We start from the raw sequence: 144,179 nt of genomic DNA on the forward strand, positions 1-144,179 counted from the left end.
CCTGACAAAAAAACACAGTGGGAGATTAATATTGGCCTTTGTGCTTGTGTGCCAGTCCTGTGTGTGCCATCTCTCACAAATAGTGGGCCACAGAAAGCCTATTTTTTTGTTTTAATTTGGTTTATAAATTCTCCCTGACCAAAAAAAAAACAGTGGGAGATTAATATTGGCCTTTGGGCTTCTGTGCCAGTCCTGTGTGCCATCTGTCTCAATAGTGGGCCACAGAAAGCCTAGTGTTTTTTTTTGTATTTGTTTTATAAATTCTCCCTTAAAAACAGTGGGAGATTAATATTGGCCTTTGTGCTTGTGTGCCAGTCCTGTGTGTCCAATCTCTCTCAAATAGTGAGCCACAGAAAGCCTACTGTTTTTTTGTTTTAATTTGGTTTATAAATTCTCCCTGACAAAAAAACACAGTGGGAGATTAATATTGGCCTTTGTGCTTGTGTGTCAGTCCTGTTTGTGCCATCTCTCTCAAATAGTGAGCCACAGAAAGCCTAGTGCCTGTTTTTGCTTTATAAATTCTCCCTGACAAAAAAAAAACACAGTGGGAGATTAATATTGGCCTTTGTGCTTGTGTGCCAGTCCTGGGTGTGCCATCTCTCTCAAATAGTGAGCCACAGAAAGCCTAGTGCCTGTTTTTGGCTTTTAAATTCTCTCTTAAAAAAAAAACAGTGGGAGATTAATATTGGCCTTTGTGCTTGTGTGCCAGTCGTGTGTGTGCCATCTCTCTCAATTAGTGGGCCACAGAAAGCCTATTGGTTTTTTTTTTTTGGTTTATAAATTCTCCCTGACAAAAAAAACATTGGGAGATTAATATTGGCCTTTGTGCTTGTGTGCCAGTCCTGTGTGTCCAATCTCTCTCAAATAGTGGGCCACAGAAAGCCTAGTGTTTTTTTTGTTTTAATTTGGTTTATAAATTCTCCCTGACAAAAAAAAACACAATGGGAGATTAATATTGGCCTTTGTGCTTGTGTGCCAGTCCTGTGTGTGCCATCTCTCACAAATAGTGGGCCACAGAAAGCCTATTTTTTTTGTTTTAATTTTGTTTATAAATTCTCCCTGACCAAAAAAAAAAACAGTGGGAGATTAATATTGGCCTTTGGGCTTCTGTGCCAGTCCTGTGTGCCATCTGTCTCAATAGTGGGCCACAGAAAGCCTAGTGTTTTTTTTTTGTATTTGTTTTATAAATTCTCCCTTAAAAAAAACAGTGGGAGATTAATATTGGCCTTTCTGCTTGTGTGCCAGTCCTGTGTGTGCCATCTCTCTCAAATAGTGGGCCACAGAAAGCCTATTGTTTTTTTGTTGTTTTTTTATTTGGTTTATAGATTCTCCCTGACAAAAAAAAACAGTGGGAGATTAATATTGGCCTTTGTGCTTGTGTGCCAGTCCTGTGTGTCCAATCTCTCTCAAATAGTGAGCCACAGAAAGCCTACTGTTTTTTTTGTTTTAATTTGGTTTATAAATTCTCCCTGACAAAAAAAACACAGTGGGAGATTAATATTGGCCTTTGTGCTTGTGTGTCAGTCCTGTTTGTGCCATCTCTCTCAAATAGTGAGCCACAGAAAGCATAGTGCCTGTTTTTGCTTTATAAATTCTCCCTGACAAAAAAAACACAGTGGGAGATTAATATTGGCCTTTGTGCTTGTGTGCCAGTCCTGGGTGTGCCATCTCTCTCAAATAGTGAGCCACAGAAAGCCTAGTGCCTGTTTTTGGCTTTTAAATTCTCTTAAAAAATACAGTGGGAGAGTAATATTGGCCTTTGTGCTTGTGTGCCAGTCGTGTGTGTGCCATCTCTCTCAATTAGTGGGCCACAGAAAGCCTATTGGTTTTTTTTTTTTGGTTTATAAATTCTCCCTGACAAATAAAACAGTGGGAGATTAATATTGGCCTTTGTGCTTGTGTGCCAGTCCTGTGTGTCCAATCTCTCTCAAATAGTGGGCCACAGAAAGCCTAGTGTTTTTTTTTGTTTTAATTTGGTTTATAAATTCTCCCTGACAAAAAAAAAACACAATGGAAGATTAATATTGGCCTTTGTGCTTGTGTGCCAGTCCTGTGTGTGCCATCTCTCTCAAATAGTGAGCCACAGAAAGCTTAGTGCCTGTTTTTGCTTTATAAATTCTCCCTGACAAAAAAACACAGTGGGAGATTAATATTGGCCTTTGTGCTTTCGTGCCAGTCCTGTGTGTGCCATCTCTCTCAAATACTGGGCCACAGAAAGCCTAGTGTTTTTTTTTTGTATTTGTTTTATAAATTCTTTGTATTTGTTTTATAAATTCTCCCTGACAAAAAAAACACAGTGGTAGATTGATATTGGCCTTCGTGCTTGTGTGGCAGTCCTGTGTGCCATCTCTCTCAAATAGTGAGCCACAGAAAGCCTAGTGCCTGTTTTTGGTTTTTAAATTCTCCCTTAAAAAAAAAAACAGTGGGAGATTAATATTGGCCTTTGTGCTTGTGAGCCAGTCATGTGTGTGCCATCTCTCTCAAATAGTGGGCCACAGAAAGCCTATTGGTTTTTTTTTTTTTTTGGTTTATAAATTCTCCCTGACAAAAAAAACAGTGGGAGATTAATATTGGCCTTTGTGCTTGTGTGCCAGTCGTGTGTGCCATCTCTCTCAAATAGTGGGCCACAGAAAGCCTAGTGACTGTTTTTGGTTTTTAAATTCTCCCTTAAAAAAAAAACAGTGGGAGATTAATATTGGCCTTTGTGCTTCTGTGCCAGTCCTGTTTGCCATCTCTCTCAAATAGTGGGCCACAGAAAGCCTAGTGTTTTTTTTTTATTTGTTTTATAAATTCTCCCTGACAAAAAAAACACAGTGGGAGATTAATATTGGCCTTTGTGCTTGTGTGCCAGTCCTGTGTGTGCCATCTCTCTCAAATAGTGGGCCACAGAAAGCCTAGTGTTTTTTTTTTTTGTGTTTGTTTTATAATTTCTCCCTGACAAAAAACAGTGGGAGATTAATATTGGCCTTTGTGCTTGTGTGCCAGTCCTGTGTGCCATCTCTCTCAAATAGTGAGCAACAGAAAGCCTAGTGCCTGTTTTTGGTTTTTAAATTCTCCCTTAAAAAAAACACAGTGGGAGATTAATATTGGCCTTTGTGCTTGTGTGCCAGTCGTGTGTGTGCCATCTCTCTCAAATAGTGGGCCACAGAAAGCCTATTGTTTTTTTTTTTATTTGGTTTATAAATTCTCCCTGACAAAAAAAACAGTGGGAGATTAATATTGGCCTTTGTGCTTGTGTGCCAGTCCTGTGTGTGCCATCTCTCTCAAATAGTGGTCCACAGAAAGCCTATTTTTTTTTTGTTTTAATTTGGTTTATAAATTCTCACCGACCAAAAAAAAACAGTGGGAGATTAATATTGGCCTTTGTGCTTCTGTGCCAGTCCTGTGTGCCATCTCTCTCAAATAGTGGGCCACAGAAAGCCTAGTGTTTTTTTTTTTTTTTGTATTTGTTTTACAAATTCTCCGAAAAAAAAACACAGTGGGGGATTAATATTGGCCTTTGTGCTTGTGTGCAAGTCCTGTGTGCCATCTCTCTCAAATAGTGAGCCACAGAAAGCCTAGTGCCTCTTTTTGGTTTTTAAATTCTCACTAAAAAAAAAAACAGTGGGAGATTAATATTGGCCTTTGTGCTTGTGTGCCAGTCGTGTGTGTGCCATGTCTCTCAAATAGTGGGCCACAGAAAGCCTATTGTTTTTTTTTTTTTAATTTGGTTTATAAATTCTCCCTGACAAAAAAAAAACAGTGGGAGATTAATATTGGCCTTTGTGCTTCTGTGCCAGTCATGTGTGTCATCTCTCTCAAATAGTGAGCCACAGAAAGCCTAGTGCCTGTTTTTGGTTTTAAATTCTCCCTTAAAAAAAAAACACAGTGGGAGATTAATATTGGCCTTTGTGTTTGCGTGCCAGTCCTGTGTGTGCCATCTCTCTCAAATAGTGGGCCACAGAAAGCCTATTTTTTTTTTGTTTTAATTTGGTTTATAAATTCTCCCTGACCAAAAAAAAAACACTGGGAGATTAATATTGGCCTTTGTGCTTCTGTGCCAGTCCTCTGTGCCATCTCTCTCAAATAGTGGGCCACAGAAAGCCTAGTGTTTTTTTTGTATTTGTTTTATAAATTCTCCCTTAAAAAAAAAACAGTGGGAGATTAATAATGGCCTTTGTGCTTGTGTGCCAGTCCTGTGTGTGCCATCTCTCTCAAATAGTGGGCCACAGAAAGCCTTTTGTTTTTTTATTGTTTTTTTATTTCGTTTATAAATTCTCCCTGACAAAAAAAACAGTGGGAGATTAATATTGGCCTTTGTGCTTGTGTGCCAGTCCTGTGTGTGCCATCTCTCTCAAATAGTGGGCCACAGAAAGTCTAGTGTTTTTTTTTTGTTTTAATTTGGTTTATAAATTCTCCCTGACAAAAAAAACACAGTGGGAGATTAATATTGGCCTTTGTGCTTGTGTGCCAGTCCTGTGTGTGCCATCTCTCTCAAATAGTGAGCCACAGAAAGCCTAGTGCCTGTTTTTGGTTTATAAATTCTCCCTGACAAAAAAACACAGTGGGAGATTAATATTGGCCTTTGTGCTTGTGTGCCAGTCCTGTGTGTGCCATCTCTCACAAATAGTGGGCCACAGAAAGCCTATTTTTTTGTTTTAATTTGGTTTATAAATTCTCCCTGACCAAAAAAAAAACAGTGGGAGATTAATATTGGCCTTTGGGCTTCTGTGCCAGTCCTGTGTGCCATCTGTCTCAATAGTGGGCCACAGAAAGCCTAGTGTTTTTTTTTGTATTTGTTTTATAAATTCTCCCTTAAAAAACAGTGGGAGATTAATATTGGCCTTTCTGCTTGTGTGCCCGTCCTGTGTGTGCCATCTCTCTCAAATAGTGGGCCACAGAAAGCCTATTGTTTTTTTGTTGTTTTTTTATTTGGTTTATAGATTCTCCCTGACAAAAAAAACAGTGGGAGATTAATATTGGCCTTTGTGCTTGTGTGCCAGTCCTGTGTGTCCAATCTCTCTCAAATAGTGAGCCACAGAAAGCCTACTGTTTTTTTGTTTTAATTTGGTTTATAAATTCTCCCTGACAAAAAAACACAGTGGGAGATTAATATTGGCCTTTGTGCTTGTGTGTCAGTCCTGTTTGTGCCATCTCTCTCAAATAGTGAGCCACAGAAAGCCTAGTGCCTGTTTTTGCTTTATAAATTCTCCCTGACAAAAAAAAAACACAGTGGGAGATTAATATTGGCCTTTGTGCTTGTGTGCCAGTCCTGGGTGTGCCATCTCTCTCAAATAGTGAGCCACAGAAAGCCTAGTGCCTGTTTTTGGCTTTTAAATTCTCTCTTAAAAAAAAACAGTGGGAGATTAATATTGGCCTTTGTGCTTGTGTGCCAGTCGTGTGTGTGCCATCTCTCTCAATTAGTGGGCCACAGAAAGCCTATTGGTTTTTTTTTTTTGGTTTATAAATTCTCCCTGACAAAAAAAACAGTGGGAGATTAATATTGGCCTTTGTGCTTGTGTGCCAGTCCTGTGTGTCCAATCTCTCTCAAATAGTGGGCCACAGAAAGGCTAGTGTTTTTTTTTGTTTTAATTTGGTTTATAAATTCTCCCTGACAAAAAAAAACACAATGGGAGATTAATATTGGCCTTTGTGCTTGTGTGCCAGTCCTGTGTGTGCCATCTCTCTCAAATAGTGAGCCACAGAAAGCCTAGTGCCTGTTTTTGCTTTATAAATTCTCCCTGACAAAAAAAACACAGTGGGAGATTAATATTGGCCTTTGTGCTTGTGTGCCAGTCCTGTGTGTGCCATCTCTCTCAAATACTGGGCCACAGAAAGCCTAGTGTTTTTTTTGTATTTGTTTTATAAATTCTTTGTATTTGTTTTATAAATTCTCCCTGACAAAAAAAACACAGTGGTAGATTGATATTGGCCTTCGTGCTTGTGTGGCAGTCCTGTGTGCCATCTCTCTCAAATAGTGAGCCACATGAAGCCTAGTGCCTGTTTTTGGTTTTTAAATTCTCCCTTAAAAAAAAAAACAGTGGGAGATTAATATTGGCCTTTGTGCTTGTGAGCCAGTCGTGTGTGTTTGCCATCTCTCTCAAATAGTGGGCCACAGAAAGCCTATTGTTTTTTTTTTTTTTTGGTTTATAAATTCTCCCTGACAAAAAAACAGTGGGAGATTAATATTGGCCTTTGTGCTTCTGTGCCAGTCCTGTGTGCCATCTCTCTCAAATAGTGGGCCACAGAAAGCCTAGTGTTTTTTTTTTTTATTTGTTTTATAAATTCTCCCTGACAAAAAAAACACAGTGGGAGATTAATATTGGCCTTTGTGCTTGTGTGCCAGTCCTGTGTGTGCCATCTCTCTCAAATAGTGGGCCACAGAAAGCCTATTGTTTTTTTTGTTATTGTATTTGGTTTATAAATTCTCCCTGACAAAAAAAACAGTGGGAGATTAATATTGGCCTTTGTGCTTGTGTGCCAGTCTTGTGTGTGCCATCTCTCTCAAATAGTGGGCCACAGAAAGCCTAGTGTTTTTTTTTTGTGTTTGTTTTATAATTTCTCCCTGACAAAAAACAGTGGGAGATTAATATTGGCCTTTGTGCTTGTGTGCCAGTCCTGTGTGCCATCTCTCTCAAATAGTGAGCAACAGAAAGCCTAGTGTCTGTTTTTGGTTTTTAAATTCTCCCTTAAAAAAAAAAACAGTGGGAGATTAATATTGGCCTTTGTGCTTGTGTGCCAGTCGTGTGTGTGCCATCTCTCTCAAATAGTGGGCCACAGAAAGCCTATTGGTTTTTTTTTTTATTTGGTTTATAAATTCTCCCTGACAAAAAAAAACAGTGGGAGATTAATATTGGCCTTTGTGCTTGTGTGCCAGTCCTGTGTGTGCCATCTCTCTCAAATAGTGGGCCACAGAAAGCCTATTTTTTTTTTGTTTTAATTTGGTTTATAAATTCTCACCGACCAAAAAAAAACAGTGGGAGATTAATATTGGCCTTTGTGCTTCTGTGCCAGTCCTGTGTGCCATCTCTCTCAAATAGTGGCCCACAGAAAGCCTAGTATTTTTTTTTTTTGTATTTGTTTTATAAATTCTCCCTGACAAAAAAAAACACAATGGGAGATTAATATTGGCCTTTGTGCTTGTGTGCCAGTCCTGTGTGTGCCATCTCTCTCAAATAGTGAGCCACAGAAAGCCTAGTGCCTGTTTTTGCTTTATAAATTCTCCCTGACAAAAAAAACACAGTGGGAGATTAATATTGGCCTTTGTGCTTGTGTGCCAGTCCTGTGTGTGCCATCTCTCTCAAATACTGGGCCACAGAAAGCCTAGTGTTTTTTTTGTATTTGTTTTATAAATTCTTTGTATTTGTTTTATAAATTCTCCCTGACAAAAAAAAACACAGTGGTAGATTGATATTGGCCTTCGTGCTTGTGTGGCAGTCCTGTGTGCCATCTCTCTCAAATAGTGGGCCACAGAAAGCCTAGTGTTTTTTTTTTTATTTGTTTTATAAATTCTTCCTGACAAAAAAAACACAGTGGGAGATTAATATTGGCCTTTGTGCTTGTGTGCCAGTCCTGTGTGTGCCATCTCTCTCAAATAGTGGGCCACAGAAAGCCTATTGTTTTTTTTGTTATTGTATTTGGTTTATAAATTCTCCCTGACAAAAAAAACAGTGGGAGATTAATATTGGCCTTTGTGCTTGTGTGCCAGTCTTGTGTGTGCCATCTCTCTCAAATAGTGGGCCACAGAAAGCCTAGTGTTTTTTTTTTTGTGTTTGTTTTATAATTTCTCCCTGACAAAAAACAGTGGGAGATTAATATTGGCCTTTGTGCTTGTGTGCCAGTCCTGTGTGCCATCTCTCTCAAATAGTGAGCAACAGAAAGCCTAGTGCCTGTTTTTGGTTTTTAAATTCTCCCTTAAAAAAAAACAGTGGGAGATTAATATTGGCCTTTGTGCTTGTGTGCCAGTCATGTGTGTGCCATCTCTCTCAAATAGTGGGCCACAGAAAGCCTATTGGTTTTTTTTTTAATTTGGTTTATAAATTCTCACCGACCAAAAAAAAACAGTGGGAGATTAATATTGGCCTTTGTGCTTCTGTGCCAGTCCTGTGTGCCATCTCTCTCAAATAGTGGGCCACAGAAAGCCTAGTATTTTTTTTTTTTGTATTTGTTTTATAAATTCTCCCTGACAAAAAAAAAACAGTGGGGGATTAATATTGGCCTTTGTGCTTGTGTGCCAGTCCTGTGTGCCATCTCTCTCAAATAGTGAGCCACAGAAAGCCTAGTGCCTGTTTTTGGTTTTTAAATTCTCACTAAAAAAAAAAAAACAGTGGGAGATTAATATTGGCCTTTGTGCTTGTGTGCCAGTCGTGTGTGTGCCATCTCTCTCAAATAGTGGGCCACAGAAAGCCTATTGTTTTTTTTTTTTAATTTGGTTTATAAATAGTGTTGAGCATTCCGATATCGCAAGTATCGGGTATCAGCCGATACTTGCGTTATCGGAATTCCGATACCGAATTCCAATACTTCCCGCGTATCGGATACCGGAATCGGAAGTTCCCAGAATTCAAACTGAACGCAGCAGCCAATGAGTAATGAATGGAAGTGTGGGCACATCCTGTTTAGCATGGTGGGCATGTAAGTACTGGCAAGGCTGTGATTGGCTGCTGAAATGATGTCACTCTGCACTATAAAAAATGCTGCCGCCATTTTGCGCTCACTCTGCTGTGATTTCAGTTAGGGACAGGACGCTGTGTTCTAACTGAGGGCCAGTTGAGATAGCTAATTGCTTTTTTTTGCTTTTCCAAGGCTAATTTAGCAAACGCTGTGTTAGGGGTCGAGCTCCCGCTTCTGCACAGAGGGAATCTCAGGCCGCTTCTGCTGCGGTCTCCCATTCCTCTCCTGCCGCAGGTAAACCTGCTCAGCAGAGACGACGGTCCTTGCGTCTGGCTCAGTCTCACTCGGTGCTTAGGCTTGCTGTTGCTTCTCCAGCTTTTGCCATTAAAGCCAGTGCTGGGCAGCAGCGAGCGGGCTTCTCTGGGACTAAGTCCTTATTTGCACACACTGAGCATGCCCAGGGCAAGATCTTCCGTTGGAGATCGAGGGTCACATGCTCAGGCACTGCAGCACATCCCATTGGTCTTTTTGGCAGGTCCTGAAAGGGCAAAACTTCTGTAGCTACTTCCTGTGCTGCAACTATATAAACTGCGCATGACCGCACGGCCATGCGCTAGTGTACAATTGTATACGTGTGTTCGTTGTGAGTGCAAGTCGTTCATTAAATACCCCTACCCTATTGTATGACTGTTCGCGTATGGAGTATGGCTGCTATCTAGCGCCCGACTAACCACTCAACGTGTCACACACGTATCAGCGTCTATTGCTGTGACCGCCAGTGCGGCGCCACGCGCCAGTAGTGCGCTTCCTGACCCACGTCTGGGTTCTTAGTGGTGTCTGCCAGCACGGCACAGTTCGCACTTCGGTGCTCTAATTACTATAGTTGCCTAACACACCCAGTTGCGGTGTTGTGTCAGCAAATGGTCTAATCGGACTTCAATCCTGTGTCTTGGGGTTGTGTTCGCTGACTCCTTGCTTGCACTCTTTAGTGCGGTATTGCGGACCTGTGGCTTTACCGGGTTCACTTCCACCGCCATATTACGCTGCCATTTACTAGCAGCAGGTTTTCACCTGCATGGTGGACCCCGGACTGCGAACGCATCTATTACATCTTTCTTGGTGCGTTCCGCCAGTTCTAACACGCTGTGTTCACTGTTCAGTTCACCTTGCTCTTGCCTTGCAGCGCTGTTTTAACAGCGTTCTGCAAGGTCTCTGTGTGTGTGTGTGTGTGTGCAGCTCACTCTGTAGTCTGTGTGCAGCCATATACCAGGTTGTATTCAGCTCAGGGGGGGTTCACACTGCCTCACACAGTTCTATCCATTGTCCTTTTTTGCTCATAGTGCAGCCTGCTGCACATTTTTTCTAAAATTTCCTATTAGTGTCTTTCCACCCGTCTCCAGCCAAATAGTGAAGCACATTGCTAAGGAGAGTAAAACTAATCCCAAACTGTTCTTCAACTATATCAATAGTAAAAGAATAAAAACTGAAAATGTAGGCCCCTTAAAAAATAGTGAGGAAAGAATGGTTGTAGATGACGAGGAAAAAGCTAACATATTAAACACCTTCTTCTCCACGGTATTCATGGTGGAAAATGAAATGCTAGGTGAAATCCCAAGAAACAATGAAAACCCTATATTAAGGGTCACCAATCTAACCCAAGAAGAGGTGCAAAACCGGCTAAATAAGATTAAAATAGATAAATCTCCGGGTCCGGATGGCATACACCCACGAGTACTAAGAGAACTAAGTAATGTAATAGATAAACCATTATTTCTTATTTTTAGTGACTCTATAGCGACAGGGTCTGTTCCGCAGGACTGGCGCATAGCAAATGTGGTGCCAATATTCAAAAAGGGCTCTAAAAGTGAACCTGGAAATTATAGGCCAGTAAGTCTAACCTCTATTGTTGGTAAAATATTTGAAGGGTTTCTGAGGGATGTTATTCTGGATTATCTCAATGAGAATAACTGTTTAACTCCATATCAGCATGGGTTTATGAGAAATCGCTCCTGTCAAACCAATCTAATCAGTTTTTATGAAGAGGTAAGCTATAGGCTGGACCACGGTGAGTCATTGGACGTGGTATATCTCGATTTTTCCAAAGCGTTTGATACCGTGCCGCACAAGAGGTTGGTACACAAAATGAGAATGCTTGGTCTGGGGGAAAATGTGTGTAAATGGGTTAGTAACTGGCTTAGTGATAGAAAGCAGAGGGTGGTTATAAATGGTATAGTCTCTAACTGGGTCGCTGTGACCAGTGGGGTACCGCAGGGGTCAGTATTGGGACCTGTTCTCTTCAACATATTCATTAATGATCTGGTAGAAGGTTCACACAGTAAAATATCGATATTTGCAGATGATACAAAACTATGTAAAGCAGTTAATACAAGAGAAGATAGTATTCTGCTACAGATGGATCTGGATAAGTTGGAAACTTGGGCTGAAAGGTGGCAGATGAGGTTTAACAATGATAAATGTAAGGTTATACACATGGGAAGAGGGAATCAATATCACCATTACACACTGAACGGGAAACCACTGGGTAAATCTGACAGGGAGAAGGACTTGGGGATCCTAGTTAATGATAAACTTACCTGGAGCAGCCAGTGCCAGGCAGCAGCTGCCAAGGCAAACAGGATCATGGGGTGCATTAAAAGAGGTCTGGATACACATGATGAGAGCATTATACTGCCTCTGTACAAATCCCTAGTTAGACCGCACATGGAGTACTGTGTCCAGTTTTGGGCACCGGTGCTCAGGAAGGATATAATGGAACTAGAGAGAGTACAAAGGAGGGCAACAAAATTAATAAAGGGGATGGGAGAACTACAATACCCAGATAGATTAGCGAAATTAGGATTATTTAGTCTAGAAAAAAGACGACTGAGGGGCGATCTAATAACCATGTATAAGTATATAAGGGGACAATACAAATATCTCGCTGAGGATCTGTTTATACCAAGGAAGGTGACGGGCACAAGGGGGCATTCTTTGCGTCTGGAGGAGAGAAGGTTTTTCCACCAACATAGAAGAGGATTCTTTACTGTTAGGGCAGTGAGAATCTGGAATTGCTTGCCTGAGGAGGTGGTGATGGCGAACTCAGTCGAGGGGTTCAAGAGAGGCCTGGATGTCTTCCTGGAGCAGAACAATATTGTATCATACAATTATTAGGTTCTGTAGAAGGACGTAGATCTGGGTATTTATTTATTATGATGGAATATAGGCTGAACTGGATGGACAAATGTCTTTTTTCGGCCTTACTAACTATGTTACTATGTTACTATGTTACTATGTTACTATGTAGTGGAAAAACACTAGATAGGATAACCTAGAGGGGGGTTTTTGGGCTTTGCAGCGCCGTTTACGGCTGTCTGCACGGTCTCCGTGTAAGCGCAGCTCGCCCTGTAGTCTGTGTGCAGCCACAGCCCGTTGTATTCAGCTTAGGGTTTGTCACTGCCTCATACTGTAAACTAACTTGTCCTTTTTTCAAATAGTGCAGCCTGTTGAAAATTTTTTTTTAAATTTCCTATTAGTGTCTTTCCACCCGTCTCCAGCAAAATAGTGGAAAAACACTAGATAGGATAACCTAGAGGAGGGTTTTTGGGCCTTGCAGCGCCGTTTACGGCTGTCTGCACGGTCTCCGTGCGAGCGCAGCTCGCCCTGTAGTCTGTGTGCAGCCACAGCCCGTTGTATTCAGCTCAGGGTTTGTCACTGCCTCATACCGTTAAATAACTTGTCCTTTTTTTCAACTAGTGCAGCCTGTTTAAAAATTATTTAAAAAATTCCTATTAGTGTCTTTCCACCCGTCTCCAGCTAAATAGTGGAAAAACACTAGATAGGATAACCTAGAGGAGGGTTTTTGGGCCTTGCAGCGCCGTTTACTGCTTTCTGCACGGTCTCCGTGTGAGCGCAGCTCGCCCTGTAGTCTGTGTGCAGCCACAGCCCGTTGTATTCAGCTCAGGGTTTGTCACTGCCTCATACCGTTAAATAACTTGTCCTTTTTTTCAACTAGTGCAGCCTGTTTAAAAATTATTTAAAAAATTCCTATTAGTGTCTTTCCACCCGTCTCCAGCTAAATAGTGGAAAAACACTAGATAGGATAACCTAGAGGAGGGTTTTTGGGCTTTGCAGCGCCGTTTACGGCTGTCTGCACGGTCTCCGTGTGAGTTAAACTCGCTCTGTAGCCCGATCTGCACAAAAAAAAAAAAGTAAAGTTCACCAAACACCACTTAACACTTGTGTAGGCCACATTTTATCAATAATAAAGTCTAGTCCACACTTTACAACATTAGTGTTTCTTACACCTGTTAGGAGGAGCATTTCAGGATTAAGCACGCTAAGGCCTTAGTACTTTTCTGCTTATCTTTATCTGTCAACCAAGATGAAGAGGGCAGGGAGTAAGGGTCGTGGGCGTGGGCGTGGAGCAGGGAGAGGAGCAGGGAGAGGACGTGGTGATTCTGTGCCTGCTGCGGGCACCGGTGACTCATCATCACGCAGTTTCAGCAGGGAACAGTCCTTCATGCGCAGCTTTGTCGGAGAGCGCCGTGCACCGCTGCTGCGTGAAGATCAAATTGAAGCCGTTGTCGGATGGATGGCAGCTAACGCATCGACTTCAATGAGTGCCACATCCTCTCAGGCACAGACCACTGGAGAGCAGCCATCTGTCTCTTCACCACCTGCCAAATTGGCCAGGCAGTCAGAGAGCCCAGGACAGGAGCCGTCTCTACTTTTGTTCTCTGAATCTCTTGGCTTGGAAACAGGGGGCCAGCCAAGCAGTATTGGAGAAATGGAAGAAGAGGCAGTGTGCAGTGATGCCCAACAGCTTTGTCTCTCTGACTCTGAAGAGGCGGGTGGGTCAGTGCCTGCGGTGACCACAGCGCAGTACGCATCTGATGATGAAACTCAGGTGCCGCTTTCTGGTGCGTACTGTGCTGCCGAGACTACCCAGGAGGAGCAGTTGGTGGCAGAGGGTAGTGGAGATGATGAGGTCCTTGACCCATCGTGGCGTGAGGAACAGGAAGGTGGTGGGAGCAGCTCAGAGGAAGAGATTCCCCTAACGGGCCAAAGTGGGAGAGGGAGGGGGAAGACTGCGGAGCCTGTAGCCTCCACTTTGGCACCAGTTAGGAGCCTGTCTCTTTCAAAAGCCAAAAAGGGCGCTCCCAAGACTTGCAGTGCCTGGTCCTTTTTTGACACAGTTGCAGATGACATTTGTTTTGTCAAATGCAAGCTGTGTCATCAGAAAGTAAAAAGAGGTAAAAGTGTCAGCAACCTCAATACCACAAATATGTGGAAACATGTGCGGACCAGGCACGCGGTGGAGTTCCAAAAACACACTGAAGACCTAGGCCAACCAACAGCGGCAGCTACCACCTCTTCAGCTCGTGTTGCTTCTTCCTCCAGCTCAAGCACAACTGGTTCGGCTTCCTCCTTGGATCGCCATGGAAGAACCTATGGCACTGTTATCCAGAGACCTAGTGTAATTCCACCCACATCACCACGTTCCCAGTCATCCTCACACTCCCAGCCTAGTCTACAGCCATCGGTAGTACAGGCATGGGAGAAAAGGCGGGCATTCTCGGCAAACCACCCCTGAGCACAGGCTCTGAATGCAGGCATTGCCAAACTTCTGTCGCTGGAAATGCTCTCATTCAGGCTGGTGCAGACTGACAGCTTCCGTGACTTGATGGCATTGGCAGTCCCACAGTACAAGGTGCCCAGCCGCTTTTACTTCAGCAGGCAAGCTGTCCCTGCCCTGCACAAGCATGTGGAGGGACAAATAAAACACGCGCTACTGAACCCCGTCAGTAGCAAGGTCCACCTCACCACCGATGCGTGGACCAGTCAACATGGACAGGGGCGATACCTTTCCGTCACTGCCCATTGGGTTAATTTTGTTGAGCCGGGTACAGACCGTGCGAGTGGCGCAGGACGTGTCCTGCCCACTCCAAGGATTGCAGGAATCCAGTCTGTACGCATTGACTCCTCCTCTTACACCAGTTCCTCAGATTCATCTCTGCAGGATCCATCACAGTCCACCTCCACATGGACCCGTGAACGTTTACCTGTTACGACTGACATGAGCACAGCCGTGGCCAAACGTCAGCAGGCCGTCTTGAAATTAGTTTCTTTGGGGAATCGAAGCCACACAGTGCAGGAGCTCTGGAATGCCCTAAAGCAGGAGAGCGATGTGTGGTTTGTGCCAGCGAATCTCCAACCAGGCATGGTAGTGTGTGACAATGGCCAAAATCTGGTGGCAGCTTTAGGCCTTGGCAACCTCACTCACATCCCATGTCTGGCACATGTGCTCAATTTGGTTGTGCAGAGTTTTCTGAGGGACTATCCGGATCTTGATGCACTTCTGCACAAGGCCCGCCTAGAGTGTGCTCACTTGCGGCGTTCCAGCTTGGCAAGATCCCGCATTGCTGCTCTGCAGCGTCGGTTTCGCCTTCCTGAACATCGCATCATATGTGACCTACCTACCAGGTGGAATTCCACGTTACATATGTTGGAGCGGTTGTGTGAGCAGCAGCAAGCAGTAATGGAGTACCAGCTGCATCAGGCGCAAAAAAGTCGCAGTCAGCGTCGCTCAGACTTCACAACCACAGAGTGGGCCACTATGAAGGACGTCTGCCAGGTTTTGCGTCCTTTCGATTATTCCACGCGGATGGCAAGTGCAGATGATGCACTAGTCAGCATGACTGTCCCCCTTATCTGCTTGCTTCAAGAAACCCTGCAAGGGATAAGGGATGATGTGGAAGAGGTGGAGGATGAGGAGTCACCTTTTCCATCAGCTTCTGGGCAGTCAGCGCCACGTGGTTCCTCACAAAGGGGTCGGCAGGGGACCCTTTGTGAGGAGGATGAGGAGGAGTCAATGGACGAGGAAGAGCTACGTCCAGAGGAGGGAGTTACACCATTGTCCAGTGGTCAGTGTGTACAGCGAGGGTGGGGTGATGAAGAGCGGGCAGAGATCATGTCTCAAGCAGGGGACAGCGTTTCTAGGCCAGGTGGCAGTCTGCAGCACATGATTGATTTCATGTTGCAGTGCCTGAGAGACGACCGCCGCATCGACCACATTCTCAACGTGCCTGATTATTGGGTGTACGCCCTCCTCGATCCTCGCTACCGTGACAATGTCCAAAACCTCATCCCGCGTTGACACGGGAGCGTAAAATGCGGGAGTACCACGACACACTGGTGAATTCCATCATCTTCTCCAGTCCCACTGAGAGGAGTGCTGCTAGTGCTTTACAAAGCAGCTCAGTGCGTCGAGGCAGTGGAGGAGGAGGCTCTGCACAAAGAAGGAGCAGAAGCAGTGCCTCTGCCCAAGGCAAGCCCAGTATGGCACAACTGTGGAAAACTTTTGTGTGCCCACCCCAAATGTCTACACCATCACCGGCGGCTCCAGTCAACAGGAGGCAACGGTTCCGTCAGATGGTGACAGACTACATGGCTTGCCCTCTTAGTGTACTCCCAGACGGCTCTTCCCCGTTCAAGTTTTGGGTCTCTAAGCTGGATACAGGGCCAGAGCTAAGCCAGTATGCATTGGAGGTGCTGGCTTGCCCCGCGGCTAGTGTCTTATCGGAACGTGTCTTTAGTGCCGCAGGTGGTGTACTAACAGACCGTCGCATGCGACTATCCTCCGATAACGTTGACCGGCTTACTTTCCTGAAAATGAACCAGGCCTGGATCTCGCAGGAATTTGCCACTCCTCTGCCTGATTAAGTAATTGGGTGTCATCCAGGTCTCCTGATGTGTTCATACTTCTACCACCTAAACTGCTATTCCTGGGCTCCAACACCGCCAGTTGCGGCTCAGAAGTGCAGGCTGCACAGTCAAAACATACGACCCAGTGTTATTGGGCTTCAGTAACGTCAGCTGATCCCCAGCTGTGTAGCCGGCAATGTGTCCTGCGACCGCCACGCTGGCACAACAACCTAAATGTAAGGGAACCTGTCCCCCCCCCCTCGGCGTTTGTTACTGAAAGAGCCATCTTGTGCAGCAGTAATGTTGCACAAGGAAAAGGTAGCTCTTTTAATTTAGCTCCTTGCACACGCAGAACTTAACACTTATAAAATGTGTTCACTGATATCGTTATACCGTCCCAGAGCTGGGACTTTCCTTCATAATGTGACGCAGCACAGGCGTCATTCCTACCCCCTTGGTGCCATGCGCTGCCTCCTCAGCGTTGTTTTAAGCTGTCACGGAGCCTGCGCTGTTCTGTTATCCCTTGGCCATGGCCAGTTTGCGCTGTCTGTCTTCTGACATAATTTGGTGTCAGGATCGCTGCGCCTGTGCGCCCACGCTGCCCGAGAACCCGCCTCGCAGTGTCTTCTGATTGAATCACACTGCGAGCCTGGGATCCATGGGCATGCGCAGTGCATATCTTCACCTCGGGCTCTCGCCCATCTCCATCCGCCTTCTTCAGACTGTGCGCCGTCAGCTGATCCCTAATAGCATGCCACGGCCGTGATGCCGCACAGTCTGAAGAAGAGGGAAGGAGGGGAGTGAGAGTCGAGGATATGCACTGTGCATGCCCATGGATCCAAGGCCCGCAGTGGGATTACATTAGACGACACTGCGAGGTGAGATCTGGAGCAACGTGGACGCACAGGCACTGACAGCCTGACACCAAATTATGTCAGAAGACAGGCAGCGCTAATTGGGCATGGCCAAGGGATAACAGAACAGCGCAGGCTCCGTGACAGCTTAAAACAACGCTGAGGAGGCAGCGCACGGCACCAAGGGGATAGGAATGACAGCTGTGCTGCGTCCCATTACGAAGGAAATTCCCACCTTCGGGACGGTTTTACGGTATTACGTGACACATTTTTAGTGTTTACTCCTGTGTTTGCAAGGAGCATAATTAAAAGAGCAACCTTTTCCTTTTGCATCCTTAGTGCTGCACAAGATGGCTCTTTCAGCTACAAACGTCTTGGGGGGGGGGTTAAAGGTTCCCTTTCAACTTGCTCCAATCAGGCTTCGGCCTACACTCTGTTCCTCTGCTCCTCCTGCTGTCCCTGGGCTCTAACACCGCCAGTTGGTGCCTGGAAGTGCTGTCTGCACAGTCAACAGTCGCTCCTCTGTTATTGGGGTTCAGTAACGTCAGCTGATCCCCAGCTGTGTGTGCGGCAATACCTCCAATCTGCTCCTCCTGCTGTCCCTGGGCTCTAACACCGCCAGTTGGTGCCTGGAAGTGCTGTCTGCACAGTCAACAGTCGCTCCTCTGTTATTGGGGTTCAGTAACGTCAGCTGATCCCCAGCTGTGTGTGCGGCAATACCTCCAATCTGCTCCTCCTGCTGTCCCTGGGCTCTAACACCGCCAGTTGGTGCCTGGAAGTGCTGTCTGCACAGTCAACAGTCGCTCCTCTGTTATTGGGGTTCAGTAACGTCAGCTGATCCCCAGCTGTGTGTGCGGCAATACCTCCAATCTGCTCCTCCTGCTGTCCCTGGGCTCTAACACCGCCAGTTGGTGCCTGGAAGTGCTGTCTGCACAGTCAACAGTCGCTCCTCTGTTATTGGGGTTCAGTAACGTCAGCTGATCCCCAGCTGTGTATCCGGCAACGTGTCATGCGACCGCCACGCTGGCACAAGTAAAATGTAAGGGGACCTTTCCCCCCCCCCCAGGCGTTTGTTACTGAAAGAGCCACCTTGTGCAGCACTAATACTGCACAAGGAAAAGGTCGCTGTTAAAATTATGCTCCTTGTAAACGCTGAACTACACACTCATGTAATGTGTCCCCTCACACCGTCCAACCGTCCCGGAGGTGGGACTTTCCTTTGTAATGTGATGCACCACAGCCGTCATTGCTACCCCCTTGGCACCGTGCGCTGCCTCCTTAGCGTTGTTTGATTCCGTCATGGACCCTGCGCTGTTATGTTATCCCTTGGCCATGCACAGTTTGCGCTGCCCGTCCTCTGACATCATTTGTTGTCGTCCTGGCTGCGCCTGTGCGTCCACGCTGCCCAAAATGCCACCTCGCAGTGTCGTCTAATGTGATCCCACAGTGGGCCTGGTATCCGTGGCCATGCGCAGTGCATATACTTGCCTCTCACTCCCCTTCTTCACGCTTCTTCAGACTAGGCGGCGTCAGCTGATCCCTAATAGCATGCCACGGCCGTGACGCCGCACAGTCTGAAGAAGCAGGAAGCAGGTGAGTGAGAGGCGATGATATGCACTGCGCATGCCCATGGATCCCTGGCCCGCAGTGGGATTACATTAGATGACACTGCGAGGTTGTATCTCGGGCAGCTTTGACGCACAGGCACTGCCAGCCTGACACCTAAGTGATGTCAGAAGACGGGCACCGCTAACTGTGCATGGCCAAGGGATAAAATTACAGTGCGGGCTCCGTGACAGAACCTAACAACGTTGAGGAGGTGGCGCACGGCACCAAGGGGGTTGGAATGACGGCTGTGCTGTGTCACATTACAAAGGAAACTCCCACTTCCGTGACGGTTTGACGGCATGAGGGGACACATTATATGAGTGTGTACTTCAGCGTTTGCAAGGAGCATAATTTTAGGAGCCACCATTTTCCATGTGCAGTATTACTGCTGTACAAGATGGCTCTTTCAGCAACAAATGCCTGGGGGGGGGTTAAAGGTTCCCTTTCAACTTGCTGCACTGCAGGCTTCGGCCTACACTCTGCTCCTCATTGATTCCCTGGGTTTCAACACTGTCAGTTGCCACCTGGAAGTGTTGTCTACACAGAAAAAACACTAGCTGATGTGTCAGTGGGGTTCAGCACCGCCAGCTGTTCCCCTGCTGTGTAGTCGGCAACGTGTCCAGCACAAGCCACGCTGGCACAACAGAACAAAAGCTGCCACCAGTGCAGGCTTCGGCCTACACTCTGCTCCTCTCCTCCTCCTGCTGACCCTGGGCTCTAACACCGCCAGTTTTTGCCCGGAACTGCTAGCTGCACAGAGAAAAACACCAGCCAATGTGTTAGTGGGGCTCAGCACCGCCAGCTGTTCCCCTGCTGTGTAGCCGGCAACGTGACCTGCAAACGCCACGCAGGCACATGAACTGAAATTGAAGGGACCCTGCCACCCACCCCAAGGTGTTTCTATGTATAACAGCCACCTTGTACAGCAGTACTGCTGCATTTGTACAAGGTGGCTGACTTTTTCTCCTTGCCCACGTTGAATTAAACACGTACAAAATGTGTCTCATTACAGACCATTACAATGTCCCTGATGTGTGACTTTCCTTTTTAATGACACGCAGCACCCCCCTTGGTAGCGCTGCCCGTCTTCTGACATCATTGGTTGGCTGCCTGTGCCTGTGCGTCCGCCCTGCCCGACACAACCCCCCTCGTTGTCTCAAATATTTTGGCTGCGAGGGTGTGATTGATGGGCATGTGCAGTGCATATGTTCGCCTGTCTTAACTCATCTCCTTCCGCCTTCTTCAGACTGTGCGGCCTCATGGCCGTGGTAGGCGATAAGGGATCAGCTGAGGCCATCCAGTCTGAAGCAGGTGTAAGGACATGTGTGAGCGGCGAACATATTTACTGCGCAAGGCCACAAATCCCAGCTCTGCAGTGTGACTTTATTAAAAGACACTGCGGGTCTGGGATTCATGCCCATTGCTAACCGCACCGGCCAACATTAAATGAGGTGAGAAGACAGGCAGCGCTCACAGCGCATGGCCAGGGGATCACAATAGCGCAGACTCCTGTACAGCAAATAACAACGCTCAGGAGGCTGCGCTCAGGAGGCTGCGCCCAGCACCAAGGCATTATTTATGTGCACCTGTGCTGCATCTCCTTAAAAAGACAAGTCACGCCTCCAATACAGTTCTACTGTACAATGGGCTAAATTGTGTACGTCTTTCATTCTGCGTGTGCAATGATCAAAACTTAAAGAGCAACCTTTAACTTGTGTAGCATTACTGCTGCACAAGGTGTGGCTTTTCAACATTGTAACACCTGAGGGTGGGTTAAATGTTACCTTTGAAATTGGTTCAATTAGGCTTCGGCCTACACTCTGCTTCTCCTGCAGACCCTGGGCTCTAACTACGCCAGTTGGGGCCCTTAAGTGCTGGCTGCACAGAGAAAAACACCCGCCACTGTGTCAGTGGGGTTCAGCACCGCCAGCTGTTCCCCTGCTGTGTAGCCGGCAACGTGTCCAGCACAAGCCACGCTGGCACAACAGAACAAAAGCTGCCACCATTGCAGGCTTCGGCCTACACTCTGCTCCTCTGCTCCTCCTGCTGACCCTGGGCTCTAACACCGCTAGTTTTTGCCCGGAAGTGCTAGCTGCACAGAGAAAAACACCAGCCAATGTGTTAGTGGGGTTCAGCACCGCCAGCTGTTCCCCTGCTGTGTAGCCGGCATCGTGTCCAGCACAAGCCACGCTGGCACAACTGACCAAAAGCTGCCACCAGTGCAGGCTTCGGCCTACACTCTGCTCCTCTCCTCCTCCTGCTGACCCTGGGCTCAAACACCGCCAGTTTTGGCCCAGAAGTGCTGGCTGCACAGAGAAAAACACCCGCCATTGTGTCAGTGGGGTTCAGCACTGCCAGCTGTTCCCCTGCTGTGTAGCCGGCAACGTGACCTGCAAACGCCACGCAGGCACATGAACTGAAATTGAAGGGAGCCTGCCCCCCACCCCCAGGTGTTTCTATGTATAACAGCCATCTTGTACAGCAGTAATGCTGCATTTGTACAAGGTGGCTGACTTTTTCTCCTTGCCCACGTGGAACTCAACACGTACAAAATGTGTCTCATTGAGACCATTCCACTGTCCCTGAGGTGTGACTTTCCTTTCTAATGATACGCAGCACCACCCTTGGTAGCGCTGCCCGTCTTTTGACATCATTGGTTAGCTGGCTGCGCCTGTGCATCTGCCCTGCTCGAAACAACGCCCCTCGGTGTCTTATTTATTTTGACAGCGAGGGTGTGATTGATGGGCATGTGCAGTGCATATGTTTGCCTGTGTTCACTCATCTCCTTCCGCCTTCTTCAGACTGGGCGGCATCATGGCCGCGGCATGCGAGAATGGATAAGATGAGGCCGCCCAGTCTGAAGCAGGTGTAAGGACATGTGTGAGCGGAAAACATATCTACTGCACAAGGCCACGAATCCCAGCCACGCAGTGTGAATTTTTGAAAACACACTGTGGGTCTGAGATTCATGGCCATCGCTAACCGCAACAGCCGACATGAAATGAGGTCAGAAGACAGGCAGCATTAACAGCGCATGGCCAAGGGATAACAAGAGCGCAGACTCCTGTACAGCAAATAACAACGCTCAGGAAGCTGCGCCCATACACCAAGGTGTTATTTGGGACACCTGTGCTGCGTCTCCTTAAAAAGACAAATCACGCCTCCACTACAGTTTGACTGTATAATGGGCTAAATTGTGTACGTGTTTCATTCAGCGTGTGCAAGTAGACAAATTAATAGAGCAACCTTTGACTTGTGCAGCATTAATGCTGCACAAGGTGTGGCTCTTGTACTTTGTAACACCTGAGGGGGGGTTAAAGGTTACCTTTAAAATTGGTTCTACTAGGCTTCGGCCTACACTCTGCTCCTCTCCTCCTCCTGCTGACCCTGGGCTCAAACACCGCCAGTTTTGGCCCGGAAGTGCTGGCTACACAGAGAAAAACACCCGCCATTGTGTCAGTGGGGTTCAGCACCGCCAGATGTTACCCTGCTGTGTAGTCGGCAACGTGTCCAGCACAAGCCACGCTGGCACAACCGAACAAAAGCTGCCACCAGTGCAGGCTTCAGCCTACACTCTGCTCCTCTCCTCCTCCTGCTGACCCTGGGCTCTAACACCGCTAGTTTTGGCCCGGAAGTGCTAGCTGCACAGAGAAAAACACCCGCCAATGTGTCAGTGGGGTTCAGCAACGCCAGCTGTTCCCCTGCTGTGTAGCTGGCAACGTGACCTGCAAACGCCACGCAGGCACATGAACTGAAATTAAAGGGACCCTGCCACCCACCCCAAGGTGTTCCTATGTATAAGAGCCACCTTGTACAGCAGTACTGCTGCATTTGAACAAGGTGGTTGACTTTTTCTCCTTGCCCACGTTGAATGTAACACGTGCAAAATTTGTCTCATTACAGACCATTACAATGTCCCTGTGGTGTGACTTTCTTTTTTAATGACACGCAGCACCCCCCTTGGTAGCGCTGCCCGTCTTCTGACATCATTGATTGGCTGGCAGCGCCTGTGCGTCCGCCCTGCCTGAAACAACGCTCCTCGTTGTCTTACTTATTTTGACTGCGAGGGTGTGATTGATGGGCACGAGCAGTGCATATGTTCGCCTGTCGTCACTCATCTCCTTCCGCCTTCTTCAGACTGTGCGGCGTCATGGCCGCGGCATGCGAGAAGGGATCAGCAGAGGCCACCCAGTCTGAAGCAGGTGTAAGGACGTGTGTGAGCGGCGAAAATATTAACTGCTCAAGGCCACGAATCCCAGCACCGCAGTGTGACTTTATGAAAAGGCACTGTGGGTCTGGGATTCATGGCCATCGTTAACCACACCAGCCAACATGAAATGAGGTCATAAGACGGGCTGCGCTAACAGGGTATTGCCAAGCGATAACACAAGAGCGCAGACTCCTGTACTGCAAATAACAACGCTCAGGAATCTGCGCCCAGCACCTAGGTGTAAATTTTGACACCAGTGCTGCGTCTTCTTAAAAATACAAGTCACGCCTCCACTACTGTTTGACAGTATAATGGGCTAAATAGTGTACGTGTTTTATTCAGCGTGTGCAAGGAGCAAAATTAATAGAGCAACATTTGACTTGTGCAGCATTAATGCTGCACAAGGTGTGGCTCTTGTACCTTGCAACACCTGAGGGGGGTTAAAGGTTACCTTTGAAATTGGTTCTACTAGGCTTCGGCCTACACTCTGCTCCTCTCCTGCTGACCCTGGGCTCAAACACCGCTAGTTTTTGCCCGGAACTGCTAGCTGCACAGAGAAAAACACCAGTCAATGTGTTAGTGGGGTTCAGCACCGCCAGCTGTTCCCCTGCTGTGTAGTCGGCATCGTGTCCAGCACAAGCCACGCTGGCACAACTGACCAAAAGCTGCCACCAGTGCAGGCTTCGGCCTACACTCTGCTCCTCTCCTGCTGACCATGGGCTCAAACACCGCTAGTTTTTGCCCGGAAGTGCTAGCTGCACAGAGAAAAACACCAGCCAATGTGTTAGTTGGGTTCAGCACCACCAGCTGTTCCCCTGCTGTGTAGCCGGCAACGTGTCCAGCACAAGCCACGCTGGCACAACCGAACAAAAGCTGCCACCAGTGCAGGCTTCGGCCTACACTCTGCTCCTCTCCTCCTCCTGCTGACCCTGGGCTCAAATACCGCCAGTTTTTGCCCGGACGTGCTAGCTGCACAGAGAAGAACACCAGCCAATGTGTTAGTGGGGTTCAGCACCGCCAGCTGTTCCCCTGCTGTGTAGCCGGCAACGTGACCTGCAAACGCCACGCAGGCACATGAACTGAAATTGAAGGGAGCCTGCCCCCCACCCCCAGGTGTTTCTATGTATAACAGCTACCTTGTACAGCAGTAATGCTGCATTTGTACAAGTTGGCTGACTTTTTCTCCTTGCCCACGTGGAACTCAACACGTACAAAATGTGTCTCATTGAGACCATTCTACTGTCCCTGAGTTGTGACTTTCCTTTCTAATGATACGCAGCACCACCCTTGGTAGCGCTGCCCGTCTGTTGACATCATTGGTTAGCTGGCTGCGCCTGTGCGTCCGCCCTGCTAGAAACAACGCCCCTCGTGTCTTATTTATTATGTCAGCAAGGGTGTGATTGATGGGCATGTGCAGTGCATATGTTCGCCTGTCTTAACTCATCTCCTTCCGCCTTCTTCAGACTGTGCGGCCTCATTGCCGCGGCATGCGAGAAGGGATCAGCAGAGGCCGCCCAGTCTGAAGCAGGTGTAAGGACGTGTGTGAGCGGCGAAAATATTTACTGCTCAAGGCCACGAATCCCAACACCGCAGTGTGACTTTATGAAAAGGCACTGTGGGTCTGTGATTTATGGCCATCGTTAACGGCACCAGCCAACATGCAATGAGGTCATAAGACGGGCAGCGCTAACAGGGCATTGCCAAGGGATAACACAAGAGCGCTGACTCCTGTACAGCAAATAACAATGCTCAGGAAGCTGCGCCAAGCACCAAGGCGTTATTTGGGACACCTGTGCTGCGTCTCCTTAAAAAGACAAGTCACGCCTCCACTACAGTTTGACTGTAGAATGGGCTAAATTGTGTACGTCTTTCATTCAGCGTGTGCAAGTAGACAAATTAATAGAGCAACCTTTTACTTGTGCAGCATTAATACTGCACAAGGTGTGGCTCTTGTACTTTGTAACACCTGAGGGGGGGTTAAAGGTTTCCTTTGAAATTGGTTCAACTAGGCTTCGGCCTACACTCTGCTCCTCTCCTCCTCCTGCTGCCCCTGGGCTCTAACACCGCTAGTTTTTGCCCGGAAGTGCTAGCTGCACAGAGAAAAACAACAGCCAATGTGTCAGTGGGGTTCAGCAATGCCAGCTGTTCCCCCACTGTGTAGCCGGCAAAGTGTCCTGCAAACGCAACGCAGACACAAAGCTGCCTCCAGTGCAGGCTTCGGCCTACACTCTGCTCCCCCTGCTTACCCTTTGCTCCAACACCGCTAGTTGGGGCTGTAGGAAGACAATCTTTAATAGGCAACGCATCCTGGTTCCAGCACCGTCAGCTGTTTCCGGGTACTGTCAAACTCACTGAGACACCTATGCTTGCCCCGTCGTGTTGTGGTCGGGTTAGCCAACTCCAGGGTGCCTCCAGTTTAGGAGCTTCCTATGTGGGCTGCGTGAATTGGTAGTCAAGGCTGGTTCTGTAGTGCCAGTAGGCCAAGCTCCCCCTGTAGGACTGTTGGGGTTCGGTAACTGCGGCTGCCTCGCGGCCTAGCTGTTCTCTCCTCTCCTGTGGATCTTCTGGTCCACATCCTGGTTCCAGCACCGTCAGCTGGTTCCGGGCCGAGCCTTTGGCTTAGGTGCCTCCTCCTGGGTATCCGAGTTCCGCCAACGTCAGGCGGTCCTTGGTAGTGCTTTTAAGCGCGGGCACCTACAGCTTAGTAACCGGGTTCCAGCACCGTCAGCTGGTCCTCGGTCGTGCCATTGGCTCTTGCACACTGGGGCGACGCATCCGGATTCCAGCACCGCCAGCTAGTTCTCGGCAGTGTTTTTGTCACGGGTACTCCCTCGTGCCCAGCCTGGCTCCAGCACCATCAGCTGTTTCCGGGTACTGTCAAACTCACTGAGACACCTATGCTTGCCCCGTCATGTTGCGGTCGGGTTAGCCAACTCCAGGGTGCCTCCAGTTTAGGAGCTTCCTATGTGGGCTGCGGGAATTGGTAGTCAAGGCTGGTTCTGTAGTGCCAGTAGGCCAAGCTCCCCCTGTAGGACTGTTGGTGTTCGGTAACTGCGGCTGCCTCGCGGCCTAGCTGTTCTCTCCTCTCCTGTGGACCTTCTGGTCCACATCCTGGTTCCAGCACCGTCAGCTGGTTCCGGGCCGAGCCTTTGGCTTAGGTGCCTCCTCCTGGGTATCCGAGTTCCACCAACGTCAGGTGGTCCTTGGTAGTGCTTTTAAGCGTGGGCACCTACAGCTTAGTAACCAGGTTCCAGCACCGTCAGCTGGTCCTCGGTCGTGCCATTGGCTCTTGCACACTGGGGCGATGCATCCGGGTTCCAGTACCACCAGCTGGTTCTCGGCAGTGTTTTTGTCACGGCTACTTCCTCGTGCCCAGCCTGGTTCCAGCACCGTCACCTGTTTCCGGGTACTGTCAAACTCACTGAGACACCTATGCTTGCCCCGTCATTTTGTGGTCGGGTTAGCCAACTCCAGGGTGCCTCCAGTTTAGGAGCTTCCTGTGTGGGCTGCGGGAATTGGTAGTCAAGGCTGGTTCTGTAGTGCCAGTAGGCCAAGCTCGTCCTGTAGGACTGTTGGGGTTCGGTAACTGCGGCTGCCTCGCGGCCTAGCTGTTCTCTCCTCTCCTGTGGACCTTCTGGTCCACATCCTGGTTCGAGCACCGTCAGCTGGTTCTCGGCAGTGTCTTTTGCTCTTGTACCTTCTGCTCCCCATCCTGGTTCCAGTACCGTCAGCTGGTTCCGGGCAGAGCCTTTGGCTTAGGTGCCTCCTTCTGGGTATCCAAGTTCCACCAACGTCAGGTGGTCCTTGGTAGTGCTTTCAGGCACGGGTACCTCCTGCTTAGTAACCGGGTTCCAGTTACGTCAGCTGGTCCTCGGTAGTTCCATTGGCTCTTGGACCTTCGGCTACCCATCCGGGTTCCAGTACCGTCAGCTGGTTCTCGGCAGTGTCTTTTGCTCTTGTACCTTCTGTTCCCCATCCTGCTTCCAGTAACGTCAGCTGGCTCCGGGCAGAGCCTTTGGCTTAGGTGCCTCCTTCTGGGTATCCGAGTTCCGCCAACGTCAGGCGGTCCTTGGTAGTGCTTTTTAGCACGGGTACCTCCTGCTTAGTAACCGGGTTCCAGTAACGTCAGCTGGTCCTCGGTAGTTCCATAGGCTCTTGAACCTTCGGGTAGCCATCCGAGTTCCAGTTCCATCAGCTGGTTCTTGGCATTTTCTCAGCCTTCTTGTACCTTCTGCTACATTTCCAAGTTGAAGACCCTAAAGTCGACGACCCGGAAGACCACCCCGATGACGACGACGACGGCGGAGATGACGACGGCGGAGACGACGACCCTGGAGACGACGACATGGAAGACCGAGAAGCAGAAGAACAAGAGGCTGCAGAACAAAGAGCAGAAGAACATTAAGCATAACACTTAATATCAGAGCAAAAGATATTATCTAAATTATATGCAGAAGAAGACTAAGCAGTGTATGGGGGTGAGTCCGTTCCTCCTCGTGGTGCCCCTGGATAAAGCCTGATGCTGCAGGCCAAACTGAACGCGGACAAATGTAACTTTTGTGACTGGCAGAACGGAAGGTGTAATCTTCAAACTTTTATAGATAACAACTACGGGAATGCCTGTCACAAATGAGAATATGATGAAGAAGTAGAATAGGAAGAATAATAATAGTTGAATGAAATGAAAATGAAGAATGTAATAAAAAAAAAAAATAGGTAGAAGATGAAGAAGAAGATGAATAAGGTGAAGAAGTTGATGTCAAAGATGCTGATGATGAAGAAGATGAAAGTGTGGGAAAAGTAAAAAAAAAAGAAGGGGAAGGGCGTGGAATAGTGAAACATCAATATCTGACAAAATAAAAAAAAAAATTACATAGTCAATATCTTTGTCACTCCGAACGTCTATAAAAAAAAAAAAAATGCTATTCTATTAGATTGGGCTAAACCTCTATGACTTTAATGTCTCCGCCACCTCCCCAAATACATCCTGCATTATTCTTAGTTGTTTTCCTTCATGTAGAATGAACCTACAAGGAAAGAAAGGGTTTATTTTAATTCCGATATTTTGGTCCCATTGACTTGCATTGGGATCGGGTATCGGTATCGGCGATATCCGATATTTTTTGAATATCGGCCGATCCAATCCGATACCGATACTTTCCGATATCGGAAGGTATCGCTCAACACTATTTATAAACTCTCCCTGACAAAAAAAAAATTAGTGGGAGATTAATATTGGCCTTTGTGCTTGTGTGCCAGTCCTGTGTGTGCCATCTCTCTCAAATAGTGGGCCACAGAAAGCCTATTTTTTTTTGTTTTAATTTGGTTTATAAATTATCCCTGACCAAAAAAAAAAACAGTGGGAGATTAATATTGGCCTTTGTGCTTCTGTGCCAGTCGTGTGTGCCATCTCTCTCAAATAGTGAGCCACAGAAAGCCTAGTGTTTTTTTTTTGTATTTGTTTTTAAATTCTCCCTTAAAAAAAAAAAAGTGTGAGAATAATATTGGCCTTTGTGCATGCGTGCCAGTCCTGTGTGTGCCATCTCTCTCAAATAGTGGGCCACAGAAAGCCTATTTTTTTTTTGTTTTAATGTGGTTTATAAATTCTCCCTGACCAAAAAAAAACACTGGGAGATTAATATTGGCCTTTGTGCTTCTGTGCCAGTCCTGTGTGCCATCTCTCTCAAATAGTGGGCCACAGAAAGCCGAGTGTTTTTCTTTATTTGTTTTATAAATTCTCCCTTAAAAAAAAACTGGGAGATTAATATTGGCCTTTGTGCTTGTGTGCCAGTCCTGTGTGTGCCATCTATCTCAAATAGTGGGCCACAGAAAGCCTATTGTTTTTTTATTGTTTTTTTGTTTGGTTTATAAATTCTCCCTGACAAAAAAAACAGTGGGAGATTAATATTGGCCTTTGTGCTTGTGTGCCAGTCCTGTGTGTGCCATCTCTCTCAAATAGTGGGCCACAGAAAGCCTAGTGTTTTTTTTTTTTGTTTAATGTGGTTTATAAATTCTCCCTGACAAAAAAAACACAGTGGGAGATTAATATTGGCCTTTGTGCTTGTGTGCCAGTCCTGTGTGTGCCATCTCTCTCAAATAGTGAGCCACAGAAAGCCTAGTGCCTGTTTTTGGTTTATAAATTCTCCCTGACAAAAAAAAACACAGTGGGAGATAAATATTGGCCTTTGTGCTTGTGTGCCAGTCCTGTGTGTGCCATCTCTCTCAAATAGTGGGCCACAGAAAGCCTATTTTTTTTGTTTTAATTTGGTTTATAAATTCTCCCTGACCAAAAAAAAAAACAGTGGGAGATTAATATTGGCCTTTGTGCTTGTGTGCCAGTCCTGTGTGTGCCATCTCTCTCAAATAGTGGGCCACAGAAAGCCTATTGTTTTTTTATTGTTTTTTTATTTGGTTTATAAATTCTCACTGACAAAAAAAAACAGTGGGAGATTAATATTGTCCTTTGTGCTTGTGTGCCAGTCCTGTGTGTGCCATCTCTCTCAAATAGTAAGCCACAGAAAGCCTAGTGTTTTTTTTGTTTTAATTTGGTTTATGTATTCTCCCTGACAAAAAAAACACAATGGGAGATTAATATTGGCCTTTGTGCTTGTGTGCCAGTCCTGTGTGTGCCATCTCTCTCAAATAGTGAGCCACAGAAAGCCTAGTGCCTGTTTTTGCTTTATAAATTCTCCCTGACAAAAAAAGCACAGTGGGAGATTAATATTGTCCTTTGTGCTTGTGTGCCAGTCCTGTGTGTGCCATCTCTCTCAAATAGTAAGCCACAGAAAGCCTAGTGTTTTTTTTGTTTTAATTTGGTTTATGTATTCTCCCTGACAAAAAAAACACAATGGGAGATTAATATTGGCCTTTGTGCTTGTGTGCCAGTCCTGTGTGTGCCATCTCTCTCAAATAGTGAGCCACAGAAAGCCTAGTGCCTGTTTTTGCTTTATAAATTCTCCCTGACAAAAAAAGCACAGTGGGAGATTAATATTGGCCTTTGTGCTTGTGTGCCAGTCCTGTGTGTGCCATCTCTCTCAAATAGTGAGCCACAGAAAGCCTAGTGCCTGTTTTTGGTTTTTAAATTCTCTCTTAAAAAAAAACAGTGGGAGATTAATATTGGCCTTTGTGCTTGTGTGCCAGTCCTGTGTGTGCCATCTCTCTCAAATAGTGGGCCACAGAAAGCCTATAGTTGTTTTTTTTTTATTTGGTTTATAAATTCTCCCTGACAAAAAAAACAGTGGGAGATTAATATGGGCCTTTGTGCTTGTGTGCCAGTCCTGTGTGTGCCATCTCTCTCATATAGTGGGCCACAGAAAGCCTAGTGTTTTTCTTTGTTTTAATTTGGTTTATAAATTCTCCCTGACCAAAAAAAAACAGTGGGAGATTAATATTGGCCTTTGTGCTTCTGTGCCTGTCGTGTGTGCCATCTCTCTCAAATAGTGAGCCACAGAAAGCCTAGTGCCTGTTTTTGTTTTTTAAATTCTCCCTTAAAAAAAAACAGAGGGAGATTAATATTGGCCTTTGTGCTTGTGTGCCAGTCTTGTTTGTGCCATCTCTCTCAAATAGTGGGCCACAGAAAGCCTAGTGTTTTTTTTTTTTTTTTGGTTTATAAATTCTCCCTGACAAATAAAAAACACAGTGGGAGATTAATATTGGCCTTTGTGCTTGTGTGCCAGTCCTGTGTGCCATCTCTCTCAAATAGTGAGCCACAGAAAGCCTAGTGCCTGTTTTTGGTTTTTAAATTCTCCCTTAAAAAAACAGTGTGAGATTAATATTGGCCTTTGTGCTTCTGTGCCAGTCCTGTGTGCCATCTCTCTCAAATAGTGGGCCACAGAAAGCTTATTGTTTTTTTTGTTTTTTTATTTGGTTTATAAATTCTCCCTGACAAAAAAAGAGTGGGGGATTAATATTGGCCTTTGTGCTTGTGTGCCAGTCTTGTGTGTGCCATCTCTCTCAAATAGTGGGCCCCAGAAAGCCTAGTGTTTTTTTTTGTATTTGGTTTATAAATTCTCTCTGACAAATAAAAAACACAGTGGGAGATTAATATTGGCCTTTGTGCTTGTGTGCCAGTCCTGTGTGCCATCTCTCTCAAATAGTGAGCCACAGAAAGCCTAGTGCTTGTTTTTGGTTTTAAAATTCTCCCTTAAAAAAAAAACAGTGGGAGTTTAATATTGGCCTTTGTGCTTGTGTGCCAGTCCTGTATATGCCATCGCTCTCAAATAGTGGGCCACAGAAAGCCTATTTTTTTTGTTTTAATTTGGTTTATAAATTCTCCCTGACCAAAAAAAAACAGTAGGAGATTAATATTGGCCTTTGTGCTTGCGTGCCAGTCCTGTGTGTGCCATCTCTCTCAAATAGTGGGCCACAGAAAGCCTATTTTTTTTTTGTTTTAATTTGGTTTATAAATTCTCCCTGACCAAAAAAAAAAACAGTGGGAGATTAATATTGGCATTTGTGCTTCTGTGCCAGTCGTGTGTGCCATCTCTCTCAAATAGTGAGCCACAGAAAATCTAGTACCTGTTTTTGGTTTTTAAATTCTCCCTTAAAAAAAAAACAGTGGGAGATTAATATTGGACTTTGTGCTTGCGTGCCAGTCCTGTGTGTGCCATCTCTCTCAAATAGTTGGCCACAGAAAGCCTATTTTTTTTTTATTTTAATTTGGTTTATAAATTCTCCCTGTTAGGACTGGCGGAACGCACCAAGAAAGATGTAATAGATGCGTTCGCAGTCCGGGGTCCACCGTGCAGGTGAAAACCTGCTGCTAGTAAATGGCAGCATAATATGGCGGTGGAAGTGAACCCGGTAAAGCCACAGGTCCGCAATACTGCACTAAAGAGTGCAAGCAAGGAGTCAGCGAACACAACCCCAAGACACAGGATTGAAGTCCGATTAGACCACTTGCTGACACAACACCGCAACTGGGTGTGTTAGGCAACTATAGTAATTAGAGCACCGAAGTGCGAACTGTGCCGTGCTGGCAGACACCACTAAGAACCCAGACGTGGGTCAGGAAGCGCACTACTGGCGCGTGGCGCCGCACTGGCGGTCACAGCAATAGACGCTGATACGTGTGTGACACGTTGAGTGGTTAGTCGGGCGCTAGATAGCAGCCATACTCCATACGCGAACAGTCATACAATAGGGTAGTGGTATTTAATGAACGACTTGCACTCACAACAAACACACGTATACAATTGTACACTAGCGCATGGCCGTGCGGTCATGCGCAGTTTATATAGTTGCAGCACAGGAAGTAGCTACAGAAGTTTTGCCCTTTCAGGACCTGCCAAGAGGACCAATGGGATGTGCTGCAGTGCCTGAGCATGTGACCCTCGATCTCCAATGGGAGATCTTGCCCTGGGCATGATCAGTGTGTGCAAATAAGGACTTAGTCCCAGAGAAGCCCGCTCGCTGCTGCCCAGCACTGGCTTTAATGGCAAAAGCTGGAGAAGCAACAGCAAACCTAAGCACCGAGTGAGACTGAGCCAGACGCAAGGACCGTCGTCTCTGCTGAGCAGGTTTACCTGCGGCAGGAGAGGAATGGGAGACCGCAGCAGAAGCGGCCCGAGATTCCCCCTGTGCAGAAGCGGGAACTCGACCCCTAACACTCCCTGACCAAAAAAAAACAGTGCGAGATTAATATTGGCCTTTGTGCTTCTGTGCCAGTCCTGTGTGCCACCTCTCTCAAATAGTGGGCCACAGAAAGCCTAGTGTTTTTTTTTTTTTTGTATTTGTTTTATAAATTCTCCCTGACAAAAAAAACACAGTGGGAGATTAATATTGGCCTTTGTGCTTGTGTGCCAGTCATGTATGTGCCATCTCTCTCAAATAGTGGGCCACAGAAAGCCTATTTTTTTTTTTTTTTTGGTTTATAAATTCTCCCTGACAAAAAAAACAGTGGGAAATTAATATTGGCCTTTGTGCTTGTGTGCCAGTCCTGTGTGTGCCATCTGTCTCAAATAGTGGGCCACAGAAAGCCTATTTTTTTTTTGTTTTAATTTGGTTTATAAATTCTCCCTGTTAGGACTGGCGGAACGCACCAAGAAAGATGTAATAGATGCGTTCGCAGTCCGGGGTCCACCGTGCAGGTGAAAACCTGCTGCTAGTAAATGGCAGCGTAATATGGCGGTGGAAGTGAACCCGGTAAAGCCACAGGTCCGCAATACCGCACTAAAGAGTGCAAGCAAGGAGTCAGCGAACACAACCCCAAGACACAGGATTGAAGTCCGATTAGACCACTTGCTGACACAACACCGCAACTGGGTGTGTTAGGCAACTATAGTAATTAGAGCACCGAAGTGCGAACTGTGCCGTGCTGGCAGACACCACTAAGAACCCAGACGTGGGTCAGGAAGCGCACTACTGGCGCGTGGCGCCGCACTGGCGGTCATAGCAATAGACGCTGATACGTGTGTGACACGTTGAGTGGTTAGTCGGGCGCTAGATAGCAGCCATACTCCATACGCGAACAGTCATACAATAGGGTAGTGGTATTTAATGAACGACTTGCACTCACAACAAACACACGTATACAATTGTACACTAGCGCATGGCCGTGCGGTCATGCGCAGTTTATATAGTTGCAGCACAGGAAGTAGCTACAGAAGTTTTGCCCTTTCAGGACCTGCCAAGAGGACCAATGGGATGTGCTGCAGTGCCTGAGCATGTGACCCTCGATCTCCAACGGGAGATCTTGCCCTGGGCATGATCAATGTGTGCAAATAAGGACTTAGTCCCAGAGAAGCCCGCTCGCTGCTGCCCAGCACTGGCTTTAATGGCAAAAGCTGGAGAAGCAACAGCAAGCCTAAGCACCGAGTGAGACTGAGCCAGACGCAAGGACCGTCGTCTCTGCTGAGCAGGTTTACCTGCGGCAGGAGAGGAATGGGAGACCGCAGCAGAAGCGGCCCGAGATTCCCCCTGTGCAGAAGCGGGAACTCGACCCCTAACACTCCCTGACCAAAAAAAAACAGTGCGAGATTAATATTGGCCTTTGTGCTTCTGTGCCAGTCCTGTGTGCCACCTCTCTCAAATAGTGGGCCACAGAAAGCCTAGTGTTTTTTTTTTTTTGTGTTTGTTTTATAAATTCTCCCTGACAAAAAAAACACAGTGGGAGATTAATATTGGCCTTTGTGCTTGTGTGCCAGTCATGTATGTGCCATCTCTCTCAAATAGTGGGCCACAGAAAGCCTATTTTTTTTTTTTTTTGGTTTATAAATTCTCCCTGACAAAAAAAACAGTGGGAAATTAATATTGGCCTTTGTGTTTGTGTGCCAGTCCTGTGTGTGCCATCTCTCTCAAATAGTGGGCCACAGAAAGCCTAGTGTTTTTTTTGTATTTGTTTTATAAATGCTCCCTGACAAAAAAAACACAGTGGGAGATTAACATTGGCCTTTGTGCTTGTGTGCCAGTGCTGTGTGCCATCTCTCTCAAATAGTGAGCCACAGAGTGCTTGAGTGACAGTCCTGCGTGTGTGGCATCTCTCTCATTTGGTGCCACAGAAAACCGAGTGTGTAACATTGTGCCAGATTTTCCTTGCGGTCTCACCCACCTATAAAGGGATATCTAAATCCTACAGAAGTTAGAGTTCACCTTGTAAGTTGTTTGACAGTAACAAATACCGTTACTTTGGTTACGTTTTTAAAACAATGAGGAAGACTGGTGGAAGAGGTCGTGGCCATGGGCGTTCATTGACAGGTGGTAATGATGGTAGTGTGTCATGATCCCAATGGCAGGGGATCACTAAAGGACAAGCACAGATACAAACAAGCTCTAGGGCGATGGAACCTGAGCTGACCGCGACCCTGAACCTAACACACAAATAAAAGTAGCCGGGGAACGTGCCTACGATGATCCTAGACGTCTCGCTCCAGCCGAAGATCTAACTTCCCCTATTAGAAGAAACACAGACCTCTCTTGCCTCCAGAGAAATACCCCACAGAAATAGCAGCCCCCCACATATAATGACGGTGAAATGAGAGGAAAGCACATACGCAGTATGAAAACAGTTTCAGCAAAATGAGGCCTGCTAAAGCTAGATAGCAGAGGATACAAAAGTGAACTGCGCGGTCAGCGAAAAACCCTTCAAAAAACCATCCTGAAATTACTTGAACTCATGTGCCAACTCATGGTACATGAGGAGCAATTTCATCCCACTAGAGCAACCAGCAGCAAAGAATCACATATCTGCAGGCTGGACTAAAAACCAAATAAAGCAAAACACCAAAACAGGAAAAACCAAACTTAGCTTGACCAGAAGGTTCTAGGAGCAGGGAGCAGAGGCAACAAGCCACACTGGACACATTGATAACCGGCGAGGAAATGCCAGCAAAGCCAGGTTAAATAGGAAACTCCCATATCCTGATGGAACAGGTGGAACCCAGAGACCCAGGAAAGACAAGTCACCCAGTACCATCAGTAACCACCAGAGGGAGCCCAAAAACAGAACTCACAACAGTACCCCCCCCTTGAGGAGGGGTCACCGAACCCTCACGAGAACCACCAGGGCGACCAGGATGAGCCCTATGAAAAGCGCGAACCAAATCATCAGCATGAACATCCGAGGCAACCACCCAAGAATTATCCTCCTGACCATAACCCTTCCACTTGACCAAATACTGGAGTTTCCGTCTGGAAACACGAGAATCCAAGATCTTCTCCACAACATACTCCAATTCTCCCTCCACCAGCACTGGAGCAGGAGGCTCAAGCGAAGGAACAACAGGTATCTCATACTTCCGCAACAACGACCGATGGAACACATTATGAATAGCAAACGATGCCGGGAGATCCAAACGAAACGACACAGGGTTAAGAATTTCCAAGATCCTATAGGGACTGATGAACCGAGGCTTGAACTTAGGAGAAGAGACCTTCATAGGAACAAAACGAGAAGACAACCACACCAAGTCCCCAACAAGAAGTCGAGGACCCACGCGGCGACGGCGATTAGCAAACTGCTGAGCCTTCTCCTGGGACAACTTCAAATTGTCCACCACATGACTCCAAATCCGATGCAACCTATCCACCACCATGTCCACTCCAGGACAATCAGAAGGTTCCACCTGACCAGAGGAAAAACGAGGATGAAACCCCGAATTACAAAAGAAAGGAGAAACCAAGGTAGCAGAACTAGCCCGATTATTAAGGGCAAACTCGGCCAGCGGCAAAAAGGTAACCCAGTCATCCTGATCAGCAGAAACAAAACACCTTAAATAAGTTTCCAAGGTCTGATTAGTTCGTTCAGTCTGGCCATTCGTCTGAGGATGGAATGCAGACGAAAAGGACAAATCAATGCCCATCTTAGCACAGAACGTCCGCCAAAATCTAGACACAAACTGGGATCCCCTGTCAGAAACGATGTTCTCAGGAATCCCATGCAAACGAACCACATTCTGAAAAAACAGAGGGACCAACTCAGAGGAGGAAGGCAACTTAGGCAAGGGTACCAGATGAACCATTTTAGAAAAGCGATCACACACAACCCAGATGACGGACATTTTTTGAGAGACAGGGAGATCCGAAATAAAGTCCATGGAAATGTGCGTCCAAGGCCTCTTCGGGATAGGCAAAGGTGACAACAATCCACTGGCCCGAGAACAGCAAGGCTTAGCCCGAGCACAAACCTCACAAGACTGCACAAAAGAACGCACATCCCTCGACAAGGAAGGCCACCAAAAAGACCTGGCCACCAAGTCTCTAGTACCAAATATTCCAGGATGACCTGCCAACGCCGAAGAATGGACCTCGAAGATGACTCTACTGGTCCAATTATCCGGAACAAACAGTCTCTCAGGCGGACAACGATCAGGTTTACCCGCCTGAAACTCCTGCAAAGCACGTCGCAAGTCTGGGGAGACAGCAGACAAAATCACCCCATCCCTAAGGATACCAGAGGGCTCAGAATTTCCAAGGGAGTCAGGCACAAAACTCCTAGAAAGAGCATCCGCCTTCACATTCTTTGAACCTGGCAGGTATGAAACCACAAAATTGAAACGAGAGAAAAACAGTGACCAACGAGCCTGTCTAGGATTCAGACGCCTGGCAGACTCAAGGTAAATCAAATTTTTGTGATCAGTCAAGACCACCACACGATGTCTAGCACCCTCTAGCCAATGACGCCACTCCTCAAATGCCCACTTCATGGCCAAAAGTTCCCGATTACCAACATCATAATTCCGCTCAGCCGGCGAAAACTTTCTAGAAAAAAAACGCGCATGGCTTCATCACTGAGCCATCGGAGCTTCTCTGTGACAAAACCGCCCCCGCTCCAATCTCGGAAGCATCAACCTCAACCTGAAAAGGGAGCGAAACATCTGGCTGACGCAACACAGGAGCAGAAGAAAACCGGCGCTTAAGTTCCTGAAAGGCCTCCACAGCCGCAGGAGACCAATTAGCAACATCAGCACCCTTCTTAGTCAAATCCGTCAAAGGCTTAACAACACTAGAAAAATTAGTTATAAAACGACGATAAAAATTAGCAAAGCCCAAGAACTTCTGTAGACTCTTAAGAGATGTAGGCTGCGTCCAGTCACAAATAGCCTGAACCTTGACGGGATCCATCTCAATAGTAGAAGGGGAAAAAATATACCCCAAGAAAGAAATCTTCTGGACTCCAAAGAGACACTTTGAGCCTTTTACAAACAAGGAATTGGCCCGCAGGACCTGAAACACCTTCCTGACCTGCTGAACATGAGACTCCCAGTCATCAGAAAAAACCAAAATATCATCCAAATACACAATCATAAATTTATCCAGATATTCACGGAAAATATCGTGCATAAAGGACTGGAAGACTGAAGGAGCATTAGAAAGTCCAAAAGGCATCACCAAATACTCAAAATGGCCCTCAGGCGTATTAAATGCGGTTTTCCACTCATCACCTTGCTTTATTCGTATAAGATTATACGCACCCCGAAGATCAATCTTAGTGAACCATTTAGCCCCCTTAATGCGAGCAAACAAATCAGTCAACAATGGCAAAGGATACTGATATTTTACGGTAATCTTATTCAAAAGACGATAATCTATACAAGGCCTCAAGGAACCATCTTTTATGGCCACGAAAAAAAAACCTGCTCCCAAAGGGGACAAAGATGGACGGATATGTCCCTTTTCCAAGGACTCCTTAACATAATCCCACATAGCAGTATGCTCTGGCACTGACAGATTGAACAAACGACCTTTAGGAAATTTACTGCCTGGAATTAAATTTATAGCACAATCGCAATCCCTGTGAGGAGGAAGCGAACTGAGCTTAGGCTCCTCAAAAACATCCCGATAGTCAGACAAAAACACAGGAATCTCAGAAGGAGTAGATGAAGCGATAGAAATCGGAGGTGCATCATCATGAACCCCCTGACAACCCCAGCTTAACACAGACATTGATTTCCAGTCAAGGACTGGATTATGAGTTTGTAACCATGGCAGACCAAGCACTAGGACATCATGCAAATTATACAGTACCAGGAAGCGAATCACCTCCTGATGAACAGGAGTCATACGCATGGTCACTTGTGTCCAGTACTGAGGTTTATTCATAGCCAAGGGTGTAGAGTCAATTCCCTTCAAAGGAATAGGGACTTCCAGAGGCTCCAGACTAAACCCACAGCGATTGGCAAATGACCAATCCATAAGACTCAGGGCAGCGCCTGAATCCACATAGGCATCGACGGAAATGGATGATAATGAACAAATCAGAGTCACAGACAGAATGAACTTAGACTGTAAAGTACTAATGGCAACAGACTTATCAACCTTTTTTGTGCGTTTAGAGCATGCTGATATAACATGAGCTGAATCACCACAATAAAAGCACAACCTTTTTTTCCGCCTATAATTTTGCCGTTCACTTCTGGACTGAATTCTATCACATTGCATTATCTCAGGTGACGGTTCAGACGACACCGCCAAATGATGCACAGGTTTGCGCTCCCGTAAACGCCGATCAATCTGAATAGCCATAGTCATAGACTCATTCAGACCAGTAGGCGCAGGGAACCCCACCATAACATCTTTAATGGCCTCAGAAAGGCCATCTCTGAACTTTGCAGCCAGGGCGCACTCATTCCACTGAGTAAGCACCGACCACTTCCGAAATTTTTGACAATAAATTTCTGCTTCATCTTGCCCCTGAGAGAGGGCCAACAAAGCTTTTTCAGCCTGAATCTCTTGGTTAGGTTCCTCATAGAGCAAACCCAATGCCAGAAAAAACGCATCCGCATTAAGCAACGCAGGGTCCCCTGGTGCCAATGCAAATGCCCAATCCTGAGGGTCACCCCGCAGGAAAGATATAATAATCTTGACGTGCTGAGCAGGGTCTCCAGAGGAGCGAGATTTCAAAGAAAGAAACAACTTGCAATTGTTCCTAAAATTCAGAAAACGAGATCTATCTCCAGAAAAAAACTCTGGGACAGGAATTCTAGGTTCAGACATAGGGGCATGTACAACAAAATCCTGTATATTTTGAACCTTAGCGGCAAGATTATTCAGGCTGGAAGCCAAACTCTGGACGTCCATGATAAACAGCTGGGATCAGAGCCATTCAAAGATTAAGAGGAGGAGGAAGTAGCCAGGCTGCAATAAGGCTAGGCAGCAAACTCTGAGGGAAAGAGAAAAAAAAAAAAAAAAAACTTCCTCAGACTACTTATCCTCCTACTTCAGCCAATACAATTAACACTTTGTGGGCCGGTTATACTGTCATGATCCCAATGGCAGGGGATCACTAAAGGACAAGCACAGATACAAACAAGCTCTAGGGCGATGGAACCTGAGCTGATCGCGACCCTGAACCTAACACACAAATAAAAGTAGCCGTGGAGACGTGCCTACGATGATCCTAGACGTCTCGCTCCAGCCGAAGATCTAACTTCCCCTATTAGAAGAAACACAGACCTCTCTTGCCTCCAGAGAAATACCCCACAGAAATAGCAGCCCCCCACATATAATGATGGTGAAATGAGAGGAAAGCACATACGCAGTATGAAAACAGTTTCAGCAAAATGAGGCCTGCTAAAGCTAGATAGCAGAGGATACAAAAGTGAACTGCGCGGTCAGCGAAAAACCCTTCAAAAAACCATCCTGAAATTACTTGAACTCATGTGCCAACTCATGGTACATGAGGAGCAATTTCAGCCCACTAGAGTAACCAGCAGCAAAGAATCACATATCTGCAGGCTGGACTAAAAACCAAATAAAGCAAAACACCAAAACAGGAAAAACCAAACTTAGCTTGACCAGAAGGTTCTAGGAGCAGGGAGCAGAGGCAACAAGACACACTGGACACATTGATAACCGGCGAGGAAATGCCAGCAAAGCCAGGTTAAATAGGAAACTCCCATATCCTGATGGAACAGGTGGAACCCAGAGACCCAGGAAAGACAAGTCACCTAGTACCATCAGTAACCACCAGAGGGAGCCCAAAAACAGAACTCACAACAGTAGTGGTGGTGGAGCATCAGGTGGTCGTGGGAAAAACAATATAGCACCTAAGTCTCGAGCTGTGGAGCCAAGTTCGTCGTCTGGCTACACAAGGCATCGAACGTTCCCTTTTCTGGGAGTAGGAAAACCGCTTTTAAAGCCGGAGTAGCAAGAGCAAGTTTTGGCTTACCTTGCTGACTCAGCATCTAGCTCTTTTGCCTCCTCTTCTGAAACTGGTATATGTAAAAGCAGCGCGTCGTTAGTGGATGTTCACGGTCAGGGACAAGTCGCTTCCTTGTCCTCTTCAGCAAAAACAACAACAGAGAAGGATGCGGCCGGCGACACAACGGGTTACTCCATGGAGCTCTTTACGCATACCGTCCCTGGCTTAGAAAGTGAAACAGTTAACAGGCCATGCCCATTACAAGTTGAATCGGACATGGAGTGCACAGATGCACAGCCACATGTTGTGAGTTCTGTTTTTGGGCTCCCTCTGGTGGTTACTGATGGTACTGGGTGATTTGTGTTCTGCTGTCTCTGGTGTCCACCTGTTCTATTAGGATTTGGGAGTTTCCTATTTAACCGGGCTTTCTTGTCATTTCCCCGCCGGCTATCAAGGTTATCAGAGTGTTTTGTTACCTCAGTGTTGTGAATTCTGTGGCTGAATTCACTCCTGTGGTCACAAGTGGTATTGCAGCCTCTGGGCTTCCTCCCTCAGGTGTTTTGGTGAGCTCGTTGGCTGCCTTGCTATTTAACTCCACCTGAGTCTGTCTTCCTTGCTCCTTGTCAATGTTCCAGTGTTGTATCTGAGCTACTGCATCTTTCCTGTGGCCTGCTGCTCTGCTAGATAAGTGTTACTTTGTTTTTGTTTCCGTTTTTTCTGTCCAGCTGTGCTATTCTCTTTTGCTGGAAGCTCTGAGACGCAAAGGGTGCACCGCCGTGCCGTTAGTTCGGCACGGTGGGTCTTTTTGCCCCCCTTTGCGTGGTTCTGCTTTAGGGTTTTTTGTAGACTGCATAGTTCTCTTTGCTATCCTCGCTCTGTCTAGAATATCGGGCCTCACTTTGCTGAATCTATTTCATTCCTACGTTTTGTCTTTTCATCTTGCTAACAGTCATTATATGTGGGGGGCTGCCTATTCCTTTGGGGTATTTCTCTGAGGCAAGTCAGGCTTGTATTTCTATCTTCAGGCTAGTCAGCTCCTCAGGCAGTGCCGAGTTGCATAGGTAGTGTTAGGCGCAATCCACTGCTGCTTTTAGTTGTGTGAGGATAGGTTCAGGTATTGCAGTCTGCAGAGATTCCACGTCTCAGAGCTTGTTCTATTGTTTTTGGGTTATTGCCATATCACTGTATGTGCGCTGATTACTGCACACTGTGTTGCCTGATAGCACAGCATAACAGTACAAGGAGCCCAAACCAATGATTCTCAATAGAGGGAAAAAAGAAGTCCTGACATCATTTTTTTTTCCTCAGCTCTGTCTTCAGTTTTTTTTTTTTTTTTTTTCCCCTAGACATTAGAGTGCTTCAGGACACAGCTGTGGACATGGATATTCAGGCTCTGTGCTCCTCAATGGATAATCTCGTTATAAATGTACAAAAGATTCAAGATACAATTGATCAGAAATCTATGCTAGAACCAAGAATTCCTATTCCTGATTTGTTTTTTGGTGACAGAACTAAGTTCCTGAGCTTCAAAAATAATTGTAAGCTATTTCTGGCCTTGAAACCTCATTCTTCTGGTAATCCTATTCAACAGGTTTTGATTATTATTTCTTTTTTGCGCGGCGACCCACAGGACTGGGCGTTTTCTCTTGCGCCAGGAGACCCTGCATTGAGTAATGTTGATGCGTTTTTCCAGGCGCTTGGATTGCTTTACGATGAGCCTAATTCAGTGGATCAGGCTGAGAAAAATTTGCTGGCTTTATGCCAGGGTCAGGATGATGTAGAAGTATATTGTCAGAAATTTAGGAAGTGGTCAGTACTCACTCTGTGGAATGAATCTGCGCTGGCAGCTTTGTTCAGAAAGGGTCTCTCTGAAGCTCTTAAGGATGTCATGGTGGGATTTCCTATGCCTGCTGGTTTGAATGAGTCTATGTCCTTGGCCATTCAGATCGGTCGTCGCTTGCGCGAGCGTAAATCTGTGCACCATCTGGCGGTATTGTCTGAGAGTAAACCTGAGCCTATGCAGTGCGACAGGACTATGACTAAAGTTGAACGGCAAGAACACAGACGTCTGAACAGGCTGTGTTTCTACTGTGGTGATTCCACTCATGCTATTTCTAATTGTCCTAAGCGCACTAGGCGGTTCGATAGCTCTGCCGTCATTGGTACTGTACAGTCCAAATTCCTTCTGTCCATTACCTTGATATGCTCTTTGTCATCGTATTCTGTCATGGCGTTTGTGGATTCAGGCGCTGCCCTGAATCTGATGGATTTGGATTATGCTAAACGTTGTGGATTTTTCTTGGAGCCTTTGCGGTGTCCTATTCCGTTGCGAGGAATTGATGCTACACCTTTGGCCAAGAAAAAGCCTCAGTACTGGGCCCAGCTGACCATGTGCATGGCTCCTGCACATCAGGAAGTTATTCGCTTTCTGGTACTGCATAATCTGCATGATGTGGTCGTGTTGGGGTTGCCATGGCTACAAACCCATAATCCAGTATTAGATTGGAACTCTATGTCGGTAACCAGCTGGGGTTGTCAGGGAGTACATGGTGATGTTCCATTTTTGTCGATTTCGTCATCCATTCCTTCTGACATCCCAGAGTTCTTGTCTGACTTTCAGGATGTATTTGAAGAGCCCAAGTCTGATGCCCTACCTCCGCATAGGAATTGTGATTGTGCTATCAATTTGATTCCTGGTAGTAAATTCCCTAAGGGTCGTTTATTTAATTTGTCCGTGCCTGAACACACCGCTATGCGCAGTTATGTGAAAGAATCCCTGGAGAAGGGACATATTCGCCCATCGTCATCACCATTGGGAGCAGGGTTCTTTTTTGTAGCCAAAAAGGATGGTTCGCTAAGACCGTGTATTGATTACCGCCTTCTTAATAAGATCACTGTTAAGTTTCAGTATCCCTTGCCATTGATATCTGACTTGTTTGCTCGGATTAAGGGGGCTAGTTGGTTTACTAAGATTGATCTTCGTGGTGCGTATAATCTGGTGAGAATCAGGCAGGGAGATGAATGGAAAACGGCATTTAATACGCCCGAGGGTCATTTTGAGTATCTGGTGATGCCGTTCGGACTTGCCAATGCTCCATCTGTTTTTCAGTCTTTTATGCATGACATTTTCCGTGAGTATCTGGATAAATTCCTGATTGTTTACTTGGATGACATTTTGATCTTCTCTGATGATTGGGAGTCTCATGTGAAGCAAGTCAGAATGGTTTTCCAGGTACTGCGTGCTAATTCCTTGTTCGTGAAAGGATCAAAGTGTCTCTTCGGTGTGCAGAAAGTTTCATTTTTGGGGTTCATCTTTTCCCCTTCTACTATCGAGATGGATCCGGTTAAAATCCAGGCCATCCAGGATTGGACTCAGCCGACATCTCTGAAAAGTCTGCAGAAATTCCTGGGCTTTGCTAATTTTTATCGTCGCTTCATCTGTAATTTTTCTAGCATTGCCAGACCATTGACCGATTTGACCAAGAAGGGTGCTGATTTGGTTAAATGGTCTTCTGCTGCCGTGGAAGCTTTTCAGGAGTTGAAGCGTCATTTTTGCTGTGCCCCTGTGTTGTGTCAACCAGATGTTTCTCTTCCGTTCCAGGTCGAGGTTGATGCTTCTGAGATTGGAGCAGGGGCGGTTTTGTCACAGAGAGGTTCTGGTTGCTCAGTGTTGAAACCATGTGCTTTCTTTTCCAGGAAATTTTCTGCTGCTGAGCGTAATTATGATGTGGGCAACCGAGAGTTGCTGGCCATGAAGTGGGCATTCGAGGAGTGGCGTCATTGGCTTGAGGGAGCTAAGCATCGCGTGGTGGTATTGACTGATCATAAGAATCTTACTTATCTCGAGTCTGCCAAGCGCTTGAATCCTAGACAGGCCCGTTGGTCGTTATTTTTTGCTCGTTTTGATTTTGTGATTTCGTACCTTCCGGGCTCTAAAAATGTGAAGGCGGATGCTCTGTCTAGGAGTTTTGTGCCCGACTCTCCGGGGTTATCTGAGCCGGCGAGTATCCTCAAGGAAGGAGTCATTGTGTCTGCCATCTCTCCTGATTTGCGGAGAGTGTTGCAGAAATTTCAGGCTAATAAACCTGATCGTTGTCCGGCCGAGAAACTGTTCGTCCCTGATAGGTGGACTAGTAAAGTTATCTCTGAACTTCATTGTTCGGTGCTGGCTGGTCATCCAGGAATCTTTGGTACCAGAGAGTTAGTGGCTAGATCCTTCTGGTGGCCATCTCTGTCACGGGATGTGCGTGCTTTTGTGCAGTCCTGTGGGATTTGTGCTAGGGCTAAGCCCTGCTGTTCACGTGCCAGTGGGTTGCTTTTGCCCTTGCCGGTCCCGAAGAGGCCTTGGACACATATTTCGATGGATTTCATTTCTGACCTTCCCGTTTCTCAAAAGATGTCGGTCATTTGGGTGGTCTGTGATCGCTTTTCTAAAATGGTCCATCTGGTGCCCTTGGTTAAATTGCCTTCCTCCTCTGATTTGGTGCCTTTGTTCTTCCAGCATGTGGTTCGTTTGCATGGCATTCCTGAGAATATTGTTTCTGACAGAGGTTCCCAGTTTGTCTCGAGGTTCTGGCGAGCCTTTTGTGGTAGGATGGGCATTGACCTATCTTTTTCCTCGGCCTTCCATCCTCAGACTAATGGCCAGACCGAACGAACCAATCAGACCTTGGAAACATATCTGAGATGTTTTGTTTCTGCTGACCAGGATGATTGGGTGTCATTTTTGCCGTTGGCTGAGTTCGCCCTTAATAATCGGGCCAGCTCGGCTACCTTGGTCTCTCCATTTTTCTGCAATTCTGGGTTCCATCCTCGTTTCTCTTCAGGACAGGTTGAGTCTTCGGACTGTCCTGGTGTGGATTCTGTGGTGGACAGGTTGCAGCAGATCTGGACTCAGGTAGTGGACAATTTGACCTTGTCCCAGGAGAAGGCTCAGCTTTTCGCTAATCGTAGACGCCGTGTGGGTCCCCGACTTCGTGTTGGGGATCTGGTTTGGTTATCTTCTCGTCATATTCCTATGAAGGTTTCCTCTCCTAAATTTAAACCTCGTTTTATTGGTCCGTATAGGATTTCTGAGATTCTCAATCCGGTGTCTTTTCGTCTGACCCTCCCAGACTCCTTTTCCATACATAATGTATTCCATAGGTCGTTGTTGAGAAGATAAGTGGCACCTATGGTTCCATCTGTGGAGCCTCCTGCCCCTGTTTTGGTGGAGGGGGAATTGGAGTATATTGTGGAGAAAATTTTGGATTCTCGTGTCTCTAGACGGAAACTCCAGTATCTGGTCAAATGGAAGGGTTATGCTCAGGAGGATAATTCCTGGGTTTTTGCCTCTGATGTCCATGCCCCAGATCTTGTTCGTGCCTTTCATGTGGCTCATCCTGGTCGGCCTGGGGGTTCTGGTGAGGGTTCAGTGACCCCTCCTCAAGGGGGGGTACTGTTGTGAATTCTGTGGCTGAATTCACTCCTGTGGTCACAAGTGGTATTGCAGCCTCTGGGCTTCCTCCCTCAGGTGTTTTGGTGAGCTCGTTGGCTGCCTTGCTATTTAACTCCACCTGAGTCTGTCTTCCTTGCTCCTTGTCAATGTTCCAGTGTTGTATCTGAGCTACTGCATCTTTCCTGTGGCCTGCTGCTCTGCTAGATAAGTGTTACTTTGTTTTTGTTTCCGTTTTTTCTGTCCAGCTGTGCTATTCTCTTTTGCTGGAAGCTCTGAGACGCAAAGGGTGCACCGCCGTGCCGTTAGTTCGGCACGGTGGGTCTTTTTGCCCCCCTTTGCGTGGTTCTGCTTTAGGGTTTTTTGTAGACTGCATAGTTCTCTTTGCTATCCTCGCTCTGTCTAGAATATCGGGCCTCACTTTGCTGAATCTATTTCATTCCTACGTTTTGTCTTTTCATCTTGCTAACAGTCATTATATGTGGGGGGCTGCCTATTCCTTTGGGGTATTTCTCTGAGGCAAGTCAGGCTTGTATTTCTATCTTCAGGCTAGTCAGCTCCTCAGGCAGTGCCGAGTTGCATAGGTAGTGTTAGGCGCAATCCACTGCTGCTTTTAGTTGTGTGAGGATAGGTTCAGGTATTGCAGTCTGCAGAGATTCCACGTCTCAGAGCTTGTTCTATTGTTTTTGGGTTATTGCCATATCACTGTATGTGCGCTGATTACTGCACACTGTGTTGCCTGATAGCACAGCATAACACCTCAGATTCTGGCTTCAGTAATCTTCAGGACAAGCTAAGTTTTTGATTTTCTTGTTCCACGTTTTGCTTTATTTTTGTCTTGTCCAGCTTGCATATAATTGTTTCTTTGCTGCTGGTTGCTCTAGCGGGCTGTAATTGCTCCTCATGTTCCATGAGTTGGAACATGAGTTCAAGTAATTACAGGATGGTTTTTTGAAGGGTTTTTTGCTGACCGCGCAGTTTACTTTTGTATCCTCTGCTATCTAGTTTTAGCGGGCCTCATTTTGCTGAATCTGTTTTCATACTGTGTATGTGCCTTCCTCTCATTTCACCGTCATTATATGTGGGGGGCTGCTATTTCTGTGGGGTATTTCTCTGGAGGCAAGAGAGGTCTGTGTTTCTTCTAATAGGGGAAGTTAGATCTTCGGCTTGTGCGAGACGTCTAGGATCAACGTAGGCACGTTCCCCGGCTATTGTTATTTGTGTGTTCAGGTTTAGGGTCGCGGTCAGCTTAGGTTCCATCACCCTAGAGCTCGTTGGTGCTTGTCCTTTTGTGATTCCCTGCCATTGGAATCATGACAGTATAGCCGGCCCAAAATGTTTGGGCTGAAGTAGGAGGGAAAGTAGTCTGAGGAATTTTTTTTTTTTTTTTTTCTCCTCTGAGGTTGCTGCCTAGCCCTAATTGCAGCCTGGCTGATTTTTTTTTTTTTTTCCTCCTCTTAATCCTTGAATGGCTCTGACCTTAGCTGTTTATCATGGACGTCCAGAGTTTAGCTTCCAGCTTGAATAATCTTGCTGCTAAGGTTCAAAATATACAAGATTTTGTTGTACATGCTCCTATGTCTGAACCTAGAATTCCTATTCCAGAGTTCTTTGCTGGAGATAGATCTAGTTTTCTGAATTTTAGGAACAATTGCAAGCTGTTCCTTTCTTTGAAATCTTGCTCTTCTGGAGACCCTGCTCGGCAGGTTAAGATTATTATATCTTTCCTGCGGGGTGACCTCAAAATTGGGCATTTGCATTGGCACCAGTGGATCCTGTGTTGCTTAATGTGGATGCGTTTTTTCTGGCATTGGGTTTGCTCTATGAGGAACCTAACCAAGAGATTCAGGCTGAAAAAGCTTTATTAGCTCTCTCTCAGGGACAAGATGAAGCAGAAATATATTGTCAAAAATTTCGGAAATGGTCAGTGCTTACTCAGTGGAATGAATGCGCCCTGGCTGCAAAGTTCAGAGATGGCCTTTCTGAGGCCATTAAAGATGTTATGGTGGGGTTCCCTGCGCCTACGGGTCTGAATGAGTCTATGACTATGGCTATTCAGATTGATCGGCGTTTACGGGAGCGCAAACCTGTGCACCATTTGGCGGTGTCTTCTGAACAGGCACTTGAGACAATGCAATGTGATAGAGTTCAGTCTAGAAGTGAACGGCAAAACTATAGGCGGAAAAATGGGTTGTGCTTTTATTGTGGTGATTCAGCTCATGTTATATCAGCATGCTCTAAACACACAAAAAAGGTTGATAAGTCTGTTGCCATTAGTACGTTACAGTCTAAGTTCATTCTGTCTGTGACTCTGATTTGCTCATTATCATCCATTTCCTTCGATGCCTATGTAGATTCAGGCGCTGCCCTGAGTCTTATGGATTGGTCATTTGCCAAGCGATCTGGGTTTAGTCTTGAGCCTCTGGAAGTCCCTATTCCTTTGAAGGGAATTGACTCTACACCTTTAGCTATGAATAAACCTCAGTACTGGACACAAGTGACCATGAGTATGACTCCCGTTCATCAGGAGGTGATTCGCTTCCTGGTATTGTATAATTTACATGATGTTCTAGTACTTGGTCTGCCATGGTTACAAACTCATTATCCAGTCCTTGACTGGAAAACAATGTCTGTGTTAAGCTGGGGATGTCAGGGGGTTCATGATGATGCACCTCCGATTTCTATCGCTTCATCTACTCCTTCTGAGGTTCCTGTATTTTTGTTGGATTATCGGGATGTTTTTGAGGAGCCTAAGCTCAGTTCGCTTCCTCCTCACAGGGATTGCGATTGTGCTATAAATTTAATTCCTGGTAGTAAATTTCCTAAAGGTCGTTTGTTCAATCTGTCAGTGCCAGAGCATACTGCTATGCGGGATTATGTTAAGGAGTCCTTGGAAAAGGGACATATCCGTCCATCTTCGTCCCCTTTGGGAGCAGGTTTTTTTTTCGTGGCCAAGAAGGATGGGTCCTTGAGGCCTTGTATAGATTATCGTCTTTTGAATAAGATTACCGTAAAATATCAGTATCCTTTGCCTTTGTTGACTGATTTGTTTGCTCGCATTAAGGGGGCTAAATGGTTCACTAAGATTGATCTCCGGGGTGCGTATAATCTTATATGAATAAAGCAAGGTGATGAGTGGAAAACCGCATTTAATACGCCTGAGGGCCATTTTGAGTATTTGGTAATGCCTTTCGGACTTTCTAATGCTCCTTCAGTCTTCCAGTCCTTTATGCACGATATTTTCCGTGAATATCTGGATAAATTTATGATTGTGTATTTGGATGATATTTTGTTTTTTTCTGATGACTGGGAGTCTCATGTTCAGCAGGTCAGGAAGGTGTTTCAGGTCCTGCGGGCTAATTCCTTGTTTGTAAAGGGCTCAAAGTGTCCCTTTGGAGTCCAGAAGATTTCTTTCTTGGGGTATATTTTTTCCCCTTCTACTATTGAGATGGATCCCGTCAAGGTTCGGGCTATTTGTGACTGGACGCAGCCTGCATCTCTTAAGAGTTTGCAGAAGTTCTTGGGCTTTGCTAATTTCTATCGTCGTTTTATAACTAATTTTTCTAGTGTTGTTAAGCCTTTGACGGATTTGACTAAGAAGGGTGCTGATGTTGCTGATTGGTCTCCTGCGGCTGTGGAGGCCTTTCAGGAACTTAAACGCCGGTTTTCTTCTGCTCCTGTGTTGCGTCAGCCTAATGTTTCGCTTCCTTTCCAGGTTGAGGTTGATGCTTCCGAGATTGGAGCGGGGGCGGTTTTGTCACAGAGAAGCTCCGATTGCTCACTGATGAAGCCATGTGCAATCTTTTCTAGAAAATTTTCGCCCGCTGAGCGGAATTATGATGTGGGTAATCGGGAACTTTTGGCCATGAAGTGGGCATTTGAGGAGTGGCGTCATTGGCTGGAGGGTGCTAGACATCGTGTGGTGGTCTTGACTGATCACAAAAATCTGATTTACCTTGAGTCTGCCAGGCGTCTCAATCCTAGACAGGCTCGTTGGTCACTGTTTTTCTCTCGTTTCAATTTTGTGGTTTCATACCTGCCAGATTCAAAGAATGTGAAGGCGGACGCTCTTTCTAGGAGTTTTGTGCCTGACTCCTCTGGAAATTCTGAGCCCACTGGTATCCTTAGGGATGGGGTGATTTTGTCGGCCGTCTTCCCAGACTTGCGACGTGCTTTGCAGGAGTTTCAGGCGGGTAAACCTGATCGTTGTCCGCCTGAGAGACTGTTTGTTCCGGATAGTTGGACCAGTAGAGTCATCTCCGAGGTCCATTCTTCTGCGTTGGCAGGTCATCCTGGAATATTTGGTACTAGAGACTTGGTGGCCAAGTCTTTTTGGTGGCCTTCCTTGTCGAGGGATGTGCATTCTTTTGTGCAGTCTTGTGAGGTTTGTGCTCGGGCTAAGCCTTGCTGTTCTCGAGCCAGTGGATTGTTGTCACCTTTGCCTATCCCGAAGAGGCCTTGGACGCACATTTCCATGGACTTTATTTCGGATCTCCCTGTCTCTCAAAAAATGTCCGTCATCTGGGTTGTGTGTGACCGCTTTTCTAAAATGGTTCATCTTGTACCCTTGCCTAAGTTGCCTTCCTCCTCTGAGTTGGTCCCTCTGTTTTTCCAGAACGTGGTTCGTTTGCATGGGATTCCGGAGAACATCGTTTCTGACAGGGGATCCCAGTTTGTGTCTAGATTTTGGCGGACGTTCTGTGCTAAGATGGGCATTGATTTGTCCTTTTCGTCTGCATTCCATCCTCAGACGAATGGCCAGATGGAGCGAACTAATCAGGCCTTGGAAACTTATTTGAGGTGTTTTGTTTCTGCTGATCAGGATGACTGGGTTACCTTTTTGCCGCTGGCCGAGTTTGCCCTTAATAATCGGGCTAGTTCTGCTACCTTGGTTTCTCCTTTCTTTGTAATTCGGGGTTTCATCCTCGTTTTTCCTCTGGTCAGGTGGAGCCTTCTGATTGTCCTGGAGTGGACATGGTGGTGGATAGGTTGCATCAGATTTGGAGTCATGTGGTGGACAATTTGAGGTTGTCCCAGGAGAAGGCTCAGCAGTTTGCTAATCGCCGTCGCCGCGTGGGTCCTCGACTTCGTGTTGGGGACTTGGTGTGGTTTTCTTCTCGTTTTGTTCCTATGAAGGTCTCTTCTCCTAAGTTCAAGCCTCGGTTCATCGGTCCTTATAGGATCTTGGAAATTCTTAACCCTGTGTCGTTTTGTTTGGATCTCCCGGCATCGTTTGCTATTCATAATGTGTTCCATCGGTCGTTGTTGCGGAGGTATGAGGTACCTGTTGTTCCTTCGCTTGAGCCTCCTGCTCCGGTGCTGGTGGAGGGAGAATTGGAGTATGTTGTGGAGAAGATCTTGGATTCTCGTGTTTCCAGACGGAAACTCCAATATTTGGTCAAGTGGAAGGGTTATGGTCAGGAGGATAATTCTTGGGTGGTTGCCTCTGATGTTCATGCTGATGATTTGGTCCGCGCTTTTCATAGGGCTCATCCTGGTCACCCTGGTGGTTCTCGTGAGGGTTCGGTGACCCCTCCTCAAGGGGGGGTACTGTTGTGAGTTCTGTTTTTGGGCTCCCTCTGGTGGTTACTGATGGTACTGGGTGATTTGTGTTCTGCTGTCTCTGGTGTCCACCTGTTCTATTAGGATTTGGGAGTTTCCTATTTAACCGGGCTTTCTTGTCATTTCCCCGCCAGCTATCAAGGTTATCAGAGTGTTTTGTTACCTCAGCTTCTGGCTTCAGTAATCTTCAGGACAAGCTAAGTTTTTGATTTTCTTGTTCCACGTTTTGCTTTATTTTTGTCTTGTCCAGCTTGCATATAATTGTTTCTTTGCTGCTGGTTGCTCTAGCGGGCTGTAATTGCTCCTCATGTTCCATGAGTTGGAACATGAGTTCAAGTAATTACAGGATGGTTTTTTGAAGGGTTTTTTGCTGACCGCGCAGTTTACTTTTGTATCCTCTGCTATCTAGTTTTAGCGGGCCTCATTTTGCTGAATCTGTTTTCATACTGTGTATGTGCCTTCCTCTCATTTCACCGTCATTATATGTGGGGGGCTGCTATTTCTGTGGGGTATTTCTCTGGAGGCAAGAGAGGTCTGTGTTTCTTCTAATAGGGGAAGTTAGATCTTCGGCTGGTGTGAGACGTCTAGGATCAACGTAGGCACGTTCCCCGGCTATTGTTATTTGTGTGTTCAGGTTTAGGTTCGCGGTCAGCTTAGGTTCCATCACCCTAGAGCTCGTTGGTGCTTGTCCTTTTGTGATGCCCTGCCATTGGAATCATGACAGCCACAGCCAGATTACTATGCTGTTCCTTTGACTCAGACCACAACATTGCCCTCGCAGGGTACTGATCCAGAATCAGACCCTGATGAGACTATGGTGCCCCGTCACAAACGCTATACCACCGACTTACACCGTGACACAGACGAAGTTGCACACGAGATAGAAGAGGAGGTTATAGATGACCCAGTTGTTGACCCCGATTGGCAGCCATTGGTTGAACACGGTGCAGGCGGCAGTAGTTCTAAAGCGGAGGAGGAGGGACCGCAGCAGGCATCAACATCGCAACAGGTTCCATCTGCCGGGCCCGTATCTGGTCCAAAACGCGTGGCAAAGCCAAAACCTGTTGGAAGACAGCGTGGCCATCCGGTTAAAGCTCAGTCTGCAATGCCTGAAAAGGGATCCGATGCTAGAAAGAGTGCAGTCTGGCATTTTTATAAACAACATCCAATTGATCAGCACAAAGTCATCTGTCAAAAATGTTCAACTACCTTAAGCAGAGGTCAGAATCTGAAAAGTCTAAATACAAGATGCATGCATAGACATTTAACCACCATGCATTTGCAAGCCTGGACTAACTACCAAACGTCCCTTAAGGTTGTAGCACCCTCGGCCAATGCAGCTAGTCAGCAACGCTACAGTGGGGCAAAAAAGTATTTAGTCAGTCAGCAATAGTGCAAGTTCCACCACTTAAAAAGATGAGAGGCGTCTGTAATTTACATCATAGGTAGACCTCAACTATGGGAGACAAACTGAGAAAAAAAATTCCAGAAAATCACATTGTCTGTTTTTTTAACAATTTATTTGCATATTATGGTGGAAAATAAGTATTTGGTCAGAAACAAACAATCAGGATTTCTGGCTCTCACAGACCTGTAACTTCTTCTTTAAGAGTCTCCTCTTTCCTCCACTCATTACCTGTAGTAATGGCACCTGTGTAAACTTGTTATCAGTATAAAAAGACACCTGTGCACACCCTCAAACAGTCTGACTCCAAACTCCACTATGGTGAAGACCAAAGAGCTGTCAAAGGACACCAGAAACAAAATTGTAGCCCTGCACCAGGCTGGGAAGACTGAATCTGCAATAGCCAACCAGCTTAGAGTGAAGAAATCAACAGTGGGAGCAATAATTAGAAAATGGAAGACATTAAAGACCACTGATAATCTCCCTCGATCTGGAGCTCCACGCAAAATCCCACCCCGTGGGGTCAGAATGATCACAAGAACGGTGAGCAAAAATCCCAGAACAACGCGGGGGGACCTAGTGAATGAACTGCAGAGAGCTGGGACCAATGTAACAAGGCCTACCATAAGTAACACACTACGCCACCATGGACTCAGCTCCTGCAGTGCCAGACGTGTCCCACTGCTTAAGCCAGTACATGTCTGGGCCCTTCTGAAGTTTGCTAGAGAGCATTTGGATGATCCAGAGGAGTTTTGGGAGAATGTCCTATGGTCTGATGAAACCAAACTGGAACTGTTTGGTAGAAACACAACTTGTCGTGTTTGGAGGAAAAAGAATACTGAGTTGCATCCATCAAACACCATACCTACTGTAAAGCATGGTGGTGGAAACATCATGCTTTGGGGCTGTTTCTCTGCAAAGGGGCCAGGACGACTGATCCGGGTACATGAAAGAATGAATGGGGCCATGTATCATGAGATTTTGAGTGCAAACCTCCTTCCATCAGCAAGGGCATTGAAGATGAAACGTGGCTGGGTCTTTCAACATGACAATGATCCAAAGCACACCGCCAGGGCAACGAAGGAGTGGCTTCGTAAGAAGCATTTCAAGGTCCTGGAGTGGCCTAGCCAGTCTCCAGATCTCAACCCTATAGAAAACCTTTGCAGGGAGTTGAAAGTCCGTGTTGCCAAGCGAAAAGCCAAAAACATCACTGCTCTAGAGGAGATCTGCATGGAGGAATGGGCCAACATACCAACAACAGTGTGTGGCAACCTTGTGAAGACTTACAGAAAACGTTTGACCTCTGTCATTGCCAACAAAGGATATATTACAAAGTATTGAGATGAAATTTTGTTTCTGACCAAATACTTATTTTCCACCATAATATGCAAATAAATTGTTAAAAAAACAGACAATGTGATTTTCTGGATTTTTTTTTCTCAGTTTGTCTCCCATAGTTGAGGTCTACCTATGATGTAAATTACAGACGCCTCTCATCTTTTTAAGTGGTGGAACTTGCACTATTGCTGACTGACTAAATACTTTTTTGCCCCACTGTACATCCCTTCCGTCACTGTAAGGCCACCATTTTCCGCACCACCTGCAGTATCTGTGCAGGTTTCATTGCCAGGCCAAAGCACTCAGGGTAAGGGAATCACCAGTTTCGTAGTACGAAACACTGCATCTAGGGCACCGGAGGCAACAATAAAGTCTCCAACCGTCTCTCAGTCTGCCATGTCCACCGGCACCCCCGCTAGTTCCATGATCTCCAGCTCTCCAGTCCAGCTCACCCTACATGAGACTCTCGTTAGAAAAAGGAAGTACTTAGCCTCGCATCCGCGTACACAGGGTTTGAATGCCCACATAGCTAGCCTAATCTCGATAGAGATGATGCCCTACCGGTTAGTTGAAAGCAAAGCTTTCAAAGCCCTGATGGACTATGCTGTACCACGCTACGAGCTACCCAGTCGACACTTCTTTTCGAGAAAAGCCATCCCAGCCCTCCAACAGCATGTTAAAGAGCGCATCGTCCATGCACTCAGGCAGTCTGTGAGTACAAAGGTGCACTTGACAACAGATGCATGGACCAGTAGGCATGGCCAGGGACGTTACGTGTCCATCACGGCACACTGGGTGAATGTGTTGGATGCAGGGTCCACAGGGGACAGCAATTTTGGGACAGTTCTGCCTAGCCCACGGTCTAGGAAACAGTTGGCTGTAGCCGTTCGCACCCCCTCCTCCTCCTCCTCGTCCTCCTGCAGAAGTGAGAGCTCATCCACAGACCGCAGTCGCACAACCACTCCATCCGCAGCTGCCACTGTTGCACACCAGGTGTCCCATTATGGGGCAGCTACTGGCAAGCTTCAGCAGGCTGTATTGGCTATGAAGTGTTTGGGCGACAACAGACACACCACTGAAGTTCTGTCCGAGTTCTTGCAGAAAGAAACGCAGTTGTGGCTGGGCACTGTAGATCTTGAGGCAGGCAAGGTAGTGAGTGATAACGGAAGGAATTTCATGGCTGCCATCTCCCTTTCCCAACTGAAGCACATTCCTTGCCTGTCTCACACCTTAAACCTGGTGGTGCAGTGCTTTCTGAAAAGTTATCCGGGGTTATCCGACCTGCTCCTCAAAGTGCGCGGACTTTGCTCGCATATACGCCGTTCGCCCGTACACTCCAGCCGTATGCAGACCTATCAGTGGTCTTTGGACCGTCCCCAGCATCGCCTAATCATCGACGTTGCAACAAGGTGGAACTCAACACTGCACATGCTACAGAGACTGTGCGAACAGAGGCGTGCTGTTATGTATTTGTGGGAGGATACACATACACGGGCAGGCAATAGGATGGCAGACATGGAGTTGTCAGGTGTGCAGTGGTCGAAGATACAAGACATGTGTCAAGTCCTTCAGTGTTTTGAGGAATGCACATGGCTGGTTAGTGCAGACAACGCCATAATAAGCATGAGCATCCCCCTAATGCGTCTGCTGATGCAAAGTTTGACACACATAAAGGAGCAGGCGTCTGCAGCAGAGGAAGAGGAAAGCCTTGATGACAGTCAGCCATTGTCTGGTCAGGGCAGTGTACAGGACGAGGTAGCGGGCGAACAGGAGGAGGAGGAAAATGAGGAGGATGATGGGGATGATTATTTTTGTAATGAGGAAGCTTCTACGGGGCCAATAGCAACTTGTGGCGTTGCAAGGCCGGGGTCAGGTTTTTTTAGGGAGACAAGTGACTTAGAAGTCCCTGAAACTGCACCTCAACCCAGCACAACCGCAGATTTGACAACTGGAACTTTGGCCCACATGTTGGATTATGCCTTAATCCTCAAAAGGGACACACGCATTTGTAAAATGATGGCCGATGACGATTACTGGTTGGCCTGCCTCCTTGATCCTTGTTATAAAGGCAAATTGCAAAATATTATGCCACATGAGAACCTGGAACAAATATTAGCAACCAAACAATCAACTCTTGTTGACCATTTGATTCAGGCATTCCCAGCACACAGCACCGGTGATCGTTATCACACGAGCTGCAGGGGTCAGCAGGCCAGAGGTGTTAGAGGTGCACAAATCAGAAGTGGCGTTGGACAGAGGGGTTTTCTGACCAGGTTGTGGAGTGATTTTGCTATGACCGCAGACAGGACAGGTACTGCAGCATCAATTCAAAGTGACAGGAGACAACATTTGTCCAGTATGGTTACAAACTATTTTTCATCCCTTATCGATGTTCTCCCTCAACCGTCATTCCCATTTGATTACTGGGCATCCAAATTAGACACCTGGCCAGAATTGGCAGAATATGCATTGCAGGAGCTTGCTTGCCCAGCAGCTAGTGTCCTATCAGAAAGAGTATTCAGTGCTGCAGGTTCAATATTAACCGAAAAAAGGACTCATCTGGCTACCCAAAATGTTGATGATCTAACCTTCATTAAAATGAACCACAACTGGATTTCGAATTCTTTTGCCCCACCTTGCCCAGCTGACACCTAGCTTTCCTATGAAAAGGTCTTGCTTGTGGACTACTCTGACTGACTTTTCCAATCTCGTAATTTGCAGCAGCTGTTTGTCCAGCATACGACATGTTTACACCACCCTAAATGGCCAAACTCCCCCCACGGGGCCGTAATCTCGCCACTTGGCGCAAGCACCCGTGAGATTGCCGTTTGTCTGAAGAGGTGGGTGTGCCCGCTTTTGGTCGACGGCACTGCCACTGGGTCCCTCATAGTACAATAAAGTGTCTCTGGTGGTGGTGGTGCGCACCCAACGTCAGACACACCGTTGTAACATGAGGGGCCCTGGGCCTGTACCGCCGGCCACAAGAGAGTTCCCCCCCCAGCTCAAACATTGCTCTACCAATTGCAAAATTATCTCTCATAGTTCCACCAATGTTTAGTCTATGCGCTGACATCCTTCAATGCCTGGCACTGACAATACCATTGTGTTGACATGTATGATGGTACTTAACATAGTCAGAGGCAGTGTCCTATATTTACAACAGTACATACTTTGCGCCAAATTACTAGGTCTGAAACTCAGCAGAGGAGCCCACCCCTGTACCTAAGTATTCCACCCTTTTGTGTTTTGTTTTTGTTGTAATGCGAGACATTAACATCTATTTATATTTTGGGAGTACTAACTGGCAGACACTCATTAAAATCGGCCTCTGCTGACAACACCAATGCTGCCCCTGCAAGAGAATTCCAAGTGTCTCCAGCCCACTTTTGTTATGTTAGGCCTACTACGCCTGTCTGCGGTCCCTCCTTCCACTAGTCCTTTACTGACCAGACCACTGCTGCCCGTGTACCCCTGGAACCAATTTTAAAGTGCCTACAGCCAAAATTTGTTATGTTAGGCCTACTACGCCTGTCTGCAGTCCCTCCTTCCAATACTCCTCCACTGACCAGACCACTGCTGCCTGTGTACCGCTGGAACCAATTTTAAAGTGCCTACAGCCTAATTTTGTTATGTTAGGCCTACTAAGCCTGTCTGCGGTCCCTCCTTCCACTAGTCCTCCACTGACCAGACCACTGCTGCCCGTGTACCCCTGGAACCAATTTTAAAGTGTCTACAGCCTAATTTTGTTATGTTAGGCCTACTACGCCTGTCTGCGGTCCCTCCTTCCAATACTCCTCCACTGACCAGACCACTGCTGCCCCTGTACCCCTGGAACCAATTTTAAAGTGCCTACAGCCTAATTTTGTTATGTTAGGCCTACTATGCCTGTCTGCGGTCCCTCCTTCCACTAGTCCTCCACTGACCAGACCACTGCTGCCCGTGTACCTCTGGAACCAATTTTAAAGTGCCTACAGCCTAATTTTGTTATGTTAGGCCTACTAAGCCTGTCTGCGGTCCCTCCTTCCAATAGTCCTCCACTGACCACACCACTGCTGCCCGTGTACCCCTGGAAGCTATTTTAAAGTGCCTACAGCCTACTTTGGTTATGTTAGGCCTACACGCCTGTCTGCGGTCCCTCCTTCCAATACTCCTCCACTGACCAGACCACTGCTGCCCGTGTATCCCTGGAACCAATTTTAAAGTGCCTACAGCCTAATTTTGTTATGTTAGGCCTACTAAGCCTGTCTGCGGTCCCTCCTTTTAATAGTCCTTCACTGACCACACCACTGCTGCCCCTGTACCCCTGGAACAAATTTTAAAGTGCCTACAGCCTAATTTTGTTATGTTAGGCCTACTACGCCTGTCTGCAGTCCCTCCTTCCACTAGTCCTCCACTGACAAGACCACTGCTGCCCGTGTACCCCTGGAACCAATTTTAAAGTGCCTACAGCCTAATTTTGTTATGTTAGGCCCACTAAGCCTGTCAAAAAAAAAAGTGGGAGATTCATATTGGCCTTTGTGCTTGTGTGCCAGTCCTGTGTGTGCCATCTCTCTCAAATAGTGGGCCACAGAAAGCCTAGTGTTTTATTTGTTTTAATTTGGTTTATAAATTCTCCCTGACCAAAAAAAACAGTGGGAGATTAATATTGGCCTTTGTGCTTCTGTGCCAGTCGTGTGTGCCATCTCTCTCAAATAGTGAGCCACAGAAAGCCTAGTGCCTGTTTTTGGTTTTTAAATTCTCCCTTAAAAAAAAACAGTGGGAGATTAATATTGGCCTTTGTGCTTGCGTGCCAGTCCTGTGTGTGCCATCTCTCTCAAATAGTGGGCCACAGAAAGCCTATTGTTTTTTTTTTAATTTGGTTTATAAACTCTCCCTGACAAAAAAAAAAAAACAGTGGGAGATTAATATTGGCCTTTGTGCTTGTGTGCCAGTCCTGTGTGTGCCATCTCTCTCAAATAGTGGGCCACAGAAAGCCTATTTTTTGTTTTGTTTTAATTTGGTTTATAAATTCTCCCTGACCCCCAAAAAAACAGTGGGAGATTAATATTGGCCTTTGTGCTTTTGTGCCAGTCGTGTGTGAAATCTCTCTCAAATAGTGAGCCACAGAAAGCCTAGTGCCTGTTTTTGGTTTTTAAATTCTCCCTTAAAAAAAAAACAGTGGGAGATTAATATTGGCCTTTGTGCTTGCGTGCCAGTCCTGTGTGTGCCATCTGTCTCAAATAGTGGGCCACAGAAAGCCTATTTTTTTTGTTTTAATTTGGTTTATAAATTCTCCCTGACCAAAAAAAAAACAGTGGGAGATTAATATTGGCCTTTGTGCTTCTGTGCCAGTCCTGTGTGCCATCTCGCTCAAATAGTGGGCCACAGAAAGCCTAGTGTTTTGGGGTTTTTTTTGTATTTTTTTTATAAATTCTCCCTGACAAAAAAAAACACAGTGGGAGATTAATATTGGCCTTTGTGCTTGTGTGCCAGTCCTGTGTGTGCCATCTCTCTCAAATAGTGGGCCACAGAAAGCCTATTGTTTTTTTGTTTTTTTATTTGGTTTATAAATTCTCCCTGACAAAAAAAAAACAGTGGGAGATTAATATTGGCCTTTGTGCTTGTGTGCCAGTCTTGTGTGTGCCATCTCTCTCAAATAGTGGGCCACAGAAAGCCTAGTTTTTTTTTTTGTATTTGGTTTATGAATTCTACCTGACAAATAAAAAACACAGTGGGAGATTAATATTGGCCTTTGTGCTTGTGTGCCAGTCCTGTGTGCCATCTCTCTCAAATAGTGAGCCACAGAAAGCCTAGTGCTTGTTTTTGGTTTTTAAATTCTCCCTTGAAACAAAAAACAGTGGGAGATTAATATTGGCCTTTGTGCTTGTGTGCCAGTCCTGTGTGTGCCATCTCTCTCAAATAGTGGACCACAGAAAGCCTATTATTTTTTGTTTTTTTTATTTGGTTTATAAATTCTCCCTGACAAAAAAAAAACAGTGGGAGATTAATATTGGCCTTTGTGCTTCTGTGCCAGTCGTGTGTGCCATCTCTCTCAAATAGTGAGCCACAGAAAGCCTAGTGCCTGTTTTAGGTTTTTAAATTTTCCCTTAAAAAAAAAAGAAGGACATTAATATTGGCCTTTGTGTTAGGAGTCGAGTTTCCTCTGCTGCACAGGGGGAATCTCGATCCGTCTCCGCTGCGGTCTCCCATTCTTCTCCAGCCGCAGTGGAGTCTGCTCAGCAGGGACGTTGATCCCAGCATCTCGCTCAGTCTGACTCTGTGCGAAGAGTTACTGCTGCTTTTCCTGCTTCTGCCGTTGAAGCCAGTGCTGGGCAGCGGCGAGTGGACGTTTCTGGATCTAAGTCCTTATTTGCACACACTGAGCATGCCCAGGGCAAGATCTCCTGTTGGAGATCGAGCGTCACATGCTCAGGTACTGCAGCACATCCCATTGGTCCTTTTGGCAGGTCCTGAAAGGGCAAAACTTCTGTAGCTGTTTCCTGTGCTGCAGCTATATAAACTGCGCATGACCGCACGGCCATGCGCTAGTATTGTCTTGTAAATATGTGTGTGTGTTGTGAGTGAAAGTCGCTCTTTAAATAACCCTCCCTATTTAATGTCTGTTCGCGGAAGGTGTATGTTTGCTATCTAGCGCCCGACTTATCCAACAGCACGTAACACACATTACAGCTACCAGTTGCTGTGTCCGCCTGTACGGCGCCGTGCGCTTGCTCTGCGCTTTCCTGACCCAAGCCTGGGTGGTTAGTGGCGTCCGTCTGTGCGGCACCGCACGCACTCTTGTGCCTTTCATATTATTATTTAGTTTCCTTACACACCCAGTTGCGGTGTTGTGCTAGCAAGTGTCTAATCGGACTTCAATCCTACTTGGGGTTGAGTTCGATGACTACTTGCTCGCGCTCTATGTGCGGTACCGCGGTCCTGTGACGCAACAGGATCGCTTCCTTCACGCAGGGTGTAGTTAACCCGTGCGTGCATACTTGTAGTACCGCCATAGAGTCCGTCTTACTAGCAGCAGGGTTTTTTACCTGCACGGTGGACCTCAGACTGCGAACGCACCTAGTTCCATTTCATCTAGTACTTGGTGCGTTCCGCCAGTCCTAACATAATACTAGCGCCAAGGTCTGGCTAGTAAATGGCGGACGATCAGCGTTTACAGCGGTACATCCAGCAGCTGGAGGGAAGGTTGGCGGCTCTAGAGCGTTCAACCTCAGCTGTGGATGTCACTGCTGTCGCTGTTCAGGCTGCTAGCGTGGCTGCAGCTACCTTGTCCACTGCCACCCCTGTTCCGACTCTATCTCGCCTCCCGCTACCAGAGAAATTTTCTGGTGACAGTAAGTCTTGTAGGGGTTTCGTGAGTCAGTGCTCTATACATCTCGAGCTTCTGGCCTCTCGTTTCCCTACAGAGCGGGCAAAGGTGGGGTTTATCGTGTCTCTCCTGTCGGACAGGGCATTGCAGTGGGCTACGCCGCTGTGGGAGCGTGGGGATCATGTGGTGCAGAGTGCTCCGTTATTCCTGAGCACTCTGAAACAGGTCTTTTTAGGACCTTGTGTCACCCATGATACGGCGCTCCAACTGTTGGCATTGACTCAGGGCTCGTCCTTGGTCAGCCATTTTGCCGTACACTTCCGCACCCTAGCATCTGAGCTGGAGTGGTCGGACAAAGCCCTTAACCCTATATTTTGGAGGGGGCTGGCTGACCACGTTAAGGATGCTCTGGCCACTAGGGAGATTCCCGCCACACTGGAGGAGTTAATAGCAGTATCTACTCGCATTGACCTCCGTTTTCACGAGCGGAGGTTAGAGCGAGCCCAGTGTAGGCAGAGGTTTCGGCTGGCTCCCACCTTCGCCAAACCTTTGGAATCTCCAGTTCAGGCTCCTGAGTTCCAGGAACCTAAGGTGGTGTCACGAGCGGGATCTAAGTCCCAGACCGCTCGTGCACTCCAGGGTTGCCATGTTTGCCAACAGTCAGGACATCTTGCCACCAGATGTCATCAGCGGTCGAGGAAACGTCAGCGTCTAGTGGTAGTAGGTGGAGGTGCACTAGACACTGCGACGTTTGCCTCCAAATTGTCCTTTAAGGGGACAATTACCTTTGGCTCATCCTCCCACTCGGTAGACCTCTGCGTGGATTCTGGGGCGGAGGGCAATTTTATGCCTTCTGCCTTCGCCCAACGTCACGCAATACCCCTGGTTATGCTATCTCAACCAGTAACGGTACGAGTGGTGAATGGGTCGACACTCCCCGCACAGATAACGCATCAGACCATCCCTGTTACTCTGTCCCTGTCGCCATCCCATCAGGAGATTATTTCTCTGCTCGTCATTCCTGAGGGTATTGATGAGGTCCTGTTGAGGATACCTTGGCTACGGTACCACTCTCCTCACATCGAATGGTCCTCAGGCAGAATTCTGGGATGGGGTGAATCATGTGGGGGGAGGTGTCACCGAGAGTGCGTTCAGGTTGCTACTACAGAGGTACCCGCAGATCTATCCTCTCTCCCCAAGCAATATTGGTCTTACGCAGACGTGTTCTCCAAGAAGGCGGCGGAGACCCTTCCGCCCCATCGCCCCTATGACTGTCCTATCGATCTCTTGCCTGGTGCGGAGCCTCCCCGGGGTCGAGTTTATCCATTATCTCTCCCGGAGACGGAGGCCATGTCTCAGTACATTCAAGAGAATCTGGCAAGAGGGTTTATCAGGAAGTCAGTGTCACCTGCTGGGGCAGGGTTCTTCTTCGTGCAGAAGAAGAATGGGGAGCTACGTCCATGCATAGACTACAGGGATCTTAACGCTATCACCGTTAAGAACAAGTATCCTTTGCCCTTGATATCTGAGCTCTTCGATAGGCTTCGGGGAGCAAGGGTATTTACTAAATTAGATCTGCGGGGTGCTTACAACCTGATTCGCATCCGTGAGGGGGACGAATGGAAAACGGCGTTTAACACCAGAGATGGGCACTATGAGTATCTGGTGATGCCCTTCGGGCTCTGTAATGCCCCAGCCGTTTTTCAAGACTTTGTCAACGACATCTTCCGGGATATGCTTTCCACCTCAGTTGTAGTCTATCTGGATGATATTCTCATCTTTTCTCCAGATGTTGAATCCCACCAGAGAGATGTTGGCAGAGTCTTCGACCTCCTACGGGCAAACTCTCTTTATGCAAAGTTGGAGAAGTGTATGTTTGAGCAGGAGTCTTTGCCGTTCCTGGGCTATATCATCTCCGCCCAGGGATTGGCTATGGATCCTGCCAAACTACAGGCTGTGATGGACTGGCAAGAGCCCCATTCTCTTAAAGCGGTGCAGCGCTTTATGGGGTTCATTAACTATTACCGCCAGTTCATTCCCCACTTCTCAACTCTGGTAGCTCCCTTGGTAGCCCTCACCAAGAAGGGAGCGAATCCTAAATTGTGGTCGGATGAGGTCTCCAAGGCCTTCACTTCTATTAAGTCCCACTTTGCTAGCGCTCCCATCTTACATCGTCCCGATGTGGATAAGCCATTCCTAATGGAGGTGGATGCCTCGTCCGTTGGTGCTGGAGCAGTCCTCTACCAGAAGGATGCTCAAGGTCGGAAGCATCCATGCTTCTTCTTCTCTAAGACTTTCTCGCCAGCGGAGAGAAACTACTCCATCAGGGATAGGGAGCTGCTAGCAATGAAGTTGGCCTTTTCAGAGTGGAGACATCTTCTGGAAGGTGTGCGGTTTCCCTTCCAGGTTTACACTGACCACAAAAATTTGGTCTACTTACAGACAGCCCAGCGGCTAAATTCTCGCCAAGCCAGATGGTCCTTGTTCTTTTCCCGGTTCCACTTTTCTTTGCATTTTCTCGCCGGGGAGAAGAATATTCGTGCTGATGCTCTCTCTCGCTCCCTTATGTCAACTGAAGAGGAGGAAGAGGAGCCTCGGCTTATTGTTCCCTCTGAGGGCCTGAGAACCGTAGCACCGGTTTCGCTTGAGTCTGTGCCTCCGGGCAAGACTTTTGTGCCCATTAATTTGCGACCGGAGGTTCTCTCTTGGGCTCATTCGTCCAGAGTGGGTGGACACTTTGGGACAAAGAGGACATCTGAGCTACTGGCGAGGACGTACTGGTGGCCGCATATGGTCCGGGATGTCAGGGATTATATTCTGGCGTGTGTCTCCTGCGCCAAAAATAAATCTCTGCGTCAAAGGCCAGCTGGGTTGCTCTATCCCTTGCCGGTGGCAGATAGGCCCTGGGAGATGGTCGGGATGGACTTTGTCGTGGGTTTGCCCAAGTCTCGCGGCTGTACCATCATTTGGGTCATCACCGATCATTTCTCGAAAATGGTGCATTTGGTGAGCTACCATGGTTACCTTCTGCACGGGCCTTGGCTGCGTAGTTCATTAAGCACATCTTCCGCCTACATGGTATGCCTGACAAAATTGTCAGTGACCGGGGTCCCCAGTTTGCGTCTCGGTTCTGGAGAGAGCTGTGTCGTCTTCTCAATATTGAGTTGAATCTCTCTTCCGCTTATCATCCCGAGACGAATGGGTTGGTAGAGAGGGCCAACCAGACCTTGGTCACATACCTGCGACATTTTGTTTCAGCCAGGCAGGATGACTGGGCATCCTTGCTATCATGGGCAGAGTTTGCGCTGAACAACGCCGTAGCCGACTCCACTGGACAAACCCCATTCCTCCTCAACTATGGTCAGCATCCACGGGTACCTGTGCCTATGCCCGTGTCTTCCGCAGACTCCAGGGTGGCAGACTGGGCTGTGGAGGCACGGGATATTTGGGACCGCACTCAGGATGCCATTCGGGCCTCTAAGGAGAGAATGAGGTCCTCCGCCGATGCTCATCGGCGCCCCGCCCCGTCCTTTGCTCCTGGCGAATTGGTGTGGCTCTCCGCCCGTAACATCAGGCTGCGAGTTGAGTCCACTAAATTTGCTCCTCGCTACTTGGGTCCCTTCAAGGTCCTCGAACAGGTTAATCCTGTGGTCTACCGTCTGGCCCTTCCTCCACGCCTTGGTATCACCGACACCTTTCATGTGTCCCTCCTTAAGCCCTTATACATGTCTCGGTTTTCTGAGTCATCTGCTGGGACATCGGGTTCGTCTACGGACGATTTCGAGGTGAACGCTATCTTGGGGTGCAAGGTGGTACGTGGCAAAACATTTTTTTGGGTGGACTGGAAGGGTTACGGCCCTGAGGATAGGTTCTGGGAGTGTGCTGAGCACATTCAGGCTCCGCAGCTCATTGCTGCCTTCGAACGTAGCGAGGCCCAAGGAGGGGGGGGGCCCTAGGAGGGGGGTAATGTTAGGGGTCGAGTTCCCGCTTCTGCACAGGGGGAATCTCGAGCCACCTCCGCTGCGGTCTCCCATTCTTGTCCAGCCGCAGTGGAGTCTGCTCAGCAAGGACGTCGGTCCCAGCGTCTTGCTCATTCTCACTCTGTTCTGAGAGTTACTGCTGCTTCTCCAGTCTCTGCTATTAAAGTCTGTGCTGGTCAGCAGCGAGCGGACTTCTCTGGGACTAAGTCCTTGTCTGCACGTACTGAGCATGCCCAGCGTAAGGTTTCCCGTTGGAGATCGAGGGTCATGTGCTCAGGTTCTGCAGCACATTCCATTGGTCCTCTTGGCAGGTCCTAGAAGGGCAAAAGTGCTGTGGCCACTTCCTGTGCTGCTGCTATATAAACTGTGCATGACCGCACGGCCATGCGCTAGTATTGTCAAACAATTGCTAATGTGTGTATGTTGTGAGTGCAAGTCGTCCTTGGATACCCCTACCCTATAGTATGACTGTTCGCGGAAGGTGTATGGCTGCTACCTAGCGCCCGACTTATCCTACAGCATTAGTCACACATTATAGCGTCCAGTTGCTGTGACCGCCAGTACGGCGCCGTGCACTTCCTCTGTGCTTTCCTTACCCAAGCCTGGGTGGTTAGTGGCGTTTGTCAGTGCGGCACTGCATGCTCTTCTGTTTCATTTCACACCCAGTTGCGGTGTTGCGCCAGCAAGGGTCTAATCGAACTTCAATCCCAGTTGGGGTTGAGTTCGCTGACTACTTGCTTGCGCTTTAGGTGCGGTACCGCGGTCCTGTGCCTTAACAGGATTGCTTCTTTCACGCTGGGTGAGGTTAACCCACGCGAGTATACTCTAGTGTACCGCCATATAGTCTGCTAATTGCTAGCAGCAGGTTTTCACCTGCACGGTGGACCCCGGACTGCGAATGCATCTATACCATCTGTCTTGGTGCGTTCCGCCAGTCCTAACAAAGGACGCTCTGGCCACTAGGGAGATTCCCGCCACACTGGAGGAATTAATAACAATATCCACTCGTATTGACCTCCGTTTCCACGAGCGGAGGTTAGAGCGAGCCCAGAGTAGGCAGAGGTTTCGGCTGGCTCCCACCTTCGCCAAACCTTTGGAATCTCCAGTCCAGGCCCCTGAGTCCCATGAGCCTATGGTAGTGTCACAAGCGGGATCTAAGTCCCGGACCGCTCGTGCACTCCAGGTTTGTCATGTGTGCCAGCAGTCAGGACATCTTGCCACCAGATGTTCCCAGCGGTCGAGGAAACGTCAGCGTCTAGTGGTAGTAGGTGGAGGTACACTAGACACGGCGACGTTTGCCTCCAAATTGTCCTTTAAGGGGACAATAACATTAGACTCATCCTCCCACTCGGTAGAGCTCTGCGTGGATTCTGGGGCGGAGGGCAATTTTATGTCTTCTGCCTTCGCCCAACGTCACGCAATACCCCTGGTTATGCTATCTCAACCAGTAACGGTACGAGTGGTGAATGGGTCGACACTCCCCGCACAGATAACGCATCAGACCATCCCTGTTACTCTGTCCCTGTCACCATCCCATCAGGAGATTATTTCTCTGCTCGTCATTCCTGAGGGTATTGATGAGGTCCTGTTGGGGATACCTTGGCTACGGTACCACTCTCCTCACATCGAGTGGTCCTCAGGCAGAATTCTGGGATGGGGTGAATCTTGTGGGGGTAGGTGTCACCGAGAGAGCGTTCAGGTTGCTACTACAGAGGTACCCGCAGATCTATCCTCTCTCCCCAAGCAATATTGGTCTTATGCAGACGTGTTCTCCAAAAAGGCGGCGGAGATCCTTCCGCCCCATCGCCCCTATGACTGTCCTATTGATCTCTTGCCTGGTGCTGAGCCTCCCCGGGGTCGAGTCTATCCATTATCTCTCCCGGAGATGGAGGCAATGTCTCAGTACATTCAAGAGAATCTGGCAAGAGGGTTCGTCAGGAAGTCGGTGTCACCTGCTGGGGCAGGGTTCTTTTTCGTGCAGAAGAAGAATGGGGAACTACGTCCATGCATAGACTACAGGGGTCTTAACGCCATCACGGTTAAGAACAAGTATCCTTTGCCCTTGATATCTGAGCTTTTCGATAGGCTTCGGGGAGCAAGGGTGTTTACTAAACTAGATCTGCGGGGTGCTTACAACCTGATTCGCATCCGTGAGGGGGATGAATGGAAAACGGCGTTTAACACCAGAGATGGGCACTATGAGTATCTGGTAATGCCCTTCGGGCTCTGTAATGCCCCAGCCGTTTTCCAAGACTTTGTCAACGACATCTTCCGGGATATGCTTTCCACCTCAGTTGTAGTCTATCTGGATGATATTCTCATCTTTTCTCCAGATATTGACTCCCACCGGAGAGATGTTGGCAGAGTCTTCGACCTCCTACGGGCAAACTCTCTTTATGCAAAGTTGGAGAAGTGTATGTTTGAGCAGGAGTCTTTACCTTTCCTGGGCTATATCATCTCCGCCCAGGGATTGGCTATGGATCCTGCCAAACTACAGGCTGTGAAGGACTGGCAAGAGCCCCATTCTCTTAAAGCGGTGCAGCGCTTTATGGGGTTCATAAACTATTACCGCCAGTGCATTCCCCACTTCTCAACTCTGGTAGCTCCCTTGGTAGCCCTCACCAAGAAGGGAGCGAATCCCAAATTGTGGTCGGAAGAGGTCTCCAAGGCCTTCACTTCTATTAAGTCCCACTTTGCTAGCGCTCCCATCTTACATCGTCCCGATGTGGATAAGCCATTCCTAATGGAGGTGGATGCCTCGTCCGTTGGTGCTGGAGCAGTCCTCTATCAAAAGGATGCTCAAGGTCGGAAGCATCCATGCTTCTTCTTCTCTAAGACCTTCATGCCAGCGGAGAGAAACTACTCCATCAGGGACAGGGTGTTGCTAGCAATGAAGTTGGCCTTTTCAGAGTGGAGACACCTTCTGGAAGGTGCGCGGTTTTCCTTCCAAGTTTACACGGACCACAAAAATTTGGTCTATTTGCAGACAGCCCAGCGGCTAAATTCTCGCCAGGCCAGATGGTCCCTGTTCTTCTCCCGGTTCCACTTTTCCCTTCATTATCTCGCCGGGGAGAAGAATATCCGTGCTGACGCTCTCTCTCGCTCCCTTATGTCAACTGAGGAGGAGGAAGAGGAGCCTCGGCTTATTGTCCCTTCCGAGAGCCTGAGAACCATAGCGCTGGTTTCGCTAGAGTCTGTGCCTCCGGGCAAGACTTTTGTGCCCATTAATTTGCGACCGGAGGTTCTCTCTTGGACTCATTCGTCCAGGGTGGGTGGACACTTTGGGACAAAGAGGACATCTGAGCTACTGGCGAGGACGTACTGGTGGCCGCATATGGTCCGTGATGTAAGAGATTACGTTCTGGCGTGTGTCTCATGCGCCAAAAATAAGTCTCCCCGACTACGGCCATCTGGCTTACTCTATCCATTGCCGGTGGCAGACAGGCCCTGGGAGATGGTCGGGATGGACTTTGTAGTGGGTTTGCCCAAGTCTCGCGGCTGTACCGTCATTTGGGTTATTTCTGATCATTTCTCGAAAATGGTGCATTTGGTGCCGCTCCCACGGTTACCTTCTGCACGGGCCTTGGCAGCGTTGTTCATAAGACACATCTTCCGCCTACACGGCATGCCAGACAAAATTGTCAGTGACCGGGGTCCCCAGTTTGCATCTCGGTTCTGGAGAGAGCTTTGTCGTCTTCTCAGCATTGAGTTAAATCTCTCTTCCGCATATCATCCCGAGACGAATGGGTTGGTAGAGAAGGCCAACCAGACCTTGGTCACATACCTGCGACATTTTGTTTCAGCCAGGCAGGATGACTGGGCATCCTTGCTATCATGGGCAGAGTTTGCACTGAACAACGCCGTAGCCGACTCCACTGGACAAACCCCATTCCTCATCAACTATGGTCAGCATCCACGGATACCTCTGTGCCTATGCCAGTGTCTTCCGCCGACTCCAGGGTGGCAGACTGGGCTGTGGAGGCACGGGATATTTGGGACCGCACTCAGGATGCCATTCGGGCCTCTAAGGAGAGAATGAGGTCCTCCGCCGATGCTCATCGGCGCCCCGCTCCGACCTTTGCTCCTGGTGACTTGGTGTGGCTCTCCGCCCGTAACATCAGGCTGCGAGTTGAGTCCACTAAATTTGCTCCTCGCTACTTGGGCCCATTCAAGGTCCTCGAGCAGGTTAATCCTGTGGTCTATCGTTTGGCTCTTCCGCCATGCCTGGGTATCACCGACACCTTTCATGTGTCCCTCTTGAAACCCGTGTATATGTCCCGGTTCTCTGAGTCATCTGCTGGGACATCGGGTTCGTCTACGGACGATTATGAGGTGAACGCTATTTTGGGGTGCAAGGTGGTACGTGGCAAAAAATTTTATTTGGTAGACTGGAAGGGTTATGGCCCCGAGGACAGGTCCTGGGAGCCTGTTGAGCACATTCGGGCCCTGCAGCTCATTGCTGCCTTCGAACGTAGCGAGGCCCAAGGAGGTGGGGGCCCTAGGAGGGGGGGTAATGTTAGGAGTCGAGTTTCCTCTGCTGCACAGGGGGAATCTCGATCCGTCTCCGCTGCGGTCTCCCATTCTTCTCCAGCCGCAGTGGAGTCTGCTCAGCAGGGACGTCGATCCCAGCATCTCGCTCAGTCTGACTCTGTGCGAAGAGTTACTGCTGCTTTTCCTGCTTCTGCCATTGAAGCCAGTGCTGGGCAGCGGCGAGTGGACGTTTCTGGATCTAAGTCCTTATTTGCACACACTGAGCATGCCCAGGGCAAGATCTCCTGTTGGAGATCGAGGGTCACATGCTCAGGTACTGCAGCACATCCCATTGGTCCTTTTGGCAGGTCCTGAAAGGGCAAAACTTCTGTAGCTGTTTCCTGTGCTGCAGCTATATAAACTGCGCATGACCGCACGGCCATGCGCTAGTATTGTCTTGTAAATATGTGTGTGTGTTGTGAGTGAAAGTCGCTCTTTAAATAACCCTCCCTATTGAATGTCTGTTCGCGGAAGGTGTATGTTTGCTATCTAGCGCCCGACTTATCCAACAGCACGTAACACACATTACAGCTACCAGTTGCTGTGTCCGCCTGTACGGCGCCGTGCGCTTGCTCTGCGCTTTCCTGACCCAAGCCTGGGTGGTTAGTGGCGTCCGTCTGTGCGGCACCGCACGCACTCTTGTGCCTTTCATATTATTATTTAGTTTCCTTACACACCCAGTTGCGGTGTTGTGCTAGCAAGTGTCTAATCGGACTTCAATCCTACTTGGGGTTGAGTTCGCTGACTACTTGCTCGCGCTCTATGTGCGGTACCGCGGTCCTGTGACGCAAAAGGATCGCTTCCTTCACGCAGGGTGTAGTTAACCCGTGCGTGCATGCTTGCAGTACCGCCATATAGTCCGTCTTACTAGCAGCAGGGTTTTTTACCTGCACGGTGGACCTCGGACTGCGAACGCACCTAGTTCCATTTCATCTAGTACTTGGTGCGTTCCGCCAGTCCTAACACTTTGTGCTTGAGTGACAGTCCTGCATGTGTGGCATCTCTCTCATTTGGTGCCACAGAAAACCAAGTGTGTAACATTGTGCCAGATTTTGCTTGCGGTCTCATCCACCTATAAAGGGATATCTAAATCCTACAGAAGTTAGAGTTCACCTTGTAAGTTGTTTGACAGTAACAAATACCGTTACTTTGGTTACGTTTTTAAAACAATTAGGAAGTGTGGTGGAAGAGGTCGTGGCCGTGGGCGTTCATTGACAGCTGGTAATGATGGTAGTGGTGGTGGAGCATCAGGTGGTCGTGGGAAAAACAATATAGCACCTAAGTCTCGAGCTGTGGAGCCAGGTTCGTCTTCTGGCTACACAAGGCATCGAACGCTCCCTTTTCTGGGAGTAGGAAAACCGCTTTTAAAGCGGGAGCAGCAAGAGCAAGTTTTGGCTTACCTTGCTGACTCAGCCTCTAGCTCTTTTGCCTCCTCTTCTGAAACTGGTAAATGTAAAAGCAGCGCGTCGTTAGTGGATGTTCACGGTCAGGGACAAGTCGCTTCCTTGTCCTCTTCAGCAAAAACAACAACAGAGAAGGATGCGGCAGGCGACACAACAGGTTACTCCATGGAGCTCTTTACACATACCGTCCCTGGCTTAGAAAGTGAAACAGTTAACAGGCCATGCCCATTACAAGTTGAATCGGACATGGAGTGCACAGATGCACAGCCACAGCCAGATTACTATGCTGTTCCTTTGACTCAGACCACAACATTGCCCTCGCAGGGTACTGATCCAGAATCAGACCCTGATGAGACTATGGTGCCCCATCACGAACGCTATACCACCGACTTACACGGTGACACAGACGAAGTTGCACACGAGATAGAAGAGGAGGTTATAGATGACCCAGTTGTTGACCCCGATTGGCAGCCATTGGGGGAACAGGGTGCAGGCGGCAGTAGTTCTGAAGTTGAGGAGGAGGGGCCGCAGCAGGCATCAACATCGCAACAGGTTCCATCTGCCGGGCCCGTATCTGGTCCAAAACGCGTGGCAAAGCCAAAACCTGTTGGAGGACAGCGTGGCCATCCGGTTAAAGCTCAGTCTGCAATGCCTGAAAAGGGATCCGATGCTAGAAAGAGTGCAGTCTGGCATTTTTTTAAACAACATCCAATTGATCAGCACAAAGTCATCTGTCAAAAATGTTCAACTACCTTAAGCAGAGGTCAGAATCTGAAAAGTCTAAATACAAGTTGCATGCATAGACATTTAACCACCATGCATTTGCAAGCCTGGACTAACTACCAAACGTCCCTTAAGGTTGTAGCACCCTCGGCCAATGCAGCTAGTCAGCAACACTACATCCCTTCCGTCACTGTAAGGCCACCATTTTCCGCACCACCTGCAGTATCTGTGCAGGTTTCGTTGCCAGGCCAAAGCACTCAGGGTCAGGGAATCACCAGTTTCGAAGTAGGAAACACTGCATCTAGGGCACCGGCGGCAACAATACCGCCTCCAACCTTCTCTCAGTCTGCCATGTCCACCGGCACCCCCGCTAGTTCCACAATCTCCAGCTCTCCAGTCCAGCTCACCCTACATGAGACTCTCGTTAGAAAAAGGAAGTACTTAGCCTCGCATCCGCGTACACAGGGTTTGAACGCCCACATAGGTAGACTAATCTCGTTAGAGATGATGCCCTACCGGTTAGTTGAAAGCGAAGTTTTCAAAGCCCTGATGGACTACGCTGTACCACGCTACGAGCTACCCAGTCGACACTTCTTTTCGAGAAAAGCCATCCCAGCCCTCCACCAGCATGTTAAAGAGCGCATCGTCCATGCACTCAGGCAATCTGTGAGTACAAAGGTGCACCTGACAACAGATGCATGGACCAGTAGGCATGGCCAGAGACGTTACGTGTCCATCACGGCACACTGGGTGAATGTGGTGGATGCAGGGTCCACAGGGGACAGCAATTTTGGGACAGTTCTGCCTAGCCCACGGTCTAGGAAACAGTTGGCTGTAGCCGTTCGCACCCCCTCCTCCTCCTCCTCGTCCTCCTGCAGAAGCGAGAGCTCGTCCACAGACCGCAGTCGCACAACCACTCCATCCGCCGCTGCCATTGTTGCACACCAGGTGTCCCATTATGGGGCAGCTACTGTCAAGCGTCAGCAGGCTGTATTGGCTATGAAGTGTTTGGGCGACAACAGACACACAGCGGAAGTTCTGTCCGAGTTTTTGCAGAAAGAAACGCAGTTGTGGCTGGGCACTGTAGATCTTGAGGCAGGCAAGGTAGTGAGTGATAACGGAAGGAATTTCATGGCTGCCATCTCCCTTTCCCAACTGAAACACATTCCTTGCCTGGCTCACACATTAAACCTGGTGGTGCAGTGCTTCCTGAAAAGTTATCCGGGGTTATCCGGCCTGCTCCTCAAAGTGCGCGGACTTTGCTCGCATATACGCCGTTCGCCCGTACACTCCAGCCGTATGCAGACCTATCAGCGGTCTTTGAACCTTCCCCAGCATCGCCTAATCATCGACGTTGCACCAAGGTGGAACTCAACACTGCACATGCTACAGAGACTGTGCGAACAGAGGCGTGCTGTTATGTATTTGTGGGAGGATACACATACACGGGCAGGCAGTAGGATGGCAGACATGGAGTTGTCAGGTGTGCAGTGGTCGAAGATACAAGACATGTGTCAAGTCCTTCAGTATTTTGAGGAATGCACACGGCTGGTTAGTGCAGACAACGCTATAATAAGCATGAGCATCCCCCTAGTGCGTCTGCTGATGCAAAGTTTGATGCACATAAAGGAGCAGGCGTCGGCAGCAGAGGAAAAGGAATGCCTTGATGACAGTCAGCCATTGTCTGGTCAGGGCAGTCTACAGGACGAGGTAGCGGGCGAACAGGAGGAGGAGGAGGATGAGGAGGATGATGGGGATGATTATTTTTGTAATGAGGAAGCTTCTACGAGGCCAATAGCAACTGGTGGCGTTGCAAGGCCTGGGTCAGGTTTTTTTAGGGAGACAAGTGACTTAAAAGTCCCTGAAACTGCACCTCAACCCAGCACAACCGCAGATTTGACAACTGGAACTTTGGCCCACATGGCGGAATATGCCTTAATCCTCAAAAGGGACACAAACATTTGTAAAATGATGGCCGATGACGATTACTGGTTGGCCTGCCTCCTTGATCCTCGTTATAAAGGCAAATTGCAAAATATTATGCCACATGAGAACCTGGAACAAATATTAGCAACCAAACAATCAACTCTTGTTGACCGTTTGATTCAGGCATTCCCAGCACACAGCACCGGTGATCGTTATCACACGGGCTGCAGGGGTCAGCAGGCCAGAGGTGTTAGAGGTGCACAAATCAGAAGTGGCATTGGACAGAAGGGTTTTCTGACCAGGTTGTGGAGTGATTTTGCTATGACTGCAGACAGGACAGGTACTGCAGCATCAATTCAAAGTGACAGGAGACAACATTTGTCCAGTATGGTTACAAACTATTTTTTATCCCTTATCGATGTTCTCCCTCAACCGTCATTCCCATTTGATTACTGGGCATCCAAATTAGACACCTGGCCAGAATTGGCAGAATATGCATTGCAGGAGCTTGCTTGCCCGGCAGCTAGTGTCCTATCAGAAAGAGTATTCAGTGGTGCAGGTTCAATATTAACCGAAAAAAGGACTCGTCTTTTGGTCGACGGCACTGCCACTGGGTCCCTCATAGTACAATAAAGTGTCTCTGGCGGTGGTGGTGGTGCGCATCCAACGTCAGACACACCGTTGTAACATGAGTGGCCCTGGGCCTGTACCGCCGGCCATAAGAGAGTTCCCCCCCCAGCTCAAACATTGCTCTACCACTTGCAAAATTATCTCTCACAGTTCCACCAATGTTTAGTCTATGCGCTGACATCCTTCAATGCCTGGCACTGACAATACCATTGTGTTGACATGTATGATGGAACTTAACATAGTCAGGGGCAGTGGCCTATATTTACACCAGTAAATACTTTGCGCCAAATTACTAGGTCTGAAACTCAGCAGAGGAGCCCACCCCTCTACCTAAGTATTCCACCCTTTTGTGTTTTGTTTTTGTTGTAATGCGAGACATTAACATCTATTTATTTTTTGGGAGTACTAACTGGCAGACACTCATTAAAATCGGCCTCCGCTGACAACACCAATGCTGCCTGTGTACCCCTGCAAGAGAATTCCAAGTGTCTCCAGCCCACTTTTGTTATGTTAGGCCTACTACGCCTGTCTGCGGTCCCTCATTCCACTAGTCCTCCACTGACCAGACCACTGCTGCCCGTGTACCCCTGGAACCAATTTGAAAGTGCCTACAGCCTAATTTTGTTATGTTAGGCCTACTACACCTGTCTGCGGTCCCTCCTTCCACTAGTCCTCCACTGACCAGACCACTGCAGCCCCTGTACCCCTGGAACCAATTTTAAAGTGCCTACAGCCTAATTTTGTTATGTTAGGCCTACTACGCCTGTCTGCGGTCCCTCCTTCCACTAGTCCTCCACGGACCAGACCACTGCTGCCCGTGTACCTCTGGAACCAATTTTAAAGTGCCTACAGCCTAATTTTGTTATGTTAGGCCTACTAAGCCTGTCTGCGGTCCCTCCTTCCAATAGTCCTCCACTGACCACACCACTGCTGCCCGTGTACCCCTGGAAGCTATTTCAAAGTGCCTACAGCCTACTTTGGTTATGTTAGGTGTTATGAACTGGTGGTTCAGAAACACAATGGACCTGGTGGTTAAGAACACACAAAGTGACCTGATAGTTACGAGCTCTGAGACGTGGGAACTCTGCTGACCGCAATCCCTAATCCTATCACACCACACTAGACGTAGCCATGGAGCGCTCCTGACCAGACCTAGGCGCCTCGGGCACAGCCTGAGAAACTAGCTAGCCCTGAAGATGGAAAAATAAGCCTACCTTGCCTCAGAGAAATTCCCCAAAGGAAAAGGCAGCCCCCCACATATAATGACTGTGAGCAAAGATGAAAATACAAACACAGAGATTAAATAGATTTTAGCAAAGTGAAGCCCGACTTACTGAATAGACCGAGGATAGGAAAGATAGCTTTGCAGTCAGCACAAAAACCTACAAACAACCACGCAGAGGGCGCAAAAAGACCCTCCGCACCGACTAACGGTACGGAGGTGCTTCCTCTGCGTCCCAGAGCTTCCAGCAAGCAAGACAAACCAAAATAGCAAGCTGGACAGAAAAAATAGCAAACCAAGAAACACAAGCAGAACTTAGCTTATGCAGGCCACAAGGACGATCCAGGAGAGAGCAAGACCAATACTGGAACATTGACTGGAGGCAAGGAACAAAGAACTAGGTGGAGTTAAATAGAGCAGCACCTAACGACTTAACCTCGTCACCTGAGGAAGGAAACTCAGAAGCCGCAGCCCCACTCACATCCACCAGAGGAAGCTCATAGACAGAACCAGCCGAAGTACCACTCACGACCACAGGAGGGAGCTCGACCACAGAATTCACAACAGTACCCCCCCCTTGAGGAGGGGTCACCGAACCCTTACCAGAGCCCCCAGGCCGACCAGGATGAGCCAAATGAAAGGCACGAACCAGATCGGCAGCATGAACATCAGAGGCAAAGACCCAGGAATTATCTTCCTGACCATAACCCTTCCACTTAACCAGGTACTGGAGTTTCCGTCTCGAAGTACGAGAATCCAAAATCTTCTCCACTATATACTCCAACTCCCCCTCAACCAAAACCGGGGCAGGAGGATCAACGGATGGAACCACAGGTGCCACGTATCTCCGCAACAATGACCTATGGAATACATTATGGATGGAAAAAGAAGCTGGAAGGGTCACACGAAAAGACACAGGATTAAGGACCTCAGAAATCCTATACGGACCAATGAAACGAGGCTTAAACTTAGGAGAGGAAACTTTCATAGGAAAATAACGAGACGACAACCAAACCAAATCCCCAACATGAAGTCGGGGACCCACACAGGGCCTGCGGTTAGCAAAACGATGAGCCTTCTCCTGGGACACTGTCAAATTGTCCACCACATGAGTCCAAATCTGCTGCAACCTATCCACCACAGTATCCACACCAGGACAGTCCGAAGACTCAACCTGCCCTGAAGAGAAACGAGGATGGAAACCAGAATTGCAGAAAAATGGCGAAACCAAAGTTGCCGAGCTGGCCCGATTATTAAGGGCGAACTCAGCCAAAGGCAAAAAGGACACCCAATCATCCTGATCAGCAGAAACAAAACATCTCAGATATGTTTCCAAGGTCTGATTGGTTCGTTCAGTTTGGCCATTTGTCTGAGGATGGAAAGCCGAGGAAAAAGACAAATCAATGCCCATCCTAGCACAAAAGGCTCGCCAAAACCTCGAAACAAACTGGGAACCTCTGTCAGAAACGATGTTCTCCGGAATGCCATGTAAACGAACCACATGCTGGAAAAACAATGACACCAAATCAGAGGAGGAAGGCAATTTAGACAAGGGTACCAAATGGACAATCTTAGAGAAGCGATCACAAACCACCCAAATGACCGACATCTTTTGAGAGACGGGGAGATCCGAAATAAAATCCATAGAGATATGTGTCCAGGACCTCTTCGGGACTGGCAAGGGCAAAAGCAACCCACTGGCACGAGAACAGCAGGGCTTAGCCCGAGCACAAATCCCACAGGACTGCACAAACGAACGCACATCCCGCGACAGAGACGGCCACCAAAAGGATCTAGCTACCAAATCTCTGGTACCAAAGATTCCAGGATGACCAGCCAACACCGAACAATGAACCTCAGAGATAACTCTACTAGTCCATTTATCAGGGACAAACAGTTTCTCCGCTAGGCAACGGTCAGGTCTATTAGCCTGAAATTTTTGCAGCACCCGCCGCAAATCAGGGGAGATGGCAGACAAAATTACCCCCTCTTTGAGAATACCCGCCGGCTCAGGCAAACCCGGAGAGTCGGGCACAAAACTCCTAGACAGGGCATCTGCCTTCACATTCTTAGAGCCCGGAAGGTACGAAACCACAAAGTCAAAACGGGAGAAAAACAGCGACCAATGAGCCTGTCTAGGATTCAACTGTTTGGCAGACCCAAGATAAGTCAAGTTCTTGTGATCAGTCAAGACCACCACGCGATGCTTAGCTCCTTCAAGCCAGTGACGCCACTCCTCGAATGCCCACTTCATGGCCAACAACTCTCGATTGCCAACATCATAATTACGCTCAGCAGGCGAAAACTTCCTGGAAAAGAAGACACATGGTTTCATCACCGAGCCATCAGAACTTCTTTGCGACAAAACAGCCCCTGCTCCAATCTCAGAAGCATCAACCTCGACCTGGAACGGGAGCGAAACATCTGGCTGGCACAACACAGGGGCAGAAGAAAAACGATGCTTCAACTCCTGAAAAGCTTCTACAGCAGCAGAAGACCAATTGACCACATCAGCACCCTTCATGGTTAAACCAGTCAACGGTTTAGCAATACTAGAAAAATTATTGATGAAGCGACGATAAAAATTAGCAAAGTCCAGGAACTTTTGCAGACTCTTCAGAGATGTCGGCTGAGTCCAATCATAAATGGCCTGAACTTTAACAGGGTCCATCTCGATAGTAGAAGGGGAAAAAACGAAACCCAAAAATGAAACCTTCTGAACACCAAAGAGACACTTTGACCCCTTCACAAACAAAGAATTTGCACGCAGGACATGGAGCACCATTCTAAACTGCTTCACGTGAGACTCCCAATCATCCGAGAAGACCAAAATATCATCCAAGTATACAATCAGGAATTTATCCAGGTACTCTCGGAAGAGGTCATGCATAAAGGGCTGAAATACTGATGGAGCATTGGAAAGCCCGAATGGCATAACCAGGTACTCAAAATGGCCCTCGGGCGTATTAAATGCTGTTTTCCATTCATCGCCCTGTTTAATACGCACAAGATTATACGCACCACGAAGATCTATCTTGGTGAACCAACTAGCCCCCTTAATCCGAGCAAACAAATCAGACAGCAGCGGCAAGGGGTACTGAAATTTGACTGTGATTTTATTTAGAAGGAGGTAATCAATACAAGGTCTCAACGAACCATCCTTCTTGGCCACAAAAAAGAACCCTGCTCCCAATGGCGACGACGACGGGCGAATATGACCCTTCTCCAAGGATTCCTTTACGTAACTCCGCATAGCGGCGTGCTCAGGCACAGACAAATTAAACAGTCGACCCTTAGGAAACTTACTACCAGGAATCAAATCGATAGCACAATCGCAATCCCTATGCGGAGGTAGGGCACTGGACTTGGGCTCATCAAAGACATCCCTGTAATCCGACAAGAACTCTGGGACCTCAGAAGGGGTGGATGATGAAATAGACAGAACTGGAACATCACCATGTACCCCCTGACAACCCCAGCTGGACACAGACATAGATTTCCAATCCAATACTGGGTTATGGACTTGTAGCCATGGCAACCCCAACACGACCACATCATGCAGATTATGCAACACCAAAAAGCGAATATCCTCCTGATGCGCAGGAGCCATGCACATGGTCAGTTGGGTCCAGTACTGAGGCTTATTCTTGGCCAAAGGCGTAGCATCAATTCCTCTCAATGGAATAGGATACTGCAAGGGCTCCAAGAAAAACCCACAGCGCCTAGCAAAGTCCAAATCCATCAAATTCAGGGCAGCGCCTGAATCCACAAATGCCATGACTAGTGTTGAGCATTCCGATACCGCAAGTATCGGGTATCGGCCGATACTTGCGGTATCGGAATCCGATACCGAGTTCCGATACTTTTGTGGTATCGGGAATCGGTATCGGATCCATAGTGATGTGTAAAATAAAGAATTAAAATAAAAAATATTGATATATTCACCTCCCCTGGACATCACCGCGGGTAACCGGCAGGCTTCTTTGTTTAAAATGAGCGCGTTTAGGACCTGAGAATGACGTCGCGGCTTCTGATTGGTCGCGTGCCGCTCATGTGACCGCCACGCGACCAATCACAAGCCGCGACGTCATTCTCAGGCACTAAACTCCTCTTTCTAGGAATTTAGGACCTGCGAATGACGTCGCGGCTTCTGATTGGTCGCGTGGCGGTCATATGAGCGGCACGCGACCAATCAGAAGCCGCGACATCATTCCTCAGGTCCTAAACGCGCTCATTTTAAACAAAGAAGCCTGCCGGTTACCCGCAGTGATGTCCAGGGGCCGCTGGAGAGGTGAATATATCAATATTTTTTATTTTAATTCTTTATTTTACACATTAATATGGATCCCAGGGCCTGAAGGAGAGTTTCCTCTCCTTCAGACCCTGGGAACCATCAGGATGCCTTCCGATACTTGGTGTCCCATTGACTTGTATTGGTATCGGGTATCGGTATCGGCGATATCCGATACTTTTCGGGTATCGGCCGATACTATCCGATACCGATACTTTCAAGTATCGGACGGTATCACTCAACACTAGCCATGACAGAATAGGATGACAACAGATCAAAGTAACGGACAAAAGAAATTTCGACTGTACCGTACCAATGGTGGCAGACCTAGCGAACCCCTTAGTGTGCTTAGGACAATCGGTGATAGCATGAGTGGAATCACCCAAATAAAAACACAGCCCATTCCGACGTCTGTGTTCTTGCCGCTCAGCTCTGGTCAAAGTCCTATCACATTGCATAGGCTCAGGTTTATGCTCAGATAATACCACCAAATGGTGCACATTTTTACGCTTACGTAAGCGTCGATCGATCTGAATGGCCAAAGACATAGACTCATTCAGACCAGCAGGCATAGGAAATCCCACCATGACATCCTTAAGGGCTTCAGAGAGACCCTTTCTGAAAATTGCTGCCAGCGCACATTCATTCCATTGAGTGCGCACAGACCACTTCCTAAACTTCTGACAATATATCTCTACCTCATCCTGACCCTGACACAGAGCGAGCAAATTTTTCTCTGCCTGATCCACTGAAGTAGGTTCATCATAAAGCAATCCGAGCGCCAGAAAAAACGCATCAATATCGCATAATGCAGGATCTCCTGGCGCAAGGGAAAATGCCCAGTCTTGAGGGTCGCCACGTAATAAAGAAATAATGATCTTAACTTGTTGAACTGGGTCACCAGAGGAGCGGGGTTTCAAAGCCAGAAACAGTTTACAATTATTTTTGAAATTCAAAAACTTAGCTCTATCTCCAGAAAATAAGTCAGGAATAGGAATTCTAGGTTCTAACATAGATTTCTGAACCACAATGTCTTGAATATTTTGTACTCTTGCAGTGAGATGATCCACACAAGAAAACAGACCTTTAATGTCCATCACTACACCTGTGTCCTGAACCACCCAAATGTCTAGGGGAAAAGAAAGACAAAACACAGTGCAGAGAAAAAAAATGGTCTCAGAACTTCTCTTTTCCCTCTATTGAGAAGCATTAGTACTTTGGGCCTCCAGTACTGTTATGAACTGGTGGTTCAGAAACACAATGGACCTGGTGGTTAAGAACACACAAAGTGACCTGATAGTTACTAATAACATAGGACGAGCTCTGAGACGTGGGAACTCTGCTGACCGCAATCCCTAATCCTATCACACCACACTAGAGGTAGCCGTGGAGCGCTCCTGACCAGACCTAGGCGCCTCGGGCACAGCCTGAGAAACTAGCTAGCCCTGAAGATGGAAAAATAAGCCTACCTTGCCTCAGAGAAATTCCCCAAAGGAAAAGGCAGCCCCCCACATATAATGACTGTGAGCAAAGATGAAAATACAAACACAGAGATGAAATAGATTTTAGCAAAGTGAGGCCCGACTTACTGAATAGACCGAGGATAGGAAAGATAGCTTTGCAGTCAGCACAAAAACCTACAAACAACCACGCAGAGGGCGCAAAAAGACCCTCCGCACCGACTAACGGTACGGAGGTGCTTCCTCTGCGTCCCAGCAAGCAAGACAAACCAAAATAGCAAGCTGGACAGAAAAAATAGCAAACCAAGAAACACAAGCAGAACTTAGCTTATGCAGGCCACAAGGACGATCCAGGAGAGAGCAAGACCAATACTGGAACATTGACTGGAGGCAAGGAACAAAGAACTAGGTGGAGTTAAATAGAGCAGCACCTAATGACTTAACCTCGTCACCTGAGGAAGGAAACTCAGAAGCCGCAGCCCCACTCACATCCACCAGAGGAAGCTCATAGACAGAACCAGCCGAAGTACCACTCATGACCACAGGAGGGAGCTCGACCACAGAATTCACAACAGTTAGGCCTACACGCCTGTCTGCGGTCTCTCCTTCCAGTACTCCTCCACTGACCAGACCACTGCTGCCCGTGTACCCCTGGAACCAATTTTAAAGTGCCTACAGCCTAATTTTGTTATGTTAGGCCTACTAAGCCTGTCTGCGGTTTCTCCTTTTAATAGTCCTCCACTGACCACACCACTGCTGCCCGTGTACCCCTGGAACCAATTTTAAAGTGCCTACAGCCTAATTTTGTTATGTTAGGCCTACTACGCCTGTCTGCGGTCCCTCCTTCCACTAGTCCTCCACTGACCAGACCACTGCTGCCCGTGTACCCCTGGAACCAATTTTAAAGTGCCTACAGCCTAATTTTGTTATGTTAGGCCTACTAAGCCTGTCTGCGGTCCCTCCTTCCAATAGTCCTCCACTGACCACACCACTGCTGCCCGTGTTCCCCTGGAAGCTATTTTAAAGTGCCTACAGCCAACTTTTGTTATGTTAGGCCTACTAAGCCTGTCTGCGGTCCCTCCTTCCAATACTCCTCCACTGACCAGACCACTGCTGCCCGTGTACCCCTGGAACCAATTTTAAAGTGCCTACAGCCTACTTTTCTTATGTTAGGCCTACTAAGCCTGTCTGCGGTCCCTCCTTCCAATAGTCCTCCACTGACCAGACCAATGCTGGCCGTGTACCCCTGGAACCTATTTTAAAGTGCCTATAGCCTACTTTTCTTATGTTAGGCCTACTAAGCCTATCTGCGGTCCCTCCTTCCAATAGTCCTCCACTGACCAGACCAATGCTGGCCATGTACCCCTGGAACCTATTTTAAAGTACCTAGAGTCTACTTTTCTTATGTTAGGCCTAATAAGCCTGTCTGCGGTCCCTCCTTCCAATAGTCCTCCACTGACCAGACCAATGCTGGCCGTGTACCCCTGGAACCTAGCTGAAAGTGCATAGAGCCTACTTTTTTCTTTATTTTATATTTATAAAGCCCAGATGAACTACACTGTACCACGGTTCGAGCTACCCAGTCGACACTTCTTTTGCGAGAAAAGCCATCCCAGCCCTCCACCAGCATGAAAAAGTCCGCATTGTCCATGCACTCAGGCAATCTAAGAGTAGAAAGGTGCACCTGACAACAGACGCATGGACCAGTAGGCATGTCAACAGAAGGTTACGTGTCCATTATGGTGCACTGGGTTAATGTGGTGGATGCATGGTCCACAGGGGATAGCCTACTAAGTCTGTCAGCAGTCCCTAATTCAAATTGTCCTCCGCTGACCACACCAATGCTGCCTGTTAGGGTTGAGCGACCTTGACCTTTTTAGAGTCGAGCCGTGTTTCGCGAAACCCGACTATCTTAGAAGTCGAGTCGAGTGGAATTGGCCGATTATCGCGAAAAGTCGGGTATCGACCGAAACACGAAACCCAATGCAAGTCAATGGGGGAGCATAGTCGGCAGTGAGTGGAGGCCAGGAAAACACCTACACTGCCCATTTTAATGGCAAAAACATCCATTCTTGTTACAGAAGCTTGTCAATCGTAATTTACCTTATAATAATTGGAAGGCATTTGAAATTGGGGGTCATTTGGCTAAAGTTGTTGGGGGGTAGGGCTGGTTCAAGTAATTAGTGGGCCCAGGAAATCTGGACCACGTCACAGCAGATGAGCAGGGAGAGGTAAGTATTTCAACTTTGCAAGTGCTGTGATCCTGAGCAAGCAGGGGGGGCCCACTCGTTGGCATTGGCACTGGCACAGGGCCCCTCAAAGTACAGTGTTGTGTTTGCACGGCGGGGGCGCCTCCCACCGGCAGCAACACTTTTGCGTACTATGAGAGGCCCTGTGCCAGTGACGTCGCCAACTAGTATTCCTCCCCCCACCTGATGAAGGAACCTGCACTTTCATCTGCACCTTCCTCTTTGTCCCCGTGTAAGGTGGTATGGTATGCGGGAAGAGGAACCTGACTTTCAGCAGGGTCATAATCTTGTTGTGTAGCGTTATGGGTCAATGTACCAGCAGACTCATCTATCACTAGCTGGGCAATGGGCAGGATGAGGAGGAAACACAGATATAGGCCCAAAGAATAAAGTTGGCTAAATGCAGTTCAAAATTGGTAACACAGGACTAACCAGGGGGCATTGCAGTGGAGGACAACTGGAATGAGAGGCTGACACAGAGAGTAGGCCCAAATCAGTAAGTAGTCGAAATGCAGTTCAAAATTGGCAACCGTAGTAAACAGGCGGCACAGCTTTGTTCAGTGGAGGAGAACAGCAAGGAGTGGCAGACACCGATAGTAGGCCCCAACCCAACTAGTAGGCCAAATGCAGTCTAACATTAACAACTACTTAACGAGAGCCTGAAAATGGAATTTCAGGACAGGAAACCAGGAGAACAGCAAGGAGCGGCAGACACTGTTAGTAGGCCCAAAACCAACTAGTACGCCAAATGCAGTTGCTCCATTTAACCACTATTTAACAAGAGCCTGAAGATAGAATCTCAGGAAAGGCAACCTGGAGAACACCTTGGAGTGGAAGACACCGTCTCCACACCCCATACCAAATTTGTAGGCCTAATGCAGTGTAGTTTCCAACAACTACTAAACGAGAGCATTAAGATTGAAGCAATGGAGAGGAAACCTGGGGAACACCTTGGAGTGTAACACACCGTCTCTCTACACCCCATACCCAATTTGTAGGCCTAATGCAGTGTAGTTTCCAACATTTACTAAATGAGAGCATTAAGATTGAAGCAATGGAGAGGAAACCTGGGGAACACCTTGGAGTGGAACACACCGTCTCTACACCCCACACCCAATTTGTAGGCCTAATGCAGTGTAGTTTCCAACAACTACTAAACGAGAGCATTAAGATTGAAGCAATGGAGAGGAAACCTGGGGAACACCTTGGAGTGGAACACACCGTCTCTACACCCCATACCAAATTTGTAGGCCTAATGCAGTGTAGTTTCCAACAACTACTAAACGAGAGCATTAAGATTGAAGCAATGGAGAGGAAACCTGGGGAACACCTTGGAGTGTAACACACCGTCTCTCTACACCCCATACCCAATTTGTAGGCCTAATGCAGTGTAGTTTCCAACAACTACTAAACGAGAGCATTAAGATTGAAGCAATGGAGAGGAAACCTGGGGAACACCTTGGAGTGGAACACACCGTCTCTACACCCCACACCCAATTTGTAGGCCTAATGCAGTGTAGTTTCCAACAACTACTAAACGAGAGCATTAAGATTGAAGCAATGGAGAGGAAACCTGGGGAACACCTTGGAGTGGAACACACCGTCTCTACACCCCATACCAAATTTGTAGGCCTAATGCAGTGTAGTTTCCAACAACTACTAAACGAGAGCATTAAGATTGAAGCAATGGAGAGGAAACCTGGGGAACACATTGGAGTGGAACACACCGTCTCTACACCCCATACCAAAATTGTAGGCCTAATGCAGTGTAGTTTCCAACAACCACTAAATGAGAGCATTAAGATTGAAGCAATGGAGAGGAAACCTGGGGAACACCTTGGAGTGGAACACACCGTCTCTACACCCCATACTAAATTTGTAGGCCTAATGCAGTGTAGTTTCCAACAACTACTAAACGAGAGCATTAAGATTGAAGCAATGGAGAGGAAACCTGGGGAACACCTTGGAGTGTAACACACCATCTCTCTACACCCCATACCCAATTTGTAGGCCTAATGCAGTGTAGTTTCCAACAACTACTAAACGAGAGCATTAAGATTGAAGCAATGGAGAGGAAACCTGGGGAATACCTTGGAGTGGAACACACCGTCTCTACACCCCATACCCAATTTGTAGGCCTAATGCAGTGTAGTTTCCAACAACTACTAAACGAGAGCATTAAGATTGAAGCAGTGGAGAGGAAACCTGGGGAACACCTTGGAGTGGAACACACCGTCTCTCTACACCCAATACCCAATTTGTAGGCCTAATGCAGTGTAGTTTGCAACAACTACTAAACGAGAGTAGGAAGATCGAAGCAATGTGGACGAAACCTTGGGCACACCTTGGGGTGGCAGACACCGTTAGTAGGCCCTTCCAAAGTTGTAGCCCAAATGCAGTTTTAAAATTCCTAGAGGCTGAAAACAAGACTATTGACGCTCAGCTTTTTTCAAAGGAACACAGCTGTATTGAGTGGCGCAGACAGACACAGGTAGTAGGCCTTAAACCAAAAATGTGGCTCACTGCAGCTTAAAAAAGGTTACAGGGGTACACAGGCAACATTGCTCTGGGCAGTGAAGGACAATTTCAATAGTGGACCGCAGACAGACTTTGTACGCCTACTATTAAAAAAAGGATGCTCTATGCAATTAAAAATAGGTTCCAGGGGTACACGGGCAGCAGTGGTCTGGTCAGTGGAGGAGTAGTAGAAAGAACGGGCCGCAGACAGGCTTCGAAGGCCTAACATAAAAAAATATTGGGCTGTAGTCACTTTAACATTGGTTCCAGGGGTACACGGGCAGCAGTAGACTGGTCAGTGTAGTAGTAGTAGAAAGAACGGGCCGCAGACAGGCTTCGAAGGCCTAACATAACAAAATTGGACAGGCTGTAGGCAATTTAAAATTGGTTCCAGGGGTACACGGGCAGCAGTAGACAGGTCAGTGGAGGCCTAGTGGAAGGAGGGACCGCAGACAGGCTTCGAAGGCCTAACATAATAAATTGGGCTGGCTGTAGGCAATTTAAAATTGGTTCCAGGGGTACACGGGCAGCAGTGGTCTGGTCAGTGGAGGCCTAGTGGAAGGAGGGACCGCAGACAGGCTTCGAAGGCCTAACATAATAAAATTGGACAGGCTGTAGGCACTTTATAATTGGTTCCAGGGGTACACGGGCAGCAGTGTTCTGGTCAGTGGAGGCCTAGTGAAAGGAGGGACCGCAGACAGGCTTCAAAGGCCTAACATAATAAATTGGGCAGGCTGTAGGCAATTTAAAATTGGTTCCAGGGGTACACGGGCAGCAGTGGTCTGGTCAGTGGAGGCCTAGTGGAAGGAGGGACCGCAGACAGGCTTCGAAGGTCTAACATAATAAATATGGACAGGCTGTAGCCACTTTATAATTGGTTCCAGGGGTACACGGGCAGCAGTACACAGGTCAGTGGAGGCCTAGTGGAAGGAGGGACCGCAGACAGGCTTCAAATGCCTAACATAATAAAATTGGACAGGCTGTAGGCACTTTATAATTGGTTCAAGGGGTACACGGGCAGCAGTACACAGGTCAGTAGAGGCCTAGTGGAAGGAGGGACCGCAGACAGGCTTCAAAGGCCTAACATAATAAAATTGGACAGGCTGTAGGCACTTTATAATTGGTTCCAGGGGTACACGGGCAGCAGTGGTCTGGTCAGTGGAGGCCTAGTGGAAGGAGGGACCGCAGACAGGCTTCGAAGGCCTAACATAATAAAATTGGGCTGGCTGTAGGCAATTTAAAATTGGTTCCAGGGGTACACGGGCAGCGGAGGCCGATTGTAATGAGTGTCTGCCAGTTAGTAGTCCAAAACAATAAATAAATGTGAATGTCTCGCATTAAAACAAAACGAAAACACTAAAGGGTGCAATCATTAGGTACAGGGGTGGGATCCTCTGCGTAGTTTCAGACCTACTAATTTAGCGCAAAGTATTTACTGTGGTAAATAGAGGACACTGCCCCTGACTATGTTAAGTACCATCATACATGTCAACACAATGGTATTGTCAGTGGCAGGAATGGAAGGATGTCAGCGCATAGACTAAACATTGGTGGAAGTGTGAGAGATAACTGTGGAAGTGGTAGAGCAATGTTTGACCTGGGGGTGGGTGAACTCTCTTGTGGCCGGCGGTACAGGCCCAGGGCCCCTCATGTTACAACAGTGTGTCTGACGTTGGGTGCGCACCACCACCGCCAGAGACACTTTATTGTACAATGAAGAACCCAGTGGCAGAGCTGTCGACCAAAAGCGGGCACACCCACCTCTTCAGACAAACAGCACTCTCACAGGTGCTTGCGCCAAGTGGCGATACCACGGCCCCGTGTGGGGAGTTTGGCCATTTAGGGAGGTGTAAACATGTCGTATGCTGGATAGAGTTGAGCGACCTTGACCTTTTTAGAGTCGAGCCGGGTTTTGCGAAACCCGACTATGTCCAAAGTCGGGTCGAGTGAAATCGGCCGATTATGACGTAAAGTCGGGATCGACCGAAACACGAAACCCAATGCAAGTCAATGGGGCAGCATAGTCGGCAGTGAGTGGGGGCCAGGAAAACACCTAGAGTGGCCATTTTAATGTCAAAACCATCCATTCTTCTTAATGAAGCTTGTCAAGCGTAATTTACCTTATAATAATTGGAAGGCATTTGAAATTGGGGGTCATTTGGCTAAAGTTGTGGGGGGTAGGGCTGGTTCAAGTAATTAGTGGGCCCAGGAAATCTGGACCACGTCACGGCAGTGGAGCAGGGAGAGGTAAGTATTTCAACTTTGCAAGTGCTGTGAACCTGAGCAAGCAGGGGGGGCCCACTCGTTGGCATTGGCACTGGCACAGGGCCCCTCAAAGTACAGCGGTGTGTTTGCACGGCGGGGGCGCCTCCCACCGGCAGCAACACTTTTGCGTACTATGAGAGGCCCTGTGCCAGTGACGTCGCCAACTAGTATTCCTCCCCCCACCTGATGAAGGAACCTGCACTTTCATCTGCACCTTCCTCTTTGTCCCCGTGTAAGGTGGTATGGTATGCGGGAAGAGCAACCTGACTTTCAGCAGGGTCACAATGTTGTTGTGTAGCGTGCACGGGGAATGTTGCGTTATGGGTCAATGTACCAGCAGACTCATCTATCACTGGCTGGGCAATGGGCACGATGAAGTGGAAACACAGATATAGGCCCAAAGAAGAAAGTGGGCTAAATGCAGTTCAAAATTGGTAACACAGGAATAACCAGGGGGCATTGCAGTGGAGGACAACTGGAATGAGAGGCTGACACAGAGAGTAGGGCCAAATCAGTAAGTAGTCGAAATGCAGTTCAAAATTGGCAACCGTAGTAAACAGGCGGCACAGCTTTGTTCAGTGGAGGAGAACAGCAAGGAGTGGCAGACACCGATAGTAGGCCCCAAACCAACTAGTACGCCAAATGCAGTTGTTCCATTTAACCACAATTTAATGAGAGCCTGAAGATAGAAGCTCAGGAAAGGCAACCTGGGGAACACCTTGGAGTGTAACACACCATCTCTCTCCACCCCATACCCATTTTGTATGGCCTAATGCAGTGTACTTTTCTACAACTACTAAACGAGAGTCGGAAGACCGAAGCAATGGCAAGGAAACCTGGGGAACACCTTAGAGTGTAACACACCCTCTCTCTACACCCCATACCCAATTTGAAGGCCTAATGCAGTGTAGTTTCCAAGAACTACTAAACGAGAGCCGGAAGATCGAAGCTCAGGAAAGGCAACCTGGGGAACACCTTGGAGTGTAACACACCCTCTCGCTACACCCCATACCCAATTTGAAGGCCTAATGCAGCGTAGTTTCCAACAACTACTAAACGAGAGCCGGAAGATCGAAGCTCAGGAAAGGCAACCTGGGGAACACCTTGGAGTGTAACACACCCTCTCTCTACACCCCATACCCAATTTGAAGGCCTAATGCAGTGTAGTTTCCAAGAACTACTAAACGAGAGCCGGAAGATCGAAGCTCAGGAAAGGCAACCTGGGGAACACCTTGGAGTGTAACACACCCTCTCGCTACACCCCATACCCAATTTGAAGGCCTAATGCAGCGTAGTTTCCAACAACTACTAAACGAGAGCCGGAAGATCGAAGCTCAGGAAAGGCAACCTGGGGAACACCTTGGAGTGGAACACACCATCTCTCTACACCCCATACCCAATTTGAAGGCCTAATGCAGAGTAGTTTCCAAGAACTACTAAACGAGAGCCGGAAGATCGAAGCTCAGGAAAGGCAACCTGGGGAACACCTTGGAGTGTAACACAACGTCTCTCTACACGACGGAAGGGCTGATTCTTAGGAAGGAAGGCTGTTGGAAATAAGCATTGCGCGTCCGAGGGTGATTATATTCTTATTAGGTATATACTCACCCTCGGACGCGCCCTGCTTCTTTATTTGGAATGAATGTTTATTTGCAATGTGGTGTTGACTTTCTCTATTATTTTGGTAATTAATGATTTTATTATTTTCATTATTTTGCATCTTCTCGGCAATAATATAAAGAAGACGCGACAGGACAACACTCGGTGGATGCCATATGTGTGTTTTCAATTTAAAAAAACTTTCAGTTAACTACTTGCAGGAGAAAGTAATTGTAGCTGGTGGCCATTTTTAGTACTGTACCAGATTAGAGTTGTGTGTTTGTTTTTAATGTTAAAATGTCTGCATTTGATATCTCACCAGTATTTTCTTTTTTATAAGCAAAATACTTATTTTTATATTTTCTGATGTTGGTTCCAGGGGTACACGGCCAGCAGTGCCCTGGTCAGTGTAGTAGTAGTTGAAAGAATGGACCGCAGACAGGCATCGAAGGCCTAAAATAATAACACATGGCTGTAGGCAATTTTAAATTGGTTCCAGGGGTACACGGACAGCAGTGGTGTGGTCAGTGGAGGCCTAGTGGAAGGAGTGACCGCAGACAGGCATCGAAGGCCTAAAATAATAACACATGGCTGTAGGCAATTTTAAATTGGTTCCAGGGGTACACGGACAGCAGTGGTGTGGTCAGTGGAGGCCTAGTGGAAGGAGTGACCGCAGACAGGCATCGAAGGCCTAAAATAATAACACATGGCTGTAGGCAATTTTAAATTGGTTCCAGGGGTACACGGGCAGCAGTGACCTGGTCAGTGTAGTAGTAGTTGAAAGAATGGACCGCAGACAGGCATCGAAGGCCTAAAATAAAAAAATTGGGCTGGCTGTAGGCAATTTTAAATTGGTTCCAGGGGTACACGGGCAGCAGTGACCTGGTCAGTGTAGTAGTAGTTGAAAGAATGGACCGCAGACAGGCATCGAAGGCCTAAAATAAAAAAATTGGGCTGGCTGTAGGCAATTTTAAATTGGTTCCAGGGGTACACGGGCAGCAGTGGTGTGGTCAGTGGAGGCCTAGTGGAAGGAGTGACCGCAGACAGGCATCGAAGGCCTAAAATAATAACACATGGCTGTAGGCAATTTTAAATTGGTTCCAGGGGTACACGGGCAGCAGTGACCTGGTCAGTGTAGTAGTAGTTGAAAGAATGGACCGCAGACAGGCATCGAAGGCCTAACATAACAAACTTGGGCTGGCTGTAGGCACTTTTAAATTGGTTCCAGGGGTACACGGGCAGCAGTGGTCTGGTCAGTGGAAGTCTAGTGGAAGGAGTGACCGCAGACAGGCATCGAAGGCCTAAAATAATAACACATGGCTGTAGGCAATTTTAAATTGGTTCCAGGGGTACACGGGCAGCAGTGACCTGGTCAGTGTAGTAGTAGTTGAAAGAATGGACCGCAGACAGGCATCGAAGGCCTAAAATAAAAAAATTGGGCTGGCTGTAGGCAATTTTAAATTGGTTCCAGGGGTACACGGGCAGCAGTGGTGTGGTCAGTGGAGGCCTAGTGGAAGGAGTGACCGCAGACAGGCATCGAAGGCCTAAAATAATAACACATGGCTGTAGGCAATTTTAAATTGGTTCCAGGGGTACACGGGCAGCAGTGACCTGGTCAGTGTAGTAGTAGTTGAAAGAATGGACCGCAGACAGGCATCGAAGGCCTAAAATAAAAAAATTGGGCTGGCTGTAGGCAATTTTAAATTGGTTCCAGGGGTACACGGGCAGCAGTGACCTGGTCAGTGTAGTAGTAGTTGAAAGAATGGACCGCAGACAGGCATCGAAGGCCTAACATAACAAACTTGGGCTGGCTGTAGGCACTTTTAAATTGGTTCCAGGGGTACACGGGCAGCAGTGGTCTGGTCAGTGGAAGTCTAGTGGAAGGAGTGACCGCAGACAGGCATCGAAGGCCTAAAATAATAACACATGGCTGTAGGCAATTTTAAATTGGTTCCAGGGGTACACGGACAGCAGTGGTGTGGTCAGTGGAGGCCTAGTGGAAGGAGTGACCGCAGACAGGCATCGAAGGCCTAAAATAATAACACATGGCTGTAGGCAATTTTAAATTGGTTCCAGGGGTACACGGGCAGCAGTGACCTGGTCAGTGTAGTAGTAGTTGAAAGAATGGACCGCAGACAGGCATCGAAGGCCTAAAATAAAAAAATTGGGCTGGCTGTAGGCAATTTTAAATTGGTTCCAGGGGTACACGGGCAGCAGTGACCTGGTCAGTGTAGTAGTAGTTGAAAGAATGGACCGCAGACAGGCATCGAAGGCCTAAAATAAAAAAATTGGGCTGGCTGTAGGCAATTTTAAATTGGTTCCAGGGGTACACGGGCAGCAGTGACCTGGTCAGTGTAGTAGTAGTTGAAAGAATGGACCGCAGACAGGCATCGAAGGCCTAAAATAAAAAAATTGGGCTGGCTGTAGGCAATTTTAAATTGGTTCCAGGGGTACACGGGCAGCAGTGACCTGGTCAGTGTAGTAGTAGTTGAAAGAATGGACCGCAGACAGGCATCGAAGGCCTAAAATAAAAAAATTGGGCTGGCTGTAGGCAATTTTAAATTGGTTCCAGGGGTACACGGGCAGCAGTGGTGTGGTCAGTGGAGGCCTAGTGGAAGGAGTGACCGCAGACAGGCATCGAAGGCCTAAAATAATAACACATGGCTGTAGGCACTTTTAAATTGGTTCCAGGGGTACACGGGCAGCAGTGGTCTGGTCAGTGGAAGTCTAGTGGAAGGAGTGACCGCAGACAGGCTTCGAAGGCCTAACATAACAAAATTGGGCTGGCTGTAGGCACTTTAAATTGGTTCCAGGGGTACATGGGCAGCAGTGTATGGTCAGTGGAAGTCTAGTGGAAGGAGTGACGGCAGACAGTCTTCGAAGGCCTAACATAACAAAATTGGGCTGACTGTAGGCACTTTTAAATTGGTTCCAGGGTAACACGGCCAGCAGTGGCCTGGTCAGTGTAGTAGTTGTAGAAAGAAGGGACCGCAGACAGGCTTCGAAGGCCTAACATAACAAAAATGTCAAAACAATGGTATTGTCAGTGCCAGGCATTGAAGGATGTCAGCGGCTAGACTACACATTGGTGAAGCTGTGAGAGATAATTTTGCTAGTGGTAGAGCACTGTTTGAGCTGGGGGGGGGAACTGTCTTGTGGCCGGCGGTACAGGCACAGGGCCCCTCATATTACAACGGTGTGTCTGACGTTGGGTGCGCACCACCACCGCCAGAGACACTTTATTGTACTATGAGGGACCCAGTGGCAGTGCCGTCGACCAAAAGCGGCCACACCCACCTCTTCAGACAAACAGCACTCTCAAGGGTCCAAGCGCAAAGTGGCGATAGCACGGCCCCGTGTGGGGAGTTTGGCCATTTCGTGAGGTGGAAACATGTCGTATGCTGGACAATCAGGTGAAGAAAATTACGAGATTGGAAAAGTCATTCAGAATAGTCCACAGGCAAGACCTTTTCATAGGAAAGCTAGGTGTCAGCCGGGCAGGGTGGGGCAAAAGATTTTGAAATCCAGTTGTGGTTCATTTTAATGAAGGTTAGATCATCTACATTTTGGGTAGCCAGACGAGTCCTTTTTTCTGTTAGTATTGAACCTGCAGCACTGAATACTCTTTCTGATAGGACACTAGCTGCCGGGCAAGCAAGCTCCTGCAATGCATATTCTGCCAATTCTGGCCAGGTGTCTAATTTGGATGCCCAGTAATCAAATGGGAATGACGGTTGAGGGAGAACGTCGATAAGGGATGAAAAATAGTTTGTAACCATACTGGACAAATGTTGTCTCCTGTCACTTTGAATTGATGCTGCAGTACCTGTCCTGTCTGCGGTCATAGAAAAATCACTCCACAACCTGGTCAGAAAACCCCTCTGTCCAACGCCACTTCTGATTTCTGCCCCTCTAACACCTCTGGTCTGCTGGCCCCTGGAGCTCGTGTGAGAACGATCACGGGCGCTGTGTGCAGGGAATGCCAGAAGCAAACGGTCAACAAGAGTTGATTGTTTTGTTGCTAATATTAGTTCCAAGTTCTCATGTGGCATAATATTTTGCAATTTGCCTTTATAGCGAGGATCAAGGAGGCAGGCCAACCAGTAATCGTCATCGTTCATCATTTTTGTAATGCGTGTGTCCCTTTTGAGGATACGCAAGGCATAATCCGCCATGTGGGCCAAAGTTCCCGTTGTCAAATCTGCGGTTGTGCTTGGTTGAGGGGCAGTTGCAGGCAAATCTACGTCACTTGTGTCCCTCAAAAAACCAGAACCCGGCCTTGCCACGCCACCAATTTCCCGTGCCCCCGGGAAAGCTTCCTCATTAAAAATATACTCATCCCCATCATCCTCCTCATCCTCCACCTCCTCTTCGCCCGGTACCTCGTCATGTACACTGCCCTGACCAGACAATCGCTGACTGTCATCAAGGCTTTCCTCTTCCTCTGGTGCAGACGCCTGATCCTTTATGTGCGTCAAACTTTGCATCAGCAGACGCATTAGGGGGATGCTCATGCTTATTATGGCGTTGTCTGCACTAACCAGCCGTGTGCATTCCTCAAAACACTGAAGGACTTGACACATGTCTTGAATCTTCGACCACTGCACACCTGACAACTCCATGTCTGCCATCCTACTGCCTGCCCGTGTATGTGTATCCTCCCACAAAAACATAACAGCCCGCCTCTGTTCGCACAGTCTCTGAAGCATGTGCAGTGTTGAGTTCCACCTTGTTGCAACGTCTATGATTAGGCGATGCTGGGGAAGGTTCAAAGAACGCTGATAGGTCTGCATACGGCTGGAGTGTACAGGCGAACGGCGGATATGTGCGCAAAGTCCACGCACTTTGAGGAGCAGGTCGGATAACCCCGGATAACTTTTCAGGAAGCACTGCACCACCAGGTTTAAGGTGTGAGCCAGGCAAGGAATGTGTTTCAGTTGGGAAAGGGAGATGGCAGCCATGAAATTCCTTCCGTTATCACTCACTACCTTGCCTGCCTCAAGATCTACAGTGCCCAGCCACGACTGCGTTTCTTGCTGCAAGAACTCGGACAGAACTTCCGCGGTGTGTCTATTGTCGCCCAAACACTTCATAGCCAATACAGCCTGCTGACGTATGCCAGTAGCTGCCCCATAATGGGAGACCTGGTGTGCAACAGTGGCAGGTGCGGATGGAGTGTTTGTGCGACTGCGGTCTGTGGACGAGCTCTTGCTTCTGCAGGAGGACGAGGAGGAGGAGGAGGAGGGGGTGCGAACGGCTACAGACAACTGTTTACTAGACCGTGGGCTAGGCAGAACTGTCCCAAACTTGCTGTCCCCTGTGGACCCTGAATCCACCACATTTACCCAGTGTGCCGTGATGGACACGTAACGTCCCTGGCCATGCCTACTGGTCCATGCATCTGTTGTCAGGTGCACCTTTGTGCTCACAGATTGCCTGAGTGCATGGACGATGCGCTCTTTAACATGCTGGTGGAGGGCTGGGATGGCTTTTCTGGAAAAAAAGTGTCGACTGGGTAGCTCGTAGCGTGGTACAGCGTAGTCCATCAGGTCTTTGAAAGCTTCGCTTTCAACTAACCGGTAGGGCATCATCTCTAACGAGATTAGTCTAGCTATGTGGGCGTTCAAACCCTGTGTACGCGGATGCGAGGCTAAGTATTTCCTTTTTCTAACCATAGTCTCATGTAGGGTGAGCTGGACTGGAGAGCTGGAGATCGTGGAACTAGCGGGGGTGCCGGTGGACATGGCAGACTGAGAGACGGTGGGAGATGGTATTGTTGCCGCCGGTGCCCTAGATGCAGTGTTTCCTACTACGAAACTGGTGATTCCCTGACCCTGACTGCTTTGGCCTGGCAAAGATACCTGCACAGATACAGCAGGTGGTGCGCTAAATGGTGGTCCTACACTGCCGGAAGGGATGTTGCGTTGATGACTAGCTTCATTGGCCGAGGGTGCAACAACCTTAAGGGACGTTTGGTAGTTAGTCCAAGCTTTCAAATGCATGGTGGTTAAATGTCTATGCATGCAACTAGTATTGAGACTTTTCAGATTCTGACCTCTGCTTAAGGAAGTAGAACATTTTTGACAGATGACTTTGCGCTGATCAATTGGATGTTGTTTAAAAAAATGCCAGACTGCACTCTTTCTAGCATCGGATACCTTTTCAGGCATTGCAGACTGAGCTTTAACCGGATGGCCACGCTGTCCTCCACCAGGTTTTGGCTTTGCCACGCGTTTTGGGCAAGATACGGGCCCGGCAGATGGAACCTGTGGCGATGTTGATGCCTGCTGCGGCCCCTCCTCCTCCTCTGCTTCAGAACTGCTGCCGCCTGCACCCTGTTCCCCCAATGGCTGCCAATCGGGGTCAAGAACTGGGTCATCTAATAACTCTTCTTGTACCTCCTGCGCAACTTCGTCTGTGTCACCGTGTCGTTCGGTGGTATAGCGTTCGTGATGGGGCAACATAGTCTCATCAGGGTCTGATTCTTGATCAGCACCCTGCGAGGGCAATGTTGTGGTCTGAGTCAAAGGACCAGCATAGTAGTCTGGCTGTGGCTGTGCGTCAGTGCACTCCATGTCAGATTCAATTTGTAATGGGCATGGACTGTTAACTGCTTCACTTTCTAAGCCAGGGACGGTATGTGTAAAGAGCTCCATGGAGTAACCCGTTGTGTCGCCTGCTGCATTCTTCTCTGTTGTTGTTTTTGCTGAAGAGGACAAGGAAGTGACTTGTCCCTGACCGTGAACATCCACTAACGACGCGCTGCTTTTACTTTTACCAGTTTCACGAGATGAGGCAAAAGAGCTAGAGGCTGAGTCAGCAAGATAAGCCAAAACTTGCTCTTGCTGCTCCGGCTTTAAAAGCGGTTTTCCTAATCCCAGAAAAGGGAGCGTTCGAGGCCTTGTGTAGCCGGACGACGAACCTGGCTCCACAGCTCCAGACTTAGGTGCAATATTTTTTCCCCCACGACCACCTGATGCTCCACCACTACCACTACCCTCATTACCAGCTGACAATGAACGCCCCCGGCCACGACCTCTTCCACTAGACTTCCTCATTGTTTTAAAAACGTAACCAAACTAACGTTATTTGTTGCAGTCACACAACTTACACGGTGAGCTATAACTTCTGTATGATTTAGCTACCCCTTTACAGGTTGGTGAGACCACAGCGAAAATCAGGCCCAATGTTACACACTCTTTTTTTGGTGGCTGCAAATTAGAGAGATGCCCCACACGCAGGACTGTCACTGAAGCACAAATGTTAATATTAATGTCACACTATTATTTTTTTTTTATTTTTATTTTTTTCAGGAACACTTTAGAAACCCCCCAAAAAAAAAAAAATAGATTTTTGCAGGGAGAATTTAGAAAACAAATGTAACAAACTATATGCTTTCTATGGGCCACTGAGTGAGAGATGACGCACACAGGAATCAGGAGTGGCACACAAGCCCAGAGGCCAATATTTTTCTACCAATGATTGATGGAGTTATTTTCTCTGGTAGATTTTGGAACCCAAATCAAGGAAAAAAAATGTAGGCTTTCTATGGACCACAATTGGAGAGAGAGAGAGAGAGAGATGGCACACCCAGGAGTCAAGACTGGCACACAAGCAGAAAGGCCAATATTAATCTCCCACTGTTTTTTTTGGTTGTTTTTTTTTTTTTTTTTTTCAGGGAGACTTTAGAAAAAAAAATAATAAAAAAAATATGATTTTATCAGGAAGAATTTAGAAACCAAATAAAATAAAATGATTTTTTCAGGGAGAATTTAGAAAACAAATAAAACCAAAAATAGGCGTTCTATGGCCCACTGACTGAGAGATGACGCACCCAGGAGTCAAGACTGGCACACAAGCAGAAAGGCCAATATTAATCTCCCACTGTTTTTTTTGGTTGTTTTTTTTTTTTTTTTTTTCAGGGAGACTTTAGAAAAAAAAATAATAAAAAAAATATGATTTTATCAGGAAGAATTTAGAAACCAAATAAAATAAAATGATTTTTTCAGGGAGAATTTAGAAAACAAATAAAACCAAAAATAGGCGTTCTATGGCCCACTGACTGAGAGATGACGCACCCAGGAGTCAAGACTGGCACACAAGCAGAAAGGCCAATATTAATCTCCCACTGTTTTTTTTGGTTGTTTTTTTTTTTTTTTTTTCAGGGAGACTTTAGAAAAAAAAATAATAAAAAAAATATGATTTTATCAGGAAGAATTTAGAAACCAAATAAAATAAAATGATTTTTTCAGGGAGAATTTAGAAAACAAATAAAACCAAAAATAGGCGTTCTATGGCCCACTGACTGAGAGATGACGCACCCAGGAGTCAAGACTGGCACACAAGCAGAAAGGCCAATATTAATCTCCCACTGTTTTTTTTTTTTTTTTTCAGGGAGACTTTAGAAAAAAAAATAATAAAAAAAATATGATTTTATCAGGAAGAATTTAGAAACCAAATAAAATAAAATAATTTTTTCAGGGAGAATTTAGAAAACAAATAAAACCAAAAATAGGCGTTCTATGGCCCACTGACTGAGAGATGACGCACACAGGAGTCAGGAGTGGCACACAAACCCAGAGGCCAATATTTTTCTACCAATGATTGATGTAGTTATTTTCTCTGGTAGATTTTAGAACCCAAATCAAGGAAAAAAAATATAGGCTTTCTATGGACCACAATTGGAGAGAGAGAGAGAGAGAGAGAGAGAGAGAGAGAGAGAGAGAGAGAGATGGCACACCCAGGAGTCAAGACTGGCACACAAGCAGAAAGGCCAATATTAATCTCCCACTGTTTTTTTGGTTGTTTTTTTTTTTTTTTTTTTTCAGGGAGACTTTAGAAATAAAAATAATAAAAAAAATATGATTTTATCAGGAAGAATTTAGAAACCAAATAAAATAAAATGATTTTTTCAGGGAGAATTTAGAAAACAAATAAAACCAAAAATATGCGTTCTATGGCCCACTGACTGAGAGAGAGAGAGAGATGGAACGCTTAGTACTGGCACACAAGCCCAAAGGGCAATATTAATCTCCCTTTTTTTTTCCAGGGAGAATTTCTGAAACCCAAAAAAAAAATAAAATAGGCTTTCTATGGCCCACTATTTGTGAGAGAGATGGGACGCTCAGGACTGGCACAGATGGCACGCTCAGGACTGGCACAGAAGCCCAGAGGCCAATATTAATCTCCCTTTTTTTCTGGGAGAATTTATAAAACCAAAAAAATATTTAAATAGGCTTTCTATGGCCCACTATTTGTGAGAGAGATGGCACGCTCAGGACTGGCACAGATGGCACGCTCACAACTGGCACAGAAGCCCAGAGGCCAATATTAATCTCCCTTTTTTTCTGGGAGAATTTATAAAACCAAAAAAATATTTAAATAGGCTTTCTATGGCCCACTATTTGTGAGAGAGATGGCACGCTCAGGACTGGCACAGATGGCACGCTCACAACTGGCACACAAGCCCAGAGGCCAATATTAATCTCCCTTTTTTCAGGGAAAATTTATAAAACCAAAAAAAAAATTAAATAGGCTTTCTATGGCCCACTATTTGTGAGAGAGATGGCACGCTCAGGACTGGCACAGATGGCACGCTCACAACTGGCACACAAGCCCAGAGGCCAATATTAATCTCCCTTTTTTCAGGGAAAATTTATAAAACCAAAAAAAAAATTAAATAGGCTTTCTATGGCCCACTATTTGTGAGAGAGATGGGACGCTCAGGACTGGCACAGATGGCACGCTCAGGACTGGCACAGAAGCCCAGAGGCCAATATTAATCTCCCTTTTTTTCAGGGAGAATTTATAAAACCCAAAAAAAAATAAAATAGGCTTTCTATGGCCCACTATTTGTGAGAGAGATGGCACACTCAGGACTGGCACACAAGCCCAAAGGCCAATATTAATCTCCCACTGTATTTTTATCAGGGAGAATTTATACACCCCACAAAAAAAAATACAGAAAAATGAAAAGGCTTTCTATGGCCCACTATGTGAGAGAGATGGCACACACAGGGATGGCACTCTAGCAGAAATGCCAAATTGCCAATCTTAATCTCCCACCAAAAAAAAAAAAAAAAAAAAAACAGGGAATGTCCTACAATTACTATCTCCCTGCCTGCAGTAATCTCAGCCAGGTATGGCAGGCAGCTACTATCTCCCTGCCTGCAGTAATCTCAGCCAGGTATGGCAGGCAGCAATAAGGAGTGGACTGATGCACAAATGAAATAAAAAGTGTGGACAAACAAAAAAGATAGCTGTGCAGAAAGGAAGGAACAAGAGGATTTGTGCTTTGAAAAAAGCAGTTGGTTTGCACAGCGGCGTACACACAGCAATGCAGCTATCAGGGAGCCTTCTAGGGCAGCCCAATGAGCTACAGCGCTGAGGGGAAAAAAAAAAAAAAAAAAAATTCCACTGTCCCTGCACACCGAGGGTGGTGTTGGACAGTGCAAATCGCTGCAGCACAAGCGGTTTTGTGGTTAATGGACCCTGCCTAACGCTATCCCTGCTTCTGACAAAGCGGCAGCAACCTCTCCCTAAGCTCAGATCAGCAGCAGTAAGATGGCGGTCGGCGGGAACGCCTCTTTATAGCCCCTGTGACGTCGCAGACAGCAAGCCAATCACTGCAATGCCCTTCTCTAAGATGGTGGGGACCAGGACCTATGTCATCACGCTGCCCACACTCTGCGTTTACCTTCATTGGCTGAGAAATGGCGCTTTTCGCGTCATTGAAACGCGACTTTGGCGCGAAAGTCGCGTACCGCATGGCCGACCCCGCACAGGGGTCGGATCGGGTTTCATGAAACCCCGACTTAGCCAAAAGTCGGCGACTTTTGAAAATGTTCGACCCGTTTCGCTCAACCCTAATGCTGGACAATCAGCTGCAGCAAATTAGACATTAGAAAAGTAATTCACAGTAGTCCACAGGCAAGAGCTTTTCATAGGAAAGCTAGGTGTCGGCCGGGCAAGGTGGGGCAAAAGAATTCGAAATCCAGTTGTGGTTCATTTTAATGAATGTTAGATCATCAACATTTTGGGTAGCCAGACGAGTCCTTTTTTCGGTTAATATTGAACCTGCAGCACTGAATACTCTTTCTGATAGGACACTAGCTGCCGGGCAAGCAAGCTCCTGCAATGCATATTCTGCCAATTCTGGCCAGGTGTCTAATTTTGATGCCCAGTAATCAAATGGGAATGACGGTTAAGGGAGAACATCGATAAGGGATGAAAAATAGTTTGTAACCATACTGGACAAATGTTGTCTCCTGTCACTTTCAATTGATGCAGCAGTACCTGTCCTGTCTGCGGTCATAGCAAAATCACTCCACAACCTGGTCAGAAAACCCCTCTGTCCAACGCCACTTCTGATGTGTGCACCCCTAACACTCCTGGTCTGCTGCCCCCTGGAGCTCGTGTGAGAACGATCACGGGTGCTGTGTGCTGGGAATGCCTGAAGCAAACGGCCAACAAGAGTTGATTGTTTGGTTGCTAATATTAGTTCCAAGTTCTCATGTGGCATAATATTTTGCAATTTGCCTTTATAGCGAGGATCAAGGAGGCAGGCCAACCAATAATCGTCATCGTTCATCATTTTCATAATGCGTGTGTCCCTTTTGAGGATACGTAAGGTATAATCCGCCATGTGGGCCAAAGTTCCAGTTGTCAAATCTGCGGTTGTGATTGGTTGAGGGGCAGTTTCAGGCAAATCTATGTCACTTGTGTCCCTCAAAAAACCAGAACCCGGCCTTGCCACGCAACCAATTTCCAGTGCCCCCGGGAAAGCTTCCTCATTAAAAATATACTCATCCCCATCATCCTCCTCGTCCTCCACCTCCTCTTCGCCCGCTACCTCGTCCTGTACACTGCCCTGACCAGACAATGGCTGACTGTCATCAAGGCTTTCCTCTTCCTCTGGTGCAGACGCCTGATCCTTTATGTGCGTCAAACTTTGCATCAGCAGACACATTAGGGGGATGCTCATGCTTATTATGGCGTTGTCTGCACTAACCAGCCGTGTGCATTCCTCAAAACACTGAAGGACTTGACACATGTCTTGTATCTTCGACCACTGCACACCTGACAACTCCATGTCTGCCATCCTACTGCCTGCCCGTGTATGTGTATCCTCCCACAAAAACATAACAGCCCGCCTCTGTTCGCACAGTCTCTGAAGCATGTGCAGTGTTGAGTTCCACCTTGTTGCAACGTCTATGATTAGGCGATGCTGGGGAAGGTTCAAAGACCGCTGATAGGTCTGCATACGGCTGGAGTGTACAGGCGAACGGCGGATATGTGAGCAAAGTCCACGCACTTTGAGGAGCAGGTCGGAGAATCCAGGATAAGTTTTCAATAAGCAATGCACCACCAGGTTTAAGGTGTGAGCCAGGCAAGGAATGTGTTTCAGTTGGGAAAGGGAGATGGCAGCCATGAAATTCCTTCCGTTATCACTCACTACCTTGCCTGCCTCAAGATCTACTGTGCCCAGCCACGACTGCGTTTCTTGCTGCAAGAACTCGGACAGAACTTCCGCGGTGTGTCTGTTGTCGCCCAAACACTTCATAGCCAATACAGCCTGCTGACGCTTGCCAGTAGCTGTCCCATAATGGGACAACTGGTGTGCAACAGTGTCAGCTGCCGATGGAGTGGTTGGGCGACTGCGGTCTGTGGAAGAGCTCTCGCTTCTGCAGGAGGACGAGGAGGAGGGGGTGCGAACGCCTACAGCCAACTGTTTCCTAGACCGTGGGCTAGGCACAACTGTCCTGAAATTGATGTCCCCTGTGGACCCTGCATCCACCACATTCACCCAGTGTGCCGTGATGGACACGTAACGTCCCTGGCCATGCCTACTGGTCCATGCATCTGTAGTCAGGTGCACCTTTGTACTCACAGATTGCCTGAGTGCATGGACGATGCGCTGTTTAACATGCTGGTGGAGGGCTGGGATGGCTTTTCTGGAAAAAAAGTGTCGACTGGGTAGCTCGTAGCGTGGTTCAGCGTACTCCATCAGGGCTTTGAAAGCTTCGCTTTCAACTAACCGGTAGGGCATCATCTCTAACGAGATTAGTCTAGCTATGTGGGCGTTAAAACCCTGTGTACGTGGATGCGAGGATAAGTACTTCCTTTTTCTAACCAGAGTCTCATGTAGGGTGATCTGGACTGGAGAGCTGGAGATCGTGGAACTAGCGGGTGTGCCGGTGGACATGGCAGACTAAGAGACGGTTGGAGACGGTATTGTTTCCGCCGGTGCCCTAGATGCAATATTTCCTCCTACAAAACTGGTGATTCCCTGACCCTGACTGCTTTTGGCTGGCAAAGAAACCTGCACAGATAATGCCGGTGGTGCGGAAAATGGTGGCTTTACAGTGACGGAAGGGATGTTGCGTTGCTCACTAGCTTCATTGGCCGAGGGTGCTACAACCTTAAGGGACGTTTGGTAGTTAGTCCAGGCTTGAAAATGCATGGTGGTTAAATGTCTATGCATGCAACTTGTATTGAGACTTTTCAGATTCTGACCTCTGCTTAAGCTAGTTGAACATTTTTGACAGATGACTTTGCGCTGATCAATTGGATGTTGTTTAAAAAAATGCCAGACTGCACTCTTCATTGGAGCATTGGATCCCTTTTCAGGGATTGCAGACTGAGCTTTAACCGGATGGCCACGCTGTCCTCCAACAGGTTTTGGCTTTGCCACGCGTTTTGGGCCAGATACAAGCCCGGCAGATGGAACCTGTTGCGATGTTGATGCCTGCTGCGGCCCCTCCTCCACCTCCGCTTCAGAACTACTGCCGCCTGCACCCTGTTCCCCCAACGGCTGCCAATCGGGGTTAACAACTGGGTCATCTATTACCTCCTCTTCTAGCTCGTGTGAAACTTCGTCTGTGTCACCGTGTCGGTCGGTGGTATAGCGTTCGTGACGGGGCAACATAGTCTCATCAGGGTCTGATTGTGGATCAGTACCCTGAGAGGGCAATGTTGTGGTCTGAGTCAAAGGACCAGCATAGTAGTCTGGCTGTGGCTGTGCATCAGTGCACTCCATGTCAGAATCTACTTGTAATGGGCATGGCCTGTTAACTGTTTCACTTTCTAAGCCAGGGAGGGTATGTGTAAAGAGCTCCATGGAGTAACCCGTTGTGTCGCCTGCTGCATCCTTCTCTCTTGTTGTTGTTATTGCTGAAGAGGACAAGGAAGCGACTTGTCCCTGACCGTGAACATCCACAAACGACGCGCTGCTTTTACATTTACCAGTTTCAGAAGAGGAGGCAAAAGAGCTAGAGGCTGAGTCTGCAAGGTAAGCCAAAACTTGCTGTTGCTGCTCCGGCTTTAAAAGCGGTTTTCCTACTCCCAGAAAAGAGAGCGTTCGAGGCCTTGTGTAGCCAGACGACGAACCTGGCTCCACAGCTCCAGACTTAGGTGGAATATTTTTTTTCCCACGACCACCTGATGCTCCACTACCACTACTATCATTACCAGCTGACAATGAACGCCCACGGCCACGACCTCTTGCACCAGACTTCCTCATTGTTTTAAAAACTTAACCAAAGTAACTTTATTTGTTGCTGTCAAACAGCTTACACGGTGAGCTATAACTTCAGTATGATTTCGATATCCCTTTACAGGTTGGTGAGACCGCAAGGAAAATCAGGCACAATGTTACACACTCTGTTTTCTGTGGCACCAAATCACAGAGATGCCACACACGCAGGACTGTCACTCAAGCACAAATGTCAATATTAATCTCCCATTTTTTTTTGTTATTTTTTTTTCAGGGAGACTTTAGAAACAAAATAAAATAAAATGATTTTTTCAGGAAGAATTTAGAAACAAAATAAAATGATTTTTTCAGCGAGAATTTAGAAACCAAATAAAAAAAAAAATAGGCTTTCTATGGCCCACTGAGTGAGAGATGGCACACACAGGAGTCAGGAGTGGCACACAAGCCCAGAGGCCAATATTTTTCTCCCACTGATTGATTTATTGATTTTTTCAGGTAGAATTTAGAACCCAAATCAAGCAAAAAAATAAATAGGCTTTCTATGGCCCACTATTTGAGAGAGAGAGAGACATGGCACACCCAGGAGTCAAGACTGGCACACAAGCAGAAAGGGCAATATTAATCTCCCACTGATATTTTTTTTTCAGGGAGACTTTAGAAACAAAATAAAATAAAATGATTTTTTCAGGAAGAATTTAGAAACCAAATAAAATAAAATGATTTTTTTCAGGGAGAATTTAGAAACCAAATTAAAAAAAAATAGGCTTTCTATGGCCCACTGAGTGAGAGATGGCACACACAGGAGTCAGGAGTGGCACACAAGCCCAGAGGCCAATATTTTTCTCCCACTGATTGATTTATTGATTTTTTCAGGTAGAATTTAGAACCCAAATCAAGCAAAAAAATAAATAGGCTTTCTATGGTCCACTATTTGAGAGAGAGAGAGAGATGGCACACCCAGGAGTCAAGACTGGCACACAAGCAGAAAGGGCAATATTAATCTCCCACTGATTTTTTTTTTTTCAGGGAGACTTTAGAAACAAAATAAAATAAAATGATTTTTTCAGGAAGAATTTAGAACCCAAATCAAGCAAAAAAATAAATAGGCTTTCTATGGCCCACTGAGTGAGAGATGGCACACACAGGAGTCAGGAGTGGCACACAAGCCCAGAGGCCAATATTTTTCTCCCATTGATTGATTTATTGATTTTTTCAGGTAGAATTTAGAACCCAAATCAAGCAAAAAAATAAATAGGCTTTCTATGGCCCACTGAGTGAGAGATGGCACACACAGGAGTCAGGAGTGGCACACAAGCCCAGAGGCCAATATTTTTCTCCCACTGATTGATTTATTGATTTTTTTCAGGTAGAATTTAGAACCCAAATCAAGCAAAAAAATAAATAGGCTTTCTATGGCCCACTGAGTGAGAGATGGCACACACAGGAGTCAGGAGTGGCACACAAGCCCAGAGGCCAATATTTTTCTCCCACTGATTGATTTATTGATTTTTTCAGGTAGAATTTAGAACCCAAATCAAGCAAAAAAATAAATAGGCTTTCTATGGCCCACTGAGTGAGAGATGGCACACACAGGAGTCAGGAGTGGCACACAAGCCCAGAGGCCAATATTTTTCTCCCACTGATTGATTTATTGATTTTTTCAGGTAGAATTTAGAACCCAAATCAAGTAAAAAAATTTATAGGCTTTCTATGGTCCACTGAGTGAGAGATGGCACACACAGGAGTCAGGAGTGGCACACAAGCCCAGAGGCCAATATTTTTCTCCCACTGATTGATTTATTGATTTTTTCAGGTAGAATTTAGAACCCAAATCAAGCAAAAAAATAAATAGGCTTTGTATGGCCCACTGAGTGAGAGATGGCACACACAGGAGTCAGGAGTGGCACACAAGCCCAGAGGCCAATATTTTTCTCCCACTGATTGATTTATTGATTTTTTCAGGTAGAATTTAGAACCCAAATCAAGCAAAAAAATAAATAGGCTTTCTATGGCCCACTGAGTGAGAGATGGCACACACAGGAGTCAGGAGTGGCACACAAGCCCAGAGGCCAATATTTTTCTCCCACTGATTGATTTTTTGATTTTTTCAGGTAGAATTTAGAACCCAAATCAAGCAAAAAAATAAATAGGCTTTCTATGGCCCACTGAGTGAAAGATGGCACACACAGGAGTCAGGAGTGGCACACAAGCCCAGAGGCCAATATTTTTCTCCCACTGATTGATTTATTGATTTTTTCAGGTAGAATTTAGAACCCAAATCAAGCAAAAAAATAAATAGGCACTCTAGCAGAAATGCCAATCTTAATCTCCCACAAAAAAAAAAAACAGGGACTGTCCTACAATTACTATCTCCCTGCAGTAATCTCAGCCAGGTATGGCAGGCAGCAATAAGGAGTGGACTGATGCACAAATTAAATAAAAAGTGTGGACAAACAAAAAAGATAGCTGTGCAGAAAGGAAGGAACAACAGGATTTGTGCTTTGAAAAAAGCAGTTGGTTTGCACAGCTGAGTACACACAGCAATGCAGCTATCAGGGAGCCTTCTAGGGCAGCCCAATGAGCTACAGCGCTGAGGAAAAAAAATAAATAAAAAATGTAGCTTCCACTATCCCTGCACACCGAAGGTGGTGTTGGACAGTGGAAATCGCTACAGCACAAGCGGTTTGGGGGTTAATGGACCCTGCCTAACGCTATCCCTGCTTCTGACGAAGCGGCAGCAACCTCTCCCTAAGCTCAGATCAGCAGCAGTAAGATGGCGGTCGGTGGGAACGCCCCTTTATAGCCCCTGTGATGCCGCAGACAGCAAGCCAATCACTGCAATGCCCTTCTCTAAGATGGTGGGGATCAGGACCTATGTCATCACGCTGCCCACACTCTGCGTTCACCTTCATTGGCTGAGAAATGGCGCTTTTCGCGTCATTGAAACGCGACTTTGGCGTGAAAGTCGCGTACCGCATGGCAGACCACGCACAAGGGTCAGATCGGGTTTTATGAAACCTGACTTTGCCAAAAGTCGGCGACTTTTGAAAATGAACGACCCGTTTCGCTCAACCCTACTGCCTGTGTAACCCTGTAACCTTTTTTAAACTGCATTGAGCCAAATATTTGGTTTAAGGCCTACTACCTGTGTCTGTCTGCGCCACTCAATACAGCTGTCCTCCTCTGAAAAAAGCTGAGCGTCAATTGTCTGGTTTTCAGCCTATAGGAATTTGAAAACTACATTGGGGCTACTACTTCGGTAGGGCCTACTAACGGTGTCTGCCGCTCCAGGGTGTTCTCCGGGTTGCCTCTCCATAGCTTCAATCTTTATGCTCTCGTTAAGTAGTTGTTGAAACAACACTGCATTAGGCGTACAAGTTGGGTCAGGGGTGTAGAGACGGTGTCTTCCACTCCAAGGTGTTCCCCAGGTTTAGTCTCCATTGCTTCGATCTTCTGGCTCTCGTTTAGTAGTTGTTGAAAACAACACTGCATTAGGCCTACAAGTTGGGTCTGGGGTGTAGAGACGGTTTGTTCCACTCCAAGGTGTTTCCCAGGTTTCGACTCCATTGCTTCGATCTTCTGGCTCTCGTTTAGTAGTTGTTGAAAACAACACTGCATTAGGCCTACAAGTTGGGTCTGGGGTGTAGAGACGGTGTGTTCCAATCCAAGGTGTTCCCCAGGTTTCCTCTCCATTGCTTCGATCTTCTGGCTCTCGTTTAGTAGTTGTTGAAAACAACACTGCATTAGGCCTACAAGTTGGGTCTGAGGTGTAGAGACGGTGTCTTCCACTCCAAGGTGTTCCCCAGGTTTCGTCTCCATTGCTTCGATCTTCTGGCTCTCGTTTAGTAGTTGTTGAAAACAACACTGCATTATGCCTACAATTTGGGTCTGGGGTGTAGAGACGGTGTGTTCCAATCCAAGGTGTTCCCCAGGTTTCCTCTCCATTGCTTCGATCTTCTGGCTCTCGTTTAGTAGTTGTTTAAAACAACACTGCATTAGGCCTACAAGTTGGGTCTGGGGTGTAGAGACGGTGTGTTCAACTCCAAGGTGTTCCCCAGGTTTCGTCTCCATTGCTTCGATCTTCTGGCTCTCGTTTAGTAGTTGTTGAAAACAACACTGCATTAGGCCTACAAGTTGGGTCTGGGGTGTACAGACGGTGTGTTCCACTCCAAGGTGTTCCCCAGGTTTCCTCTCCATTGCTTCGATCTTCTGGCTCTCTTTTAGTAGTTGTTGAAAACAACACTGCATTAGGCCTACAAGTTGGGTCTGTGGTGTAGAGACGGTGTGTTCCACTCCATGGTGTTCCCCAGGTTTCGTCTCCATTGCTTCGATCTTCTGGATCTCGTTTAGTATTTGTTGAAAACAACACTGCATTAGGCCAAAAGTTAGTCTGGGGTGTAGAGACGGTGTGTTACATTCGAAGGTGTTCCCCAGGTTTCCTCTCCAGTGCTTCGATCTTCTGGCTCTCGTTTAGTAGTTGTTGAAAACAACACTGCATTAGGCCTACAAGTTGGGTCTGGGGTGTAGAGACGGTGTGTTGCAATCCAAGGTGTTCCCCAGGTTTCCTCTCCATTGCTTCGATCTTCTGGCTCTCGATTAGTAGTTGTTGAAAACAACACTGCATTAGGCCTACAAGTTGGGTCTGGGGTGTAGAGATGGTGTCTTCCACTCCAAGGTGTTCCCCAGGTTTCCTCTCCATTGCTTCGATCTTCTGGCTCTCGTTTAGTAGTTATTTAAAACAACACTGCATTAGGCCTACAAGTTGGGTCTGGGGTGTAGAGACGTTGTGTTCCACTCCAAGGTGTTCCCCAGGTTTCCACTCCATTGCTTCAATCTTCTGGCTCTCGTTTAGTAGTTGTTGAAAACAACACTGCATTAGGCCTACAAGTTGGGTCTGGGGTGTAGAGACGGTGTCTTCCACTCCAAGGTGTTCCCCAGGTTTCGTCTCCATTGCTTCGATCTTCTGGCTATCGTTTACTAGTTGTTGAAAACAACACTGCATTAGGCGTACAAGTTGGGTCTGGGGTGTAGAGACGGTGTGTTCCACTCCAAGGTGTTCCCCAGGTTTCCTCTCCATTGCTTCGATCTTCTGGCTCTCGTTTAGTAGTTGTTGAAAACAACACTGCATTAGGCCTACAAGTTGGGTCTGGGGAGTAGAGACGGTGTGTTCCACTCCAAGGTGTTCCCCAGGTTTCCTCTCCATTGCTTCGATCTTCTAGCTCTCGTTTAGTAGTTGTTTAAAACAACACTGCATTATGCCTACAAGTTGGGTCTGGGGTGTAAAGACGGTGTGTTCCACTCCAAGGTGTTCCCCAGGTTTCCTCTCCATTGCTTCGATCTTCTGGCTGTCGTTTAGTAGTTGTTTAAAACAACACTGCATTAGGCCTACAAGTTGGGTCTGGGGTGTAGAGATGGTGTGTTCCACTCCAAGGTGTTCTCCAGGTTTCCTCTCCATTGCTTCAATCTTCATGCTCGTCTTAAGTAGTTGTTGAAACAACACTACATTAGGCCTACAAGTTGGGTCTGGGTCGCAGAGACGGTGTCTGACGCTCCAAGGTGTTCTGCAGGTTGCCACATAATCGAAGCTGCATAGAGCCTATTTTGTAATTTTACGCCTACAAAGTCTTTCTGCTGTCCCTCGTTCCAATTGTCCTCCACTGAGCACAACAATGCAGACCGTGTACCCATGTAACCTTTTTTAAATCAGCGTCGAGCCAACTTTGTGGTTTAAGGCCTACTTGTAGTGTCTGGCTGCGCCACTCAATACAGCTGTCCTCTTTACAAAAAATGACCTACAATTATCTGGTTTTCAGCCTATCGGAATTTTAAAACTGTAGTGGGCCTACTAGTTGGGTTGGGGCCTTCTATCTGTGTCTGCCGCTCCTTGCTGTTCTCCTACAGTGAACAAAGCTGTGCCGCCGGTTTACTACTGTTGCCAATTTTGAACTGAATTTAGACTACTTACTGATTTGGGCCTACTCTCTGTGTCAGCCTCTCATTCCAGTTGTCCTCCACTGAACAAAACAATGCCCCCTGGTTAGTCCTGTTACCAATTTTGAACTGCATTTAGCCCACTTTATTCTTTGGGCCCATATCTGTTTCCCCCTCATCCTGCCCATTGCCCAGCCAGTGATAGATGAGTCTGCTGGTACATTGACCCATAACGCAACATTCCCCGTGCACGCTACACTGCAAGATTGTGACCCTGCTGAAAGTCAGGTCCCCCTTCCCGCATACCATACCACCTTACACGGGGACAAAGAGGAAGGTGCAGATGAAGGTGCAGGTTCCTTCATCAGGTGGGGGGAGGAATACTCGTTGGCGACGTCACTGGCACAGGGCCCCTCATAGTACGCAAAAGTGTTGCTGCCGGTGGGAGGCGCCCCCGCCGTGCAAACACACCGGTGTCCTTTGAGGGGCCCTGTGCCAGTGCCAATGCCAACGAGTGGGCCCCCCCTGCTTGCTCAGGATCACAGCACTTGCAAAGTTGAAATACTTACCTCTCCCTGCTCCACTGCCGTGACGTGGTCCAGATTTACTGGACCCACTAATTACTTGAACCAGCCCTACCCCCCACAACTTTAGCCAAATGACCCCCAATTTCCAATGCCTTACTATTATTATAAGCTAAATTAAGATTGACAAGCTTCAGTAACAAGAATGGATGTTTTTGCCATTAAAATGGGCTCTGTACATGTTTTCCTGGCCTCCACTCACTGCCGACTATGCTCCCCCATTGACTTGCATTGGGTTTCGTGTTTCGGTCGACCCCCGACTTTTCGCGGTAATCGGCCGATTCCTCTCGACTCGACTTTTGAGATAGTCGGGTTTCGCGAAACCCGACTTGACTCTAAAAAAGTCAACCCTATTTATGGTATGTGGGTGAGACTAGTTGTGATTTTAAAACAAGAATCAATCAACACCGGCATACTATACGAAAGAAACGTATGGACCTTCCAGTCTCCAAACATTTCTCAGAAAAAAATCACACTGAAAAACAATTACGATTTCGTATAATTGACACTATACCTGTTCAGAGGAGGGGAGTGGATCGTTTAAGATTATTAAAGAGGAAGGAACTGGAATGGATAACGAAACTAAATACCCTTAACCTCATGGTTTGAATGTAGATTTTAAATGTAATCAGCTTCTGTAAGATACATTGTTAGTTCTTTTCCACATATGTTTGAGTGTGTTTTTATATGTATATGAAGATCCTTTTTCTCCGGATTCATTCTTTTTTTCTTTTTTCTTTTTTTCAGGTGTACCGCCATATGAAGCGACAATGCCAATAAAATATTTTTTTCTTTTTGTTTTTTCTTTTTTATATTTTTTTCACATTGCTTGTTTTTTTGTAACATAACAATACCATATGCAAAACAGTGTTTTGAAGTTACAACACTATCATCCAGACTGTAAAACTGGGGGACGTAATAAAATCTCTGTATTGAACTTCACTTGATGTGTTTTGGTTCATTTACAATTCGAAATATGGACATTTAGAGTTGTTTTACCATTGGTCTTTTTGTGCTACTTGTTGTGGGTTGAGTGGAAAGGGGGTTTAATTTCCTCCTTTTTCGCTCTGGTCTGCGCTTTTGACACAGGAGACCCTTCAATATGAGTGGGGTGTTCCCGGTGTCTCGTAGCACATTATTAGGCCTTGACCTTGGTTATTTTTACAACTGTCCAAATTTTGATCTTACTTATTGTCCATTCATAAGAATGGATATTGCTCTTTAATGATGCCCTCATAGTTTGGCATGTGTGCCGTTATTTAACGATGCTTATGGATCCTTTATATGGGATGATAAGATGCATCTTAATATATGCTATATGCAGATTATGCTCTGCTTTAATTCTGCCATTGCTGTGACATCTATGTATATGTATAACGGCGACTGGAGATTAGTGGTACCTTAAGCAAGATGGCATCCGGCACCTCAGATGCGGTCTGCGCAGGCGCAAAGAGTGGCGCTATGATCCATGGGTAATATCGTCATGGACATGCGCAGTTTGAGTCTGGGAACGCCGTGGACATGGCGTCTGCAAGCAAAAACATGTGTGAGTGCCTTTTTTTTGGATTGCGCTTAATATGGAGACACCTGGCTAGTGTAATTATGGTTATTAGGTACTTAATGTACTTTTGTTTTATATGAGAGATCGCTGTACAGCAAATACTGATTAATGTGATGTTTTAAAGGGATCTTGTGATCTTTGCACGTATACACTTTTTCTTGTCACTTTGCACTTTGATAGTACTGTATTTTTGACAAATTGATGTAACGATATTTGTAATGAGATTTACCTGTGGTCTGTATAAAAACTTGACATTTCTATGTATGCCCTGCTTGAGAAAGGATACTATATCCGAAACGTTGCCACGCCATTCAGGCAATAAAGTCCACCTTTTTTTTTTCATTTTTGTTGTGCTGTTTTCCTTTTTCTTTTTTATATTTTTACCACTCGCAATAGTGGTTTGGAAAGCTCTGCACGTTTTTTCAAGGTAGTATTTTGATGCTGTTCCTTCTTTCATTTTATATGCTTTTTGTGGAAATTTGCATCTAATGTTTTACTTTTGGTATTTTTTGTCTATTTTTTCTTTTTTTGAAGCTCTTTATATTTTTTCTAGTTGTTTGTTGTGGACTATGGAAAACAATGTGTTTGAACCAGGCGTTTTTGCGTATACTAGTGAGGATGGGAAAGAATACTTTGAGGTGTGGAGGCAAATGCCACCTTCCTAAGTACACCATCACTGTATGATTTGAAGCTGAAGTATGAAAATTCTATGAGAAAATCGACTACGGTGCAACTACATTTAGTTACCCTCAGTGAATATTTCAAAGTGAAAAAATTTCTAGAGGTTTGCGTTCAAATATCTGCCCCAACCTTATGAACAATGACCCCACCTTTTGTGCTAAGTTCAGCATGATATCTAACAAATATGGACTTGACATAATTCTTTTGAATATTGAATTTTTACAACAAGAAATTAAGAAATATAATTCTGAGATGCCGATTTTGGAGTTGGAAATTAAGGGTCTTATGAAAGACAATGTGTGGAGTGGGTTTTATGAGTCCCTAAAAATTAAATTTGATAAACTACGGCTTGAACTGGAGGATATGAAGCGTAGAAAATGGAACCGAGACATGGAGGACTATAAGGATAGAAACATCTATAACTGGCAAAGAGAAAGTTCAGGGAATTGGAAGAAGAAAGGTTTCAGACTTTCTGGGCATAATGTTTGTGCTATTAATGATGAGATTTTTTCGTCTAAACATGGTTTTTTTTAGGTACAGATCCTCTCAAGGAAAAACCGAGCACATCAGGAAAAGGGGAGGAAAGAAGCATCGGAGACAACAAAAAAGAGAAAAAAGGGAAAGGCACATCACCGGTGGAAAAACAAGTGGTAACGAGGAGCAAAGAACAAGTCTAATTGTAAATATATATTAAATAAAACTCTTACTGATAATCAAGTCTCTGATTTAAATAAGGGGCTATCTTTTGGTATCTCTTCCCATGTAGACTGGTTTCAATTAACTTTAGATTTGCAGCATTTTTTTTAGATCTATTAAATTGAAGGAATGGTTCAGTCACAATACTGTGGAGGAACACGATTTAAGTAGTGAACTCAATCTAAAAAGTGTAGAATTAAAGAAAAAAAGCAACTTTGTTCCCTTTAATTGCCCTCCTGCTATAAAAGCCTTTGTGTTAGCAGTCAATGGGGATATTGACAATTTGAAAAAAGAGTGTTCAAAAAAATTTAAAGGTCCTAATATGTCTAAAAGGGAGATGGAAGCCCTACATGAACTGTCTCATGACAATGAAATAGTAATTAAAAAGGCGGATAAGGGTGGAGCAACAGTTGTCATAGACAGAGAGGACTATTTGAATGAGATTAGGAGGCAGTTGGCCGACCCGGAGGTGTACGAGAGATTACCACAGGATCCTAAGTTTGATATAGCTAGAGATATTAAAATGATCTTGGGGAAAGCTAAAGATAAATTTATTATTGATCAAGATTTGTATGATTTTCTAACGATAAAATTTCCTATCACTCCTGTGATATACATCTTGCCAAAAATACATAAATCTCTCGTGCATCCTCCGGGTAAGCCAATTGTCTCTGGTAATGATTCTATTTTTTCCAACATAGGGATTTTCCTGGATAAGGTACTTAATCCCATTGCAGGCCGGGCTGAGTCTTTTTTACGTGACACAACTGATTTTTTGAATAAGATCAAAGAAGTGAATATACTGGGTGAGGTATTGTTGGCGTCTTTTGACGTCACGTCTCTGTATACCTCAATAGATCATGGAAGAGGGTTGGAGGCTATTAGTAAAAAATTGTTATCTATGCATTTTTCGTCAGATGCTAGGGAATTCATAGTGGAGTTGTTGAAACTGGTACTTACAAAGAATTATTTTTTGTTTGGGGATTCTTTTTATTTGCAATTACACGGGACCGCCATGGGTGCCAACATGGCGCCCGCGTATGCAAATATAGTAATGAGTGTCCTTGAGGAAGACTTCGTCTATGTGTCCCACCACTTCGGCCTTGTTGCCGCGTGGTGGAGATACATAGACGATGTCTTCCTCATTTGAACTGGAACAGAAAAGTTGCTTCATGATTTTCATAGGTATCTCAATACAATTGATGAGACAATTAAATTTACCCTCGTATACTCTAAAACCGATATTCAATTTCTGGATGTTAATGTAAGATGTGAGGCAAATAAATTGACCACCATACATTAAACCAACTGATAGAAATGATTTTGAAAGCCAACATCCGAAAAAAATGAAAGAATCGATACCTTATAGTCAGCTCTTGCGTATTAAGAGAATTGAGAGTGATGCTTATTCACTAGAAAATTCCTTTCAAAATGTTATGAAGAAATTTTTGGATAGGGGTTATCCCCAAAGTTTGTTGGAAACCCAAAAAGGTAGAGTAGATGATGTAAACAGAGAGGATCTTTTTCATAAAAAACCAAGGGCCAAAGTTTTAAATCGTATTCCCTTTGTATCATCCTATTGTGAGGAGAGTGGCATTATTGCGAACATTATAACTAAACACTGGGGGATGTTGCATAGGTGTTTGCCACAAGTATCTGAATTCTCACGGCCACCATTGTTCTCATATAAAAGGAGCCGTACTATAGCTTCGACTCTGGTTAGGTCTGACGTAGGATCTTTTAAAAAAAGTAACCAGTTGACACTTACAGGACAGACTCGCAGAGGCTGCTTTCCTTGTCTCTCTTGTGTCAATTGTTGTTTAATGTTGAAGGGCTCAATCTTTACCCATCCTGCGACCAATGAAGTATTTAAAATCCGTTATTTTTTGACATGTGACTCGGAATATGTGATTTATTTACTTGAATGTCCGTGTCATTTATGGTATGTGGGTGAGACTAGTTGTGATTTTAAAATAAGAATCAATCAACACCGGCATACTATATGAAAAAAACGTATGGACCTTCCAGTCTCCAAACATTTCTCAGAAAAAAAATCACACTGAAAAACAATTACGATTTCGTATAGTTGACACTATACCTGTTCAGAGGAGGGGAGGGGATCGTTTAAGATTATTAAAGAGGAAGGAACTGGAATGGATAACGAAACTAAATACCCTTAAACCTCATGGTTTGAATGTAGATTTTAAATGTAATTAGCTTCTGTAAGATACATTGTGGGTTCTTTTCCCCATATGTTTGAGTGTGTTTTTATATGTATATGAAGATCCTTTTTCTCCGGATTCATTCTTTTTTTCTTTTTTTCAGGTGTACCGCCATATGAAGCGACAATGCCAATAAAAATATTTTTTTCTTTTTGTTTTTTCTTTATTATATTTTTTTCACATTGCTTGTTTTTTTGTAACATAACATAACAATAGCATATGCAAAACAGTGTTTTGAAGTTACAACACTATCATCCAGACTGTAAAACTGGGGGACGTAATAAAATCTCTGTATTGAACTTCACTTGATGTGTTTTGGTTCATTTATAATTTGAAATATGGACATTTAGAGTTGTTTTACCTTTGGTCTTTTTGTGCTACTTGTTGTGGGCTGAGTGGAAAGGGGGTTTAATTTCCTCCTTTTTCGCTCTGGTCTGCGCTTTTGACACAGGAGACCTTTCTTTATGAGTGGGGTGTTCCCGGTGTCTCGTAGCACATTATTAGGCTTATGCCTTGACCTTGGTTATTTTTACAACTGTCCAAATTTTGATCTTACTTATTGTCCATTCATAAGAATGGATATTGCTCTTTAATGATGCCCTCATAGTTTGGCATGTGTGCCGTTATTTAACGATGCTTATGGATCCTTTATGTGGGATGATAAGATGCATCTTAATATATGCTATATGCAGATTATGCTCTGCTTTAATTCTGCCATTGCTGTGACATCTATGTATATGTATAACGGCGACTGGAGATTAGTGGTACCTTAAGCAAGATGGCGTCCGGCACCTCAGATGCGGTCTGCGCAGGCGCAAAGAGTGGCGCTATGATCCATGGGTAATATCGTCATGGACATGCGCAGTTTGAGTCTGGGAACGCCGTGGACATGGCGTCTGCAAGCAAAAACAGTTGTGAGTGCCTTTTTTTGGATTGCGCTTCATATGGAGACACCTGGCTAGTGTAATTATGGCGATTAGGTACTTAATGTACTTTTGTTTTATATGAGAGATCGCTGTACAGCAAATACTGATTAATGTGATGTTTTAAAGGGATCTTGTGATCATTGCACGTATGCACTTTTTCTTGTCACTTTGCACTTTGATAGTACTGTATTTTTGACAAATTGATGTAACGATATTTGTAATGAGATTTACCTGTGGTCTGTATAAAAACCTGACATTTCTATGTATGCACTGCTTGAGAAAGGATACTATATCCGAAACGTTGCCACGCCGTTCAGGCAATAAAGTCCACCTTTTTTTTTCATTTTTGTTGTGCTGTTTTCCTTTTTCTTTTTTATATTTTTACCTCTCGCAATAGTGGTTTGGAAAGCTCTGCACGTTTTTTCAATGCAGTATTTTGATGCTGTTCCTTCTTTCATTTCATATATATATATATATATATATATCTATATATATATATAGATATATATCTATATATATATATGGATAAAGGGGTTGTAAATCTCTGTCTTTGATTAAACAGCCTATTATGGAAAGGACAACTAAAAAGGTCTGTTTCTATATGCTACGTTTATATGTTTTTGCTTTATTGGCGTCGAATGAGGATTGTGTTTATTGACTATTATGGTCAATACCTGGCAAGGCCGTTTTTATCGCTGGCACTCGCCATATTGCCATCGGCACGTGCATATAACATAGACACAAACTTTGGTTGCCCGCTTGCCCCTTTGTGTGCTTTACAAGGTCGCTTGCTGGCTGGCTGTATGCATGAGATAGCCTTATTGACATTGGTATACATAGCATATGAGTTGGTGGCTATAGGGTAGCTCGTGCATCTGGGATTTTCCACTCGTATGTGCAGCCCAGCTAGATGCAGTAATGCGGTAGCTCTAAATAAGGGTGGTTTCACACTTGCGTTTTTGTCTGCAGCGTTTTTTTTTTTCAAAAAAACGCATGCGTTTTTTTCCCTATATTTAACATTGAAAACGCATGCGTTTTTTTGTGTACGCGTTTGGTCGCATTTTTTGACGCATGCGTTTTTTTACTGCATGCGTTCTTTTTCTGAAATGCTACTTGTAGTATTTTTAGAAGCGTTTTTTGGACCAAAAAAAAACGCATGCGTTTTCATGCGTTTTTTTTTGGGTCAAAAAATACATTGGAGTCAATGGGGACGCATGCGTTTTTTGGTGCATGCGTTTTTTGCGGTAAAAAACGCATGCGTTTTTTTATTAAAAAAACAGAAAACACACTGATATGCCACCCCCCAACATAAAGGTGATAAAGGGAACCTAACCCTGCCCCTAACCCTACCCCTAACCCTACCCCTAACCCTAACCCTAAGGGATCCTAACCCTAACCCTACCCCTAACCCTACCCCTAACCCTACCCCTAACCCTACCCATAACCCTAACCCTACCCCTAACCCTACCCCTAACCCTACCCCTAACCCTACCCCTAACCCTAAGGGATCCTAACCCTAACCCTAACCCTAATCCCTTTATGGTTAGGGTTAGGGTTAGGGGTAGGGTTATGGTTAGGGTTAGGGTTAAGATCCCTAAGGGTTAGGGGTAGGGTTAGGGTTAGGGGTAGGGTTATGGTTAGGATCCCTTAGGGTTAGGGTTATGGGTAGGGTTAGGATCCCTTATGGTTAGGGTTAGGGGTAGGGTTAGGGGTAGGATCCCTTTAGGGTTAGGGTTAGGGTTATGATCCCTACCCCTAACCCTACCCCTAACCCTAACTATTTCTGTTTATAGTGGGTTTTTTACTTTATTTTGATGATTGGCAGCTGTCACACATTTCTCAGCATGCGTTTAAAAAACGCAAACGCATGTAAATACGCATGTAAACGCGTCAAAACGCCGCGTTTTTTTCACCACATGCAAAAACGCATGCGTCAAAAAACCACAGCGTTTACACGCGTTTACATGCGTTTTTTCACCATGCGTTTTTTTGCGTTTTTTACCGCAAAAACGCACCCAAAAAAAACGCCAATGTGAAACCAGCCTAAGCTGGTATATCTTTTTTACCCACTATCAGACTCTCTTAGGCTGTAATAATAAAGTATATAAGTCTCTGATATAAGCTCTGTGTATTAGAGAGTGCGGCTATTAAAGACCACCTCAGTCAATGACTTTATATGGTACCTTGGTAAACTATCTGCATTTGATTTATTATAGTAGTTATTTATACATGGTATAGTCAAATTGCGGCATCCTTGTAGTTCTTGATCTGTCAACATTGGTAAAATATGATCTCTTTAACATACATAGCTAGGCTTAATGTATTTCACAAACCTTTAGTTGCGTATGTCGCTCTGTTGTTCTTAATAAATAGATCCACTGGGGTATCACTCCTTTGGCTTGGCATTTTTTACAGGTCGGATTACTAAGAGAATAAGTGCCGCTATGGCTTTCATTTATTCTGGCTACAGCCGTATTTGATATCTGTTCATAAATTCTTTTTAAATACTATTCCTGCATATAGAGTGCGGGCGCGCCTCTCCAGCCTGATCTGGCCCCATTGTACTATATCAGTTTTTGGTATCTAGCACACGCAGCTATTTATAACTGGAATTACTTTGACGGTTCACCAATAATTCATCTCCGCTTATCGGGCGGAGCCTCTAACTAGCGCTTGCGCAGTATCGCCTTTTTGCGGCCATCTTGGCACTCCACATCGCATGCATTGATGTGAGTGTTGCGCATGCGCATATAACATTCTTACGGCCATCTTGATACTCCTTGATCTCTGGGTGCATATCGTCATTTCCGGCGCTTGGAACTCCGACTCTATATCCGCCGCCGCTCTACCATACCGCCGTTTTACAGCTGATGGAGATCTGCTCATCCGGGTATGCTTTAATGGTTATATATAAAGTATTCAGTCGCACATTTCGGCACTTGCTCCTGACGAAGCCACTTCTGTGGCGATGCGCGTTGGGCTTCCCCTAAGCCTAACCCAGCTTGTGGGTATCAGCACTTTGCCTAATACAGCGGTTTGTTCCCTTATATGCTGCATTTACACAGCTTTATGCATAGGTATTTACCTTAGTACTATGGTGTTCTGGATTTTGTATCACGGTTCGGATACACCTCAGTGAAATTTGTCAGGCATGATTTATGCTTGATATGGGCTATCATAAACGTGCTTAGATTTTCCATGACTCATGACACATCTCCTTAATACAAGGGAAATTTTTGTACCTGTCAGCATAAGTACCATTGTCTGATTTTTAGTGGTAAATGTGACTCACTATGAATAATCTTGCCTGTTTAGGGAACATGTGACCTGTTTATTTTGCTCACTTGTGTTATCGTATCTACATCTATCATGCATTCTTGGCTGGTTTCCAGCTAGTGGGAATTCACATTTGTGTACAAGTCTATAACTACTTGGTGCTATGAGCTGGGCCACGCTAATAGTATACAATCTGTACACATTTTTTTTGATCTGTATGAGACCTTTGGTCAGCGGGACTGTGCATGTTTTAAATATTTAAATATTCAATTTGACCTGTATCCAAGATAGTTTATTAGTATTGAATTGTATATACTCTTTCTTATATGTGGGTTCCTATCACAAATCATGTCCAGGGGGAGGTCCCTTATTGGGAACCTTTGATGTCATACATGTATTTTTAAATGTTTTTAATAGGGTGTTGTGTTGTTCTGTTTGTGGCTGAATAAATAAAGAATTTAAGATAATTTCTAAAATTGTTCTTGTGGTGGTCCCCATTGTATAGCGTGACGTCTTTTTTCTTTCCTCCTAGGTCATGACCGGTAGCAATTTTAAATCAGCCAGTATAGTAGTGGCTTTGTACAACGTTAAAGGTTTGTGCTCACCAAGGAAACGAGGGCAGTTGTTGAGATTTTTACATTCCAAAAGTTCTAGTATTGTATTTTTCCAGGAAACTCACTTTAAAAAAGGTAGAATTCCAGATGTGTCAAGAATACGTTACCCTATTTGGTATCACAGTACGGGTACCACGGCTTCAAGAGGAGTGAGTATAGCAATCAAAAAAAATGTTCCCTTTACTTTGAAAGACACCTTATCTGATTCAGAGGGGCGATACATTATGGTTAAAGGCTTGCTAGCCAACACAAAAGTCACTCTCTGTAATCTCTATGCCCCGAACAATAATAAAACTGGTTGGTTGTGTAAAACATTCAAAACTCTTAGTTTGTTTAACCCCTTTCTGACATCTGACGTACTATCCCGTTGAAGTGGGGTGGGCTGTATGACCACCGATGGAATAGTACGTCATAGCGATCGGCCACGCTGACGGGGGGAGCGCGGCCAATCGCGGCCGGGTGTCAGCTGACTATCGCAGCTGACATCTGGCACAATGTGCCAGGAGCGGTCACGGACCGCCTTCGGCACATTAACCCCCGGCACACTGCGATCAAAAATGATCGCAGTATTCCGGCGGTATAGGGAAGCATCGCGCAGGGAGGGGGCTCCCTGCGTTTTTCCCTGAGACCTCCTCCTCCCTGCAGCAGGCCCGGATCCAAGATGGCCGCGGGGCTGCAGGGAGGTGGCTTACCAGCGCCTGCTCAGAGCAAGCGCTGGTAAGCCTGCAGAGTGCATGTCAGATCGCTGATCTGACACAGTGCACAGAAAAGTGTCAGATCAGCGATCTTACACTATAACATGATGCCCCCCTCGGGGCAATGTTATAGTGTAAAAAAAAAATATTCACATGTGTAAAAAAAAATTAAAAAAATCCCCCCAAAAAATTCCAAAAAAAATAAAATATTGTTCCTATAAATACATTTCTTCATCTAAATAAAAAAAAACAATAAAAGTACACATATTTAGTATCGCCGCGTCCGGAATGATACCACCTATAAAACTGTCCCACTTGTTAACCCCTTCAGTGAACGCGGTTAAAAAAAAAAACGAGGCAAAAAACAACGCTTTATTATCATACCGCCAAACAAAAAGTGGAATAACACGCGATCAAAAAGACGGAAATAAATAACCATGGTACCGCTGAAAACGACATCTTGTCCCACAAAAGCGAGCCACCATACAGCATCATCAGCGAATAAATAAAAAAAGTTATAGTTCTCAGAATAAAGCGATGCAAAAATATTTTTTTTTCTATAAAATAGCTTTTATCGTATAAAAGCGCCAAAACATGAAAAATGATACAAATGAGGTATCGCTGTAATCGTACTGACCCGAAGAATAAAACTGCTTCATCCATTTTACTAAACGCGGAACGGTATAAACGCCTCCCCCAAAAGAAATTCATGAATAGCTGGTTTTTGGTCATTCTGCCTCACAAAAATCGGAATAAAAGCGATCAAAAATTGTCACGTGCCCGAAAATGTTACTAATAAAAACGTCAACTCGTCCTGCAAAAAAAAAAAGACCTCACATGACTCTGTGGACCCAAATATGGAAAAATTATAGTTCTCAAAATGTGGTAACGCAAAAAATATTTTTTCCAATAAAAAGCGTCTTTCAATGTGTGACGGCTGCCAATCATAAAAATCCACTAAAAAACCCACTATAAAAGTAAATCAAACCCCCCTTCATCACCCCCTTAGTTAGGGAAAAATGTAAAAATTAAAAAAATGTATTTATTTCCATTTTCCCATTAGGGTTAGGGCTAGAGTTAGGGCTAGGGTTAGGGTTAGGGTTAGGGTTAGGGCTAGGGTTAGAGCTAGGGTTACGGTTAGGGTTAGGGCTGGGGTTAGGGCTAGGGTTAGGGTTAAGGCTACAGTTGGGGTTGGGGCTAATGTTAGGGTTAGGGTTGGGGCCAAAGTTAGGGTTAGGGTTTGGATTACATTTATGGTTGGGAATAGGGATGGGATTAGGGTTAGAGGTGTGTCAGGGTTAGGAGTGTGGTTAGGGTTACCATTGGGATTAGGGTTAGGGGTGTGTTTGAATTAGGGTTTCACTTATAATTGGGGGGTTTCCACTGTTTGGGCACATCGGGGCTCTCCAAACGCGACATGGCGTCCGATCTCAATTCCAGCTAATTCTGCGTTGAAAAAGTAAAACAGTGCTCCTTCCCTTCCCAACATATGGGGTATCAGCGTACTCAGGACACATTGGACAACAACTTTTGGGGTCCAATTTATTCTGTTACCATTGGGAAAATACTAAACTAAGGGTTAAAAAATAATTTTTGTGGTAAAAAAAGATTTTTTATTTTCACGGCTTTGCGTTATAAACTGTAGTGAAACACTTGAGGGTTCAAAATTCTCACATTACATCTAGATAAGTTCTGTGGGGGGTCTAGTTTCCAATATGGGGTCACTTGTGGGGGGTTTCTACTGTTTAGGTACATTATGGGCTCTGCAAATGCAATATGAAGCTGCAGACCAATCCATCTAAGTCTGCATTCCAAATGACGCTCCTTCCTTTCTGAGCTCTGCCATGCGCTCAAACGGTGGTTCCCCCCCCCCACATATGGGGTATCAGCGTACTCAGAACAAATTGGACAACAACTTTTGGGGTCCAATTTCAACTGTTACCCTTGGAAAAATACAAAACTGGGGGCTAAAAAATAATTTTTGTGGGAAAAAAAGATTTTTTATTTTCACGGCTCTGCGTTATACACTGTAGTGAAACACATGGGAGTTCACAGTTCTCACAACACATCTAGATACGTTCCTTGGGGGGTCTAGTTTCTAATATGGGGTCACTTGTGGGGGGTTTCTACTGTTTAGGTACATTAGGGGCTCTGCAAACGCAATGTGACGCCTGCAGACCATTCCATCTAAGTCTGCAAATGCCGCTCCTTCCCTTCCGAGCTCTCCCATGCGCCCAAACGGTGGTACCCCTCACATATGGGGCATCAGCATACTCAGGACAAATTGGACAACAATGTTTGTGGTCCTATTTCAACTGTTACCCTTGGAAAAATACAAAACTGGGGGCTAAAAAATAATTTTTGTGGGAAAAAAAATATTTTTATTTTCACGGCTCTGCGTTATAAACTGTAGTGAAATACTTGGGGGTTCAAAGCTCTCACAACACACCTAGATGAGTTCCTTAGGGGGTCTACTTTCCAAAATGGTGTCACTTGTGGGGGGTTTCAATGTTTAGGCACATCAGGGGCTCTCCAAACGCAACTTGGCGTCCCATCTCAATTCCAGTCAATTTTGCATTGAAAAGCCAAATGGCGCTCCTTCGCTTCCGAACTCTGCCATGCGCCCAAACAGTGGTTTACCCCCACATATTGGGTATCAGCCAACTCAGGACAAATTTTACAACAACTTTTGGGGTCCATTTTCTCCTGTCACCCTGGGTAAAATAAAACAAATTGGAGCTGAAATACACTTTTTGTGAAAAAAAGTTAAATGCTCTTTTTTATTTATCCTTTATTTTTATCCTTTAAGTAGAGGGCTTTTCGGTCTCTTTCGTCCCGCTACATTTAGCCCAACTTGGGTCTCTCCCTAAGGTGGCTAGCATGTATGTATTACTTTTTTATTTAAACATTCCAAAAATTCCTGTGAAACACCTGAAGAGTTAATAAACTTGTTGAATGTGGTTTTGAGCACCATGAGGGGTGCAGTTTTTAGAATGGTGTCACACTTGGTTATTTTCTATCATCACACCAAATAAACCCAGACTCATAATAGAACAGTGGCCAGAGAACATATCTCGGCTCACTTCACAAGCTACTCCCCATATAACGATATACATATAGGAGGACAACGGGAGTTTTTAGAAAAAGATACATATTTATTAGAAAACTAGTTAAAAAAAAATTAACAAACAATTAAAAAACACCAATGAAACATACCAGAGGGACATACATGTAGATATATATAAAGTGTGGACCAAATGTAACCATACTCAAAATATGACACAAATAAGATCCTAAATCTCCTAAGCGACCCCCAGGAGCGGAGAAAAATACCTCCTAATGGCAAAACAACCTACACACCCCACGTCCTGCAAGTATAGCCACTGTGGCTGTGTGCATGTGGGAAGGTAATGAATGCAATAAAGGGAGACACATCCTACCGCAAACAAGGGTGGACATAAAGTGTGTCCCAGGGAACCATATGTGTCTAACACCAAAAATCACTGTAGAAATCTCTCCTGGGACCCCACATAAACCAAGGATCTTACCACATGAAGATGCCCCCTGGATTGGGCGCTACCCCCTGGGGGTAGATCCTTGGTTTATGTGGGGTCCCAGGAGAGATTTCTACAGTGATTTTTGGTGTTAGACACATATGGTTCCCTGGAGCGGAGGTTGGAGCGGACCCAGTGTAGGCAGAGGTTTCGGCTGGCTCCCACCTTTGCCAAACCTCTAGAATCTCCTGTTATGGCGTCCGACTCTCATGAGGCCATGGAGGTTTCTCGAGCGGGACCTAGGTCTCAGACCGCTCGAGTACCTGTGGTGTGTAAAAATTGCCAGCAACCGGGACATTACGCTAATAAATGTCCACGGCGGTTGGGAAAACGATCGCGTCTAGTGACCATTGGAGGAGGTTCACTGGACACAGCGGCATTTTCCTCCAAATTGTCCTTTAAAGGGACAATCCTGTTAGGCACATCCACTCTTACAGTAGAGCTTTGTGTGGATTCAGGAGCAGAAGGAAATTTTATGTCTTCTGCTTTTGCTCTGCTCCACGCAGTACCTCTGGTTATGCTTGCCAAACCAGTAACCGTTAGAGTGGTGAATGGGTCGACACTTCCGTTACAGATCACACATCAGACTGTTCCTTTCACGTTAGCCATGTCCCCATCCCACCAGGAGATTATTTCTTGTCCTTCCCGAGGGAATGGATGAGATTCTGCTGGGAATGCCCTGCCTCCGTTTCCGCTCCCCATATATTGAGTGGACCTCTGGGAGGATATTGGGTTGGAGTGAATCCTGTAAGGGCAGATGTGTAAAAGAGTGCGTTCAGGTTTCCACCACTGAGATACCCGCAGATCTCTCTACTCTCCCCAAATACTATTGGTCTTATGCAGACGTCTTCTCCAAAAAGGCAGCGGAGACCCTTCCGCCTCACCGTCCCTATGACTGTCCTATAGATCTCTTGCCTGGAGCAGAACCTCCTCGGGGACATGTCTATCCCCTCTGTCTCCCGGAAACGGAGGCTATGTCCAAATACATCCAGGAGAATTTGGCAAGAGGGTTTATTAGGAAGTCAGTGTCACCAGCAGGGGCAGGGTTCTTCTTCGTACAGAAGAAGAATGGAGAATTGCGTCCTTGCATAGACTACAGGGGTCTTAACGCCATCACCGTTAAGATTAAGTACCCGCTGCCCCTGATTTCTGAGCTTTTCGATAGGCTACGGGGAGCTAAGGTATTTACCAAATTAGACCTGCGGGGAGCTTATAACCTGATTCGCATCCGTGAGGGAGACGAATGGAAGACGGCGTTTAACACCAGAGATGGGCACTATGAGTATCTGGTGATGCCCTTCGGGCTCTGTAATGCCCCAGCCGCTTTCCAAGACTTTGTCAACGACATCTTCCGGGATATGCTTTCCACCTCGGTCGTAGTCTATCTGGATGATATTCTCATCTTCTCTCCAGATATTGACTCCCACCGGAGAGATGATGGCAGAGTCTTCGACCTCTTACGGGCAAACTCTCTTTACGCAAAGTTGGAGAAGTGTGTGTTTGAGCAGGAGTCTTTATCTTTCCTGGGCTATATCATCTCTGCCCAGGGATTGGCTATGGATCCTGCCAAACTACAGGCTGTGATGGACTGGCAAGAACCCCATTCACTTAAAGCGGTGCAGCGCTTTATGGGGTTCATTAATTATTACCGCCAGTTCATTCCCCATTTCTCAACTTTGGTAGCTCCCTTGGTAGCCCTCACCAAGAAGGGAGCAAATCCCAAAGTGTGGTCTGAAGAGGTCTCCAGGGCCTTTTCTTCTACTAAGTCTCATTTTGCTAGCGCTCCCATCCTACATCGTCCTGATGTCGATAAGCCATTTATAATGGAGGTGGATGCCTCTTCCGTTGGTGCTGGACCAGTCCTCTTCCAAAAGGATGCTCAAGGTCGGAAGCATCCGTGCTTCTTCTTCTCCAAGACCTTCACACCAGCAGAGAGGAATTATTCCATTGGGGACAGGGAGTTGCTAGCGATGAAATTGGCTTTCTCAGAGTGGAGACATCTCTTGGAGGGGGCTCGTTTTCCCTTTCAAGTTATTACAGACCACAAAAATTTGCTATATTTGCAAACAGCCCAGCGGCTAAATTCTCGCCAGGCCAGATGGTCCTTATTAGGGTTGAGCGACCTTGACCTTTTTAGAGTCGAGCCGTGTTTCGCGAAACCCGACTATCTTAGAAGTCGAGTCGAGTGAAATCAGCCGATTATCGTGAAAAGTCGGGTATCGACCGAAACACGAAACCCAATGCAAGTCAATGGGGGAGCATAGTCGGCAGTGAGTGGAGGCCAGGAAAACACCTACACTGCCCATTTTAATGGCAAAAACATCCATTCTTGTTACAGAAGCTTGTCAATCGTAATTTACCTTATAATAATTGGAAGGCATTTGAAATTGGGGGTCATTTGGCTAAAGTTGTGGGGGGGTAGGGCTGGTTCAAGTAATTAGTGGGCCCAGGAAATCTGGACCACATCACGGCAGTGGAGCAGGGAGAGGTAAGTATTTCAACTTTGCAAGTGCTGTGATCCTGAGCAAGCAGGGGGGGCCCACTCGTTGGCATTGGCACTGGCACAGGGCCCCTCAAAGTACAGCGGTGTGTTTGCACGGCGGGGGCGCCTCCCACCGGCAGCAACACTTTTGCGTACTCCCCCCACCTGATGAAGGAACCTGCACTTTCATCTGCACCTTCCTCTTTGTCCCCGTGTAAGGTGGTATGGTATGCGGGAAGAGGAACCTGACTTTCAGCAGGGTCACAATCTTGCTGTGTAGCGTGTACGGGGAATGTTATGTTATGGGTCAATGTACCAGCAGACTCATCTACCACTGGCTGGGCAATGGGCAGGATGAGGAGGAAACACAGATATAGGCCCAAAGAATAAAGTGGGCTAAATGCAGTTCAAAATTGGTAACACAGGACTAACCAGGGGGCATTGCAGTGGATGACAACTGGAATGAGAGGCTGACACAGAGAGTAGGCCCAAATCAGTAAGTAGTCGAAATGCAGTTCAAAATTGGCAACCGTAGTAAACAGGCGGCACAGCTTTGTTCAGTGGAGGAGAACAGCAAGGAGTGGCAGACACCGATAGTAGGCCCCAACCCAACTAGTAGACCAAATGCAGTCTAACATTAACAACTACTTAACGAGAGCCTGAAAATGGAATTTCAGGACAGGATACCAGGAGAACAGCAAGGAGCGGCAGACACTGTTAGTAGGCCCCAAACCAACTAGTACGCCAAATGCAGTTGTTCCATTTAACCACCATTTAACAAGAGCCTGAAGATAGAAGCTCAGGAAAGGCAACCTGGAGAACACCTTGGAGTGGAAGACACCGTCTCTACACCCCATACCCAATTTGTAGGCCTAATGCAGTGTAGTTTCCAACAACTACTAAACGAGAGTAGGAAGATCGAAGCAATGTGGACGAAACCTGGGGAACACCTTGGAGTGTAACACACCGTATCTCTACACCCCATACCAAATTTGTAGGCCTAATGCAGTGTAGTTTGCAACAACTACTAAACGAGAGTAGGAAGATCGAAGCAATGTGGACGAAACCTGGGGCACACCTTGGGGCGGCAGACACCGTTAGTAGGCCCTTCCAAAGTTGTAGCCCCAATGCAGTTTTAAAATTCCTAGAGGCTGAAAACAAGACTATTGACGCTCAGCTTTTTTCAACGGAACACAGCTGTATTGAGTGGCGCAGACAGACACAGGTAGTAAGCCTTAAACCAAAAATGTGGCTCACTCCAGCTTAAAAAAGGTTACAGGGGTACACGGGCAGCAGTGGTCTGGTCAGTGTAGGAGTAGTAGAAAGAACGGGCCGCAGACAGGCTTCGAAGGCCTAACATAAAAAAATATTGGGCTGTAGGCACTTTAACATTGGTTCAAGGGGTACACGGGCAGCAGTAGACTGGTCAGTGTAGGAGTAGTAGAAAGAACGGGCCGCAGACAGGCTTCGAAGGCCTAACATAAAAAAATATTGGGCTGTAGGCACTTTAACATTGGTTCAAGGGGTACACGGGCAGCAGTAGACTGGTCAGTGTAGGAGTAGTAGAAAGAACGGGCCGCAGACAGGCTTCGAAGGCCTAACATAAAAAAATATTGGGCTGTAGGCACTTTAACATTGGTTCAAGGGGTACACGGGCAGCAGTAGACTGGTCAGTGTAGGAGTAGTAGAAAGAACGGGCCGCAGACAGGCTTCGAAGGCCTAACATAAAAAAATATTGGGCTGTAGGCACTGTAACATTGGTTCAAGGGGTACACGGGCAGCAGTAGACTGGTCAGTGTAGGAGTAGTAGAAAGAACGGGCCGCAGACAGGCTTCGAAGGCCTAACATAAAAAAAATTGGGCTGTAGGCACTTTTAAATAGGTTCCAGGGGTACACGGGCAGCAGTAGACTGGTCAGTGTAGTAGTAGTAGAAAGAACGGGCCGCAGACAGGCTTCGAAGGCCTAACATAAAAAAATATTGGGCTGTAGGCACTTTTAAATAGGTTCCAGGGGTACACGGGCAGCAGTGGTCTGGTCAGTGTAGGAGTAGTAGAAAGAACGGGCCGCAGACAGGCTTCGAAGGCCTAACATAAAAAAATATTGGGCTGTAGGCACTGTAACATTGGTTCAAGGGGTACACGGGCAGCAGTAGACTGGTCAGTGTAGGAGTAGTAGAAAGAACGGGCCGCAGACAGGCTTCGAAGGCCTAACATAAAAAAAATTGGGCTGTAGGCACTTTTAAATAGGTTCCAGGGGTACACGGGCAGCAGTAGACTGGTCAGTGTAGTAGTAGTAGAAAGAACGGGCCGCAGACAGGCTTCGAAGGCCTAACATAAAAAAATATTGGGCTGTAGGCACTTTTAAATAGGTTCCAGGGGTACACGGGCAGCAGTGGTCTGGTCAGTGTAGGAGTAGTAGAAAGAACGGGCCGCAGACAGGCTTCGAAGGCCTAACATAAAAAAATATTGGGCTGTAGGCACTTTTAAATAGGTTCCAGGGGTACACGGGCAGCAGTGGTCTGGTCAGTGTAGCAGTAGTAGAAAGAACGGGCCGCAGACAGGCTTCAAAGGCCTAACAAAAAAATATTGGGCTGTAGGCACTTTAACATTGGTTCATGGGGTACACGGGCAGCAGTAGACTGGTCAGTGTAGGAGTAGTAGAAAGAACGGGCAACAGACAGGCTTCGAAGGCCTAACATAAAAAAATATTGGACTGTAGGCACTTTAACATTGGTTCAAGGGGTACTCGGGCAGCAGTAGACTGGTCAGTGTAGGAGTAGTAGAAAGAACGGGCCGCAGACAGGCTTCGAAGGCCTAACATAAAAAAATATTGGGTTGTAGGCACTTTTAAATAGGTTCCAGGGGTACACGGGCAGAAGTAGACTGGTCATTGTAGTAGTAGTAGAAAGAACGGGCCGCAGACAGGCTTCGAAGGCCTAACATAAAAAAATATTGGGCTGTAGGCACTTTAACATTGGTTCAAGGGGTACACGGGCAGCAGTAGACTGGTCAGTGTAGGAGTAGTAGAAAGAACGGGCCACAGACAGGCTTCGAAGGCCTAACATAAAAAAATATTGGGTTGTAGGCACTTTAACATTGGTTCAAGGGGTACACGGGCAGCAGTAGACTGGTCAGTGTAGGAGTAGTAGAAAGAACGGGCCGCAGACAGGCTTCGAAGGCCTAACATAAAAAAATATTGGGTTGTAGGCACTTTTAAATAGGTTCCAGGGGTACACGGGCAGCAGTAGACTGGTCATTGTAGTACTAGTAGAAAGAACGGGCCGCAGACAGCCATCGAAGGCCTAACATAAAAAAATATTGGGTTGTAGGCACTTTTAAATAGGTTCCAGGGGTACACGGGCAGCAGTAGACTGGTCATTGTAGTACTAGTAGAAAGAACGGGCCGCAGACAGGCTTCGAAGGCCTAACATAAAAAAATATTGGGCTGTAGGCACTTTTAAATAGGTTCCAGGGGTACACGGGCAGCAGTAGACTGGTCATTGTAGTACTAGTAGAAAGAACGGGCCGCAGACAGGCTTCGAAGGCCTAACATAAAAAAATATTGGGCTGTAGGCACTTTTAAATAGGTTCCAGGGGTACACGGGCAGCAGTGGTCTGGTCAGTGTAGGAGTAGTAGAAAGAACGGGCCGCAGACAGGCTTCGAAGGCCTAACATAATAAAATTGGACAGGCTGTAGGCACTTTATAATTGGTTCCAGGGGTACACGGGCAGCAGTAGACAGGTCAGTGGAGGCCTAGTGGAAGGAGGGACCGCAGACAGGCTTCGAAGGCCTAACATAATAAATTGGGCTGGCTGTAGGCAATTTAAAATTGGTTCCAGGGGTACACGGGCAGCAGTGGTCTGGTCAGTGGAGGCCTAGTGGAAGGAGGGACCGCAGACAGGCTTCGAAGGCCTAACATAATAAATTGGGCTGGCTGTAGGCAATTTAAAATTGGTTCCAGGGGTACACGGGCAGCAGTAGACAGGTCAGTGGAGGCCTAGTGGAAGGAGGGACCGCAGACAGGCTTCGAAGGCCTAACATAATAAATTGGGCTGGCTGTAGGCAATTTAAAATTGGTTCCAGGGGTACACGGGCAGCAGTGGTCTGGTCAGTGGAGGCCTAGTGGAAGGAGGGACCGCAGACAGGCTTCAAAGGCCTAACATAATAAAATTGGACTGGCTGTAGGCACTTTATAATTGGTTCCAGGGGTACACGGGCAGCAGTAGACAGGTCAGTGGAGGCCTAGTGGAAGGAAGGACCGCAGACAGGCTTCGAAGGCCTAACATAATAAAATTGGACAGGCTGTAGGCACTTTATAATTGGTTCCAGGGGTACACGGGCAGCAGTAGACAGGTCAGTGGAGGCCTAGTGGAAGGAGGGACCGCAGACAGGCTTCAAAGGCCTAGCATAATAAATTGGGCTGGCTGTAGACAATTTAAAATTGGTTCCAGGGGTACACGGGCAGCAGTAGACAGGTCAGTGGAGGCCTACTGGAAGGAGGGACCGCAGACAGGCTTCGAAGGCCTAACATAATAAATTGGGCTGGCTGTAGGCAATTTAAAATTGGTTCCAGGGGTACACGGGCAGCAGTTGTCTGGTCAGTGGAGGCCTACTGGAAGGAGGGACCGCAGACAGGCTTCGAAGGCCTAACATAATAAATTGGGCTGGCTGTAGGCAATTTAAAATTGGTTCCAGGGGTACACGGGCAGCAGTGGTCTGGTCAGTGGAGGCCTAGTGGAAGGAGGGACCACAGACAGGCTTCGAAGGCCTAACATAAAAAAAATTGGGCTGTAGGCACTTTTAAATAGGTTCCAGGGGTACACGGGCAGCAGTGGTCTGGTCAGTGTAGGAGTAGTAGAAAGAAGGGGCCGCAGACAGGCTACGAAGGCCTAACATAATAAAATTGGACAGGCTGTAGGCACTTTATAATTGGTTCCAGGGGTACACGGGCAGCAGTAGACAGGTCAGTGGAGGCCTAGTGGAAGGAGGGACCACAGACAGGCTTCTAAGGCCTAACATAATAAATTGGGCTGGCTGTAGGCAATTTAAAATTGGTTCCAGGGGTACACGGGCAGCAGTGGTCTGGTCAGTGGAGGCCTAGTGGAAGGAGGGACCGCAGACAGGCTTCGAAGGCCTAACATAAAAAAAATTGGGCTGTAGGCACTTTTAAATAGGTTCCAGGGGTACACGGGCAGCAGTGGTTTGGTCAGTGTAGGAGTAGTAGAAAGAACGGGCCGCAGACAGGCTTCGAAGGCCTAACATAATAAAATTGGACAGGCTGTAGGCACTTTATAATTGGTTCCAGGGGTACACGGGCAGCAGTAGACAGGTCAGTGGAGGCCTAGTGGAAGGAGGGACCGCAGACAGGCTTCGAAGGCCTAACATAATATAATTGGACTGGCTGTAGGCAATTTAAAATTGGTTCCAGGGGTACACGGGCAGCAGTAGACAGGTCAGTGGAGGCCTAGTGGAAGGAGGGACCGCAGACAGGCTTCGAAGGCCTAACATAATAAATTGGGCTGGCTGTAGGCAATTTAAAATTGGTTCCAGGGGCACACGGGCAGCAGTGGTCTGGTCAGTGGAGGCCTAGTGGAAGGAGGGACCGCAGACAGGCTTCGAAGGCCTAACATAATAAAATTGGGCTGGCTGTAGGCAATTTAAAATTGGTTCCAAGGGGTACACGGGCAGCAGTGGTCTGGTCAGCGGAGGCCGATTGTAATGAGTGTCTGCCAGTTAGTAGTCCAAAACAATAAATAAATGTGAATGTCTCGCAGTAAAACAAAACGAAAACACTAAAGGGTGCAATAATTAGGTACAGGGGTGGGATCCTTTGCGTAGTTTCAGACCTACTAATTTGGCGCAAAGTATTTACTTTGGTAAATAGAGGACACTGCCCCTGACTATGTTAAGTACCATCATACATGTCAACACAATGGTACTGTCAGTGGCAGGAATGGAAGGATGTCAGCGCATAGACTAAACATTGGTGGAAGTGTGAGAGATAACTGTGGAAGTGGTAGAGCAATGTTTGACCTGGGGGTGGGTGAACTCTCTTGTGGCCGGCCGTACAGGCCCAGGGCCCCTCATGTTACAACAGTGTGTCCGACGTTGGGTGCGCACCACCACCGCCAGAGACACTTTATTGTACTATGAGGGACCCAGTGGCAGTGCTGTCGGCAGTGCACACCCACCTCTTCAGACAAACAGCACTCTCACGGATGCTTGCGCCAAGTCGCGATACCATGGCCCCGTGTGGGGAGTTTGGCCATTTAGGGAGGTGTAAACATGTCGTATGCTGGACAATCAGCTGCAGCAAATTAAGACATTAGAAAAGTAATTCACAGTAGTCCACAGGCAAGAGCTTTTCATAGGAAAGCTAGGTGTCGGCCGGGCAAGGTGGGGCAAAAGAATTTGAAATCCAGTTGTGGTTCATTTTAATGAAGGTTAGATCATCAACATTTTGGGTAGCCAGACGAGTCCTTTTTTTGGTTAATATTGAACCTGCAGCACTGAATACTCTTTCTGATAGGACACTAGCTGCCGGGCAAGCAAGCTCCTGCAATGCATATTCTGCCAATTCTGGCCAGGTGTCTAATTTGGATGCCCAGTAATCAAATGGGAATGACGGTTGAGGGAGAACATCGATAAGGGATGAAAAATAGTTTGTAACCATACTGGACAAATGTTGTCTCCTGTCACTTTGAATTGATGCAGCAGTGCCTGTCCTGTCTGCGGTCATAGCAAAATCACTCCACAACCTGGTCAGAAAACCCCTCTGTCCAACGCCACTTCTGATGTGTGCACCCCTAACACTCCTGGTCTGCTGCCCCCTGGAGCTCGTGTGAAAACGAAAACGGGCGCTGTGTGCTGGGAATGCCTGAAGCAAACGGTCAACAAGAGTTGATTGTTTGGTTGCTAATATTAGTTCCAAGTTCTCATGTGGCATAATATTTTGCAATTTGCCTTTATAGCGAGAATCAAGGAGGCAGGCCAACCAGTAATCGTCATCGTTCATCATTTTAGTAATGCGTGTGTCCCTTTTGAGGATACGTAAGGCATAATCCGCCATGTGGGCCAAAGTTCCAGTTGTCAAATCTGCGGTTGTGATTGGTTGAGGGGCAGTTTCAGGCAAATCTACGTCACTTTTGTCCCTCAAAAAACCAGAAACCGGCCTTGCCACGCAACCAATTTCCAGTGCCCCCGGGAAAGCTTCCTCATTAAAAATATACTCATCCCCATCATCCTCCTTGTCCTCCACCTCCTCTTCGCCCGCTACCTCGTCCTGTACACTGCCCTGACCAGACAATGGCTGACTGTCATCAAGGCTTTCCTGTCATGATCCCAATGGCAGGGGATCACTAAAGGAGAAGCACAGATACAAACAAGCTCTAGGGCGATGGAACCTGAGCTGACCGCGACCCTGAACCTAACACACAAATAAAAGTAGCCGGGGAACGTGCCTACGATGATCCTAGACGTCTCGCTCCAGCCGAAGATCTAACTTCCCCTATTAGAAGAAACACAGACCTCTCTTGCCTCCAGAGAAATACCCCACAGAAATAGCATCCCCCCACATATAATGACGGTGAAATGAGAGGAAAGCACATACGCAGTATGAAAACAGTTTCAGCAAAATGAGGCCCGCTAAAGCTAGATAGCAGAGGATACAAAAGTGAACTGCGCGGTCAGCGAAAAACCCTTCAAAAAACCATCCTGAAATTACTTGAACTCATGTGCCAACTCATGGTACATGAGGAGCAATTTCAGCCCACTAGAGCAACCAGCAACAAAGAATCACATATCTGCAGGCTGGACTAAAAAACCAAATAAAGCAAAACACCAAAACAGAAAAATCCAAACTTAGCTTGACCAGAAGGTTCTAGGAGCAGGGAGCAGAGGTAACAAGACACACTGGATACATTGATAACCGGCGAGGAAATGCCAGCAAAGCCAGGTTAAATAGGAAACTCCCATATCCTGATGGAACAGGTGGAACCCAGAGACCCAGGAAAGACAAGTCACCCAGCACCATCAGTAACCACCAGAGGGAGCCCAAAAACAGAACTCACAACAGTACCCCCCCTTGAGGAGGGGTCACCGAACCCTCACGAGAACCACCAGGGCGACCAGGATGAGCCCTATGAAAAGCGCGAACCAAATCATCAGCATGAACATCCGAGGCAACCACCCAAGAATTATCCTCCTGACCATAACCCTTCCACTTGACCAAATACTGGAGTTTCCGTCTGGAAACACGAGAATCCAAGATCTTCTCCACAACATACTCCAATTCTCCCTCCACCAGCACTGGAGCAGGAGGCTCAAGCGAAGGAACAACAGGTACCTCATACTTCCGCAACAACGACCGATGGAACACATTATGAATAGCAAACGATGCCGGGAGATCCAAACGAAACGACACAGAGTTAAGAATTTCCAAGATCCTATAGGGACCGATGAACCGAGGCTTGAACTTAGGAGAAGAGACCTTCATAGGAACAAAACGAGAAGACAACCACACCAAGTCCCCAACAAGAAGTCGAGGACCCACGCGGCGATGGCGATTAGCAAACTGCTGAGCCTTCTCCTGGGACAACTTCAAATTGTCCACCACATGACTCCAAATCTGATGCAACCTATCCACCACCATGTCCACTCCAGGACAATCAGAAGGTTCCACCTGACCAGAGGAAAAACGAGGATGAAACCCCGAATTACAAAAGAAAGGAGAAACCAAGGTAGCAGAACTAGCCCGATTATTAAGGGCAAACTCGGCCAGCGGCAAAAAGGTAACCCAGTCATCCTGATCAGCAGAAACAAAACACCTTAAATAAGCTTCCAAGGTCTGATTAGTTCGTTCAGTCTGGCCATTCGTCTGAGGATGGAATGCAGACGAAAAGGACAAATCAATGCCCATCTTAGCACAGAACGTCCGCCAAAATCTAGACACAAACTGGGATCCCCTGTCAGAAACGATGTTCTCAGGAATCCCATGCAAACGAACCACATTCTGAAAAAACAGAGGGACCAACTCAGAGGAGGAAGGTAACTTAGGCAAGGGTACCAGATGAACCATTTTAGAAAAGCGATTACACACAACCCAGATGACGGACATTTTTTGAGAGACAGGGAGATCCGAAATAAAGTCCATGGAAATGTGCGTCCAAGGCCTCTTCGGGATAGGCAAAGGTGACAACAATCCACTGGCCTGAGAACAGCAAGGCTTAGCCCGAGCACAAACCTCACAAGACTGCACAAAAGAACGCACATCCCTCGACAAGGAAGGCCACCAAAAAGACCTGGCCACCAAGTCTCTAGTACCAAATATTCCAGGATGACCTGCCAACGCAGAAGAATGGACCTCGGAGATGACTCTACTGGTCCAATTATCCGGAACAAACAGTCTCTCAGGCGGACAACGATCAGGTTTACCCACCTGAAACTCCTGCAAAGCACGTCGCAAGTCTGGGGAGACAGCAGACAAAATCACCCCATCCCTAAGGATACCAGAGGGCTCAGAATTTCCAAGGGAGTCAGGCACAAAACTCCTAGAAAGAGCATCCGCCTTCACATTCTTTGAACCTGGCAGGTATGAAACCACAAAATTGAAACGAGAGAAAAACAGTGACCAACGAACCTGTCTAGGATTCAGACGCCTGGCAGACTCAAGGTAAATCAAATTTTTTGTGATCAGTCAAGACCACCACACGATGTCTAGCACCCTCTAGCCAATGACGCCACTCCTCAAATGCCCACTTCATGGCCAAAAGTTCCCGATTACCAACATCATAATTCCGCTCAGCCGGTGAAAACTTTCTAGAAAAAAACGCGCATGGCTTCATCACCGAGCCATCGGAGCTTCTCTGTGACAAAACCGCCCCCGCTCCAATCTCGGAAGCATCAACCTCAACCTGAAAAGGGAGCGAAACATCTGGCTGACGCAACACAGGAGCAGAAGAAAACCGGCGCTTAAGTTCCTGAAAGGCCTCCACAGCCGCAGGAGACCAATTAGCAACATCAGCACCCTTCTTAGTCAAATCCGTCAAAGGCTTAACAACACTAGAAAAATTAGTTATAAAACGACGATAGAAATTAGCAAAGCCCAAGAACTTCTGTAGACTCTTAAGAGATGTAGGCTGCGTCCAGTCACAAATAGCCTGAACCTTGACAAGATCCATCTCAATAGTAGAAGGGGAAAAAATATACCCCAAGAAAGAAATCTTCTGGACTCCAAAGAGACACTTTGAGCCTTTTACAAACAAGGAATTGGCCCGCAGGACCTGAAACACCTTCCTGACCTGCTGAACATGAGACTCCCAGTCATCAGAAAAAACCAAAATATCATCCAAATACACAATCATAAATTTATCCAGATATTCACGGAAAATATCGTGCATAAAGGACTGGAAGACTGAAGGAGCATTAGAAAGTCCGAAAGGCATTACCAAATACTCAAAATGGCCCTCAGGCGTATTAAATGCGGTTTTCCACTCATCACCTTGCTTTATTCGTATAAGATTATACGCACCCCGAAGATCAATCTTAGTGAACCATTTAGCCCCCTTAATGCGAGCAAACAAATCAGTCAACAATGGCAAAGGATACTGATATTTTACGGTAATCTTATTCAAAAGACGATAATCTATACAAGGCCTCAAGGAACCATCTTTTTTGGCCACGAAAAAAAAACCTGCTCTCAAAGGGGACAAAGATGGACGGATATGTCCCTTTTCCAAGGACTCCTTAACATAATCCCGCATAGCAGTATGCTCTGGCACTGACAGATTGAACAAACGGCCTTTAGGAAATTTACTGCCTGGAATCAAATTTATAGCACAATCGCAATCCCTGTGAGGAGGAAGCTAACTGAGCTTAGGCTCCTCAAAAACATCCCGATAGTCAGACAAAAACACAGGAATCTCAGAAGGAGTAGATGAAGCGATAGAAATCGGAGGTGCATCATCATGAACCCCCTGACAACCCCAGCTTAACACAGACATCGATTTCCAGTCAAGGACTGGATTATGAGTTTGTAACCATGGCAGACCAAGCACTAGGACATCATGCAAATTATACAGTACCAGGAAGCGAATCACCTCCTGATGAACAGGAGTCATACGCATGGTCACCTGTGTCCAGTACTGAGGTTTACTCATAGCCAAAGGTGTAGAGTCAATTCCCTTCAAAGGAATAGGGACTTCCAGAGGCTCCAGACTAAACCCACAGTGATTGGCAAATGACCAATCCATAAGACTCAGGGCAGCGCCTGAATCCACATAGGCATCGACGGAAATGGATGATAATGAACAAATCAGAGTCACAGACAGAATGAACTTAGACTGTAAAGTACTAATGGCAACAGACTTATCAACCTTTTTTGTGCGTTTAGAGCATGCTGATATAACATGAGCTGAATCACCACAATAAAAGCACAACCTTTTTTTCCGCCTATAATTTTGCCGTTCACTTCTGGACTGAATTCTATCACATTGCATTATCTCAGGTGACGGTTCAGACAACACCGCCAAATGATGCACAGGTTTGCGCTCCCGTAAACGCCGATCAATCTGAATAGCCATAGTCATAGACTCATTCAGACCAGTAGGCGCAGGGAACCCCACCATAACATCTTTAATGGCCTCAGAAAGGCCATCTCTGAACTTTGCAGCCAGGGCGCACTCATTCCACTGAGTAAGCATCGACCACTTCCGAAATTTTTGACAATAAATTTCTGCTTCATCTTGCCCCTGAGAGAGGGCCAACAAAGCTTTTTCAGCCTGAATCTCTTGGTTAGGTTCCTCATAGAGCAAACCCAATGCCAGAAAAAACGCATCCGCATTAAGCAACGCAGGGTCCCCTGGTGCCAATGCAAATGCCCAATCCTGAGGGTCACCCCGCAGGAAAGATATAATAATCTTGACTTGCTGAGCAGGGTCTCCAGAGGAGCGAGATTTCAAAGAAAGAAACAACTTGCAATTGTTCCTAAAATTCAGAAAACGAGATCTATCTCCAGAAAAAAACTCTGGGACAGGAATTCTAGGTTCAGACATAGGAGCATGTACAACAAAATCCTGTATATTTTGAACCTTAGCGGCAAGATTATTCAGGCTGGAAGCCAAACTCTGGACGTCCATGATAAACAGCTGGGATCAGAGCCATTCAAAGATTAAGAGGAGGAGGAAGTAGCCAGGCTGCAATAAGGCTAGGCAGCAAACTCTGAGGGAAAGAGAGAAAAAAAAACAAAAAAAAAACAAAAATTCCTCAGACTACTTATCCTCCTACTTCAGCCAATACAATTAACACTTTGTGGGCCGGTTATACTGTCATGATCCCAATGGCAGGGGATCACTAAAGGACAAGCACAGATACAAACAAGCTCTAGGGCGATGGAACCTGAGCTGACCGCGACCCTGAACCTAACACACAAATAAAAGTAGCCGGGGAACGTGCCTACGATGATCCTAGACGTCTCGCTCCAGCCGAAGATCTAACTTCCCCTATTAGAAGAAACACAGACCTCTCTTGCCTCCAGAGAAATACCCCACAGAAATAGCAGCCCCCCACATATAATGACGGTGAAATGAGAGGAAAGCACATACGCAGTATGAAAACAGTTTCAGCAAAATGAGGCCCGCTAAAGCTAGATAGCAGAGGATACAAAAGTGAACTGCGCGGTCAGCGAAAAACCCTTCAAAAAACCATCCTGAAATTACTTGAACTCATGTGCCAACTCATGGTACATGAGGAGCAATTTCAGCCCACTAGAGCAACCAGCAACAAAGAATCACATATCTGCAGGCTGGACTAAAAAACCAAATAAAGCAAAACACCAAAACAGAAAAATCCAAACTTAGCTTGACCAGAAGGTTCTAGGAGCAGGGAGCAGAGGTAACAAGACACACTGGATACATTGATAACCGGCGAGGAAATGCCAGCAAAGCCAGGTTAAATAGGAAACTCCCATATCCTGATGGAACAGGTGGAACCCAGAGACCCAGGAAAGACAAGTCACCCAGCACCATCAGTAACCACCAGAGGGAGCCCAAAAACAGAACTCACAACACTTTCCTCTTCCTCTGGTGCAGACGCCTGATCCTTTATGTGCGTCAAACTTTGCATCAGCAGACACATTAGGGGGATGCTCATGCTTATTATGGCGTTGTCTGCACTAACCAGCCGTGTGCATTCCTCAAAACACTGAAGGACTTGACACATGTCTTGTATCTGCACACCTTACAACTCCATGTCTGCCATCCTACTGCCTGCCCGTGTATGTGTATCCTCCCACAAATACATAACAGCACGCCTCTGTTCGCACAGTCTCTGTAGCATGTGCAGTGTTGAGTCCCACCTAGGCGATGCTGGGGAAGGTTCACAGACCGCTGATAGGTCTGCATACGGCTGGAGTGTACAGGCGAACGGCGGATATGTGAGCAAAGTCCACGCACTTTGAGGAGCAGGTCGGAGAACCCAGGAAAAGTTTTCAATAAGCACTGCACCACCAGGTTTAAGGTGTGAGCCAGGCAAGGAATGTGTTTCAGTTGGGAAAGGGAGATGGCAGCCATGAAATTCCTTCCGTTATCACTCACTACCTTGCCTGCCTCAAGATCTACTGTGCCCAGACACGACTGCGTTTCTTGCTGCAAGAACTCGGACAGAACTTCCGCGGTGTGTCTGTTGTCGCCCAAACACTTCATAGCCAATACAGCCTGCTGACGCTTGCCAGTAGCTGGCCCATAATGGGACAACTGGTGTGCAACAGTGTCAGCTGCCGATGGAGTGGTTGGGCGACTGCGGTCTGTGGAAGAGCTCTCGCTTCTGCAGGAGGACGAGGAGGAGGAGGGGGTGCGAACGCCTACAGCCAACTGTTTCCTAGACCGTGGGCTAGGCACAACTGTCCCGAAATTGATGTCCCCTGTGGACCCTGCATCCACCACATTCACCCAGTGTGCCGTGATGGACACGTAACGTCCCTGGCCATGCCTACTGGTCCATGCATCTGTAGTGAGGTGAACCTTTGTACTCACAGATTGCCTGAGTGCATGGACGATGCGCTGTTTAACATGCTGGTGCAGGGCTGGGATGGCTTTTCTGGAAAAAAAGTGTTGACTGGGTAGCTCGTAGCGTGGTTCAGCGTACTCCATCAGGGCTTTGAAAGCTTCGCTTTCAACTTACCGGTAGGGCATCATCTCTAAAGAGATTAGTCTAGCTATGTGGGCGTTAAAACCCTGTGTACGCGGATGCGAGGATAAGTACTTCCTTTTTCTAACCAGAGTCTCATGTAGGGTGAGCTGGACTGGAGAGCTGGAGATCGTGGAACTAGCGGGTGTGCAGGTGGACATGGCAGACTGAGAGACGGTTGGAGACGGTATTGTTTCCACCGGTGCCCTAGATGCAGTATTTCCTCCTACAAAACTGGTGATTCCCTGACCCTGACTGCTTTGGGCTGGCAAAGAAACCTGCACAGATACTGCCGGTGGTGTGGAAAATGGTGGCCTTACAGTGACGGAAGGGATGTTGCGTTGCTGACTAGCTTCATTGGCCGAGGGTGCTACAACCTTAAGGGACGTTTGGTAGTTAGTCCAGGCTTGCAAATGCATGGTGGTTAAATGTCTATGCATGAAACTTGTATTGAGACTTTTCAGATTCTGACCTCTGCTTAAGCTAGTTGAACATTTTTGACAGATGACTTTGCGCTGATCAATTGGATGTTGTTTAAAAAAATGCCAGACTGCACTCTTCCTAGCATCGGATCCCTTTTCAGGCATTGCAGACTGAGCTTTAACCGGATGGCCACGCTGTCCTCCAACAGGTTTTGGCTTTGCCACGCATTTTGGGCCAGATACGGGCCCGGCAGATGGAACCTGTTGCGATGTTGATGCCTGCTGCGGCCCCTCCTCCACCTCCGCTTCAGAACTACTGCCGCCTGCACCCTGTTCCCCCAATGGCTGCCAATCGGGGTCAACAACTGGGTCATCTATTACCTCCTCTTCTAGCTCGTATGCAACTTCGTCTGTGTCACCGTGTCGGTCGGTGGTATAGCGTTCATGACGGGGCAACATAGTCTCATCAGGGTCTGATTGTGGATCAGTACCCTGAGAGGGCAATGTTGTGGTCTGAGTCAAAGGACCAGCATAGTAGTCTGGCTGTGGCTGTGCATCAGTGCACTCCATGTCAGAATCTACTTGTAATGGGCATGGCCTGTTAACTGTTTCACTTTCTAAGCCAGGGACGGTATGTGTAAAGAGCTCCATGGAGTAACCCGTTGTGTCGCCTGCTGCATCCTTCTCTCTTGTTGTTTTTGCTGAAGAGGACAAGGAAGCGACTTGTCCCTGACCGTGAACATCCACAAAAGACGCGCTGCTTTTACATTTACCAGTTTCAGAAGAGGAGGCAAAAGAGCTAGAGGCTGAGTCTGCAAGGTAAGCCAAAACTTGCTGTTGCTGCTCCGGCTATAAAAGCGGTTTTCCTACTCCCAGAAAAGAGAGCGTTAGAGGCCTTGTGTAGCCAGACGACGAACCTGGCTCCACAGCTCCAGACTTAGGTGCAATATTTTTTTTCCCACGACCACCCTATGCTCCACTACCACTACCATCATTTCCAGCTGACAATGAACGCCCACGGCCATGACCTCTTCCACCAGAATTCCTCATTGTTTTAAAAACGTCACCAAAGTAACGGTATTTGTTACTGTCAAACAACTTACACGGTGAGCTATAACTTCAGTATGATTTCGATATCCCTTTACAGGTTGGTGAGACCGCAAGGAAAATCAGGCACAATGTTACACACTCTGTTTTCTGTGGCACCAAATCACAGAGATGCCACACACGCAGGACTGTCACTCAAGCACAAATGTCAATATTAATCTCCCATTTTTTTTTTCAGGGAGAATTTAGATACCAAATTTTTTTTTTTTTTAAAACTAGGCTTTCTATGGCCCACTATTTAAGAGAGATGGCACATTAAGGACTGGCAGACAAGCAAAAAAGCAAATATTAATCTCCCACGTTTTTTTTTATTTTTTAAGGGAGAATTTAGATACCAAATTTAAAAAAAAAACTAGGCTTTCTATGG

Source organism: Ranitomeya imitator, chromosome 3 (assembly GCF_032444005.1).
Source record: "Ranitomeya imitator isolate aRanImi1 chromosome 3, aRanImi1.pri, whole genome shotgun sequence".
Classification (NCBI taxonomy): domain Eukaryota; kingdom Metazoa; phylum Chordata; class Amphibia; order Anura; family Dendrobatidae; genus Ranitomeya; species Ranitomeya imitator.